Source organism: Acanthopagrus latus, chromosome 11 (genome assembly GCF_904848185.1).
Source record: "Acanthopagrus latus isolate v.2019 chromosome 11, fAcaLat1.1, whole genome shotgun sequence".
NCBI lineage: Eukaryota > Metazoa > Chordata > Actinopteri > Spariformes > Sparidae > Acanthopagrus > Acanthopagrus latus.
In genome coordinates, this window is record NC_051049.1 from 17,019,656 (window position 1) to 17,163,250 (window position 143,595).

A 143,595-nucleotide genomic window follows, 5' to 3' on the forward strand; every position below is an offset into this window, starting at 1 on the left:
TATATTAGAGGGGAAAGAGCATATGTTTCTCTGTATGTCTCCCTGTCTCCCCTTGGATTTACACCTGTGGTCATTAGTTTTCCTACAATATTCACTCTTGTGATACAGTACTTGGTTAAAGTCAGGAGAAGATTTTAATTTAAAGCACAAAACTGAGAAACTAAAATTGACAGTATATAAATGTCCTTCCTGAAGACAGGGCTTCTCCCCTTCAGCAAACCTTTACTGTTTTAACTAAGTATTAGAGGTGCGCTGTGTAGTTTTGGGGAGAACATTTTAATCAGAAGAGAATGATCTTGATTGATTGTTCAGCAACTAAATAAATAAACTCTCCATTTTCATGACTGAATTAACTGAACAAACACACTGACCTTAAAGGACAACACAATATCATACCGTTTTACTTATATGTGGCGGACCCTGCCATCTCTATCGCCTCAAACAGTGTTCTTTACACCTTATTTTCCTCCGTGAAAAGCTTGCTTATTCCGTTATGGAAAAAAAGAAACAGTGTTACCTTATTAATATTCTAAATATTAAATTTCTGAGTTTGAATTTTCTTCTCCAATACGACGCGTTGCCCCTTTGAATTTTGAGTCTGAAAAATATTAAGTGGTAGCAGGGCAGTGGAGATGTTGCTGTGTTGCATCATCTGTTGTATGTGCCTCAGCAGGGGTTTTGGTTTTGGTTGTTTACAGTTTCACACACATCATATCTGTGTCAGGAACAGTACGATCCTGCAGGGGAAGGAACAAACTGGCTCACAGTCTTCACCCTTTCCAGTCAACTCAGATCTGTCAAAAGCCTGCAAACACTTTGGATCTGTCTTCTCAAAGCGCTTTAATCTGTTTCAGCTGTGACAGATACTGGTCTTCCGTGTCAAAAATATGTAAAGATCCGGTAAAATACCATCTGTCAGTCACACAGACAGTACGTCGATCAACAAGACGCACAGAGATTTAATCTGATTACCTGATATTTTGTAAATCCAAGCAGCAGGGACGTGATGCACCATAGTTAGGTGCGGTGTAAATACTGTCAGCTGAGATTCGTGCACCCACAGCAGGTTTGTAAGGATCTGTAAGGAGTGGTTCTTAGACAAACAATGACTGATAAACATTGGTGAGATTTCTGTGAACAAAAGACCCTGTTTTGTTTACATTCCTCTTGTAGGAAAGCACGTGCTGTGGACTGTTTGTCCGGAGCGGCGCTGCGCAGCTCTGAGCGCTGCTTTGCCCTCTTCACGTGGCAAACTATCTGGGAAAAAGGCAGTCATTTGTAAAAATGTCCGATACACAAAGAATGATGCACCTACTATACTTAAACCTACTCTGTTGTACTCTGTAGATCACTGTATCGCACATGATGCCAAACAGGCTATCAGGCTAGTATAAAGCAATATGTTTCACAAGCAGCACAATCAACAGGCTCAAAAATGACCATAAAGTTGAACATAATTCAACTATTCTTTCCAAATATTTTCCAATTAAGTCTTTAATAGTTTTCATTAAATAACAAGCACAAAATAAGGGTATGAAAAAATAACAGGGGAAGCTATGAAACAAATGATCAGATCTAAATAAAACATATCTTTAAAAAAAAGAAACAAATGTAATTATGTTCAGCGATAAATCACATAAATCTCTCTAATCTACATGAAAACAATGTGTATCTGTTGGTCAGAGGTTCATTAGAGGTTAACATCATCATCAGAGAGATTCATATTGTTTTAAGACCTACACATGAAAGTTCATGTAGATTTCTGCATTTCACTCCTTGAATAGGTTGTAAGTATTTGTTTTTGACTTTTTATGCACAAACATTGATGTAAATAAAGAAATGAAGAACTATCATGAATTTTTGCTCCTGCTGCTCTCAAGTATAGGTATTTTGAGGTCATAATAATAATACATAATAATAATAATACATAATAAATAAACACTGCCATTTCAGTGACATTGTCATCAGATTTGAACTTGGACCATGTAAGGCCAAATGGTGTGGACCTACGGGGGTTTCCAGCCAGTTACAGGTCAGGAGGCTTTTTTTTTCATGAATAAATAAATAAAAACAAGTCAGAGTGTTCAGAATCTACAGAGCAGACATGTCTGTACTGAAAAAAGTAATCAATAGGGCCCAAAACCATGACTATACTCCAAATGGTTCAACAGCAGCTTTGAATTTACTCTGGGCTCGACTGGGATAGGTGTTTTTAAGACAAATGTACATGCATATCCAGGATGAAATCTTGGCAATACAGTTTTGGTGTAATGCCGAACAGAATTTCCAAAAAAAGATTGGTGCAAACCATCTGAAAATCACATTTGTGCAAAGCACGCTCAGTACAAGACTGAGGAAAACCAAGAAGCTTTAGAAAAACACTTTGCAATCCAGAACAGCTGCCAGTCCAAGATTTGTGCATCCCTTGTGCCATTTGTGTGGCTGTTTGCCAGTTCCCTCAACTTTCTATATTTGGTTCCTCGACTCTTTTCCCTTATTTTCTCTTGCCAACAAGTCCACCCCAGTGACTCCACGTGACCGAAGTACTTACACGGGTGTAAGTGGATGCAATAACTGTGTTTTCTACAGGTGCAAAGGTGACTGCACCCACCAACCGTGCCAGCTGTGGATTACCTTTGAGCTTGGCTTTCAATTGGACACCTATTAATGGATGTCAACTGACATGCTGGCATTATGTTAATGAATCGACCAGCCTCCTGATCCCTTCTCGCTGTAACGGCCCGTCAATACCAGGCGGCAGCATGCTTGTACACAATGCCCTGTAAAGGATTGATCTAAATACAGTGTTCAGGACGTGTCTACCAGTGACAAGTCTGTTACAGGTCATTTGAGCAAATGGAAAAATTTGTTTCGATTCACCTGATCAATGCCTCCGAGCTCTTGGTGTCCGTCAGTAAATATGTCAATGTGGACTTTCGGTGATGTGACATGTGAGACCCTCAACAGCCTCAAGTACAAAGTGCAGCTTTCACAGCTTTGGTTTAAAGTGACGCCTTGAGATAAGCGCTCATAAAGCAGATGCAACTAAGGAATTTTTATGGAGATGCATATGCATTTTGCCCCTGTCAGCCAGTAGACGCACCTACAAACACTCCCACACACAGAAACACGTGCATCCTACGGGACAAGCCTGGGACCCGAGGTGTTGGACACTGCAGCTGTTTCCTGCCTGTATTTGAAACAGGAAAGTTGCACATGTGGATTTCAACATAGTTCCCGCACATTTGGACAACTCTGAAAAGCGGGCCACAGCATCTAGTGAACAGAGGTGCTCAAAACTTGCTCTCACTTTGCTCTCGCCCCGGACAACAAAGGCAACGAGAAGCAAGTGTTTCGAGGGCATGGACGTACCCGATGGCTCGCCCTGTACAAGGTGCTGATAGGTATCACATTGAAAACATCTCTTTTTGGTCACTGCACTCTGCTCAGACAGAAAGTCTGTCTGAGGGTCACCCTGTGATTTTCTCTCCCTCCTCTGTTATTATTCCATTTCCTCCCCGTGAACGGAAAGACTGAAATAACCCTGCCGAAATCTATGGCTCTCCAGGGGCAAGGCTTTTGTGTCGGAACAAGTGGAAAACAAGAGCAGCAGTGACTGAAAGGGACACTGCGAGATCTAGAGTTTCGCGGCCTCATGGGGCTCGGCCCATAGACACAGACACGGCTCATTACATGAGCCGGCTGTATGGAGACCAGTCGAGAAGTGTCGTGTGAGACACTCAGCGTGTGTGATTCACAGGGGAAATTGTAGGCCGGACTCTTTTTGGTAGCCCGATGACGGCTGTGATGAAATATTCTGTAAGAACCTGTAACTGTGTGATGTGATGAACTGAGGAAAGGAGAGGTGATGATCCGAGCTGAGGGACACCTACACTCCCAGTCCCAGAAAACTTTTTTTTCTCCAATCATCTGTTATGACTTTTGCCTCTTCTTGTCTTCTTAAGCTAAACTTTCGCTGTGTGGCTCCATGGGTGAGAATGCCCGCCGCTTAGCAACGTAATCATGAGCCCAAACTAACGTGACAAGTTCTCCAGTTCTACCGCTGGACGTCCTGTGGTTTGTCCAAGTGGTGTTGTCGTACCAGCAAGTCAGAGACAGCGGACTCACTCTGTGAGCATCCCGTGATGGCCTTGCTCATCTCATCTTGTGGCACTTTGCTCAAAGCACCACTGTGCCCTATTCGTTTGTACATGTTGTATTTCTGATTATTTTATTCTTTCATCAAGGTCGTTCCCTGTTGAGACTGCATAAACCAATGATGCATAAAATCACTAACATCCATCTGAATGTTGAGCAGACACAGCTGCTTTTAACGGATACACGCTCTCTTTGATGAATTCAACCATGTCTGGTGTATCTGCCCTCAACGAGAACCCGAGCAGAGCCTTAGAGGGTGCAGCACATGAAGTGTTTCATAGAACAGCTGAGCATGAAAATGACCCGTACCTACACGAAGAGCGCATGCATGCATGCATAGACACACACACACACACACACACACACACACACACACACACACACACACACACACACACACTCCTGGAGGACAGCTGTCAGATTCAAACTAATGAGAGTCCAGGCTGCTGCTGCTGCAGCTGCTGCTGCTGTAATGGACTTTTTTCTGTCTCTCACAATCTTTCTCACATTCACAGCAACCTGGTTAAGTCATCAGTGGACTGACACCGCCTGACACTCTGCCCGTGAAGAGTCAAGATACAGCATTCTCTCCGAGAAACACCGGGAAAGTTCAGCAGGTCTTTGCCTATAATGTATGCTGCACCTGTAATTCTATGTTGTGAATGATTTAACCCTTGGAGAGCATGTTAATAACACACCGTCATGACACAAATAGCATGTTGCATCCATCTCCTCCTCACCTGCCCCAGGTTCTAGCGCACTGTCTACCTAAAGCATCTAATTACGATCAGCGGGCGTGCCGGGACATGTTGCTCTCTGCTACTTTTCCAAGAGATTCGTTCATGTGTTTCCACAGCCGGGAGAAGGTCACCGGGCCTCTGTGCTCTGATTCAACCCCTCTGACATCCTAGAGCTGCTGCTGTAATCAGATCCACTTGCAGTAACTAACGGCTCTGGTGCTTTCCCGGCCGTCCTCATGCATTATAGACGAACACATTTTTGAGCGTGGCTCAAAGTGAGCCTGCGTGTCAGCCTGGCACCGGTGACGATCTGGTACAGCGATGGCCCACGGCGGCGTTCCACTAGCAGATAATTAGAAAAGTCGCCTGTCTCTGTGTCAGAGCAGGCAGGGACAGCTGAGCAGAATCATTTAAGTTCATTTAAGTGTACTTAAAGGGCAACACATTAATGTGTGTTTTCCGGTCATTTGCAGTACTTCTGCATATGTGAAAAGGTGGCATCAGTGGAAGATGATGCGATCCAGTGATCATCCATTGATGTCGATAACTGGTTTAGTTGCATTGTGGGAGATGTAGTCTACAGGCTTTGAGAAGGAAGAAGAATATATGTGCAGAACAAAAGCTTTATGTCAAAAATGTCTTATAAACACAGAATATCTTATTTCAAAAATCTTATTTATTTTTATTGCCTTTAAAGTCTTGGAACTCACATTTTAATAATGCCCAGTCACCGATCAATGAAAAAACTCTTCATGTTTACAGAAAATTGGAGAACTTTAAAAACCAACAGCAAACACGTTGCTTCTGTGACTGACAGACAATTTTCTTGTTGAGTGCGTAGCCGTTTTTTCCAAATGGCTCACACATGCCAGACAGTAGGCAAAGAAAACACCTGAGTGTTTGTTCAAAGGGAAAGCACCCGTGACATGTGAATATCAAACCCCCCCCCCCCTTTTTTTTTTCATTCTCTCTTATCAGCCAGGAACTCCACTCTCTCTCTCTCCCTGCGCAGCTTGAAACGTGTTCTCCAGCCACTTGTTGACAGCAAACACTTTCAAACCATTTGTTGTGTGAGTGCACAAGTGGCTGATATCCAGGTAACCTTGGAAGAGTGTGAGAACGTGATTGCTTTTGCGGAGGTGAGACGCAGGAGAGATGTTTCTCCCTGACCCAAAGAGAATGTAGGTCAGGGAGAAAGGAAAGGCAGCCGTGGAGCAGGGACGGAGGACAAAATGGCACTTTGCTCCGTCTTTACGTGGTGAGAGCGCCGGCCTCCCGCTAATTACATTAAGCTGTGCACATACTGATGATGTCATGCTGTCTTCACAGTGAGCAGTGGAACGATGCATCACACCACACGTGGAAGTGAAACTGACTGGTGTGGGTTTCGGCGCTCGGCTGCTTTTTCAGCTCACAAGCATGATTATCATTCGACGAGCCACAAACAGCAGCAGCAGTCTGGATTTGGAGCATTTGTGTCTGTGTGCCCCTTGGAAGCACATCAATTCATAATGAGCTGCTGCAGAGCTTTTTATAGGACTCACCGACCGCTGGCTGAAATACATTAACCCTCCGTCTCCGGATCTCTTCTCTAAAGCCGCCATGTTTTTTTTGTTTGCACTGAATACCTAGAGCCAGCGCTGGTGAGAACACGCCTGGCTCTGGAGGAGCTGTGTGGGCTCTGGGGTGCGGCCCTGGCAGACAGACGCACACCAGTAATGGCTTACGTGCGTCGATACATCAATATCTGCGTGTTCCAGCTGATGCTGTTAAATCTGTCTCTGCCGAATGACTGGCGAGAGCTGTGTGCCGCGTGCGTGGGCTTGTTGCTATGTGTGAGAAAAGGAAGTGACATGCGGGGTGGTGTCACTGCTGCTAAGTCACATCCATCTCTGGCCACGGGTCACATGCGCTGGCATGAGAGGTGATGCAATGTTTATTTTTGTTTTTTTTTTACTTTATTTTGAATGCCGCCTTTTTTGCAACTCCAAGTATCAGATGTTGAGCCTGGCACTCTGGCGTTTAAGAGAAGGAAGTTAGATAATCGGTCGTCAGTGTTTCTTCCGTGTATTAACTGACATTTTGGCAAAGTCGAGCCGACGCATTACAATGTAGCGGCCTTCCTGATTTCAGCAAGCGGGGTGAATTTGAATGAAAAGCACCTGTCGCATCACAGGATACACTTTCAAGGGCAACTTGTTTTGACCCTAAGAGGATAAGTTCACCCAGAAATGAAAGTTCAGCTACCGTCTACTCACCCCCATGCTGATGGGAAGTCGGGCGAGGTTTTGTAGTCAGCGGAATATTTCTGGAGCTTCGCAGCAGAACACTGTTGCAGCCTTCCTTCTCCTCGACAGCTGAAGTAGATGGGGACTTGTTTTAAGAGGGAACAAAGCTGAAAATATGAAATGGCTCCGTACAGCTCGTCCAGTGTAATCCAAGTCTCCTGAGGCCCTGAGATCCCAAACTCATTAGAAAAGACGTTGTTTACACCCCTTTTTTAACCGAAGTCTTCACTGCGGCTGCTTAGCTGAAACCCAAGAATGTAAATGATGTCTTTTTTAAAATCTGTTTGGGATCTGGGGGCTTCCGTAGACTTGGATTTCGCAGGACGAGCTGTATGGAGCCATTTTTTAAGTTGTTCATCTACTACTCTACTTCAGTTTTCTAGGAGAATACTACAACGCTGTTTTGCTGTGAAGCTCCAACAAATGTTTTGCGGACTACCAAATGTCATTTTTCGGTGAATTTGTCCCTCATGTTATTCTCTGTAGTGTCTCGCCAAAGGGAGGACAGGACACGGAACGTAATAACAGCACTTAAAAGACAGGCGCGGTGTTAAAAGACCTCGGGTGCCTCTGCTGCCCTGTTATTAAAGGACTCATGTGATGTTCCAACTGTGGCTGCTTGTGCTGACGTCCTCCTGTGTGGCCTGGCCTTCCCTGAGGCCGCTCACAATGAATGAGCCTTCAGTACCTTAACTCAATAACTTGTGCAGCCTGCTCCCTGAACGCCATCTGACGAAAAAAAAAAGACTGAGCCTAGTCTATTAAATGACATACATGTATACGACGGCAGACCCTCCAGTAAGTATTAGCGGCGAGAGAGTGTTTCTCTGGTTTCCCTGTCTCCATGTGACTTTCAGTCAGCAGTGCAAATCTGACCCCAACACGAGCGTCTGAAGGTAAATCCCCTCTCATATTAAAGAGCACCAGTGGAAAACATGACCTACATGTTCTCCAGCACAAATCTGCACATAAACTTCGACAGCTTTAGATCATTTTCATTTTTTTTTTATTATTCATAATTCTATGAGGTTCACATAACAAACCACATTTTTTTTTCATTCTTTAAAAAATAACATATTTATACTTAAAACATCTTACTTTACATCTTAATACATAACAGTGTGTTTTTTTCTTTTGCACAGCAAAGATATGACATTTATGTCTCGGACAACATAACAACAAACATCGTTTTACATGAAGCCAACATAATACTTGAGTGAATTCTACAACAGTGCAAAGTAAAATAAATGAACAGGCTGTTGCAAAAAAAAGAAAAGAAAAGAAAAAAAGGCCCTGACAGGAAACTTTAGGAGGCCTGTTTAGACCCACTGAACCATTTAGGAAAAAGGCTTTTTTTAAAAAAAAAAAAGAAGAAGAAGAAAATAAAATAAAAAAAGAAAGGGGTGTGTTTTTTGGCTCATGAGGAGCATCTTTCAACAGAAAAATGCATTTTTCAAGAGAGAAAAAAAAAACTCAAGGTAAACAAGCTCGAGGCTACAACAAAATCCTCTTAAATAAAAGAGATGGAATTAGTGTCGTGCGTCTGAGGGCGCACCGGGACCTCGTCGGTTCAACCAGTCATCTCTCGAGCGGCACGCACTCATTTCCCCCCACCTGTCCTCCGTGTTTACACAATCTTCCAAATATCATTCAGTAGCCTAACTGCGTGTCTAACTCCTTGAGGATCGTCTCTGGATCATCTCAGTTAGTCGTGGAGAGGCACCGATGCGACAAACAATCTCCAACAACAAGGCTGACGACAGAGGAAATGTTTTTTGTTGTTGTTGTTGTTTTTTCTTGGGGGAGACCACAGAACATGTGCGTCAGGAATGCCTCGCAAGTATTCAGGCAATTTCCTGCACCTTTACCTCCTCGAACCCGTTGGTGAGCAGGGGGGGCTCCTGGTTGCTCTCTATGGAGGACTCGCTCCCCGTGCTCTCTCCAGAGAGCAGCCTGGTGACTCTCAGGTCGGCTTTCAGTGTCTGCACGTCGTTCCCTATGCTCATCTCTCCCAAGTCGTTAATGATCTGAGTCAACTCCTGTTTACCGTTGGCAACACAATCACCGTCCGTGTCCAGAATGTCCTCACACTCAAAGTGCATCGCTTTCTCCTCCTCCTCCTCCCCGACCAAGTCCTCCGTGATGGAGCCCAGCTTGGGCGCGCTCCGGCTGCGCTCCACCGGGGGTTTGTAGTAACACTGTCCGTTCAGCAGCTTCCTGAGGGGGACCAGCGGGATGGTCTGCTCCCCTATGAGCTGCTGCTGCTGGTGCCGGGCATCGTCCCTCCGTTTTAGTCTCTTAAACTCGGCCAAGGCTGTGGCCGAGGTCTGGTACAGCAGCAGCGCCATGGCTTTCGCCTTCTCCGGCTTGGACACCAGCACTGCGTGGCAGCGCAGCATCACGGCCTTGTGCTTCATTTCGTGCCTGTAAATCCAGGCGAAGATCTTGGGGAGCCTCGGGTCCGCGACGCAGTAGGTTATCCGGTGCAGCAAGTACAAGTGTCCCGGCCTCCTGGCCTTGTCGTCCACATGCACCATCCGGATGCCCTGCGAGCTGATGGTCAGCCTCATCTTGGTGCCGTTCTTGCCCATTTCGCTCTTGCCCCAGATCTTGCTCACGGCCACGTCCGTGCAGCCGTCCCCTTTGGACTGGATGGTGGTGGCGTTGCCCAGGTAGAGCACCGTGTACGTGGGGTCCTCGCTGGTGATCTTCACCTTTTTCCTCTTGGACTTGAACATGCTGCCCACCCTGTTGAGCGCGCTCTCCGGGCAGGACTTGGCGAAGGACGTGAGCACGGAGTAGTTGAGGCTCACCGCATAGCCCTTCTGCTTGGACTGCTTGTCTTCCTCAATCAGGTCGAACTTATTCTTCTTCCAAGGCAGCATTTTTTCTCGCTGTTTCCAGTCAACAGCAACAAAGTCTAGAGAAAGAAAGAAATACACTTTGGGTCACTACTAAATCCTAGAGGAGTTTCTCTCCCTGTCAGGTCATTTGTGAGCTACTCTATGGGAAGTGAACGCAAAGACAACGTACTTCATCTGTTTGTCCGCTAAAGTCCTCTTGTCCATAGTGGTGTCCTCGCTGCTGTCTCAACGTAGCGCACAAAAGAGTCTGCTGTGGCGAGATGAGCTTCAAAGATTATATACAGGGAGAAACCATTTCAGTGTGACTGTGGGGGGGACTGAACCAAATGAGAACGGAACTGTTGTGGCTGTTGTGGCCAGCCTGTGTGTGTGTGTGTGTGTGTGTGTGTGTGTGTGTGTGTGTGTGTGTGTGTGTGTGTGTGTGTGTGTGTGTGTGTGTGTGTGTGTGTGTGTGTGTGTGTGTATAGAGAGAGAGAGATACAGGCTGGCTGGCAAACGTGAGAGTTTTGTATCAATGAACACCATATGCATGCATATTCTCTCAGTTTTTCCAATGATGATAATAAACTGTATTTATATAGCTCCTTTAAAAACAAGAGCACTGACAAGCAAGCAAAAGCAGGAGACTCTGGAAGACGATATAACAGAAAAAAACGGTCTAAGGTGAGTAGAAACAAGGAGGCAGAACAGAACGTGTAAAAGCATGAAAAGTCAATATGAGTAACTACAAGTCATAAGAGTAAAAGCGACAAAACAAGCAAAAGCACAGAAGAAGAAACAGAGAAACAAGTAATGCAAAAATAGCAATGAATAAAAGAATCAAAGCAATAAACGATGATAAATTAGATTTGAAACAATTAATTATACATGTAATGTATTAACTAAAAATGTAACCTGTGTTTCTCCCTCTGAAATTAAACCAACACAAAAAATCTCAAATAGTAATGTTGGTTTTTTGGGGGGGGGTTTTGTCTTTAGTATACCTTTTTAATATACTACTACACACCATGTGTGTATTATCATTAATATGGGTGCAATTATCATGTGCAGTTGTCCTTGGTCATATCTGCATGTGAAAGAGGAACAGAGTCTAAATAGTCTTAAAGATTAATATTTTGTTTTTTTATTTTTATTATTCTATTTCATCTTGTTTTTGTCTTGTTTCATTTTTTTAATCAGTCACTGGGTCACTATTTTTCCCTCTGCTTTTGACTGTTGAGCTGCTGTAACAGGTGAATTTCCCCGGTGAGAGTCTTTTCTATGTTGAAAAACTTTTGTATCACATCGAAATGCAATATTAACACAAGCTTTGATCTTACATGAAATTGAGAAATACATAACTTAGATGTAAAGTATTAAAATATTTTCAAAGTCTGTCAGGTCATGATATTGGTAGGCTTTATGTGGAAATAAGGGAGGTGAGTCACTCTGATACACTGCTGGTTTTTGCTGCCATCTTTTGGTTTATGTCAACACTGCATCAGTTGTTTGTAATTGGGGGACGGGTTACGTATTACTTCGCGCAATACTTACTTTTAATTTACTAATTTTAATTTACTGCAGAACTATATGTGGACTGTATTATAACTCGTTTGATTGTTACAGGACTATACGTTGGCATGTGGAACGAATGTAAGGGCTGTCCTCTTTTCTTCAGAGCGCCTTTGAGAGCTGGACAGAGAAGTGGACGGTACCATAACAGCGTCGTTTAAATTGCTTAGAAGAAAGCAGACATTAGCTCATATTCGTAGATGTGACGTTCATAAATTACATTAAACTCACAACCAATTCAGCTAAAGGAAGGCCGTGAATAAATATCTAAGTATTTGACGTCGATTCTTCCGGATTAGATGAAACTCGATTGGTTTGTCCCACTTCCGGTTCTTGCGACAACAACGCAGTGCACATGGGGTACGGACTCTAGCTAGCATCAGATAGCGTTTTACATTTTGTGAGATATTTTAACAGAGGACTTTAGTGACAACATCAGAAGTTATGGGCAAGAAGAAGGCCGGCGGAGGAGTCGGACTGGGCCGAGCTCTGATAAAAGAGAGACTTCAGGCAGGCCGAGGAAACAAGAGAGGCGACTCATGGGTATGACATGGCACCAACTAGCTTATATTATACACGCTTTAACAAACCATAAAAGATAATTAACTCACATTTCATATAATGATACCAAGTTCCAGTTCCCTTTCGATCATTTTTGACCTGCCACTCATCTATTCCCGTACACGGAGGGTTCGTCAGAGCTGTCAATAGTTCTGAAAAGTGTGGTTCTTTGCTCGCACCAAATTCCATTAAGAAAATTTCATTTTATCGCTGCTTTGCTTATCGCGGACGTGAAATGCATACCTTAATACTTTTTCGTAATAGATAAGTTCCTGTTGTGAATTTCGGCGTGGGGGGGAATTATATAGGGGCATTATTTTGCCGTAAAATCTCAATATTAGTAGAACTACTAACTTACCCACTTGTGAGACAATTTTTGGAACCACCATCAGATTATTTGGGCATTACACAACAAAGTAATCGTATGTCTCCTCAAGCAGCCAGTGTGTTGCAGATGCCTTTCCCTGAGGCACCTCTATAACCTAGGGTTGATGTGTGGTTTGTTATTAACGTCATTAATGTTAAATAATTGCAGCTCCACACCAGTGAGCTGAATGATGGCTATGACTGGGGGAGGCTGAACCTGCAGTCAGTGACAGAACAGAGCTCCATGGATGACTTTCTGGCCACTGCCGAACTGGCTGGAACAGAATTTGTTGCAGGTAAATAAAACCCAATTTGCTTAAAATAAAGTGCTTGAATTTGATTTGAAGTGCAATTTGTAGCCAGAGGTTATCAGTATTTCTGCTAAATAAGCATGGTAAGCTGTGCTCAAATACAAGCGATTCTCTCCAACACTATTTTTTTTCTCATTTTTGCTTTTCAACTTGCTTTTCAATACTAGTGGGCACACAGCAAATTTTGTACACGTTAATGCTGTGTTGTATGTAGTTGCACTGTTACCATCCAGTATCCACAATGTTTCCTGTGTTTTAGAGCTTTGCATGCAAAAAATGTATATATAATTTTATTTTATAATACTACATTATCCACTGCACCTCTGTCTCTTTGATTTCACTGCTGTCCCTGACTGCCTCTTGCTTTGTTATCCCAGAAAAACTCAACATCAAGTTTGTGCCAGTGGAAGCTAGAGCAGGTTTGTTAACAGCTGAGGAGAAATCCAGGCTGGCAACGCTGCATGAAGAGAACAAGCATTTCCTCAGAATTCCACGGCGGTAAGTAAATCGACCTGGTTAATTGAGTTAATGGAACTGCTGCGATGTGTGTTTTGCAGGTTTAATTTTTGTGATATCTCTCCACCAATTTTAAGCCCCCACTGGGATGAGAGCACCAGTCCAGAGGCGCTTCAGCAAGCAGAGAAAGACAGCTTCTTGGAGTGGAGACGAGAGCTTGCCGAGTATGTAATCTTCTGTAAACTCAGCCACCTTTGTGTTCTTGTTGCATGTCTAAAAGTTGCTTACAAAATCAAGAACAGTCCTTGTAACTGATTAAATTGGTGAAGGGGTATCAATGTCAGCAATCTAACTCCAAGTGTTACCTGTAAAGGCTGGAAGAGGAACAGAAGTTAATTCTCACCCCATTCGAGAGGAATCTGGAGTTCTGGAGACAACTGTGGAGAGTGATCGAGAGGAGGTAAAGACTTTTCAGCCCATACCAGTCTCTAATGAGGAGTGCGTTCCCCTTGTGTAATACTTAAGGCAAAACTGTTTTCATGTTTATCTGTAGTGATGTCGTCATTCAAATTGTTGATGCCAGAAATCCTTTGCTGTTCAGATGTCCTGACCTGGTGAGTACACTTTGGTGGGAAAGAGGAGTTGCATTCATTGCTGTTGGGGGGGGGAGCGCAGGTTCTAAACCACTTGTGAACGCTGGCTGTTGAAAAGCTCACATTTTGCTTTTATTTTGTTTTGTAAAGATATGTCTGTTGTGTGCTTCCAGGAGTTGTACGTAAAGGAAGTGTCAAAGCATAAGGTAAATATGCTGCTGGTGAATAAGGCAGACCTGTTGACCAGGGAACAGAGGCGGGCCTGGGCCAGACACTTCCAGAAAGAGGGGCTGAGGGCAGTTTTCTGGTCTGCCCTGGCTGAGGGCAACAGACTGGATGCAGAAGAAAAGGTGAGCAGTCGGATGTTTTTGGAGCTGTACTCTGAACATCACCTGTGAAGTTTAATGTGTGTGTTAATACACTTAATCACATTTGTTGGGAGCAGATAACCACATAGATCCATGTTCCCTTATCGCGGGGAGGTGGAAGTTATCACTATGTTTTAGAAAAATGTTTGTGAATAGTCTTGTTCTTCAGCATCTCAGAACTCGCTGTCTTTTATAGAGGCTCTACAAAATAGAAAAATAGAATGAAGGCAATTATTAATTCATCAAATGTGAGATGAATTTACATTTTTGTTTAAATTGCTTCTCTATTCATTTACCTACTTTAATATCCTTATCAATTATTTTTTACATTTATTTATGCATTTATTTTTGTATTTCCTCTTTGCATCCTTACCACAAAAAAATATTTCTCCATGTTTTTTTTATTTCTTTAAGCTATTATATTTCATCATGCAACATTATGCAACTATTTATTTTACATTTTTTGCTGAAAGATTTGGACAGTTTCAGTCCTCCATAGTCCTTTTTAAACCCTAGCTTCAAAGTGCAAAATGTCTGTTTTCACAGGGCATGGAAGTGGACGATCCAGAGTTTGGAGAAAGCGAGCCAGAAGATGAAGGACAGCCAGACAACGAAGATGTGACCGAAAAGGGGGCACACAGAGATGAAGAGGTGAAGGCAGAAGAGGAGGTGGGGGATGAAGAGAGTGGTACAGAGGAAGAGGAGCAGGAGAAGATATCTGTAGAAGAGGAGGACTGGTACACCTGCTCAGAAGACGAGCATGAGGAAGAGAAAGGGACTGCTCGTTCATCCGGGGAAGCCACCTTCTACAACTCCAGCCGTCTGCTGCATAAGGATGAGCTGCTGGAAGTGTTTAAGGCTGCTCACAACGGGCAGAAATGTAAAGATGGACAACTGACAGTCGGACTGGTGGGTTAAAAATTAGCATTTTATTGAAGAGAGTTTTCTGAGCTACTAACTCAGTTGCACTTGGCAGGCATTGGTCAGAATAAGAACAGTTCATGCTTCACACAGAATGTTTTTGTGTGTTTTTCCATTCTTTGAAAATGATGCTAGTTCATATTCTCAGATGTCTTGAAATGGAAAATTCTGAAACACTTCGCCTTTGTCTACTGTTTTTGAGTGATTGTAAAGCAATAACTCTGTTCTGTTTTGTGTGAATTCAACAGGTCGGTTATCCAAATGTTGGTAAGAGTTCTACCATCAACACTATTCTAAGGAACAAGAAGGTTTCCGTTTCAGCCACTCCGGGACACACTAAGCACTTTCAGGTGCAGTAATATACTTTAAACCTGATGTGAATTCAAGTATTTTTTTCCATCAGCAGAAAAACATAATGTGTGTTTTTTTTCTTGCTTCCTTTTCTTCACATGTATTGTCACAGACTCTGTACGTGGAGCCAGGTCTGTGCCTCTGTGACTGCCCGGGTCTGGTGATGCCCTCCTTTGTTTCTACCAAAGCTGAGATGATCTGCTCTGGGATCTTGCCCATCGACCAGATGAGAGATCACGTACCTGCAGTCTCACTTATATCCTTTGTGTGCTTTTTGACACAGCACCTTCACGATCCAGTCATAAGGAAGAGGTGTTTATGACCTTTTTAAAGGAGCTGTGTAAGGAGTTTTGCAATTTTTTTATGACATGACATTTGAGAAAGTGAAAGTAGGAATTTCTCACATCTTGCGACTGGGAGTTGAGATTTAAAAAAAAAAAAAGATTATCTTCTTCAGTAGGAGCTGGAAAAGCAATAGTGATCTGTAGCACAAACAAAAGAGTTGTCTCACTTGTTTACAGCAATGAACTCAAATAATCAACATTAATTAAAAACAGTTCAGTCCTTAACTGAGTTGTCACATATGTCAGACGATCCCTCGGCACGTGTTAGAGGGCACCTATGGCATCAACATCATCCGACCACGAGAAGACGAAGACCCTGACCGGCACCCAACTTACGAGGAGTTGTTGATGGCTTATGGATGTGAGACTGCCAGAACATTTTTTTTCCATAGAGAATAAATAAAAAAATAGGCCAAAAAAATGAATGAATCACTGAGTGATCAACCGTCCTGTTCCATTTAAAGCTTTGTTAATCCTTCTTATGTAAGTACTTTTTATGTAAGATTGTATTTAGTTTATTATTGTGTTTCTTTCTAATTCAGACATGAGAGGCTTCATGACGTCTCATGGCCAGCCCGATCAGTCCAGATCAGCCCGGTACATCCTGAAGGATTATGTCAACGTAAGTGCAAACAAAATATATTTATTTAAATCTACATTCACCTGCAGCATTAAATACATAATGACTCAGCTATGATTGGACCGAGGCATAACACTGCACATTGTAGGAGCTGTTCTGTGAAATTGTTTTGGGTTATTTAATCATAGCCCAAGTTTTAGAAATTCACACTTTGTTTTTTTTTTTTATTTGGCCAGTCCATACATTTACCTAGAATATGTGCATCCTGAATAGAACATCCTCACTGCACACTAACAATGTTGACTCCTCACAGGGAAAGCTTCTGTACTGCCACCCCCCTCCACATATTAAAGCTGAAGACTTCCAGCCGCAGCACAACAAGTTCCTGAAAAAAGACTTGGACTGCTGTGACCTCTCCTCAACAACAAGCAATAAGAAAATCAAGAGAATTGAAAATGTAGTCGACAAGAACTTCTTCCATCAGGTATAATAGATCTCATGTCCTCTTGTATGAAAACTTTCACAATGGTAGTTATGTGTTGTCAGAAAATCAAAAATATGTACAGGTATGGTCATTTTTTGTGAAATTAAATGTTTGTTGACGTGAACTCTCTCTTCAGGAGAATGTACGGGCGCTCTCCAAGGGGGTTCAGTCTGTCATGGGCTACAAGCCAGGCAGTGGACCTGTCGGCCCAGGAAAAGCTGGATCAGAAGCAGCGCCGGGAAAACCCTGGAAGAAACACGGCAACAGGAACAAGAAAGAGAAAGTACGCCGTCTGAACAAACATCTGGACGCCTGAGGTTGATCTGAAATCAGAACACTTTTAATCACAGATCATTTCAGCTGGAATGGAAAAAACCCCTCAAGTACAGTTCATGTGATTCCAAAGGAATTAATGTGGAGCAGTATCTGTAGGTAGATTCAGGACCTTTAATCCCATGTGGAGTATGGCGTGTCAGGCTGTGTTGATTTTAACGAATGAAGCGCATAATAATGTCCTGCACCACTCTGTTAGAAAATCATATCGGTGCAAAGCATTCCATCAACCGGATCAGCAATTCCTCACCGGGTCTCAGCATGATCTCCGAATTTTATAAAACATTGAAAAGGACATTTTCAGTCTGTATTTAGAAGTCACTTTGAAAGACACAACATTTTTGTTAAAAAAGATATATTATTGTGTTTTTCTGCATATACAGTTGAGATGAAATAATAAATTTTCATATTGGTGTTTCCCTTTACATGTGTATTTCCAAATGTTTGGAATGCCATGTTGAAGTTATCAACCTACAGGGGCACATAGATTCATTTTGTGGTTATTTTCTTCAAGAGCCTTATTTGCTGCAGTTTTGGGGTAGATAAATTCACATTAATCAATATTTTTATGTCAAAATTTAATGATACGGCTGTCATTTCAAGCAATATGATGTTTGCTATTTTGTTGGATCTGGTTAATTACATAATGTTGCTTTGAAAATTCACCAAAATTAAATCTGAAGATGTAAAAAAGTGTATGAATTGTAGAGATAGCCGAAAAATAAGAGGTGCTGCAGTCGTTAAACATCTAGATTTGATCTGAATATTGTCCTTTTGTTGATGTTTGGACCTTTCTGTTGAATAAATGTATCCCCAAGAGGAGTGTATTGTATATGAAGTTGACGTGTAGATTTTTTTTTTTAATCAGCATTATAAATAATTCCTTGATTGCCCAGTACTAACAGATAAGCGATCTGCCTCTGGGGTTCTGATTTTTCAAAAGACACTTAATATGCCAGTGTCATGTCAAAGGAAAGGGCTTGTTTATTCAGTTTATTCAGGCATGAAAACAGATAGCGCTTGTTTATTTAGACATTGTTTAGACATCAGAAGAAAAAAATGCAGTTAATACAGATCTTTCACTTCTGATTAAAACTACGAACTGCACCTTTAAAAACCTTCCTCCATCATCAAGGACCACTCCTCCTCTAGTCTGATCTCCAAAACAGAGCCCTTTCAAACTTGGTAATACTGAACGCATTCGTTTCAAATTATCTTTCACGAGTGAGATTAGCTACAGCACACAGTATTCACCTGAGAGGTGTATCACAGGTGAGCCCCTGTCTTAAACATGCAGGCCCCTCCCACTAACCCGCAGTGCCTTCGACGCGCGAGGGTTCACGTCGGCTGCGTCGGTGCGCTCTTTAACAGCCTGAAATGTAAACACACATCCGCCGCTAACATGGGGGGGCGCGCGCTGATAAGATGCAACGCCGACGCGTTCCTCTCCAGCCTGGCTGAGTTTTGCGCGGACTCAGCCTCCACCTGTTTCTCTGCCGGCGCGGACAAACTTTGCGTCCCCGTCGGCCTCGTCTGCCTCTCTGCGCTGCTTCTGCTGCTCTCCTGCTGCCTGTAAGTATCGCTGGCCTCAGCACTCGTTCCACTAACTCGTTGGAAACGTTAAACTCCGACGACACAGCTGTGTTAAACTGTTCAAAGGCTCGTGTACCAGAGGTGCAGGGTTCGGAGAGAGGGTCCGGATGAGACCGTCACTTGCCTGTACTGCCTCCTCGGCAGCCTGTGCAGCACAGGTGGAGCCTTTCTGTCCAGACAGCTGCACATTCTGGTGATTTATTTTTACATTATTTTGAATTCTCTTAATTCTCTCTTTGCGGACACTAACTCCTGCTCCCTCTTCTCTAGATTTTATTGGGTGCTGTTTCTGCTGCAACAGATGCAGTCCACTCCATTTCCTCCTGCTTCCTTTTGCTCCAGTGCTACAACTCAGAGGCAGGTGAGCTTGGTGTGATGCCATATCTCCATAATACAAACTCTTTTATCAGGTGAATGTAAGCACAGGGCTGCTAGTATGAGCACCCGTCAGGCCATAACCGTTAAGGCAAACCAGGGGACTTATCAGAGACGGCAAACAAATGAGCAGAGGGTGGTGTTGCGACAGTTTCCAGCTGCCGAACTCTCCCTGTGTTTGTGTCGTCTCCCTCAGAAAGGAGGCTGAGGATGAGGAGGAGGCGGAGGAGGCAGCGCCAGCTCCTTGCAGTGTGTGTGCTGATGGTGGTTGCAGGCGGTTTTCTAAAGTCCAGGGTCACCCAGCTCCCAGCAGACAGGCCTCCCAGCGGCAGGAGACTGCTGCACGAGATCCTCGAAGTAAGACGCACATCTGTGGGCTCATGCTCCTGCTGATGGAAAGTCTGCTGAAGTTTCGTGGTCCACAAAACATATTCGGAGCTTCAAAGCAAAAAAACGGGTTGCGGCACTGTCCTAAACGGCTGAGAAGTAGATGGGGACTTGTTTTAAAACGTAAAAAAAAAAAAAAAGAAAAAAGAAATCGACTGAAAGAAAACAGAAAATGGCTCCATACAGCTTGTTTGACACTATCCAAGATTCCAGAAGTCCCGAGAGTTGGCATTGTTGTGTCCCAACAAGCACATGGTGATGGCTGTTTCAATAAAGTATCTTGGTTACATTGATCAACTATATTTCTGACATTACAACAACTTTAAAACTGTTATTTTGACAGGACAACACTGAAATCCTGGGTTACACACTCGGACTGCTGTCCTTCGTCATCTCCTGTACCTCCAGGTTCCCGGCGCTTCGCAGAGCAGTAAGTGACAAACGACACATGAGTGATTTAGTGACATAATCACTTTCTTGTTGCTTTAAGTGGCTCTTAAGGGAGTTGGATTTAATGTTTCCCTTCAGCACAGAGGACAGACGTTGACCCTGGCCGCCACTTCCTCTGGCCTGCTGTGCTCACTGGCTGGTGCCCTCTTCGCTGCTGCCATACTCCTCTACGACACTCGCTTTGAGTTTCTTCTGGGGGTCATGCCGTGGCTGCTGTCAGCAATATGCTGCGTTACCCTGGACCTTCTTGTATCCTTGATTGCATCTGATAAACTTTTTGTGCATTAATAGCATAAAATTGATTCAGCCTATTTAATCTTCACCAGCTTCTCCGTGAGTTTTAGGTTTTATAGAAGCAGCAGCAGCTATGAGGGACACCAGGAGTTAGCAGAAAGACAAAGGGCATTTCAGATAGAAACCAAAATGTCACAATACAAGATTCGCTCTCGTGAATCTGCTGCTGCTCGTTATGTTTGATTCCTTGTAAATAACATTGCAGCACAGTCAGTGAATTGTACAGATTTTCACCCAGGTGTCGATCTGTCGACCCTTAAACCAACACCGTCAGATTCTCGTCATCCACTGGTGGAGGAGAGGAACCAGACAGCAGCTAACCACTCTGCCTCCAGACACCGAGAGCCTTCTACGCGCCTCACGCATGCCAACTGAGGATAAAGCCGTCATGAAGAGTCTGAGTAAACAGAAAGTTCACTCATCAGCACAGGCAAAGGTTAGTTTCAGGTCCTCTTTGTTTTCTTAAAGCAGAGGAATCAAGCTTGCTCCTCACATCTCTTGGCGTTAAAGACATCTCATAAGACTCCTTGAGTTAATGAAGTGATTGTTTGATATTTAACACCAACAATATTGGAATTTGACTTGCTGTGCATGAAAGTAAAGGCAAAACGGTATGCAGGCCTTCCATTACAAGATTTTATTATTTATTTCACCAGCTGAATACTGCCTTTTCACTTTTGTCTTGGTTTGAACCATTCTGCTCTTCAACCTTTTCTTCATAGTCAAAAAACATCCAAAAGGCGACTGAGATGGGCCGTTACATGGATGTCAGTATTCAGCCTGCAAGAAAAGTAAATAAGAAAAGAAACTGCTCAACACGTTTTCTTCATCTTAATCAGTGGTGATTACTGTAGTGGAATATGTATCTAAGTTTGTATGTATGTTTTTCCAAGGAGGAGATGGGAGACCAGCTTCTTACCGGGAAGGTGCGAGTGATCAGAGTCAACAGTTTCTACTCCTCGGATACTTCCTGTGATTCTTCAGCAGTCAGCTCTGACCTGGAGGTGGGTTGGATTACTTCAAAGTGATAGTACAGTATTGTGCTGCTCAACGGCGTCAACAGCCTAAAAGAAGGCACACCTAAAAGATGTAGCCGCTTAAGTGAACTATGCATTCTGAATATTTTTGGTTCTGTATATTGCTGTCAGACAGCCGTGTAATACAGTGTGGACGAAAGGAGCGACAGAAGCATTAGGACATCTTCTTTCAAAATGAACGGCACCAAGCTGGTCAGTCAGATTCAGTCCACAATACACTCAAACTGTGGTCGGCAGCCAAACCAAAAGATTCTTTTCCCATCAACACTCTGATTAACACCTTCATAACCCGGAGGTAATATTTCACCTTTATTTGACTTAAGGTGCGTAGCAACAGTAATCTGTCTGAATACCCCAGGAATCTACTTCAGTTTGTGTGTGCCATGAAATTGCATTGCAAAGCATCAAATTCACACAGTTGAATGGACATTTATTTTGCAAACATTATCATTTCGTCAGGAATAGCTTTGCCTTTTTGAAATTGAGCACACTGAAGAGGCTCTGGACAGGGAGCTCGGACCCAATCCGGCGATAAATAAAACTAAAAAAAGTGTCACTTCTCTTGGTGTGCCACTAGGTGGAGACAGCATGTTGACTGTGATGGTGTGAATCCACGTAAGAGGGTGTTGGACTGCTGTTGACCCGCGTTTTTATCACCCAGCGTGATCTGCTGTGATGACCAGAATCAGTTCCATTTATTGCCTTTTTTTATAGAGACTCATTTAACTGGTTTTCCCCGGCGCAACACAGCACTGAAGTTCATGAAGAGGTGAAAGTTGAGACGGATTTTTGGCTGATGAATGTTTGACTCACTGAAGGGACTTGATTCTTAAACTATGACTGTGTTTCCCTGAGTGTACCATGCCCCGCAGCTCGTTTTGGCTATATTCAGGCTTTAGTTTCACTGAAATTGCAATTTCCTGAATGAATCACCACCTCCATTAAATGGTTTAAACAGCTCTTTTGTCCTTCTCTCTATTTCCGAGCTGAAGCCACCACAAGTATCTCTAGATCTTTATACCTCATACGATCGGCTGTCCCTGTGAGATTAGATTAAAGTGATTAAATGCAATTTGAGGAAGAAGCAACACTCAGGACAGTGTTTGAGCTGCTGCAAACCTAGCGTTGTGCTTTTCGCATGTGATTCTGAGGGAAGTAAGCGAGACAGCTGTCAGAGGTTCTTCTCAGAAGAAAACAGTCAGCATATTCTTCAGGGATTGATGAGTCAAACTCTAAAGAGAAAGCCCTGTGTGTGCATGAAGGGTTGTGGGTAAAAGTGTTTGGAGCGGTGAGGAGCAGGGTTTGATTTAAAGTGAAGTGAAGCGTCGCTTCATTCTGCAGCGTACATACTGCACCTAGAATTAAATGTTGGTTACAAAGCAAAATCTAGTCTTGTTTTGGAGGTCAGTTCATGTCTATAATAGCATAGTTTGAGCTTGCAGGGAGAATGAAATTACAAGCTTTTTCTTTCTTCTGGCCCTGACGCTCGCAGCCACAGGAGAAACTCCCTTTAGCTGTGCTGCTGTAGAAAGCCACGCTATGGAGGATGTCATTTACTCAGAAACAAAGGCAAATGGTGTGGGTGCAAACAATTGTAGCTTGATACTGTTCACCAAACAGGAAAAAGCAAATTATGTGACTGGCCTTAGACAGCCCAGCATGTGTGTTAGAGGAGTCGGAGGGCCCTGACAAAGTCTTCAAAATGTACTGTGTGTGTGTGTTTTTAAGTGGTGAAGCCTTAGACTTTAGGCTGTGTGAAAACTCTCCCACTGTAACTTAACCCAATCTCAACACTTATTGGTCGGTGGGGCTCCGAAACACTACAGAATCTTGCAAATATTCAGTGTTTTGGGGGCAGCTCAGATTAGTCTGCGAGTCTATGAGGCCAAATCTGTAAACTCCTGATAATAACAGCTAATCTATCTGCTGCTTAGCACTGGACAAATCTCTCGTCTGTAGTCTGTCTAAACAAACACAACAGCAGGTAAATTCATTGATAAATTCCTCAATTTCTCTCCACTTGCTAGTTAGAATTAACAGAAGTTGTTTACTTGGTGATCGAGTAGAGATTCCACCAGTGTTTAATGTTTGATCTTCAGTACACATTGACAGCTCATTGTAAACTATAACTTTGTGTTTGGCTATGTTAAATACAGAGATTGCCCAACTGTTAACTGTTTTGAATCAAGCTGAAGACGGAAAGGACAAGCTCAGGACTGAGGAGTGGGCGATGTTAGACATATCTACATATTAATTTTGCCTGCTTTACATGATGAAGCCACACGATATTCTGCATAAACTAGGCCACGAGAGTTCCCTGCAGCCAGCGGCTTGAATTGTCTATTGTGCTCTGTGTTTCTTGTGCATTTCTGCTGAGTGCCGGGTCTTTGCAGGGGTGAGACTGAGGTGGAGGTGAAGGGGGTGAGGGGGGGAGGCCTGAGAGGTACAGTGAGGGGTGGAATTGTTTGTGATTTGCCTTGTGGCCCAATTGTTCTGCTGTGAAGGATCTTTGATTAAAGACCAGCACTGGGTTGGGCCAGTCTGCTTAGGAAGTAGTGCAAAATGGTTTCCTTGTCTATAGGGGGCCAGTGTTACCCTCTGCTATTTTTGGGAGATGTTTATGGTTTCACTTGTGTGATGCCTGCTGGCCAGGACTTGACTCTAAACCTTCTGCATGCTTGGCATTTCGCTGATTCTCTTATGCAACATGAGTTTTAAAAAACTTAATTTATACTGTAAAAAAAGAGAAGTGCCATTTGTAAGAAAAGTTGATTTTGGAGTCTTATTCCTAACTCATCAGAAACTGACTGATTTGTTAGACTGGCTGGCTGCCATCCCAAAGTGTCCTTTTTGTTTTTTCTTTGACGTGTTGGGAATGAGACTTGAAAGTCATCGTTTCTTACAAATGACACTTTTTTAAAGTTATTTTCAGAACACTTCAGGACTTGAGTTCTTCCAACCTGAAATCTTTTTGGCTACAATGATATGTTGATTGAAGTTAAATGGATTTGTTAAAGCCCTGGTTACAGTTATAGTTATTTACAGTGACAAAGTCAGGTAAACAAGATGTTTTAGGTGGACTAGTTTACTTGACTAGAAAAGTTTATTTGTCTTGAATCATTTCGATTATTATTACTTGGTTTATAAAGATTTGGCGGTTTTAATCTGGGCCGTATTACATAAAACAAGAAACTACTAAAAAGTCGTCATCTTGCTTGATCCTTTCTGGATCAAAGGAATATTACGTTATTTCTCTCTCTGAGGCCCTGATCCCTATCCTAATTCAAAAGGGGTTAATTGATATGGTAGAGATACTGAAATGAAGCAAATTGCAGCCACTATGAGACATTTCATCAATTGGGCAAATCACCTCAAAGCATGCTTCTCTTGAGGTCTCAGTGTCGTCTTTATAAAAGACTGAATTTAAGAGTTGTAGATATGACATCATAATCCTTCACTGTCATTCTCCATTATAATATCTTGACCTGTCTGTATTTTCCAGTGGGACTTCGAAGAGACAAATATCAGGTGGTGTGAACCAGCAGCAAAGCAACCGTTTCCACCACAGGGGTGGCCAACAAAACCCAAACCTTTTAACTTCTGCATCTGTGCCATGTCTGGACTCAGTGAGAAAACTGTGTCTGGAGCGGAAGAGTGTGGGAGTGTCTCCTCTGCAGGCCGAGCAAAATGAAAAAGAAATGTCGCTCTCAGCTAGTGACGTGATAACACTTCTGGTGCATTAATGTGTGGGGTAATAAAAACTGCAAACACTGACCCGTTATCTGTGTTTTACTGCTGTGTTTTACAGTTTAGCTAATGTGTATGTAGCTATATTGCATTTGTCTCAACACCTCTGCTGGCCAGTGTTGGTAAAATGGTCAAAATTGCATCCGACGGTGTTCATTGCTATACAGGTTTGTGTCTGAGATTGCCTTTGTCATTGCACAGAGGCAGCTGCAGCTACTGTCAAACACTCTGTCCTGACTGCATTCATCAAGCACGACTCTACAGAGAAAGACCTCCCCTAATAAAACAATATTGCACCCCTGCTGCCTTGCAAGGTTATTGGGTCAAATCCTGTATTTTGCTAGTCGTCCCGGGTTATCAGGGCTGGACTGGGAAAAGGGCGGCCGAGCAGATAAGCACCAGGCCAGACGACCGGGACTCCCTCCGTCCTCTCCATCATCTGTCCGACCTCTGTCCATCTGCCTGCTCCTTGGTTTAGACGATTATGCTCGAGCAACAGACTGGGGCATTTTTAACTGAAGGGACTTCCTAGAACCTGATAATGGAACAATACACAGATTAGAGCAACATTTTGAAGCACATTTTACTCCTCCCTGTAACATTTCCTCAAGTGACATGTTGTCTGAGACAAATGACTGGGAAACAACAAATGAAGTGGAGCAAAGCAATTACTAGTACCAGCAGGAGAAATTAATATAGCTTAACACCTTGTTTGTCCTGTAAACATTACATGACCGGCTGGACTGGGAGCTAATTTAAAGAAAAAATACATGAAAGCGTTTATTTAGCATCACAACATTGTACTTACATGTGATCTTGTGTAATTTTTCTACCCATTTATGTTAATGATTTTTGAGCAAGCTGTTTGATACATAAAGTTACAATCAGTTCTCAATGTTTGCATTACACTGAAAAGAAATCACTTTCCAAATGTTTTATTATTTTTCTGTGTATTTTGCATACATTTGTCCTATCGTGAAACCCCCTTCTTGATGATGTTTAATATTGTATTATATGAAAATAATACTGTATTATATGAAAATAATTTTGTATTTGAGACGGGAATGATGAACCCACAATGGAAAGCCGTTCAGTGAAAAGCCATTTATTTCACACCAGGATTCCCAGCTAAAAAGTGTTTAGCTGAGCTGGTACACCACACAGATCCTGATGCATCCCGTCTCATGATTGATTTAGTTTATTTACAGCAGAAACAGACAGCATTTCTCTGCGGTATTACTGTTGGCGCCGCTGTCATTAAGACAGCGTTGGCTGGTAGTGACCTGGCTACTGTTCAAAGCGAAAAGAAAAACAAAAAAAAAACAGTTTGACCTAGAAACCCCAATTTCAGTGCTATGAAAGGGCAGACTCAAAAAACAGGTTGTACAAATAGGTGGGTAGGTTTTTTCACTTACTGATCTAGCAGAAAGATGATGGTGTATTTGAACTGTCGCATGTCCCAGTGGTAAGGGCGGGAACAAGCGTTAACGTGGGAACAGATTTTGCGTCGTCTTCACCCTCCTCTGCCTCCTCCATCAGCAGAGATATTTTTTCTTTTGCAGTCTAGAGTTTCCACAGTTATTCCAGTCGTTCCACTGTTATCAGGGGATGGTGACCGGGGGAAAACGATGCCTCTTCCTGTTTTGGCTGTGCAATGGCAGACTCGCTGCCTTTGTGCCATGATGCGACCTTTATTTTTGCGGGAAAGATCAAACCTGGTGGTAGATGGAACAGAATTGTTTATACAGAGCCAATCTACACGTGCACATTTTTCTACAGCCGTCTCACTGTGCAATCAGTATTTACTTCTGAATGATAAAGTTAAAGCAGAATCATTGTCAATCACTACTTGAAGTCAATGATGCTGATAGCTAGGAATGTAATCAGATTTGTGAATTTTTGTAAGGAGAGCTGAAAGCTGAACTCCTGAATAATATCAACCACTACATACATCGTGGGAGTTTAACTGGAGCCTGTGCAAAATACGTGTCTTTTTATCTGTTCGGTTCGTGTTAACCGGCAAAGAACTTCAATTATCCATTTTGAGAGTTGATGAATCCACAAGTTGCTGTTTTTGCCAGCAGATCCAGTTTAAAAAAGGAAAAATGATGTGTTTGCGCTCCATTAATGCCCTTTGATGTCATGACGAATGCTGAGCTAGCATTGCTCCATCTCGGGGCCTCATCGCTGTCCCTTCTGAGAGTGGGACAAAGGAAAACAAACTGTGTGTCCTGTATAAAAAGGTGGAATTCTGTTTGCAGAGGTGATGAAGAGGACGGATTAGCACATCTGAAGCCGTGGTGGGGAACAGGCCTGGCTGTTTTTCTTGGCCCATACGTCAGTGATCGCTCCACTGCAGAGGACGTGGAAGACGCTGGATGATTTGAGCCTGCAGGACATTTTGTTCACCTTGCGTATTGGTCAGAAAGGGAGGAGTGACATGAAATGAAGAGATTTGAATTGGTGAAGAATAAATCAGAAACCAAGTACTGATTAATAAATACCTTGTTGTTACTGAGTAACTCTGAATACGAGATTATATAAGAGTGATTAGCTTGAGAACTTGCCAAAGGGGGACTGGAAGGATCAGTTTTCCTGTCACCAGTGGAAACAGTCTGAGAAAACAGTTGATGGTGCTCAGCCCCATTTCGCACAGACATGGTTAAGCTCTTGGAGCTTCACAGTGCATGTCTACTACCTGTAGCTAATGTTTACATTTAGAAATGCTATGTGACCACTCTGTTTACTTTAGCCCTGTTTCACTCTGGCACCTTCTAGCCCTGTGTTCAGTCAATCACAACAAAATCCAGCAGCTCTGGAGCACAGCCAGCAAGCTGTAGGCTAAAGTCTGGGTAAGCTTTGGAGTGTGCCACTGTGCCCATGTGAACGTCCTGGGGCTAACAGCTTTCTTAGTCTGGGGCTGAGAGGGTTCTAAGAATGCTTTTTAGCCCCAGTGCCGTGGGAAAAAAAGCAGTTATCTTTCTTCTATGGCTCTGGAAGAACTTTTTAAAGTCAAAAGAAACTAGGAAGACACTGAGTGGTACTCACTCATACCAGCCACCTAAAGCAAAATTCTCGGAGAAATGTCACAAAGACACACTGTCTTGCAATGTTAAGTGAGAAAAAGTTCCTGGATCAGTCCATCATCCAGAACTACACCAAAAGGTCTAATCTGGGCCAAGGCCCAAATTCCATCCAAGTGTCATGGAAATCCGTTCAGTAGTTTCTGTGTAATCCTACTGACAAACCAACCAACCAACCAACAAACGGACATGTGTAAAAACATAACCTCCATGTTGGAGATAGTAAGCGTTATGATGATGTCTCAGGTTGGACAGGCAATTTTAAATTTCTTAGAGAAAGTCTGAACTACAAACATAGGACATGTAGATTAAACATGTGGGCACCAAACGATCTGATTTGATTTGGGTGTTGTGTCTTGCGATTAGGGGGCTGTGTTTGTGGACCTTTAATTTGGGGGAGGACTACTGAGTCTGATGATGTCTCTGCTGCAATGTAAATGTATTGTGATACTAGATGATAGTGGGTTAACATGCCAGAATGTCTTATTTGTTGTAAATCAGTGTGTCTGAATAATTTCAAGAGGGACGGGTCATGTAAAATATTCATTCATTCACTCCTACTGTACAACTGGAGTGACAACACACACATCTTCAAGTTTAAACAGACTGGCAAACTTTGGAGGGGAACACCACACCAGGAAACAAACCTAAATCACTTGTAAAATCTTAATAAGTCAATACAAAAATTGTTCCTCATAAAGTACTATTCTAGTACCCTGCATCATTACTATATTAGTACCTCACCATCATGTGTTGTTTTGTGGTCACCCAAGGATGTGACACATGAGAGTGAATCAGTCTTCTGAACTTTATTTACTTTTGGATGACTGTGTTAGATGTGTTATAAAAGGATGAGCTTTTTTCTTTCTTTCTTTTTTTCATTTTTCATGAACTTTATTGAAAAACAATCAAACACATTGGACATGTACAACTTATAATGGAACAGAAAAATAAGAAAAAAGGAGGATCATTCCTCGTTGAAAAGATTGTTGTACAGCTAAATGGCTTTGTTGCCTTTTCCCTTAATATGATTAATAAGAGCCAGAGTTTTAATATATTCTATAAATTCGCAAAGAAAACCTATAAAGTTAGAGGAAAATTGGGGTAATATTTGTGTAAACGAAATTTACCACACAGAATTAATACGTACATAAATATGTCCCAATGTCTTTGTGTTCAAAGAACATCGTGCCATTTTTAACAATTAATTTTGTGTCATCATTATTTTACACGATATACAAAAGCGGCATTTGTTTGTCAGTGTCAAAACATTTAGAGAAATATAGATCTGTAGGATATACGTTGTGTAAAATCTTACTTATTCTCATCGTATTAGTGACACAATAGTCCTATTGCAACAACCTGGACCTGTCTGTAACGATGTTGCCATACTTGCCATATAAGCAAGCGCTATTCACCTTGCGTAGTCCAACCCCCCCGTGATGTCACAATACGTCACTTCCGGCCGCCAGACAGCCAGTTCAGGCCAGTTCACCGCTGCTGTAGTACTCAGTCTGTCCCACTGAGCTGTCAACACACAGCAACCATTCACTCTGCCTGTCTGTTGCGACAGCATTTTCCTATCAAACCTAGTCCGCGTTTCTCTTCAACGACGTTTTCTTTCAGATAACAGCTACTTTCGTCCCACTATGACTCGAAGGTGATCTTCAGAGTGTCCAGGTGGTTCTGGGTGAGTGTCCTCCTCTGAAATATGTTTGCGGTTTGCCTTCATCGCTGTCATCATCACCCATGTGTCAGTTGCTACCGTGCAGGGCTAAGGCTAACGTTAGCTAGCTGATGCGTGTACGGAAAACGGGTCTGGGTTGCTATCGAAACGCTGTTTCGCCTCAATAGTGTCTGGAAGCGAAAGCAAGACTAGCAGTTGGGGACACATGGACGTTGTTATTTAAGCTAGTCACCGACAAGCTGGCTATCAATGGAGCTTTGCTAGCGTTAGCCCGCTAGTCAACAACCCGCGACGTCTTCTCGTTTTACCGATGGAGCACTTCCCTGACCGCCCGGGGCGTGTAGCCATGATTCATGGTCAGCAAATGGACATTTATCATCAGCGACTGTGATAAGGGATGTTGTGAACATTACCCAGTACAACCTGAACCAAAGAAAACCTATATCATGTCACAACTTAGACCCATAGCACATGTCACATGTGAGATTGTGTCTCTGGCTTAAGCCATTGCGTTAGTTTTCTTTTGTTGGAATAACTTTTCATTAAGTGTAGCCAATCATTTCATTACATTAAAGAATAAAACTTGATTGAAGCTGCGTGTAAACCATTTGGCTATCACGCCTCCTCTCTATTAGCTTTGCCGTATCCCTCTTAAACACCTGTCACTCTGGTAAGATCACCAGCAACAATCAGGATGTTCGTTGCAAGCCAGTTAGATGAAATCACCGCCGGAATGTCCTAATACATCCACTTAATTCATCTTCCAGGTCTTCACTGAGTGACAACATGTGCTTGAAATATCTTTTGCAATTCATATAGCTGTGTCAGTTGCAAAAACTATGCCCTTGTTTGGTTATTTTGCAACACTGATTCACAGTGGATGTCTTTAGCTGTTTTTGATCAATTCATACGCATTAACTGATGAGAGTAAAACAATCTGTCAACCTGTGACATGATTTAAAGGTGAACTGTGTAGTTTTGAGGATACATTTTCATCGGAAGAGAGAGATCTTTATTGACGGATTATCTTTTGTTAATGCCAGAACAAACTGTCTTCTAGATAAACAAAATGACCTGAAGGGTCAACAGTTCACACTGATGACTTGTTTTTATATTTTGGCGGATGCTGCCCCCTCTCTAGCTTGAAACTGTTCTGGGGACCTTAGTTTCATCTGAGAACAGCTTGTTTATTCAGTTATGGATAAAATAGGTATTTCTCAGTTTGTGTTATTACTTCATTAATGTTATCTATTGAAATGTATTCCCCCAAACTGCATAATGCCCCTTTTTAAAGGCATTGAGGAGAAAACAATAGTGTCATCAAAAGCTAAAAGCTAAAATCCAAAGTGTGTTGACCCAGCTCATTGAAAGATTGAAGTAAAACTGAATTCATTCATTCAGACACACATTCCATACACTGATGACAGAAACCACCATGCACGGTGCTGAAATGCTCATTACGAGCAGTTCATGCTTCAGTGTCATCCCCAAGGAAACTTTGACATACAGCCCATGGAATTTGAATTCAATTATACTTTTGATAAATACTGAAAAAATCTAACCAAACAGAAAATAACTAACTTTTTGAATGACTTAAGTTCTCCTCAATCAAAAATGTATTCCTTTTGCATAATTTTTCAACAAGTAAACAAATATTTACCTGTGTCAGTTCAAAAGTCTTTTTTTCTGTCAAGTTGTTAATCATTAAACCAGTGACTTGAGTGGACTCAAGTCCACATCTCTGGTATAACGTAGAGCTACATTGTGGCATGTGTATTGGCCTGCCACTAATTCTCAATTTGACTGGGGTCTGGACGCTAGGGCTATCAACGAATATTCTAAATTCGAATATATATTCGATTATTTTTGAAAAAACGGCGATTCAGTTGTGAAAATTAATATTTGACTCTGGAAAAAAAACTCATCAGCGGCTGCTTTGTGAGTGGGCGCACTGCATGACGGGTCAGGGACAGGTCACAGGAGTCGCACTTGCACAGCGTCACTCACTGCTGAAAGTGAGACGTGACAAAAACCGTGGCAGATGCAGATGGCAGAGAGAAAAACGAAATGGCAGACAGTTCAGAGCCCAACTCGGCAGCAGAGAGAGTGGTTTGGACTCCAAGCAACCCAAAAAGTCCAATTTGGAAATACTTCGGATTTTGGTCAGTAGACGGAAAAAATGCGGAGCCTCAAGATAAAGTTGTATGCAAGCTGTGTAAGCTACAGTTAGTTTACCATTCCACCACTAGCAACATGAGGGCACATCTCGAAAATGTGCACCCAAATGGGCATGTCGTGATGTCTGAAACTCCGACTAAACAGCCACGTCTCGGCTCATATTTCACTGCCCTCATGGTATCAAATTGTTTACTTAAATCAGTATGCGCATACAGTCAGAGTGGGGCGAGCAAGAGAGAGGTCTGCGGTCTTAAAAGTTTTCCGGTATAGGCCATTATTTCATTTACTTATTTTAAAATGTGTATGTTTTAAAAGACACGTTAAAACTGAAATAAAAATACCTATACAAGTAGTTATGTCTCGTTGTATTAGCTTTTCCTCCTGTTATTAGCATAATGCGCAGATATAGCTATTCAAATGGATTGAACCTGTGTGTTTTTAAAAATTTTTTTAGAGGGAATATTCAAACTTCAAAATTTTGACAGCCCTACTCGACACTTACTTTCCCATCACACTTTATTTCAGAATCCCTCACAAGTCCTCTGTCTAACAGTAGCCAGGACATCATGTGAGTTATTTTGAACTGTGGTTTTATAAGGATGGGAGCTGTTGTTTGCACAATTTGTCTGATCCTTCAAAGTAGCTTTCTTCTGTCGCCTTCAGAGAGACTCTAGGCCTCCTCGCTGTCTTCCCTTCAATGCAAAATAATTTGTTTGTCCCTGGGGGACAATTAAAGGCATGTGGAGTAGTTGTACATGGGCACAAACAAGTCCACTTGTGAAGTGCAAATGTGCAGTCCAGTGGTTTTAGAGCAGACTTTGACTGTGCTCGGGAGGCGTGGCCTGTTTTGCAGACTTCTCGAGTGGAACCAGCAGGTGATGGAGAATGTGATGACACTCTCTATGAAGTCTAATAACATGTCTGAAGAATGTTCTCATTTACCCCAAAAGGGCTTCTTCAGGAGATACTGCCACTGCTGGCATCTCCTGAGGATCTCCTCAGTGTTGGAGGCAAATTTAAATGTGCTGTCAAAAGCTGTGCCAAGGCATTTGTACTCCTCCACAATCTCTGCATTGTTCCCATGGATTGCGCTGACAGCAGCTTCAGCCAGGTCCCTCTGCTTGCTGGAAAGGGTCACCACCGTCTCTTTGGTCTTCACACCATTCCAACTGTGTCACCAGCGTACTTTACCAGATGGCAGTCTGGATTGGTGGACCTGCAATCATCTGTGTAAATGATGAAGAGGTGCAGAGGTGAGTGGACACAGCCCTGAGGGGAGCTTGTAGAGGTGACCAAGACATTGAAGAAAGTGTTATTGACCAGCTGGTGCCAGCAGGATGGTGTTGTGGTCAGCAAGGCCAAGGGGGAGCAGAGCAACTGATCTATATGCATCTGGAAGAGATCCATAGCATTTATCCAGAGTCTGCCCAAAGTGGGTGGTGCAGGTGACATGTTGGTGAAATCCTTTCAATGACTTGCCAGCTGAGCAGTGCTTGAGGTCTCCCATGATGAATTTGGGGAAGTCACAGGATATGAGTTCCAGTTTGTTTACAGTTGTCTTTATGTGGTCTATGGAAGCGTTTTCTCTGGGGTAAATGTAAACCAGGACAAAAAACGGCTGTGGGAACTCTCTGGGAAGGTAGAAAGGGCAGGAGAGATGGCAAGAAGCTCAATGTCAGTGTTGCACAGCTCCTCCCTGATGATGACCGTTGAGCACCAGTGTGTGTTTACATAAAGACATACACCTCTGCCATGTTGTTTCCCGGTGAGCTCTGTGTCTCGATCAAGCCTTATTGGGCGGGCGAAGCCATCAGTGTGCAGCATATCATTGCTTTACATCTTTTTTTAACCACGCCTCCGTAAATGCAAGAATGGTTGTATTTCCTCAGGAAAGGTGTCTGTAGTAGTGCCTTGATGGGGGTAAGTGAAGCAAGCTGCAGCACAAAGTCTCTGGTGTAGGTGGCTCACGGCCCGTCAGGAAGATAGAGATTGCTTCAGTCGGCCGAGATGACCTCCACAGACGGCCAGAAAAGCAGAAAAAGTGTCTTGAGAGCCCTCAGGTGTCCATGCTGAGATCAGTGTAAATTCCTGGTGAGCACAAATGAATCCAGCAGTAGAAACAGCGACCAGAGACCCGGCTGTGTAAACACAAACAAAGAACAAATTATAGCAAAGCTGGCAAAGATGCTCACGCAAGTTTAGAAGTTTAAAAGAAGGCCTATTTTTTTTTTTTTAGCTGCTTTGGCTCTTGCTCGCTGTTGGCCTTCATACACAACACATTTTTTGAGAGTCTTTGAGACATATGCCACTTTGCCTTTACATTTTGTATTTTTTGTTTTCCTCCGTTGATTGGTATTACCTTTTCGCTGGTTTGTTTGGAATGATGCTTCGTCTACATGATGTAGAACTGTAGATAATTGACTTATCAGGCCACCCAGACACAGGTGTCTAACCTCACCTGCTCTCCCCTTGATTATACACAGATGATGTCCATTCAACTTCCAGCCCCAGTTTGGATAATTTAGTTGTCATGGTAAAGGGAATGGCTGCTTTATGAATACTTGTGTGTTATATTTGTTGATGTTTCTGATACGTTTGTGCAGATTCTCTAAGTAGCTGTGCTCACATTGTTTGTGGCATTGTCTGTGTGGATATCATTAATTTAGACAGCTGCTGGCTGCTATTTGTTTACCCATGTTTCTGCCACGATGTGGCTGGCATGCCCAAGCCACAAAAGGTTTCAGTAAACACGGATCAGAGAGGGATTGGGCTTTTTATAGCTGTCACAGATCAATTTCAGAATGTCCTGATCAGTTTGAAGTTTTTCTCTGTAGCACAAACACAGGTTGTTCAGATCATCTCAGGACAAATGTATTCATTGTTGATTCACTTTTCTGTTTATATTTTAACAGAGACCAGTGTCTCTCAGAGACACTGTGCTAGGAGGCATATGTATTCTTTCCTGTCACAGTGAGGCTCAGGAAATAATTTGTTTGTGTGATGTTAATGAGAATTAGACCTCTGAGTTGAGAGGAGTGATGTTCACAGTGTTTTGTTGCACATGAAGAAAAGTTCCCACGCACAAATACATCTGCAGCCATTGCTCACACAGTGTAGGATTCAGAGATCATATGCAGACTCTTCTATGTTAGTTTAACCCTGATGTCACAAATCATTTGGATGAGCTGGAAACATTGCCTGAATAACGAATTCAGTATCTCTATGCTGATTTTTTGGTCTATTCATCATTTGTGGTGGGAAAATAAGAACAATTGAGGATTGTTAGTAGGATATTTTATGCAATTTGAATGTGTGCCAATTGGGATTATGCCTTATTTGCCATGCAAAAGAGAAAAAATATGTACTCAAAGTGTAGATTAGTGGTTTGGGGATTGGTAAATCTTTTAATAGAGCACATCATATGCTGAAATGTTGTTTGTGGTTTTGCTTTTTAGTTGATCATTTTCTATTGCAGGGGGATATACTCACAAAGGAGAAGCTGGGATTTTCGTTCAGATGATCATCAGAGTAATTCCTGATTATTTTTTTTCATCTAACAGACATAATCAATTATTCCCCTGATCAGTGATACCACTTACAGTAAGTGGCTCGTTCTTCTGTTGGAATTAAGTCTACTAATAAGAGATTAGCCAGGCTAGTTTAAGATCTTTGTCTATGTGCTTTTCCCTGTGGTAACTTCATTCAGTATGGCCTGTCCCAGGACCAGGTAGCATGGACATATTGTATATAATTATGTTTTGGTTTGCACTGAACTTCTTTCAGGATTAGGTTAGAAATGTTGACCTGATTTAAAGAAGCTTTGTCATTGTCTGGAGTCATGTGAGTTTCATTGAGGGGAAAGTTCAGCTTGCTTAGTCAATGTTACACATTTACAGTCACCTGAATTCCTGTAATCAAGGAATTGTTCTTGCCTGTTTCACCTCTGACCTTTCTGCGTCTCTGTGAGAGACCTTGAGGTCCTGTCCAAACTGGATTTGGAAGCATTTTGGTCTCAGTTTAAGAAGTGAGGCGCCAATATTCCATAGGCCTTTGAGCCAATGCCTCAAGACTTTTCACAAGTGATCTTTATGATAGCAGCCTGTGATGGAAGGTCTGCCAGTGTTGATTCAGAATGGAGATGAGAAATATCCTGACATGGTAAAAGTCCTCTCAGCAGCCCAGTACTGTTTGATGTGGGACCCCTAGAGCAGTGTGATAGAGAAACAGATCTTTCTAGTGCCGGTCTAGCGCTTTTCCTCCAACAAGACACGACAAACTCGCGGGCAACATCAGTGGAAGTGAAATAAAACACTTCAAATGAGTGTAAAAACAACTGTGAAATGTGACACAGTAACACAGACTTGAGAACAGAGTTGTGCATTAGATGAATATATCGAGCATCGAAGATGGAGTTCAACATCGTATCGTCATACTTCTTTTTGCGTAGATTTGATTTTAATAATTGCAGACCTTAAACGTTTGAACTTTAAATCTCTTACAAATCTGCATTCAGTCTCTGGTACTCTTGCAAGAATGTCTTTATATACATGTATAGGAGACCATCATTCATACTTTTTGTGGCATTTACCACACTCTTGGCCCCCCTCCCTCTCATTAGCAGTTTCAGATGATTGAGCATGTTGAATTGGTGTCAGAGGCCATCTATGACAGAAAGCTCAGTACAGAGCTCTGGATAGGTCCACTCCTTAAAATGCTGCTCCTGATGATCATCATAGTAGGCAAATAATTTTCTTTCCATCAGCTGTACCACTTCAAAACAAATGAGCACACATCAGTTGCTGGTCCTTTCCTGACTCCAATTTGGTCTAGTAGCTTGTAACATGTTATCCCAGTACCCCACTATTCGCCAGGCATGAACAGTTCATAAATAATCCCTGTCTGAACGTATCTCAAGTAACAAACTGTCTCAGAGGCATGTTTAATCGAGAGTGGGCAGTAAGGACACTGTTCGAATTATATTTATTTCTCTCACCTATTTCTCATATGTGTGATTGTTCTAACAGCCAGCTGATTTACATCTTTTATCTTTGTTTGCCCTCTGACTGAGATGACATCTACAGCACAATTTGGCTCATGAAATAAGGAAACTAGATAATTCAATAATCTGTTACATCCGTATAGAAATGTTATTTTTCACTCAGGATCATTATGTACTAATGAGCTGCTTGGTGAAGTATAAATGTGTTTTGATCTCTTGCACAGTGGTAGTTTTTCATAGACTGTCAAGGATTGCCAGTGTTAATCCAAAAGCATGTGGTCTGACTTAAAACTCAGCACACTTTTGATCTGTAGGATTACTGTGTTTTTCCCAGCCTTTGCCCTCCATTTTTCTCCGCATAGATTTTTTTCACAGGATTGGCGCTCACTTGGACTCAGTCATTGTAGATCTGTTTTTGCATGAATGTAATATGAAATGTAAACCTGCAGGAGTTGTTAGTTTAATTGTGTTTTCAGTGGTGCTGGGCTTTTAAAACTGGATGAGGAAGTGTTTTTTGCTGTTTGGACTTAGGATGAAGCATAGATGGTCATAGCTGTTTAGTAGGGCCAGTGGACACAGTGATAAACTGCTTGATTAGCCCATGATGGGGAACAAAGCTTGGCTATAAAACCCCACAAGTAGGAGGGGAAGTGATAAAGAAAGCACATTGAGTGCAGAGTATGATGGCAACAAAACACTTTTTCCTCCGAGTGCTTCCATGAATTATGAACTTCTGTCCTTAGGTCATGGCTCATTGTTGACTTTTTCCGTTTTGTCTGTAAGTTGAGTAACAGGACTGAAAGGGAAAGGAGAATATGTCTAGTCTTAGGTATCCTGGAGTTATTTATTTGTATACTTTTGCTTTACCATGTTCTTGTAAAATATGATGATTGTATGAGCTACTGCAAATGCTTAGCATCATTAGATAGTGATCTTAACTTTTTACAGATGATCATTAATAATGTTGATACTGAGACGTTTTATTAATTCTTATACCGTTCATGTGCCTTCAAACATGACTAAGCCCATGCTACTGTCGAAATATGGTGGTGTGGCAATGAGGTTTGTAAGACTAAACTTCACTGATGATTGGATCATTCTGTACCAACTCACCGAGAAACCTGCCACTTGAAAGTAATGGATTTTCTTTAAGCAAATCATGTGAAATCTAAATTCACAAACCTTACAAAATCCTTTAGTGCTACTCCAATATTTTGACTTTTCTGACCTAATTTTTGACGCCATCAACTCAGCCAATCTTAAAAGGTCAACGTTTTCCATTAGTTTGGGCGGTCTTGTGACAGTTTCTTTATTTAGGCTTTTACAAATATAGAAGGGCTTCATGGTCTCACTATCACATCAAACTGTTGCTGTCCATTTTGCAATAATCCACACAAATCTGTTTCAGTGAGATTTGCTTTATTGTTTTTTAATGCTAGTAATTAGTGGTGTCAGGTATTGGTTCAGAAAAGTTTTGAACTGCAAACTAATATAAAGTATGTGTATTATTTTTTCGATTAGTCGACTAATCTAACGATTCATTTTTCGATAAATCTAACGATTAGATTTTCAGTTATCGATTATTTCACACTACTTGATCAATGTAACTATTCACACAATCCTCCTGAGACCCAGGAAAAAAAAATTAATTACTATTTTCTTTTACATGAATTTAGTTTAGGACTTTAGGACTTGTTCTCAAATGTGAAACATTTTAAGGCAGAGTTTGGACATGTAAAGTTCCACTGAAATCATCCAGTAAAATACAACACCAAATGCAAAACCAATAGCAAAGGTAGATTTATCTTTTTGTAACAATTACACCTGAACCTTTTGTAATTTCTTTATAAGAAGTTTGACTCTTGATGGTATTATCCTCAGATGGATCTACACCAATCAGGCATAACATTATGACCACTGACAGGTGAAGTGATTAACACTGATTATCTCTTCATTATGGCACCTGTTAGTGGGTGGGATATATTGGGCAGCAAGTGAACATGTTTTCCTCAAAGTTGATGAGTTAGAAGCAGACCTTCAGGGGTCTTGTGGAATCCATGCCTCGATGTGTCAGGGCTGCTTTGGCAGCAAAAGGGGGACCAACACAATATTAGGCAGGTGGTCATAATGTTATTCCTGATCGGTGTGTGTCTGAATTGGGACTAGCGACGGGTTGATACACAGGTCCGTCACTCAACTAAATACAAAGAAATGTCCCACAAAACAACGTTACATGACCAAACAAAAGAGACGTAGTAACTGTAACTGTCTTGGTAACTTATATGAGGAAAATAATACCGCAGTAAGAAGCATTCATCCTCCTGCCTGTCTTACCGCCTCTTTGTCACATTTCTGCCTGAAAAACAGTATCTCTCACTGGCAAAAAAAAACCTTTAACTCACTAAAGAGGTTGTGTTGATATAAAACACTGTGACGATCGCCTTCCCATCTAAGACTTTAGTGAACTCTCCCCTGGAAAACAACGCAGAGTGACAGGGTCAGACCGTATCCAGTTGACTGATGGTGATTATGTAATTTAGAGCAAAAAAACATAACATTGACACTTTCCAGGATGCTCGATGGGTCGGGATCTCAATCACTACACATTATAAGAGCATCCATATGATTATAAACTGTCTGCAGGTTTACATCGACAGGAGAACACCTGGGGAAACACCTTGGAAACACCTAGACGTCATAATCATGATGTGTACCATCACGCCTCTTCAGGAGCTGCAGCGCCGGCTTTCTGTGTAATTACACAGTGGTTCGCCTTTTCTCCAGTGGTGCTTGGCTCTGCACCTCTGGATATTCACCTACCCCCTTGATTGTTTGGGACAATACGTTAACGCAAATTATTCATGTTGACAGATTTATGTCATTGATTACGTTGACATGTTGTCCGAGCCCTAATTAAGATGCGGGTTAGTTAAGAATGGTAATATTGATAATCTCATCTAGTACAACAAACCAAACTGTTACGAGGTTTAACCTGCAGATTTCTTGAACATCCATCCATCCAGGGTCGGGTCATGGTGGCAGCAGGCTAAGGAGGGTATTCCAGGGAGCTATCCACCTTTTTTGCAACATAGAACATAGTGCTGACTCTCACGTTAATCAGATTCAGTACCTCCTCAAAGTTCAACAACATCGCCAATCCGGGTCAGCAGTTCTTCTCCCTATCTGAACACAACTTGTGCCACGTCCTGCTTTCTTTTTCTGAATCATCGAATAGTTTGGCAGAACACCTTGAGACCACATGAGTCCCTCCCCATAGCCTACCAGAACTACTACAACACCTGAGGTTTTGCTTCTGCGACTGCTGAAGCGGCAGCCCTTGTTGGTCCCCTGTTAACCTTTCTGCTGCCTCTGGAGGCCCCTGGCAAACCAAGCCCAACCCAAAAGGAATTGTTCAGCTTGACGACAGCAATTAATTCCATGTTTCAAAGAATTCCTGAGATTTCTTGGATCTTTGGTGCAAATTTCAAGCAATAGATAAAACAGTTTAACAAATAAAAATGCTAGGTGTAGCCCTGTTCCCACAGCTGTAAAAACACTGAGTCTGTGTATGACGTATGAATGTTTGTTAAAGGTCCATTTACTTACATTACATCCAATTCAATTACAGCAATTAATGAGTTGGAGGGACGTAGTGCTCACAGCACAGTCAGATAATTTGAGAAATATTTCACGTCATAATACATTTGCCAATGGGCTTTGTGAAAGTTATTCTTGATCATAGAATCAGATTCTACATCTGATGTAGTTTGATACTGACATTGTAAAGTTTCTCTCCAGGAATACTGATGATTGGCTTGTTTAATCTTGGAGTTTGAAAAAAGATCAACAGCTGCCTCTTTTGTTTTTTTTCCCCCAAGCCAGCGTTGCTTATTAATACAATAGCAGACTAATCAAATGAGAGACAACAATGTGGCTTTAGGCTGGGCTGGAGGAATCTATAAATATCTCTGAAGTCATGCTGACTCTTAGAGGCCCAGGCAGGGTCCTCTATTCTCCAGTAAAACAACTGGTGTCTCCTCTCATCCCCATACTCACTAAAGGAGACATAACTCTGTTTCTGTTGTTCTTGTTTTATGTGACTGTTTCATGTAGGAAAAGGGTTGGGAGGAGTCACCTGACAATTTTTTCCCATTTTGGTTATTTTCTCAAGACATCGCTTAGCATGTTGGCATCAACAATAGCTGCATTCTTTCGTCACTGTGGGAAATAATTACTGAGAATGAAGCATAATAAATGAACAGGGTCAGCACAGGACATGATTAGCAACAATTATTAAAGTCCAGGGAAGCATAGATGGTGGGCACATAGACATGTAATTCTGAACTTCAGATGATGGGAAATGTTTCACTCACTCTCCTGTGTGTTCTAGTCAATGATATTTTGACCTAAAATATGCATTAGTGATGACATACTTTCAATATAGATACTGTCTGGTGGGATGTTCTGTGGTGCTGAGAGTTTATTATTGGACTTCAATTCAAACTGAAATTCAGTTCATCCATTTTCATTTAATTTATCAGCTTAAAAAAAAACCAACTAAATGGTTGTCAGTGGTTCACATTTGTTCGCCTGAGGCCAATTAAAGTAAATTGAACTCACTTTCATTGTGATTGGTCTTTTAGAAGAAGTCCAAAGCACTTTTCTGTTATCTTGCTGAATCATACATAAAAGACAGTCCTAGCGAGTACTTGGTAATAATAAATGAACACTTTGGCATGCACTCTTACATTACCTTGTCAATTTGACAAACATCAGCTCAGTACACATTAACCATTATTGTTTTTCCTTTTTGAGGATAAGTTACTGTTTTGTGGAGGTCCCTTTTCCATTCAGCCTCCAGGTTATCATGGTCAGTTTAGTGAAAAGACCTCAAGTTCCTCAAAAAAACTTTTTTTTGTGATGTGTATTTTTGGGTTTTTCCTTCTTTTAATTGTTTTTTTTCTCCCACCCAGGGTTCCAGGTTGGTTTGGTGAGAGAGCAAGCTAATTGCGGGGAGGAGGACCGCCTGGGGCATCGTGTCCCTGGCTCGCAAGGTAGGATCACGCCAATCCACCTGAAACTGAGTTTGTGCAAATTACACTTGTTGTACAACGTTTAGACGTTGCAGTGATCTGGCACTGTAGTCCTATGTAGCCAGATTATCAGACACATCATCGACAAACATCCCCCCTTAAAGAGCCAGACCAGTTGTATATGACCTGGTCCTGATTGCAAGGCAAATATATTAACTATGTGAAGTATCTTCACTAGCACCTAGAACTTAATACAGTTGGTTGATTTATGTGACACGGTCTTATTCTGGATGTTTTCTTCATATTTATAATGCACATTATTTCTGTGACAGTTCTTCATCCATTCTCTTGTGCAAGTTCACCTGAATTAAAGTATGCCTTATCCCTGACCTAAGTTACCTATTGATACTTGTGTCATAAACAGGGTAAACATGTCTGGCTTTTCAGCCACCAAGGTTTAACTTTGGCCTCTTTTGTGTTTGAAGCCTGTAATTATGGAACCTCGTATGTTCCCTGAGGTCACAACCCTCTTTTGTCTGAACAGATGATTCCAACATAACAGATGTGTATGTAACAATTTTCGGTCACAGTAACCGCAGAAGCTTGATACTTTTAAAACCTTTTTGGAATTGATGTGTTGTTGCTGAGTCACCATGCTAAGACAACAGTTTAGCCAGAGTTTATCCATGCTGCCCGGGTGTCTGTAATTCCAGTCATAGCACAAATCTGGGAGGGAATGTTCTTGTTGCACTGCACCCACTGCCTAGCGCCGGCCAGGGGGCTGCTATTGTAAAATAATAGGAAGGGCTTGGTCCTTAGCAAAATATCCCGCTGTATGCCAGAGAAAAGGTCCACACGGGTGCAGTTGGCAGATAAAATCTGCATGTGAGTGGCAGTGATACAGGAGCAGTTGATGTTGGACGGTGGCAGGGGCAGGAGCGGGCTGGCGCTATGGGCACTGTGCCCTGATACACCATACCAGCACCCCTCAGTGTCAAATTGTTTGAACTCTCTTGTGTTTGTTTCACTTCATGTGTTTTTTATTCTTTTTTCATTTTATGTGTGTCCACCATTCTGTCAAATGTATGTCTGGCACCATCTCCGACAGAGGCCCCAGTGAAATCCGGAGTGTACCCAATAGACTAATTGATTACCTAACTTCTGACCTTAAAGCCAGTAGCCTAATTAACCAATCATTCATACTACCTACTTTGTTTGACTCCACACACATTCAGCTTCACTGTTTCTCTGTAATTTAATGCATGAGCAACAAAATGGCAAAGTAACCTGTTGGACCTTGCTCATGCTTTTAGGCACAGAGACAGATTGTCTGCAGCTAACCTGTATTTCCTAGAGCCTGTTCATCTTTTGACCTAGAGGCTTCACTCTGTCAGTATCGATGCAGAATTCACACACACACACACACACACATACACACTCACACAAAGTGACAGTGTGCCTTCTTTGGCAGACGCCTAGTCCTTGGGGACAACTGAGAGGAGGAAATGGGGACAAGCTTGATATTGGGTAACGCACAAATGATGACTCAGTTCGTCTGTGTGGGTGTGTGACACTCTTAAGAGATAATCTCAGGTGTTTTGAGGCCGAGCAGCTGTCTGGGGAGTGCTGTGCATTCCTCTAGTTGGATCGAGTCCGTTGTGCTCCAGTGAACTGCTTACCTCCATTAGGCTTCCTGCACTTTGTATCCACAGAGGGTGATTTCTTCCTTCATTGTCGATCGTACCATAGATAGTTGAAGAGGTAATGTTGGGTTAAAAGAGTGAGTTAAGACCAACACAGTTGTTGTGTATTACACCACACAAGTACATTTCCTATTGAATGTTACCCTAGTGCATGCTTTTTTAAAATGCCCTTGAACATTTTCTGTATATGTAAGAAATCGTCACTTTGCACTTTGCACTTTGCATAATTATAGATGAAACTGAAAAAGTTTATTATCTAGGCCTGAAGACTTGGGATTGAGTGCTTCAATGAATGGCATTGCAAAACTTGTAAATAGCATTTCAGACATTGCATCAATGCTCTTATCACAAGCACCAACAGGCAGAGGGTTTATGTCTTTATTGGACATTTTAATTGGAGTTCTTTCTTATCACTAGACAGTATTCAGTTCAGCAATGCAGCACTTGAGCTGACTTTGTCATTATTTACTATTAAATGCTGCCTGTGATTTGTGTTATATACTGCACGCCTCTATGGATAAAGCAAACCTCAAAGTCTTTCTGAAGATGTCAGAATTAACTGGATAATTGTAACACAATCCTTTTATCACATGTCAAAACCTGGCTCCTAAGGCATTGGAAAAGTAAGAAATGCAGTGTATTGAAGAATTTATTTAACAAAACGCATCAAAAGACATAGAGTGTGAACATAAGTAGTGTTGGACGTGCATTGGGGATAAGAAGGATGTATGAATATTGAAAAATGCATAAAATAAACCAAAGGGAAGTGAGGAGGAAGTAACGCTGCCATATATCCAGGGGAGTGCCTGCTGTAAAAGAGAGTCACAAAGCTTAGATTTTATAGTCTGAGGACACTGGGCTCAGGTGTTACCAGAAGGCATGGATGACCAAACAGTGAGGTGAATTATAAGCTTCTGAACAGTCAGGAGCACAGGTTGTTACACATTTGTTTTTAAAATATATTGAATTGTAACAGATCAAATTTGTCCTTGAAATTTGGGAATCACTATATCATTTGTCTTTTAAATAACTGAATAATGGAGGACTTTAATTGTGCAGAATTTATAGACAATTGCCACAGAATTAACAGAGCTTTGTTGGTGAAGGAGAAAGAGTCTTTACAGTTACACTTTACATCTGGCCACAGCACAAACCAAGCACCTCATCAATTAAAGGCACACCTTCAAGCTCCTAGGCCCGTTTTGACGGAAATGCAAATTTCTGCCATGCTGGGCTGACGTACCAAGTCAATCCAAATAGAGCAAGGCTGGCAGATGTGATGGAAAAACACTCAAAGTCATCCCTTTGACTCTACCACTGCACCACCACTGTACCACTTTATTTTGATACCAGACATGTAAACTGGATGCACAGTAATGGTCAATTTATGTGTAATGTATGCTTAATTTTGCAACCACAGAAATGCGTTATTCACATAAATGGATTACAAAAAGAGTATTACAAATGGAGGAAGTTGGCAAGGATTTGTAAAAATATGAGGATGATGGAACGTCACAAATTTCCACACACTGCTCTTTTGTATCATATCCCTTGAAAGCATCTTGTGGCTCTGCCAGAGTTGAACTGTTTTTCCACACAGTTCACCCTGACATTTTGTCTGTTTGCAGTGACTAAGGGAGGGGCTCAGCAAACTGTTCCGCAGCATGGAGAAGGAAGACATGAAGGTCCTCAACAAAGGGGAAGAGGAGGAGATGGTATGCCTCTCTGTAATTTTACATCTGCGCCACTGTGTCAGTTTGTGCTTTCCAACTTATCGGACTGCTCCCCCTTTTCTCCTTCCACCCTTTAGGAGCTGCAGGGCTACCGTCTGTGTCGTTGGCGGCTGGCCCTGGTGGGCGTTGGTGTGTTGTGTACAGGGGGCTTCCTCCTCCTGCTGCTCTACTGGATGCCAGAGTGGTGCGTCAAATCCACCTGCACTCGTACCACAGCCCGTGATGCCGAAGTAGTATTGATGCGCTCCACGGTAGGTAGCAAGGAGAGCTACAACAATTTATTGATTTGTTGAGATATATATACATAAAAAAGAAGACAATTTGGTTATGACAATGATACAGTTGCCATTTGACACACATACACTCAGTCTGTGCCTTAGTAGAAACACTCCAAGGGTTCTTTATTTACCGCAGGAGTGCAGCGAGTCCAAATGCTGTCAGGCACAGCTCAGCGTATTGGTACGTGAAGAAGATATAACCTCAAGCTCATGTGCTTTTAAATCTGTGAGGGAATACAACTGATGTATTGTAGTCGCACAGTAAATACATCGAGACTGACTGGCTCCTACAGGCAGTCACATTAGCAGGAATGTACAGATGATTTACCATTTGTCCAACAGTGTGTCCATAACAGTCACATGTGCTTGTGTGCGTGTTTCTGTGTGTGTGCATTCCTTTATCTCTATGTTGGTCTCATACTCTTGTGTATTCATCATTGACCTACCGCGTATGACTCTGAATGTCTGATTAGAATAGATTCAACTTTATTGTCATTGTGCATAGTACAGGTACAAAGCCAATGAAATTCAGTCAGCATGTAGCCAGAAGTGCAAGATGATAGCTTTGTTTACAGAGCATGCAATTACAAGTGATTGTGGTGTTGATCGAATTTGAAATGTCCGCATTAGTATTTAGAATAACATTCTCATGTAAACATTTTGTGACATTTAGCCTTATTGCTTTTTCCAGATATAGGAATTTGGTTTACGTTTAAGTTAGGATTAGATAGGTTAACTGAAAGTGGCTACTCAGTGTTACATGGTGACTTAACATAAATGTATGGTATAATGTAATGACATTCTTTCAATGTCCAGAAAAAATACAACTTTGTGTATGTTTGTTCGACTAGGATGAGTTCCGTCGCTGGTTCCTGGCCAGGGTGCGAGTGATGCTGGCCCCAGGGAGCAACCCCTTCCACAGCCTGGAGACCCAGACCACCTCCCCCTCCTCCCCTTCCTCTCCCACCTGCCCCTTCTCCTCCCCTGCCTCCCCCCCTCTGGCCAACGGACACACCCCTCACCCCTCCGATGGCAGCCCCGCTCAGGAGCTCATCAGAAAATATGCTGACTACCAGCCCACACAGGTAAGCACCATAAACCTGCAGCCAGATACATCAGGGAAGTTGATAGAGGGCCCTCTATGTTTTAGTCAAGTGTAATTATACTCCATATTTACACTATGCTAGAAATATACAACAGCGTGTTAGGCATACGTTGGTTATTAGAATTAGAATTTCATTTATTGCAAAGTTTACCATGAGTTTGTGGATAACAATACAGTAATGCAGGCATGTGTCAAATTAAAGTAACGTTGCTTCTTCCTTCTGCCACCCCCCTATTCTTATCCCCACAGATCCGTTATTTTACCTTCCATAGCACAAAATATTATTGGAATGACGAGGTGCAGAACTTCGAAGTTTTAAAGTAAGCATTCTTTTATTATCTACAGAATCTACAGGGCTATTTTTATGCCATGTTGCACTTTCCCTTACAGTAAGCAATGATAAATACATCTGTACACACCTATTTGTTGACTCATAAACAGGTGTAATACTATGTATATTTGAATAGAGCAAAACAAGCTTTTGCATTTGCAGTAAGATCATTAAATTGGAATGTAATTAAAATGTGGCCTTTGTCTTCTGCTTCAACCATATTTTATCTCTACAGTGGTTTGGAGGATCTGCAGGTCAGCTGCTCCACTCTCCACTCGGAGCACAGTGCAGGCCTGAACAGGAACCAGCAGGAGTACAGGTAACATCTAACCTGTCAAAGATAGCTTACACAATTTTGATAAGCCAGACAAGAGGAAAGTAGTCAGGGCTGCTGGCTAGATTATTCTTCTGTGTGTGTTATAGTAGCAGTAGTTCATCAGCCCTTGGCCTGACAAATTAAATACGATGGAAAAATCTTGTGAGGGCGAAGTGTCAGCAGCGTTGCCGTGCTCATAACCAAATGTTTATTCTTTATAGAGCCCAAATTATCATGTGATGAAAAGCCTTTTGGAAAAACTAATTAGGGCAGTCATTTGTTAATGTTTAAAATAAAAACCTGTATAGCTTTAACCTTTCCATGGTACATTGTTGTGTGTTTCTGCTGTAATCTTTTTGTATGTGTCTAGCTTTGTGTGATTGTGTGTGACTGATTCACAAGACTTGTCTCGTGAAATGTCTTTTTTTTTACCACTTGTCAGGAAACTGTTCTTCGGAGTGAATGAAATTGCAGTGAAAGTGCCTTCTGTTTTCAAGCTGCTTATCAAAGAGGTATGGCCCAGTTTACATTAACAGAGACCGAGTTTACTTCCACTCAGTTTGAATCTCTTTGAATAAATGACACCATGTCAGCTTTTTGATCATCTTGCCGTTTTGCTGGGAAATTTGCACAATTAAAAGTTATTTACACCAAATGAAGTGGTTTTTCACATTGTCCATCATTTACACACTGACAGTTTCTTTGATTAATCTAGAAAGTTGTGTTAAATTAACAGGTCAATAAAAATGATTAAGTTGCAGCCTTGCTTCCAATCACTGGGATGTGTGTTTCAGTTGTTTCTGCAAAAGCAAACATATAAAACCAACCAATGTTTGCTTATCATCTGCATTTTTTGCAAGGCATTCGTCACATTATTTGCCAATATTAGTCCATCTTCAGGGCACATCTGTTCATCTGCACTGTGACTGTTCTAACCTCCTTATTACTCCATTTATGAGGCTTCTCTTTCATTTTCAATTTGACCTATATTTTGATCACAAATCTTCTCCAGGATGGTTTTGGGGGCTGGGTCTGGGGGTCAGTATCTAGTGTGGTTACCGTTTGCCACAAAATGAGCATTCAGTTCACGGATACCAGCTCTTGTGGACATTCCCTGCAACCAGCATGCCACTGGCTCAGAATTTATGACCATAATAGCTGTGTGTTGTGTGATGAAACTGCACATTTTAGAGTGTCTTTTATTGTGATCAGTAAATACAACACCAATGCCCCCTGCAGACCAACATAGCAATGTGTGTCTTAACTTTGGTAACATTACCCAGTGGCCCTATGTGTCAAGTCCTTTTTTAGCACTTTTTTTAGTTAACACTTATTTACATTTAGTATCAAATGCCCTTGCACCTTAATACAAGCTATGTAAATAAATGTACATCTTGTAAATGGGAATTATGTTAAATCCCTTGTAGTTGTGTCACCATAGTCTCATCTCCGTCCCCTCCTGCAGGTCCTCAACCCTTTCTACATCTTCCAGCTCTTCAGTGTGATCCTGTGGAGTGCCGATGAGTATTACTACTATGCTGCGGCCATTGTTATCATGTCGGTCATATCCATAGCTACCTCTCTGTACACCATCAAAAAGGTGAGCTTTAAGCCACTGTGTGCTTGCAATCTTGAATGATCACACTACATGTTGTTATTGGCTTTTCAGTGCAACCAGCAATTGCAACTTTAATGCTCACACCTCTGGGGATCAATTTGTCAGGGTGGGTGCTCATACTATATTTAGGCATGGACAGCTGGTCAGTTTTGTCCATTGACGAGTCCAGTAGAATTTTTCAAGAAGGCTACACCCTCAACAAGGCAGCACTATTTTGTCTAATTCAGCTGACGGAAACTAAAGGGGCAAAAAGAAAAATATGGAGCTGCAGATTGCTTGAAGAGAGAGACAACTCTAACTGTTTTTCTGCAGTGAATTTTGTTATCATATCACAGCCAACACAGGCAAGACTACATTTAACCACAACATTACTTATCCAGTAATATACAGACGAGACTGGTTCGGATGACTGATGTTTTTATAGCAGCAGGGTGATGAACCGTGTGATGAAACTGCTCAATCTGCAAAACAACTGATCTGTCAGAAATTTGAATCGATTATGGTTTAGTCGACCACTAAAACCAGGCTTAAAATTGGACGTAATTGTCTGATATCACATACATACTCTGTTAGTATATCAATCAATCGAACTTCAATTATATAGCACCTTAATCAAATAAATCAAAACGCAGTACTTGTGTTTGGGGGAAGAATTGTGGGATGTTGAAAACAAAATGGATTTAGAGACAGCAATGCATTTTTGGTAGTACTAATAAAAGATAAATGGCTAAATAATCACAATTGATGATTATGATGAAATGTTTTTATAAAACCACATCTGTTAGTGGGCCTGCTCAAAGTCAAATTGAATTGCTTTGTTGCATTTCAGACTAGTATTGACAAAAGTGTGATTCTGCTATATAAATCTATCCAACATGTACTAAACTTTACCAGATGGAATCAGGAGAATGCATATTTAAAGAAGGCACTCATTCGCCGCCCTGCTTGTGTCTAATCCAGAGTTTTCATGCAAGAATAAAGGATCATCTGACTATGGTCTGATGCCTCCGACTTCAAAGTTCAGAAACTCAGACAAAAGCAGCCTTGCTGTCACACAGGTGGTCATGGGAATTAAGAAGCTGACTAAAGTTCTTAATCTGTTTTCTTTGTCCCTTTTTTCCAGCAATACATAATGCTTCACGACATGGTGGCAGCTCACAGTATTGTCCGTGTGTCTATATGCCGAGCCAACAATGGTTTGTCAATTTTTAAACTATTTTTTGCCGATGGCCTCTGTAAAGTGATGCTATTAGCAATACACTCCCTTCATTATTCTATTCATTTTCCTGCTTTTCTGATGAGTGCTTTCCAAACCAGACCTGACAATAGACATTTTTCTGCTTCTGTGCTGGGCCAGACACAATTACACAGTCCCCCTGCTTTGGCTGTCCTCCAAATGGCTGCTGGGGTGGGACAATGCAGACACAGGCAGAGACACAGACAGAGAGATAGAGACACAGAGAGAGTGAGAGAGAGAGAGATTATGTTAGACAGTGGGTGTAATGGCACTGAACATATTTTTTTCTATCTTCATGCTTTTTAAAATAGATGATAGCTTTGCAGAAGTGATGCACAAGCATTGACTGTCTCATCTAGTGTCATACCAGTTTAAGCCAATTTAAATGACCTCTAAAGACACAGAATCAGATATATTGTTGCAGAAGGTTACACACCTCTTATATTGTTGTTTTGAATTAAACTGCAGCACTGGCCTGCTTGTGATGCCTCAGCTTTTTTCCCTGCTATCAAGATAGGCATGAGTAATGAGAGATGTGCAGAACAAGACTCTGGGGCTCTGACAAGCAAAATATCTCCTTTCTCACCTCCCTGTAACCCCAACCAACATCTGCCACTTTTGGCTCACTGACACAGTTTTCACCTTTCTCCACACTTACCATTTTTTACTTTTTATTGTGTGCTCTTTACATGTCTGTATGTAATGCTCACATTTACCATTTCACTTCCTTGCCCGGCAGAAATCGAGGAGATTTTGTCTACTGATTTGGTGCCTGGTGATGTGATGGTCATCCCCAGCAACGGGACCATTATGCCATGTGATGCCGTGCTGGTTAGCGGCACCTGCATCGTCAATGAAAGCATGCTTACAGGTAAGAAAAGTCTGATAACTCAGGGGAGAGTTTTTGGAATATTTAATATAACAGCCAAGAACTTAAACAGCATAATGTTCTTCCTGTAAGTGTCCTAAAATCTTCCTGCCTATCAGGTGAGAGTGTTCCTGTGACAAAGACCAACCTCCCAAACCCATTACCAGGAGAGAGGGATGAGAACAATGACAGTGCCTACAACACAGAGGAGCATAAGAGACACACACTCTTCTGTGGCACCCACGTCATCCAGACCCGCTTCTACACAGGCGAACTGGTCAAGGCCGTGGTAGTCCGCACAGGTATGCACTTGTGTCTGAGGACATGTATTCAGTCATGTTAATGTTTGGATCATCTCTAAATTTGTGTACATTTATTTTTGATGCTTTATATAGATATTTTTGTACGAAAACAAGATAATAGTCAGATGTGGCTCCATGTGTAAGGATATCAGTCTCCTGGAGTTTCTGTTTTGTCAAGCTGACTGATACACAAGGAATTGCAAACAATAAAAAGACTAACACTAGTTGAAAGACGCATAACTCAAAGTTTCTATTGCTGTTCATTACAAGAGAAGCGCAGCCTTTCAGAGGTCAGATGTATTCCTTCCATTCGGGAAGCCAGCAAATTATGCAGTCCATTTAATATTAAATTCACATCTGAGCCATTCTTGGAAGATTCAGAATGGATTTTAAAAATCTACTTTTGAAAACCTATTCATCCAAAATTACTCATCACACCCTCTTCACCCAGGTTTCTGCACAGCTAAAGGCCAGCTGGTGCGCTCCATCCTTTACCCCAAACCCACCGACTTCAAGCTGTACCGCGATGCCTACCTCTTCCTCTTGTGTCTGGTGGCTGTGGCTGGAATCGGCTTTGTCTACTCCATCGTCCTCAGCATCATGAACAAGGTAATCTAGTAGGCGATGAGCAAATTAAACAAAAGAAGAAGTAAGTGGGGTTTGAAAATGAGTGTGCAAATGTAGGAAAATCAAATCTTGGACATTCACTGGCCTTTTTGCTGATTTTTTTTATTTATTTTTTTTTAATAATGCAAAATGTATAATCCCTACAAAACTGTACTGGTGTATGTATAACAGCATTTAATCCAAACATTTATAAAGTGTCTGTTATATAGTCTGACTTGTGAGCTGCCCGGTGCAACCAGACTTTTATCTGTTCAGTGTTGTGTAGCTCACAGTGGCTAAGATTGAAATTGTACTACAGAGATGTTTGCCCACTGCGGGGCAGAAACACTCAGTAACAGATGGTCAGTCATCTTATCAAGTTTTTTTTGATGACACATTAATAAAGAACTGCAGTCCTCTTTATTTTGATCAGTCAAGTATGATACTCACTGACTTGTGTTTAAGCTATTATCTCCCTGGGTGCAACATTGTGCAGAATGTTTTCTAACAACAAACAGCATGGTTATACATATCTAAATCTCTGTGTGCTGCAGAACTTGAACTGTTTAAAACATTAGTTTCCCCTTCTCTGAAACACATTATAGGCTTGTTGCAGGATTATGATCCTTAGATTTAGATTAGATTTAGATCAGCCATCCTGCATACTTGATTTGGATTTGTTGTTTACATGACCAATCAGAGAAGAAACAGCGACTGTTTTCTGTACCACTGATATGGAACATATTTGACTCTAAAACTTGGATTCCAGCAGCTACTTCTGAGTCTCAAGCTATGTTTTAGGAGTGGTGATAATGCTAGAGAGGTGTTAATCAAAGACAAGTGATTATCACAAATGCAGCAGACCTTTTCCCTTTCTGCCTGCCCCAGGTGCCAGCTAAGACCATCATCATTGAGTCCCTGGACATCATCACCATCACTGTGCCACCGGCGCTGCCAGCCGCGATGACCGCTGGCATTGTGTATGCCCAGCGACGCCTCAAACGCATCGGCATTTTCTGCATCAGCCCACAGAGGATCAACATCTGTGGACAAATAAATCTGGTCTGCTTTGACAAGGTGACTATTACTGGTTGCATGACAGCCGTTTTTGTCCATAAAGTAACATACAGAGGAAGTAACTAGAGATACTACCCAAAATAGATTGTACATGCCTCTAGTTGTGTGCCAATAAAGATGTTGTATCCAATCTGATTCAGTTCAGTCAAACCCAGTTAAACTCTGCTTCATTTCGTCTTCTAGACTGGAACTCTGACAGAAGATGGATTAGACCTATGGGGAGTCCAGAGGGTTGAAAATGGCAGGTAAGTTGGTCTGTACTCTGCAATGGTTGTTCTATGTTAAATACAAACATTCCAAGATGTTTTAGAAATCTTAAGTCATTGTCTTAGCTTAGCTGTAGCTGTGCTGGTTTTGCTTTGCTGAATATGTTTTGGAAAATAATTTTAAATATCTTTTTCTTAAAGTTTAATTTCCTTCATTTAAAATCAGTGTAAATGATGACAACTTAATTGACAAAATCACAACAAAACCATTTCTATGGTTATTCCATACGATACTATAAAATATCAACAAAACTTCACTCAAAATGTGTTACTAGTTTAATCCTTTTTAAATACGTCACTAAAATCCATTTCTTCTGCAATCATTTTAATTTGGTCACAAAATATGTTCTTCACATTATAAAAGTAACTGTCGGTTTTCTTGCTTCTTCATTTCTCTGTGTAAAATGTGTCATCATTTCTCATCCACCTCTTGTTTCTTCTGCCTTTTTTAGTTTCCACCTGTCAGAGGAAAATGCCTACAAGGAAAACCTAGTCAAGTCACAGTTTGTGGCTTGTATGGCCACTTGCCACTCTCTTACAAAAATAGAGGGCCAGCTGTCCGGAGACCCGCTGGACCTCAAAATGTTTGAGGCTACAGGCTGGGTGAGTTGTCCTCTATCAATGCATATGTGTAACTGGGACACATGGCTATGTGGAATCAAGAAAGACTGAAACAAAAAGAGGGAATCTAGTATATTTGTTTTGTCAAATATGTCTCCACATTCTTATTTTTCTGATCCTCATTTTCTCCGTATCTTTTATCTGCCCAGATCCTGGAGGAGGCCACTGAGGAGGAAACATCTCTCCACAACCGTATCATGCCCACTGTGGTTCGACCTCCAAAACAGCTGTTGCCCCCAGAGCCTGTTGCATCACCAGAGCAGGACATGGTATGAACAGTTGTTCTCCAGGATATACTGTATCTTATCAATACAACTTAAAATTGTAATACATACACATTTATCAAATTATATCAATGAAATATTAGGGCTGAAATGTAGTCTTTGACTAGAGTGTTTGTCTCTGACCGTCAGGGTAATAGATGTTGACTAAGCTGCCAAAATCCACTGAATATTTGCTTTCTTTAAACCAGCTTATTAATGCACCTCCCTGAAAAATGTATAATCATCATAATATGATAACCGCAAGCAACCTTATTGTAACTCAGAATGAGTTTATTTGATTCTCATGGATTCTTTTCTCATTACAGGAACTCTATGAGCTTGCTGTAAGTACTCTGCTTCCTTTTGATAATATACTCATCAAATTCTCACTGTTTTTAGTTTTCTTCTTCTCCTTGACAAACTCTAAATGAATTTTTTTATGTTTGTCTTTGTGTGTGTGTCTGTGTTGGTGTGCATGTGCATGTGCAGTCAGCATATGAGATAGGTATCGTGCGCCAGTTTCCTTTTTCCTCAGCACTCCAGAGGATGAGTGTGGTGGCTCGTCGGCTGGGGGAGAAACGTATGGATGCCTACACGAAGGGGGCACCAGAGGTGGTGGCTAGCCTGTGCAAGAAAGAGACAGGTGAGATGTCTAAAGTGGCTGTATTTGCTCCAGTGCTGTTGTTACATTATCAACCCTAACATCCATATTGTGTTTTGTTTTATTTTTATTTTTTCGTGCATTTTATTTTAGCACTCTGGCCCGCTAAATCTGTAAGGGTGTAATGCTTCAAAGTGTAATGAGTACCTGCAAATTCTGGAAAGAAATAATGGGAAAATTAATTAACCACAAAGTCAGTTAGATGTTTGTCTGCCTGTTAACTAGATCTTTCGAAAAACTACCACTTATTAGGTATGGATGCAAAACGTGCAAACTTCCTCAGCACTTGTGCAACAGAAAGTGTAGCAGCAAACTTTAAGAAAGATTAAGGAACCTCCACCAAAACAAATTTTGAAACAGTTTCCTTACCACAGAAGTTTGATGTGTCGTCTTTATCTGCTGCTCACTAACTTGACTTATTCCTTTAATATCTTTTTGTCTCTTTGCAGTGCCAGAAAACTTTGCAGAGGTTTTGGAGGGCTACACCAAGCAGGGTTTCAGGGTCATAGCTCTGGGTCATCGTCGACTTGAATCCAAACTCACCTGGCACAAAGTCCAGAACATAAACAGGTAGCATACTGTTTATTGTTGATTTGACCTACATTTCATACCTAAACAGGATGGAATTCTTTTTAAAGTTATCTATTGTGAGCAAATGCATGCCCTCTTGAGTTCCCCATGTATATGAAGTATGTTGTTTTTGGTACATGAGTGCAAATGTGTGCATCTTTATCTTTGAACCAGGGATCACATAGAGGCAAACATGGAGTTCCTGGGTCTGATCATCATGCAGAACAAGCTGAAGGCAGAAACACCAGGAGTGCTGCAGGACCTCCACAGAGCACACATCCGCACTGTCATGGTTACTGGTGAGACCATGCACATACAGTATACTCATACACACACAAATGTACACAGGCATTAACTAAGCCATTAACGACATCAGTATAGTCGCTAAAGAGAATACACAAACAGATATATAAATGGAAATATTCAGGGCCCTAAAAGATGCAGTCTTCCCTTCACATTTCTCTCTGTTTGCAGGTGTTTAAAGCTGTTGTGAAATGTTCTGATACCATTTTTCCTTCCCAATACTGATTCCGATACCTGGGATTTTTGGGCCAATAATAAGCACCAATAAAAAAAAATTAAAGAAGAACAGCTGTATATATCACTAACCCTGTATGGATCTGATATGATTGCTATCATTGTTGTTTGGTGTGGCTCAGATAAAACATTGCCGAAAATGATTGCCATACAAAATTCTTTAAGTGGCTATTTTGACTTTCAGTCATAAGTAAAGAAAAGAAATAGATAACGATTATTTTATAAACTATTGAAGAGCAGCAGCTTTTTAAAAAAAAAAAATAGAACAGTTTAAAACAGTAGTGCGAATCAACAAAATACATATCGGAATAAGTAATTCCCTTAAAACTTACTCACGGAAATTTTTTGCTTCCTGCTAAATGTTGATGGTGAGACTGTGTCCACCCAGCTCTTTGCTGAGCCTGTGAACAGAGCAGTTTTGATGCTCTCTTTCATGTGATGCGTCTTCAAATGCTTCAAAAGGCAGAGAATGAGAGGAAAGAACAAGAGTAAAACCAAGAAAAGGAATTTGTGTCCAAAGCATAGATCCCTTAACATCCCTTTTCCTCTATAATAATATACTCATTCATTCGTTGATACCTAAGACAAGGAAACATAACTGATCTCCATAAAACAATTGATGAAGTATGAGTGGGAAATGAATGCTGAAAAGGAAATGTGTGCTGTATGTTCCAGGTGACAACATGCTAACAGCCATCTCTGTGGCCAGGGACTGTGGAATGATCCCTCCCCAAGACACTGTCATCATCGCTGATGCCCTGCCTCCTCATAACGGTCAAGCCGCCAAAATCACCTGGAGATATGCCGACAAGCCAAGCAAGACACCTCGCCTGGAGGTGATCGATGAGGCTAATGTTAATACGAATGCTTGTATGAATACAAACACACGACAAGAGGATGTGTGCAGGCATACACACTTATACACCATTAAACGTTTAGTGTGAAGGGACACCTTTCCCTGACAATTCAATGTCAAAGTCAAGCAAAGGTGAAAATACTTTTTGTACTATGGATATATGAGGGCTATTTTGTCTATGGAGAAAACTAATTTTGTTTTCAGGTTTACTAGTAATTTACTGATTAGTACACAACAGATTTGAACATGTGGATGGGAAGGAACGATTTTTTGACTGCTGAGAGCAAGAAATGTTTTTCGCGCATTGGTTTTGTCACAAATTCATACCCTGCTTACTCTAACAGGAAGTGAACATCAGTCTGGAGGATGTGTGTCCCATAGATGAGCACAAAACACAAGAGATGTACCACTTTGCTATGAATGGAAAATCGTTTGCCGTCATCGAGGAGCACTTCCCTGACATGCTGCAAAAGGTATGATGGATGCAACTTCAGCCTTTTCAAAACCCACTGTAGAAATGTTAAAGTTGCTTCTGCTGTTCTGCTGAGTATAATTATCTCCACGGTATCTAATGTTTCTGGTGCTTTCTTCCTTGAAGCTGGTGCTGCATGGGACGGTGTTTGCCAGAATGGCCCCAGATCAGAAAACGCAGCTCATTGAGGCGCTGCAGGGTGTAGAGTGAGTATTTAAGTCAAACACACAATGTAAACAATTTTATATAACAGGGAGTCACTGTTTTTTATTCTTTTCTCACAGCTACTTTGTGGGAATGTGCGGAGATGGAGCAAATGACTGTGGGGTATGTACAGCCACTTTAAAAGTCATTCTTTATTAACAATAACAGGTTTGAATGGACTTTAATTAAGTCTGGACACACCTCACACTTTACCTCTCACTTTCCTCACCCAGGCTCTGAAGAGGGCTCATGGTGGCATCTCTCTCTCTGAGCTCGAGGCCTCTGTAGCATCTCCCTTCACCTCCAGGACCCCCAACATCTCCTGTGTCCCCAGCCTCATCAGGTTTGTCTTTCCAAAAAAACAAAAGACAGAAAATATGAATGGTGTACGTGATTAAAGCTTAAAGCACCAGTACAATATTGTTGTCATTGTACTGGTGTACCAATGGGTCATATATAAATTATTTGTGATTTAACACTTTCTATACCTTTTTGTTTTCCTGTTAAAATGATATTCAGAGTAGAAGGCAAAGGATGATTTTTTTGACAGTTAATGCTTTTACTACTTTATTACATGTGGTATCTACTATTGATATAGGGATTGGAAAATGGTTCTGATTTCTTCATTAGATAACACAGCGTATGCTTATTTTTACAGGGAGGGACGTGCTGCTCTCATCACCTCCTTCTGTGTGTTCAAGTTCATGGCCCTCTACAGCATCATCCAATACATCAGTGTCACTCTCCTCTACTCTGTATGTAATGCTGCTCCTGCAATCAATAGTAGCTGATGAGTCAATGAGAAATGCAATCTCTAATCTTTGCTATCTGCTGTTCTTTTTTCTTAGATCCTCAGTAACCTTGGAGACTTCCAGTTCCTCTTCATAGATATTGCCATCATCCTCCTTATTGTCTTCACCAGTAAGTAAAAGAAAAGTAACAAAGAAAAGGTTTTTACAGTGGTTATGTGTCACGCTTTTACCTTTCTTAGCGTGAATCATCCTGCTTTTTCTCCTCACTCTCAATGTCTGTTTTCTGCCCCTGTTTCTCCTTAGTGAGTCTCAACCCAGCGTGGAAAGAACTGGTGTCACGTCGCCCCCCATCAGGTCTGATCTCAGGGCCTCTGCTGTTCTCTGTGCTGACCCAGATCCTCATCTGCTTGGGCTTCCAGACCATTACATTCCTTTGGGTCCGACAGCAGTCCTGGTACACAGCCTGGACGCCATTTACAGAGTGAGTGTCTGCGACTGTTGCTGATATAGCTCAACCAAACAAATGTTACATTGCAACTAGATTTAATTAGAGAATAATTTCATAATATGATATCATACATAATGTTATAACAGTCTTGCACACAGTCAGATGTCTGAGTTTTGAGCACATTGTTCTTAAATTGAACTCTCTTGTCATCCAGTGTCTGCAACCAGTCATCGCACATTAACATGTCGGATCTCAACGACACCGAGATTGACGACCACAACATCCAAAACTTTGAGAACACCAGCCTCTTCTATGTCTCCTGCTTCCAGTATCTCATTGTTGCTATCGTTTTCTCAAAGGGAAAACCTTTCAGGCAGCCTAGCTACAAGAATTGTAAGGAAATTTAATAAGCACTAACAAAATGTCCTAAAAAATGTTATATTTTACTTATATATGTTATAAAGTTGTTTGTGTTTTGCTTATGTGTCATCTTCTCAGGGCCTTTTGTGGTGTCTACCTTGATATTATATTTTTTCCTGCTGTTCATCATGTTCCACCCAGTCGAAGACATTGACGAGTTTCTAGAGGTAAGAAGATATCAAACACTGGAAACATGCACTTGCTCAGCTCTGAAGACTGTGGCTTGCTGATCTCCATATTCTTTTAATGATTTTAAGTGCTATACAGGCCCAGTTTCATGAAGATGAGCATGTACATAACAGAAGTGTTGCAGAAACATACATTAACTCCTTAAGACCTGGCTGTTTTGCTAATAATCGCCATTGATTTCTCTGTACAGATTGTTTGTGTTCCGTATGAGTGGAGGATAAAACTCTTCATCATCATCTTAGTCAATGCTGCTGTGTCTGTTGTGGTGGAGGTAAGAAACACACTTGAACACAGGGTAACAGTAGATGTTTTTCTCATGTCCAGTTTTTGTTTTCTCATGCAGTGTTCTCATCTTTGTCTCATTCAGCTGGACAGCAGGTTTAAGTCTTGTGTTATGAGAAGAAATAATGTTGTACAGTGAAATATGTTGGAATTCTTTTTAGCAGAAAATGTTTTGCTTGTGTAATTGTTTTTGATTGATAGATGCTCTTCCTGGAAATATGACAATGGATAGTTTGCGCTGGTCTGCCACACTCAGTGGAGCAGTGTCCCTATGCCTTTGCCTTCCTTTTTAGAAAGCTGCCAGCTTCCAAACATGCAATGCTTAGCAGACACCCTGGATTAAGGCTGCACGATATTTGTCGTTTTTCTTTTCCACGCTAAAAATTCAGGATTAATCAAATTATAGAGTGGGGTACTAATAAGACAACCAGCACTGCAACAGCAAATGGACCACAACTCAATTAGATACATATGTGAGTGTGTGATTGTGAAAGACTCCCAGAGTTCAGACCTCCTGGTGAAAAGTCCATTTTGTTTTACCCACAGCCCTCAAAAATGATTCTGTTTACTCTTCAGTAAAATCAGACTGGGAAAAACTCACATCTGCTGGTTTCAAGTTCAACTTTTCTGCCCTCCCGATTTTCTGCCCTCTGGGAGATTAACAATGGCCTTATACACTCAGCGTGTCTGTTGCTTTGTTTCAGTGACACACTGAAAGTACAGACAGTGTCCAAGGACACACACGCAACAACATGGTCGGACTGGCTAACAGACGTGACCTGTTCAACAGTCCCAACTAGTGGCTGTTTGGGCCGGCCAAGCCAACAGGGGAGTAGCAGCATTTACGTTTTCCCACTTCAAGATGTTCACATTCGACATATTATTATTCCTCCTCCTCCTTGTATGAAGCAGCAAAACATCTATAACAGTTTGAGATAATTTGCTGACATTGGATGTCTTGTAATGCCAGTGTTGCGCATACGCACATTGCAATGTTGATGCTGAAACGGTACGTCGTGCAGCCCTATCCTGGTTGATGCTACTTCTAAAACTACCGGTCCAAATCCTTTTTCAGTGAATTAAAAAAAACTAAACAAAAAAAAACAATCAACTAAAATGGTTTTGCACATGAGCAACATTTTCTGCAGAGTTTCCAGTGTTTATGAAATTGGTATCCGTGCATTCTTCTTACTAATTTGTTTATTGTAATTTTAACCTCACTTGTATTAACACACAACTTAATGGGAGCAAACTCTAAGACAGCTACAGTGTGACTCTGCAAAAGCAATTGAATGGGACTTCAATTGTGTGCAAAATCACCAGCAGTCGCTATGTGAAATCAAATAAGCCTCTCTGTAATTCTTTCCCCTGCCCACTGCGCTATTCCATAGACCTTCATCCTTGACATCATCTTATGGAAGCTTGTGTTCAGCCGAGACAAACAGAGCAGCTTTGGCATCACTCCTGCTGCCCCGACACCACAGGTTGGGAATATCTGAAACCTTCTTCTTAAGCCCTTTCATTTTCCTCCTGTGTGGTGTTCCCTCTCTCTGTCCCCACCTTTTCCTCTAATGCTACAGACCGCACCTTTCTATCCTAACCTTTAACATAGACATGCATGTGCTAGACATCAGTCTCATTCTGATATTTCCTCTCCTTCTCGAGTTCCCCTTGAGTGGCCTTTTGCTCACGGCTTTATTTTTTAACAGATTCTGTTCACTGGCTCTGTTTTGAAATAAGATTGACTACTTTCAAGGGCATTTTTTATATATATATATTTTTACACATAATGCTAAACCTGAAAGCTATTTACTAATTAAGAGCTACTGCTGGTCACTGTTAAACACACTGACATTGAGATGAGTGGGTTTATGACTGGGAAGTCATTTTATTTGTTTCTTTTGAAGTTTGATGGTCAAGTGAATGAGTAATGCTCTCACCTCCTTTGGAAACCACCATGTCACATATGTTAAATTGGTCAGGCTTGATGGCGTCTAACCCAGCTTCACCCTTAAGGCCCCCACACATCACCCAAACTCAAACCAACAGCCAGCTGCCTTTATCCAACTACTCCATTGCCTCTCGTCTGACCCGTTCGGCAGAAAAGTTACACTGAACATACCGCTTTGATGTGCTGCCAGCTCCACAGCAGTGTGTACATTCTGCGCTTGCGCGAGATGCAATAAGCCTCCTTAACAGCATGTGGCGCTAGTCTTGTGCCAGTACTCCAAAACATGAAAACAGAAAATGATGGAATGGAGAGCATAGAAAAACAAAGTGCACACAGTATTCCGCCCCTCCCACACACCACGCTGATTCACTAGCACACTGCCAGTCAGAATGGTCATACAGCTAGCACACAACCAATCAGAGAATCCAATGGCTCAGACGGCCAACAGCCAATCTTCTCAGACTTTGCATGTTGAATTGGAGCAGACGTTGTCCGTGGGATTGCTAAAGCTTCCAACACAGCTGAACACACTGATCAGATTTGTTCCTGAACTCGTCTGAGTCTCCCCAAACGCTTCAGATGGCCAACGGTTGGCCCGGTGTGTTTCAGGCTTTAAGGTGGCAATATACATTACAATGTCATATGATAGTTTGTACTACATACTGTAGATTCCCATTGTATGGTATTTTTATGGCAGAAGAATATGTTTGAAAGAGTCATATGTGCTGGACAGATTGTTGTGGAATACAGTTATTTGTAGCCAATTATGAATATACAAATGTGCCTTTATTATCATCATCATGGCCCAAACAGATTCCCATTGCTTTTGTAGAAGCGATGATTGCCTCCTACTCTCCCTTCGTCTACTGCATCACCAGTTTCAACCTATGTGCTATACTAAGATCTACTTGCTGCACTAATGTTAGTTTACCTGTTATGTCGTCAATGACTGTCACTGTCAGTAGTTACTGTTATGTACAGTATTTTCTAATATGAGGTTAAAGACATTTATTTTTCATTTTTTGTATCTGTAACGACCTGCTGTGCAAGACTTTTGTTTGTATGATCTTTGACTCCATGAGCTTGTTTTCCAAGGAGTGGGCTTACTGTTTAAGATATGAACGGCCAACTCCTTCACACTATTATCATGCTGAATTTTGGTTTGAATGACTTGCATGCATGCATGCACACTTTGCAATTTCAGTGTTAAGAAATGTGCCTCCTCCAGTTTTATATGTTGCATGCAAAAGTTATATCAGCATGCACCGTGCCGATTTCCATTTGTCAGTAAATCTCAACAAAATATGACAAAAGTTCATGGAACCATTTATCTCTTTCTTTCTTCTTTCATCCTTTTCTCTGTTTATTTTTATTGAATTTTATTTTGTCTGTTTTTGGGGCTGTATTTTCAGGGTGCCATTGACCTGGGCGCCTTCAAGTGTCTGACACGGCTGTGCTGCCCACGCAAGTTGGCACCTAAGGCTCGCTACATGCATCTCGCCCAGGAGCTCAGTGTGGACCCCGACTGGCCTCCAAAACCAACCACCACCACTGAAGCCAAACCCCGCCCTGAAAACGGCTCCACCTATCAATTCATGATCAATTCCTAGCACCCCCCCCGCCCCCAGAATCTAATCTGACCCTTTCATACACGAGACACGTATATGACACGTGTTCACTGAACCTATTCAAACCGAGTTGTTGCAGGAAAATTGCTTGCCATAACTGTTAAGAGACTTGGGGCTTATAGTTTCAGAGGCATTAGTGCAAAAAGAAACACGTATAAGAACCAAGTAAAATTTCAGTTCTCTCTGGCTTGCCCTCTTGCGCACTCTCAGGTGTCTTGCTTGTCATTAAATGGCATTTCAACATCAGTAACATTAGATCTAATTCCCGTTCCTTATTGCAACGTCTGTTCACCGTAGCTGAGCAGCAAGGTTTGGAGGAAGATTAATAAATGACATCTACAGATTGACGGTTTGATATCCCCTCACTTTATCTGTGTGAAAGGGGTTGGAAAAAACACTTTATTTCATACGTGAAATGGCATGGTAGTTGTTGAAGGATTGAAAATGTTTGCTTTTATACCATTGTTAAAGTAACAGGATCTGAAAATGTATTTGGAACCACAGTACTCAAAGAGAGTTTTAGCTGAAGTATAAGATAATATATCTGAGGCTTTCAGGATGATCACTGGAAATGTATACTATAGGATGAAGCAGATATTGGCCCAAAAGAGCCATTTCACTTTGGCCTTTGTGTCTCTGACTGAAATAGCAAGTGAGAGAATTGCTCGATTGAGAAAGAGTCTGGAAGTGAGAACCCGGAAGAACAAGTTTTGACTTAAAAATTGAGACATTATGAATGGTTGAACGTACATGGAGTAACAGATAGATATTGTTGGGTGGCTTTACTGACCACACTATGTGATCTAATCATAATGTCTTTTTTTTAAATCAGCAGCATTTTTTCTCTATGTTCATACTCCTGGGCAGCCAACACCTCACTTAAAGGATGTTCACACAGCGAGTTACTTGTTCAACAAGCTGCTATGGGCGGTGGAGGCTCTGATTGCTACCATGTAGTGGTCTTTTTAATCTAACGCACATACTGCATAGATATAGAGTAAATTTAAAGAGCTAGCATTACCACCTGTCAAGCGCTCACTAGAGGACATAGAATCATAACCAAAAAGAAAAGCTGGAAAGCTTACCATGGAGCTCCAGGGATAATTGAAATTACAAATTTAAGACCAGTATTCAAGTAGTCTTTCAAGCACACTGAGATGTAGAAGATTAGGACTTTGGAACAGTTGCAGTTAACGCGTTTAATTGCAAACCCCATGCAGAAATCAAAGAACATTATAGATCACCAATGGGTGGCTGAAACCACAAACCTGACCTGTGGTTGAATTTTCCTCATAATTTGGTCAAAATGTTCCAAAACATTAGGGCATGTAAAAAGTACAGTGCCTACAGAGAACAGTGAGGGAGACAGATTTCCAACCACAGGCAGGATTTCTGCTTTGTTTGTAATTAACTGTCAGGGTTTTAGCAAATATATTGTTGGGTTAGAAATTTAATGTAAAAGACTTACAAAAAGACAAATTTAATCCCAACTTTTTGCCATACCAGTGGATCTGATAGCCTTTTGTTCCAGATGGAAATACCTTCGATATTATTTGAGAACATTCATGGTCCGGAACAAGTCATCATTTCTTTACTTTAATATTAATGCTAACATACAACATATTAGTATCCATAACTCACATGTTAATTGTTAACACTCAATGTCAGCAAGTCTGACAGGGAACAACATGGCCTTCCTCTGGCGCTCCCATCAGGCCAAACCCTTTTGCCCCACTGGTGGAATAGATGGAATAATAGCAAACTTTTTATCCATAAAAAGATGTTGATTGCTAGTGTGTAATGACCTGTACACAGTCAAGGGGCCATTAATCTATTTTTTTTTTTTTTTTTTGCATCTATGAGCCATGTCCTGTCAGCCCCTAATGGTATCAGACAGGAGACTGAAAGCAAACCAAGACTTGCATGAAGCCAGCTCCCTGTCATCGTGTTCTGAAAACGTGATGGCTGCAATACTAGAAATATTACTGTAATTACAGCATTACTGTAGAATTTAGAAACATTCACATTAACATCTCTGTATTTTGAAAAGAAATCTGCTCAAGAAACGCATACAGTAGCATGAATCTGGCTGGTTATCATGGACCGTTACAGTCACATGCATGAGATCATGCTGTATGAATCCAAGCATCTTACATTTAGGAACTCATGTCAGATTGGCTCCAGTAGTTAGCCAGTAGTACTGCTTATGTTTTTTTGTTAAACAAAATTCTTCCTGTGGAAGACTGATCTAAAGTGTAAACAAGGCAAAGCATTGTGAATCTTATCAGCTCACAGTTCTTGGCACGTTCAAAGCATCCATGCAACAACACACTCCTGCTATGGTGGATGCTGGTGACCATATACACTCATGTATTACACAGAGGCTACCTACATAGAGAGCTAAGGGCTATAGATTTATGTTCACTGCTCTTTCTTTGACATGCATCTGTTCTTTAGGTGTCAAACACCCACTCCATGTAAACTTTAGACGGCGGCTGTAATACTGTGTAGCTTCTTTCCTAATGAGAACATGACTGACTGAAATTCATTATGTGTAAGCTACCATGAAAACTGGTACCATTTGAAATCATTATGACTTAAATTAAGCTCACCCAGGCCTTTTGTAAGGGAAAAAAAACAACATTCGTTTTACAGCCATCTTTTAAAGCAGTGTTTGATATTCAGAAGACCAGTTTAGGCTGGAGTGTCACCAACACACATTGTCAGTATAACTGTATACTCTACATAGCAGCCTGCCTTTCATGACTTGTATGGTTTAATATTAATGATTTCAAACAGTGTTTTCAGAGTGCTAATCAGTGGTAACTGTATGGGATGCCCTGTCAAAAGAATGTCAAACTAAATGTAATTTTACTCTTACTTCCTGACAAAATTAAGCAAATGGTATCTCAAAACAACAGCGCTTCATTAATTGATACTTAACATCACATTTAGCTTATCCATTTATTATTTTTATTCATGTAGAAACAAAATCACAGCAGATTTGTCTAATATCCACATCAACAAGAGTCCAGAGTTGCTCTGTTCCTATAAAAGCCATCGTCTATTGGGATACTTGTAATATTATAACAAATGCACACAGAACTTTGGATCCATACAGTTTTTATGATAAGCGCAAATGTGGTATGTGACCTTAGTTTTGATGGGTACATTGTTTATTTGATGAGGATAGGTATAGTGTTTTGTTATAGTATTTTGTGGGTTAACTGTCACTGTGAGAAGAAAGATATATAGCAGACAAAACTAGAGTGAAATGTGTGACACTGCTGCCAATTTTGATAAAGCGTTCGATATGTTGTCAAAGCAAAAAATGTCTAAATGACTTACATCTGTGGGATTTCAACAATGTTCTTCATGTGCCCAAACATAGGCCACATGAGCATTCGTGAGTTCACATGAATTTTCAATGGAATTTATTTGAGATTTCCTTTCAGGCTTTAATTTCTTTCTCTGGAAACCTACTGAGGCTAAAATTGAATGTTGTTTAAAGGACAAAATTTAATGCAATGCAATACTATGATTAATGATTATATTTCCAAAGACTTTTCTTCACATCTGTATTGGTTATTTGAAAAATTCAGAGAAAAAGAGAGGAAAAAAGGAAGAAGTTATATTTTAAACTGTGTTCAGTTCTGTCAAAAATGATTTGACTGGGCAGAAGTGGATGATAATATAAGACATTGGATTCTATCTGTATATATGAGATGTACATTTCTAGTGTGAGCATAAAAGTCAAAAGATTATAGTTATAAAAATGTTTGATTTTTTGGATTATCAAAGGGCTGGTGTGTCTTTTTCTACTATTTTGGTACTGTGTTACAATCAGTTGTCTGTCTACTTTTTGATTTGTACTGTCTGTTGGATTTATTTGTACTTTCAGTTTTGTTATCGAGTTGCATTAGCTTGGATCTTCCGCAGTAGGGCATAAATTGTGGGCATTTATTTCACAATATGAATCAGTTATCGTCACGTATGATCAGGGCACTTGGATCAACATTTGTTCTATCTTGGGTAAATTTAATGCAGCTCATGTCTACTGTAGAGTGGAAAGATTTGTCTCTGCAGGTTCTCAGCTTTTCTTTTGCTTTTTTTTTTATTTGTGTAAAACCAAGGATCTGACACAAGAAGGGAATTCAACTGATGATATTTGGCACCTCCTCTTAACGAATTTCAGAATTCATCAGACAATCTTACTTTTCTGTCCGATCATTAAGTGTACATATTTTATTTCTTTCTCAAACGATTAAAAAAAAAAAGATCAAAAAAGTTATTGGCAGCAAAAAGTGTGTGTAGTTGCTCGGTTTCAGCGGTCAGCTAAAGACGTGATTTTATTGCTGCTAGGGGTGAAATGATTCAGTATCAGCTGTTTCATAACCTGACACAGAAAATTCATCAATTTAATGACGTGCAAAGTGTAAATACTACAGTTGCTTTTTGTCTACGCTACAGTTCTGCCTTTTATTCTGACAGCTATGTCAAAGCAATGGATTTTATGCTGAAACCTCTATGCTCTTATACAGGTACAACATATACCGACCGCTGACCGTTAGCATTGGCCTCTAATTCACGTCATGTATTTTAAACAAACCATCGAATGGCATTTAGATTGAGTCAGCCACTGAGTGTATGAAACCTCACGTGGATGTTGTTTCCTCAGGGAAATGTGTCTATTTGTAATGAATAGAGAAAATAATAAAAGTTGCTACCCAAACTGAATGAAGACATACTGTTGGTAAAAACATTTTTATGATAGTCCATCTGTGTGTCGGCTCTGTCAGGCATACTTTTTGTTTGCAGCGCCCACACCTCAACAAGAAGCTTGTCTGGGGTATATGTATTGTTTTTATTGGCAGAGATGTACTTTTTTTTTTTTTTTTGGAAGATTTTTGTACTTTATAATTTATTTCTTATTTATTTTCACTTCTTTTTCCCTGAGGATTGTATTTCAAATTTATCTTGATTTCTTTCTTTTCAATAAATGTTCTGAAAACACTCTGCTGAATGTCTGAGTAATTTGTATCCATTTAGCATGAAGTGGGACACCGAAATGCTGCAGCAGCTTCAGGACAGTATGAAGAGCACACCTGAAGCTGCCAGTATATTTAGGCAAATTGTTTGCTGGAAAGTTGACATCAATCACCCAACAAAGTCATGCTGAGGAATGCTCTGCGTACATACCGAGGCCTTATCAGCCCATTTTGATGCATGCACTCTAGAAATGTCAACATTGGAGGCTCTGGCATCAGATTTGGATAATTACGAGACAGCTTCAGTCTTGAGAAGTTCCTCCTCTCAACATAAGGTACACAAGTGTTGAAGATTCTGTGTATATCTGGAGGCAGATGAGCAGTGTTAAACAAAATTCTTCACTTGTAATTCTTTTGAAAATGAGACCTAAGAGAGAAAGTTTGATACCCACAAATCACTAACACATCAACTTTGAATTCTCCGGGTGTGACGTGCAACATTTTGCTTACATTACATATTTGACAGGATATGCCTAATATCACGACTATTTTTAACTTGTATTCATAATAGGACTGAGCAGAAGTCTGTTAGTCAACCATTTAAATTCAACTGCGCTATCCTTACCTAGACTGAGCTACACCTGTCTATTTAAATGACTCATTATTAATTATGTTATCCATGTTGCCCATTTAAACATCAGCTTTTGACCCTGATATTTGCATTTCCCATCACTCTGTGAGGCTGCAGACTTTGCATGAGAGAATTGCTCATACTTAGCATTGTTATGATGGAAGCAAAAGCATAAATAGCAGAGAAATGAATTTTACATGTACATAATTGCAAGCACTGCTCTAAACAGTGCCTTTTCATGGTACCCCAAAGACACACTTGGTTAAAATACTAAAATATGACTTTGGTAAAACTGAAAGTCACCCATACCAATACTACATTAGTCATTAAATGTCATTAAATATCAAAAGTGATCAGTGCAATTAATGTCCAAGTATCTAATATTAAAAGTACTTATCTATTAAAGGTACAAGTAAAAGTATAATATACATACATGTACTGTATGCATATACTGTATACTATGGGTTGGCCAATTATTGGCCTGGTCAATTACTGGATCCAATATTCAGCCTTTTCCTGGTGATCCCAATCAGTGTTTTGTTATTTGAACAACAATAGAATATATAATTGTAAAAATTTGTTATTTTGGCTCTGATATGCATGCAGTCTGAAAAGTAATTAAGTTATGAAATGTAGTGGAGTAAAAAATATATTTATAATATTTGGCAGCAAAATGTAGTGGAGGAGAAGGAGGAAGTAGCAAAAAAGGAAAATTCTCAGGTATAGGTGCCTTAAAATTGTATTAAAGCTCAGTAATTGAGTAAATGTACTTATCACTGGTCCGACAAAGGCATGAACATAATTATTTTATTATCATCTGATGCAAAAAATATTCCTCTGGCCCAGATTAGTCATTTAACAAAGTGCCATAACCATTTGTATAAGATTTCAATATCTCAAAGATGTGACATGGGAACACAATCATGGTAGATCACAGCGGTTCACCCTGTTCTTTAGACGCATAGGAAGTATTTTCCCCGGTGCGTTTTCTGTCAGTGCTCATTTGTCCGTAGCACCTTTTACCGGAAGTGGACTGTCATTCTGGCTGTGTCCTTGTAAGCTAACGAGCTAGTTAACTAGCTGCCATAGCATGCAAGCAAATGTGTACCATCTGGAAAGATGAATTGAACCGTGCCTGAAGAGTGAATTTAAGAGAGAACAGAGTTTACCCGCTGTTTCTAACAGCGCCATGTTGCGTGTCGGGAGTAAAGCTGCCTGGTAGGTCCCCGTTTGATTAACGTAGCGGTAACAGAAGCTAGCTAGTTGTGTTAGCTGTGGTGGAGGAAAGCACAGATCGCTGGTCATTTGACAGCTGAGGACAGCGAAGCTAGCTTCCTCCTTCATGTAAATATATGTTGTCCAATTAAAATGACTAATATTTAAAAGATGGATATATGTATATATAGTATAGCTAGTTGAATAGCCACATACACTGTCTCCATACGCTGACACTGACATATTGTGCCGCTGTTTTGGATTTTATCGTTTCTTTAGCCAGCCAAGTTAGCTAGCTAACGTCAACCCGGGGGACGGTTTATCCTCCAGTATGGACATAATTGTCAGGTTGACTAACTTTGTGCTTTGTATTCTCTCAGATAACTACATGATAAAAGACTGTACACTGAATGAATCAAGACGGGATTTATTTACATGTTGTAACTCATTGCATTACGAATATATTTGAATGCTGCAAGTTAACGATAACGTTGCCTTAGTGTAAAATGTAACGTTATCCTCATCCTTTCTTGTCTATGACTTTATGACGCAGGCATTAGTGGTTTTGCTTTTTACTAACAGCACTACATAACAAAATTGTTAAATTGTCATAGTGTGACTCACTTGCACAGTAACTTAGCTATGTGCTCCATCACACTAATTAGTTGATACCCTCTCTGTAGTGCAGGCTGGTTGAAAGGTCTGGTGTGTGAGATTTAGGGGGATTAAAGATGATTGATTATTTGGCAGGACTGGAATAGAATATTTATCTTTGTGTGTTCATTTGTGTGTCACCTGAGCCACAATGTGTTTCTATTACCTCAGAAGGAACTTTTTATATCTACAGGGGTACAACCTCTCTTCTGCCATTTTTATACAGTAGCCCTGAATTGACGAATTAAAAGCTGACTATAGAAAGGGTCTTTTACTTTCACGCTTTTAGTGGCCATAGGGAAGAGGGAGATGAAGGGTATTTTGTTGATTGCAATCTCTGACCTTACGCACTGGAGCTTTAATTCACCTCCTTCATCATTTCCCAGGCTGGACATGGAGCACATTTAAATTTTACTTGATATAACTTTAAACTTACTGCTGCTGTTACTGTTGTTACACAAACAGCCACTAATATTACTAACAAGCTTTAAGTTTCCCTCCAAAGTGTAACGTTTTTGTCTGTAGAGTGATTCTCTTGAGAATACAATTGTATTTAATGTTCCTCTTTGGCCAGTATCTGCATCATCAGGGATACAATAAGGGGATGACTAAGCTTCCACAGTTATTGTATATTTTCGTGGATATAGTGTTTATAGGCACACAAGTAAGATGAGCTTATGTTGTTTATTATCCCATTTCCTTGTCATCCCAGCATGGCATGCAGGAACCTGGTCTCCACCAACATGGGGGTGAGATTTCGGGTACCACTGCAGAAGCTACACCCTCTGTCCCGTGCCATCCATCATCGCTACTCGGGCAACTCCAACCCTCAGCGAGCCCCTCATCGCACGGCAGCCCGATATTTCACCTCCATGTCGCGGTTGCCCATGCGGCCTCCAAAGCCTCCCCCAGGGTCAGGGGGGCGTAGCTATCAGCAGCAGCGCGGGTTCTGGGTGGCTCGCCTCGCTGCTCGGCTGCTGAAGCTCCGCTACATTTTGCTGGGTTCGGCAGTGGGAGGAGGCTACACAGCTAAAAAGGTCAGTGTTGAGGGTCACCAATTGAGGATTCATTAGCTACTCGTTACTTTTTCTGGCTCGTAAAAACAATTTAGTTCTCTTCTTTCTGTTATCTCATCATCACAGAGCTATAGAGTTCAACAGGGTGATAAACAAACATTTATACAGAACTTTATAAAAATGTTCCTGAGTAATTTAAAGAGCTGCCCCAGCCCTATATAGTTATGATGTCATATAGTAGACAGTAGAGGAAAGACTTCATAACTTCATGTTAGGATAACATAAGCATGTCATTATATCTCCAGACCTATGATGAGTGGAAGGACATGCTGCCGGATTTTAGTGAATACAACTGGGTCATTCCTGATTTTGTCTGGGAACTGAGTGAACAAATTGATCTTGGTAAGTGTTTTGATTTAAGTGAACATGCTAAACTGTTGCCTTGTTGTCCTTGTAAAGGATCCCTGATAGCCATAAAACCTGCTATTCTTTGGTTCATAGTTAAAGGGTGGCTATACATGTATCACAAGATTTACCCGCTGACCTTTGTCTTCTCCACTTGACATATTCATTCTTGCTTCCACAGATAAATTGGCCAAAGCTCTACCAGAGATGGAGGAAATAGCCAAGCTGCTACCTGACCTAGACAAGATAGGAGAGAACTTCACTTTCCTTAAAAGCCTCCTGTCCTCTGGTGAGTGAACAAAAACTTAACTATGTCCACATAAAGTTATCACATCATAAAGAAAAATTTGAATAATCATCATCAAATTATCTGCAGACATTGGAGTGCCTAGTTAAGTGTCAAAGTTTCAAATGAAGGTAACACAAGCAAACCTGTCTTCCACTGTTGCACCGGTCTCTACTCTTGAATATAAGATATTTAACAATCCAGTTGTGTGCCCTGTACCACGTTTCAACGTATGTTGACCTGAGCAGAATGAGATAACATGGACTGAGAGTTATGAAATGATATGAGGAAATGGCCTGCTTCAAGCTCTAAAATGCTGCTTTTTCTGCCTCACTCCCCCTACTTTGTGGCATTTGGTGTGTAGGAACTCTCTTTTTGACCAAATATAGGGTTATATATACTGCAGGTCTATAGACAATATGTTTTTGATCAGAAGTTCTATAGGAAATGCTGCCGTAGTTTTTTCAGCTTTCATTTATTCAGCTGGGACAAGGTGCATGTTGCTGAGCAGTCCTAAAATTGGAGACTGTGAATATTTCTATGCTCATGCCACTTTATTTTTTAAAAACAACACAAACATTGCTTTGTATCACTTTTAATTACTCACTGTTTCTGTCAGATAAAAGCTCTCCTTTTAATTAAATCTATATCATCCACTGTTTTTTGAAAACCACTTGTTGTTGTCAATTTGAATACCAGTGATTTCACTCCTGCGTTTTATTTTATTTTCTTTTACTATATCATGGCAATACAGCAGTAACGATTAGTCGATCGAAAGTTGCCAGCTATTTTGATAATTGAGTAATCATCATTTTTTAAGCCAAAGTGTCAATACGAAATTGATTCCAGTTTCTTAAATGTAACGATTTGCTGCATTTCTTTACTTGATTTATGGTAGTAAATGAAGAGTCTTTGGTTTTTGGACTGGTGGTTGGTCAAAGGAAGCAATTTTGACAATGTTGCTTTGGGCTCTGAGAAATAGTGATCAGCATTCAGTCTAAACAATGGATTAATCAGTAACATATTTTGCAGAGAAAATGAATGTGAGTTGCAGATCTACATGACGCACATATCTCAGCTCTTTCCTCGAATGTTGACAAAAGGATGTTGACAGCTCACCCTAGAATAATGCCATCCACTCATCATCACGTCAGCTTAAACTTGACATTTTACTGCTAATTTTCAACAGGGTTTTATCTTGTTTTCAAGCTGCTGAATAGTCTGCTTGTTAGGAGCCCTAAAAGAAGACATCTAATTTTGTGAAATTCCTCTTAGCGCCAAAGAAACTTGATTTATTCTTAAGTCACAAGATAATGGGAGTGATAATAGTCATATCAAAATACAGGAAAGGTATACAGGCAGGTATTTCCTCTATTAGCATCTCTTGCCAATAGAGGAAATACTTTTTGAATAGAACAAACTCTTGATCTCAATGACACACTTTGTCATTTTGGGCTCCTTCAAGGTCAGGCTCAGTTTGCAGTGTACTGATCTCCTTTAACAGTTTCTCATTCAGTGGCTACTTCACTTTAAGCTCTGGCACAGCAGCAGCTTTGTTTTAATACACATCATTTAGCTGTGTCCCTGCTTTGACCACCATCCCTCTGCTTCTGTCTTTTATGATTTTTATCTTGTGTTGTTCTTCCTTCTCCTCCTCCCCTACCCTCCTGTCCTCAACATTCTTCACAGGTGTGAGTTTGGGTAGTGAAGTCAAAGGAGCTTCTGGTCTGCATCTGTTGTTAGGTGTGTAAACCCCCGCACTCGGTAGCGCTGCCCACTCCCCTCTTTTCTCTCTGCCGCTGTTTGACCACCATCTTGCCACAATATTGGCATGGTTGTGGGTTCCTGCTTGCCATGGTTGGGCTCAAAAGGCGGTAGCAGGGCATCTTCCCAGGACGTTGGCTTCCAGGTTGCAGACCAGCGCTGCTGTCAAGGATGGCAGTGTTCATGTTTAACACAGGTTCTGTATTCAGTGAAATGTGAATGACCTGTCAGTAGGATGGTGAAAAGGTCTCATCTTTAACTTTTATTATTTATGTAGACATCCACTTTTACCCTGTGGCTGAAATCTGTTTACTGGAATTGATGAAAGCCTCACTCTTTAAGTTTTTCTCCCTTTCTCTAAATTATTTTAAAATCCTTGAAATTGATTATTCCATAGTGCAGTAAGACAGTGTTAAATTTAATTTTTATTTTCATTATTTATTTTTTTTTTAACAGTTTACTTCCTGGAAAAGCTCTTAAAGGCAGATCCACTGTGCATACCTTTCGTAGTCCCCTCCTCTCCTTTAACCTGACTGTCCTTGACTGTACTTTGCTCTACCTGTGTGGTTTTTGCCTCCTTTGACTTCCACCCTCTCTCCCCCCTGGCCTGTATGGGCTGCTTTCTTTAATCATGCTAACATTCACTAATCTTTGGGACGAGCTCATTCCACCTGTAGTTGCTTTTTCTCAAATGTTTGGAAAATGCACCAAAAATACATTTTACATAGAGCATCCATTCAATAGCTCAAGATATGCACACATTCCAATTTAAATTGACACCTCAATAACAAATAGTGGTACAATAGTATTTATATTATTTAGTTAAATTGTAATGATTATATAACTCTAAAATGCTATAAGCTCATTTACATTGGTATGTGTAAAGTCATAATCTTCAAAAGTCACCCGCCGGACCAGAATGGACCACACCTTTGCTGTGAGTCATAAATTAAATGAAGGAGTGTTCCTGGCTCTTTGCTTTTCAAGTTCAAACCCTTTTCATTGCTAAAGGAGAGTTTGATGTTTTTCTATTTATACATTTAGTGTACTTGGGTGTTACATTTGACTGTAAACATGGCATGACGGTATGCTGCATTTTGTAATCACCAGCCTCATTTCTATAGCTAAGCAGATTTTGCTTTGTGCCCAGCAGTAGCAGCATGTTAGCTCACATCATGACTTAACTCAGGCATGATTGATGCTTGATTCTTTTAATAGTTTTTATTTCTTTTTTTATTTAACCTTTTTTTAAAATGGATTTTTCAGTGAGTTTTCTTTGTGCTTCATGTCATTGTAAATATGCTTATTTATTTCTACAGAAACCACAGTCCACCAATCTTAATTTCAATTAACACCAGCTGGAAGTTTGAATAGAAGCACACAAATATTCTTTCTGGAACTCATCTTATAATAACTGGCAATATATTCTTTACATTTGCTACACATGCTATGGCCTGCACTATTTAAGCAGTACAGCAAAAGTCACACTACATTATATTCACTATATACACTATATCCAATCACAACTTCACATTTTCCATACGTGTAAATAAACATATGCACAAGTTTATGTACTGTTGTGTTATATCACTGCAACATTTTCCAGACATTTGAAATTGAATTACTCTGGTCTTTATATTTTATCATAGGCATGCTTTCAATGATAACTCTGGCTTTTTTCACTATTATCTTCCTAATCGTTTTTGTATTCAGCCCTTAAAAGTCAAAGATTCATTTGATAAGTAACCTCATTCTGTGTTGTTGTGTCTCCTCTGGTAGAAACCTCAGGTGATCCTCCCCTAAAAGCCACAGATTCCTCTACTGCAGCCACACAAGATGCCAGTGACAAGCAATACAAAAAGGCAAGTTCATAAAACCTTACAAAACTTTGCCCTCTCTGCTGCAGCTATGGCTTGGCTCACTCAGCTCTCCTTTGCAGCTTGGCTACCTTTTACTTCAAGAACTACAATCAGTTGATTCAGAATCTACCAAAAGAAATATATATTTAAGACTTTATTGTTTTAGGCATAAAAACAGCAGTTAAGGGCCCCATGGCACTTATTGATGTGTCACCTCATTTCATTTTACTTAATTTGTTAAAAGATACATTTAAAAGAAGCACTTAAATAAAAGCGACCCCTTCTTTGGATACATTTTGTACTACAGAGTAATGTCATATCTTTGGATGCATCTTGAGTCAGTTCAGCTGAATGTAAATGGTAAATTTTACACTGACTGCCAACCTACTGTATAAATAAAATGAGCATTTGACACCAAGTGGCATTGTTATAAGAAAATGGTTTTATGACACATTAGATGACCAGCCTTCTGTGTGAGTCTCACTACAGACCTGCTCATTCTTAATTGTGTTATTACATGAACCTTTATAACGTTTCGCCAGTAGAAGACATTATGCATATTGATATTTATCATTGCTTCAAAAGAGGTTTTTTATACTTGTAATGCTTTTAACTGTTCTCTAGAAGTCTCATTCATTGAAAATGTTGCTTTTTCCAGCTTTTTTATATAGGACTCTCTGGCAGAACACTTTGAATGCATATGTGTTTCATTTTTGCTGTCCTCTCTGTTTTTTGTTTCATGTTCTTTTCCACAAAGTGACCCATTCCGTGTCCCTCTGTTCTTTGCCTTTGTGTTTCTGTGTTTTTTGTTTTTTTTTAACAATGGACAGAGTTTAAGTTTAAACCTTGAAGACATGTGAATGTCTGAAAAATAATAATGTAAAAAACAACAACAAAAAAAAACGATGGCAGCTTTTCTCTCCTCTGCCCTGCTTTTAGTCTGCAATCATGGTCTCCAACATGAGCACATTTAACATAACTTATGCAGGAAAAAAATGAACTTGAAATTACATTAAACTGTTATATTATCATACAGGCCTTTCACAGGGCACAAGATGATGACGAGTTCATGTTGGGGACCCTTGAACTAAAGCAAATTTCACCTGCTGCATAGTATGCTTTTCTCCTTGTAGAGATATGTTCTGGTGCTTGCTATGCTTAGTTAATCACATCATCTTCACCTTCATCAGACCAATTATGCATTTACAGCACAGTAAAAACATTGCTTCTGAACTTGGTTATTATTTTACCTTTTATAGTAAAACTTGATATTCTATTTTTCTACTGCATTTTATACTTCTATACATTAGCATGAAGTCAATCATATTGTCATCAGAATCATAGTGAACGTGCAGTCATTAGTCCACAGTGGTGCATGATGTTGAGGACAGAACAGAGTCACTGTTGTTGCCACTTGCTGAGAGGTGCTGGTTGTGGTATTAGTCACCTCCTCTGCTTTCAGTTCGGCAAAGTTTGACATCTCCCCATTCTGTTTGAGAGAGACTGACTTTGTTGGGTCACACTGATGATGGTGGCGAGATTACCAAAGGCACAAACCTTGATTCTTTTAAACTCGAGCTATGACTGTAACGTGATTTTCCTGCCTGAACTGAACGAATGCCAGTGACTGAGAGTCTCAGGTTTCCTCTGTTGTCGCCCTGTGTTTGGGAGCAGCATTTGCCTACATGGCCGGCCAGCGCAGTGGCTGGTTATTGTCTTTGTTGGTGCTCCTACCTGTCTCTCATTATGACGTACCCCAGCAGGGTCTGCTTGGCGAGCTCATTCTTATTCAGCAGCAGATCCAGCGGCACGAGGAGGAGGTCCGGCGGGCCGCTGCAGCCAATAATGCGCGTCCCCCACCGCCAGAGCCTGCTCCCAGTCCGCCTCCGAACCCCAGCCCCCCTCAGCAGAAACGCAAGGTGAAGGTCCCAACCCACTTAGATCCGCCCTATCCCACCAAAGCCTCCTCAAAGATCAGAGAAGAAATTGAATATTTTTTTCTGGACCATTTAATTTCTACCATCCACTCTGACAAAATTAACACCAGGCTGAAAAGCAGGGTTTCACTCTCTCAATAGTAAAACATTTGTTGCACCTGTGACCACAACCGACATCACCGGTGGGTGTGGTTGGATGCGTGTTTACGTCACAGCTTCAAGCTCATGTAACAGTTCTGTCACAATTTGGAGTACACTCCAACATTTGAAATGCAGCAAATTGAGAAGTTAAACCATTAGATTTTCAGCTGATGTTAAGTTGTTCTTTAAAGATGCCTTCCAGACATCTAATTAAACATATAAGCAAATAAAACAAAAGGTGTCAGTATTGTTCAAAGCAGACTGACACACAAAAAGATAAATTCCCCCTTAAAATCCTTTAAATAAATAATCTACTCCTCCTCCTGGATATGCAAATTATGTTAAATTCTGAAGTTTTTCTCCTGGACATAATATGTGTCCTACCTCACTGTAAAGTTATTTCTCATTATACGAATGTGCCCTGGAGGCTTCAGGTCTTACCATCACATTCATTTGTTTAAATTACAAATCATTCTAATAGGCCAGAGCCTTAAAATTGGATCCTCAGTGAACAAGAAAAAAACAAACATATTTTTGACTGGAGGGGAACTTTAACTAATTTAATGTGTAAAGATGGAGCTCTCAATTTAGAGACTAATAGCACTTTTTATAAAAGAACCCAAGACCCAAATTTCAGAACAGCTGCCAAATAATTCACTAGTGCAATAATGATTTCCAGTACAATGGCCATGCAGTGAATGCAATGCTGGTTATACTGACAATGTTCAGTTTCTCTTGAAATTGAGGGTTTATTTTGTTCACCACATAGATGGCAACATTTTAAACTAAAATCAAACATTGCACAAATAAACTAAACAACTCCTCTCTGACTAAACCTATATATTGCATTGCTGTTGTAGTGGACTGCTTTATATTTTATTAAGTGTTTTGTGCCTAGCACCCTAATTTAAGCCATGGCCTTAGTGTTTTGAATATTTTTTAAAAACATTTTCATTTTACAATATTTTCAGTGGAGACGAATTGGCCCGTCAATCCTCTAGTCTGTCCTCTACAACACCCATGTATCACCCTATAGTGTGTCAGGCTGTGCTAAAGTATGCTTTATCAGTTGGCTATGGGGAAAAGGCATGCATGGACCTTTTTGTAGCCTTGTTCCAGAAGCACAGTGATGTACACCAGTCTCACGCTCTCATGCATATGGACGGATAATCAGCAGCTCCATTCATGTACGGAAGCACTGCATGGAGTGAAGTGGCAACCCGCTGCATGGTGTGAGCTGCACTTCTTGAAATGACCATGAATGGACACAGCTATATAAGACATTGTTGTCAGCAAGTAGAAGTCTTAAGCTAATGAGCAGTTTTGTAATGCTAAATAAGTCCCTTAATTGAGGACTTTCAAAACATTTTAATCCACTGTTGACACATACCACCAGAGGGTATTTAACAGCACATTGCTTGTTCCTGTTATGTTGTAAAGAAACAGTTTTTGGTGAAGTAGTTTGGTTAGTTCGGTGTTGTCTGTTGGTTTAGTTCCCTTTCTTCTGCTGCCAGTCCCATTTGTTCATGTGTGCTGTGTCTCTTGCTTTCTGTCCTGTCTCTCACCCTAACATGCAAACATGTTGCAAGTGTACAAGCGAAAGAATCAAATGAATTTTCCTCGATCATTAAAAATCAAACTATAATGACTGAATGATTTTGTGATTTGTGTTCAGCTGTATTTTTCAGGGCTCTCTCTTTGAATTGTGCCTGTTTGTGAATCAATAGCTTGTTGATCAAACCCAAGTAATACCAGAATGAGTAGTGTCTGCCTGAAATCTGATTTCTCTTGTTCTCTTTATGCATTAAACTAAACTGGTTCTTTCTGTAATACAGTGTGCACGTAATCAACCTTCAGGGTGCTGGTGGGATTTCATGCTTGTGAAGTGTAAAGGGAAGCCCTTAATTTCAGTGTGGGAAGAAAAGCATTAACTCAATTTGTTGCTGTTTTGTTCCTCTGTTGTTCTATTTCAATCTGTAGTCATCAGACAAAGAAAAGATAGACCAGCTCCAAGAGGATCTGCTCCGTACACAGGTACAGTAGATTGTGTATAACTAATCATAAAATCTGAACAGAATTACTTTGACCAGAGGAATGTTGGTCTTATGGAAGTCATCCAAGTCTTTTAGCACTTTTATTGTCCAGTATCTTTAAATAATTAATATCTTCTCCCTTAAAAGTGATCAAAACAGTCTGAAATCAAATATGTTAACATCTTTGTTACACCTACATCATAGTTACTTGTATTGTATCCTTCATACAGCCCAAATAGGCAGTAAAACTGCTGTGAAGTGTTGCTGATACAGGGCATCAATCATGTTCTATTGTTTATCCTGTAGCTAAAATATCAGCGCATGCTGGAGAGACTGGAGAAGGAGAATAAAGAGTTAAGGAAAGTGGTGCTGCAAAAAGATGATAAGGGCATTCACCAAAGAAAAGTGAAGGTGGGTTTAACATCAACACACACATACTGAAGACACCGCACACTAAATTCTCTGAAGTTTTTACTTTGAGGTCCCAGTTTTGTTTGATTTCAGAATATTTCATAAAGGAGTCACACTACAGACAAATATGCTTTTTAAGTTTGACTGTAATGCTGCTGATGCATATGATTCATTTTCATGACTGTTGTGTCCCCTTGTGTAGAAATCCCTTATTGACTTGTATTCTGAAGTCCTGGACATCTTGTCTGACTACGATTCAAACTACAACACCCAGGACCACTTGCCAAGGGTAAGGAGCAATTAACTGTAGATCTACTGTTTATAGAAAATGAATTTCTATCAAAAATGTTCACCTGTTTCCTTTTCCACTTTGTGCTTGCCATTGGGTATAGTGGTCTCCTTCCTCTTCTATCCATTTAACTGTATTTCATCTAATCTCCTACCTTTTCCTCCTCTTCTGTTTCAGGTGGTTGTGGTTGGGGATCAGAGTGCTGGGAAGACCAGTGTGCTGGAGATGATAGCCCAGGCCAGGATCTTCCCCAGAGGCTCAGGAGAGATGATGACCCGCTCTCCTGTCAAGGTATGTGGGACCAGACTGGCTGATCAAACCTTTCATTCTCAAAGGACAGAAAAAAACATTTACATACTTGCTTGTTGTCATGAAATGGCCGTGAAATTACAGCATGTATAGCCATTGTCGAGCAGAATCAGCAAATAATTGGCCCAGCTTGATGTCCACAGTGGTAAGTGTCCCAGTTTGGATGAATTTCTGAGTGCTTACTCATCTTCTGTCTGCAGGTAACACTAAGCGAAGGCCCCCACCATGTAGCCATGTTTAAAGACAGTGGTCGAGAGTTTGACCTCACCAAGGAGGAGGATGTAAGTCATAGACTCATTTATTCCATTAACCTAATATAAATTTTAGCACTAACGTTTTTACGTGTTTAACCAAGTCTCTCTCTTTGTGCTGCAGCTGGCTGCTCTGAGGCACGAAATTGAACTGAGGATGAGGAAGAGTGTGAGGGAGGGACAGACAGTCAGCACTGAGGTTGGACATCAGATCTCCATTCAGATTTATCTCAGTGATGTTTCATAGAATAATGCTGTTTATTTTTTTGGGTGTCAGACAATATCCTTAAGTGTTAAAGGCCCCGGCATCCAGAGGATGGTGCTTGTTGACTTACCAGGTGTCATCAGTGTGAGTATGCATTCTTTTATTGAAAAAAAATCTGTAATGTATAAATGTGTACTATTTTATTTAATGCTTTCATTATTACTACAAGTTTTCATATTATTATTTACAGCATATCTGTGTTTTTTTAGTTTAGAAATTAATGTTTTAGTAATCAACTTCTTCTGATTGATTTTGTATTTTCTGTCATGTTAATCAAAGCCGAACTTGTCTTCACAAATCCAGTGATGCAACAGCAGTCTTTAATAGGTTAATTTATTTGTGTCTCTCCAAGACGGTGACTGCAGGAATGGCATCAGATACTAAAGAAACCATCTTCAGCATCAGTAAGGCCTACATGCAGAACCCCAATGCAATCATCCTCTGCATTCAAGGTGAGTTTATTTACAGCCACAACAATGTTCATACTCCTGACCATCTTCATTGTTATGATATGTACAATGTCATAATATCTCTGACCTTCTTTTTCTGCCTCCAGATGGCAGTGTGGATGCAGAGCGGAGCATTGTAACAGACTTGGTTAGTCAGATGGACCCCCAGGGGAAGAGGACCATCTTTGTCCTGACTAAGGTGGACTTGGCTGAGAAAAACCTGGCCAGCCCGAGCAGAGTAAGACACTTAACTCTCCAAAATTTGTCAACACTAAATTTATAATTAAATATACTTTGGTTTATATTTTTTTCAAAGTTGATAACAGATTAAAGGCTTTATAAACATTTGTATTAACTAACCGCTTATTACGAAGTTGCACTGATGTGTATGATACGATGTGTTAATATCAAGACATGATGTGTTAATTGATGGTATGTAGAAGTCCATCTATAAACATTATGTTGACTATTATAAAGTTACAACTGGTGTTCACTAACCTTTAAAATTGCTTAATAAATGGTTTAAGAAACATTTCATTGTCTATCAACAAGGAAATGGCTATTAACTAAAAGTTAAACTATATATTTGCCATTTATAAATTATGGTCATTACAAAGAGTTAACCAAATCCAGTACAATCCAACAGAAAAGTGTACCATATAGTTACAGAATTATACTTACTATTAACTCATTTTAAAGCTGTGGCACTTACTTATGTCCTCACAGTAGTTGTGATGACACCGAGGATCTGTCTACAGGCCTTTTGTTGATGATCTTGAATAAGTATGAATTTAATCAAGAAAACAGCTGCATTTCCAGGTTTCTCAAGTCAGGGCTTGAAATAGTAGCCTCTTTGAGTGAAGTTATATGCCGCTTCTCCAGAAGAGGGAGCTCAGAACTTAAATTTTAACCTGATGGTCTCTCAGTGAGTGGGGAAGGGTGTACTACAAAGTGGTTGGCATGGAATCTTAAGTCCTCCTTGTTTCCATTTTGTCTTTCAGATCCAACAAATAGTGGAAGGCAAGCTGTTTCCCATGAAGGCCCTGGGTTACTTTGCTGTAGTCACAGGAAAAGGTAACATGTACTACTGAGTAATTCATCAGGCTGCCTTTAATTAAAATATATTTGAGGAGGACTTTCACATTATAATCATGTCCTATTTCACTAACGCCTGCACTTCTATTAGAGAGCAACTTAAGTAGTAGTAAGTGAGTCATTATTTACTCACACTTTGTTGTTATGCTGTCTTCTTGTGTGCAGGGAGCAGCGGTGAAAGCATTGACTCTATCAAAGACTATGAGGAAGACTTCTTCCAAAACTCCAGATTACTGAGGCAAGTTGTAGCTAATTGGCCAAACTTTGACTCTATTAAATGAATACATTTAAAGTTGACAGTTAATGTATGTATGCAACAAAGGGACGGAATGCTGAAGGCCCACCAGGTGACCACAAAGAACTTGAGTCTAGCCGTCTCTGATTGCTTCTGGAAGATGGTTAGGGAATCTGTTGAGCAGCAGGCGGATGTCTTCAAAGGTATGACTGCACAATGTTCATATCCAACACCTTTTTCAACCCAAAGGATGGTTTAATAGAGTAGATTTTTTTTACATAAAATGTACAGGGAACAGGTGCTACTACTCATCTCCTTCTCACTCTCCCACCTCCCTGTATTGGCATTACTAAGCCGACCCTGCCACACCTTTCACAGTCGTGCCTTCCAACAGCAATTAGTCTAGACAATCACAAGCCCATTGCTAACAGCACCAGAGATTTATAGCTGTGAGACTGCGGTTCCCACAGGCCTATTGTGTGGTGTATTGATCCATATCCCATCAAATCACACACAGTCGGCCTTCATCCTCCATGCTTGGCGCCACCTTGGCCCCACAAACCAGCAATTAGCCTAATCTTCACTGTGGATAGGGACAGCAGGGTTGGTGTGTGTGTGTCTGTGTGTGTGTGTGTCTGTGTGTGTGTCACTTTGTCTGTCTGTGTGTGCGTATATGAGAACTAAAAATCTCACTTTTGATAAATACTCTGTGATTGGCCCCCTCCCCTCTCCTCCTAAGGGACCAGTTAAGACAGAAGGTGTGTCCTCGTCCACCTTTATTCAAGGATAGGCACCATTAACAGTCTGAAAGCTGCCTTCATATCATACGGCTTAAAACAAAGCAGGCCCTGTCTCCATATGGTCATTTGCTTGTTGACTATATAAAATTACTGTTTAATGGAGTATAACATCAAAGGTGTAAATAGTAATATAAACATGGAGGAGATGAGTTTTGTCCAGGCATGAGAATGACCACTCGCCAACTGAGACACATCCAAATATTTTAACATGAAACTTTAAGGGAACCGGTTAAGTTTTTGGCTGATATATGATGTAACAGCTGATACTTGATAATAACGTGCCTGAACATGTAAAGGTCAAGATCGTATATCGTATATTGAGGTTTGATAAAATGGAATATTAATTGTCACTGTCCTCATCACCCCAGCATCTCGTTTCAACCTGGAGACGGAATGGAAGAACAACTACCCTCGTCTGAGAGAGCTGGACAGGGTGAGAAACACAAACATCATTGCTCTTTACATGAAAGAGGCTTGAAAAAAATCTTAAGGATGATAAAAAAGGAAGCGGTAGCTCATTGGTGGCCCTGTTGTCACAAATGCTGTTTATGGAAAGGAAAAAACTAAAAAGGTTTCCTGTCAAGATAAAAGGAAGAGTTAAAACACCCCATAGAACAGGTGCACACCATGAACAAAGTTGTAAAAATAAAGATGTTGTTTTTTTTCTTTTTGCAGAATGAACTCTATGAAAAGGCCAAAAATGAAATCTTGGATGAAGTCATTAGTTTGAGTCAAGTGACCCCACAACACTGGTGAGTTAATGATGAGCAAATGTGTTAAGCTCATGATTTTTAGTTCTGTCTTAAAAAAGTCAAAGCTGTTATCTATGTACCAGCCTTATGGATAAAAGGAAAAATCTTCAGGGATACACTAATTTAGATCCAATCTGAATTTCTTTCTGTATATAACAAATTGTATATAGATTTATGTAAATACCATTACCAGCACAACAAAACTTCAAATCTTTTTAAGCTCTCAAAAACTCAAGTGCAAGATGCTACTTTTTGTTCATGTTTTGGGGTATACATTAATTTATTTATTATCTAAAGATGTGATCCAGTTTTTCAAGTGCTTATTGATTCCTCCTGTGGTTTCTTCGGATGTCAGTTCCAGCATCTTACTGTTGTTAGTAGAGGCCAACTGATACTTGCTTCTTTAGGCCCAGTACTGAAGGGAGTAATAGTTTCCGTGTGGTTTTCAAACACTTGTGAAGAAGGATATTTATAGGAGTCTGGTAGTTGACAGTTTAACAATAAACTTTACTGCCCAAAATGGCATCAGTGCACTGAAACGATGTACTTGAAGAGAAATTGAATATACACACACACACACACACACATAAACACAAATATCAGCCAAGTGATATACTAATCAGGCTCTTTTTCTAAGAGTGACTATTTAATCCACTGTGCATAATATTGGTCTGAAAAATGTGCCCCCATATGAAGACTAAACTGTGTCAAAAAAAATCTAGCTGCACTTTGCCTAAAGCCAGTTAGATAATGTATTTGTTCTACAAAGACATGAGGGTAAACTATTTTTAGATCAAACTGCAGGTCTGTCTCTGCATGTATTTATCTGTGCATGAATGTATAGTTAAACCTCGCCCCGAAGAGGAGAACTATACTAAATGAGATGTATGCATTGTGTTATGGCCGTCCCCAGTGTGCGTGCCATCAGTTCTCCCAGATCAATACTCTGATGAATGGCCCATGGACCGGAACAGGGGTGGCCCTGTTAGCCAGCCAGCAGCCAGCCAGCACTATTGGAGATAGCACTTATTGACAGTGAGGGGTGCTAGCTGGAACAAAAGGGGAGCTTAATGAAATATGAGCATGCGTTTATGATAAATGAGAGGCCCCATTGCTGGTCTGGTCTAGTGGGACTTGGGGATGGTTTTGTTCCATTGCCACACAGCAGTGGAGACATGGGGTGAAATGCAGAGGCTGGTAGTTGCTAACAGGGTCAGACTGGAGCTGTATTGGAATCTATAGTCAAGTGCAATTGCAGCAGCACAAGTGAAAGCAGCTCAGCCAAGACTGATCTCTTCCCTCATTGGTTTCTCACCCTACCAGGTCATTTAAACTGTGCCCCTGGAAGCACTTATGGTACAAACAACATGCTTATTAGATCCATCTTAAATCTTAATCTAAGAATAATAATCAGAATCTAAAAAACAAAAAGTTTCATGCCTCTATGATCTTGCTGAAGCACCGTTAGCATCTTGCTAGCATTCAATTCACAGAGACCCAAAACCACAACAGCTCGAGGCCAATCAAAAGATATTTTGTTCCTTCACTTACTGGTAGTATTGGACTTATCTTTTACTCTTCCAGGGAGTCCATCTTGCAGAAGAAGCTGTGGGAACGAGTTTCCACCCACGTGATTGAGAACATCTACCTGCCTGCTGCTCAAACAATGGACTCTGGTACCTTTAACACCACTGTGGACATTAAGCTCAAGCAGTGGACCGACAAGCAGCTTCCACACAAAGCACTAGAGGTAACACAGACTGTGTGGCTGTAAACAACTTGTCATTATGTAATCCAACTTGTTTAAAGGTAGATGTTGACTATTGGATGAAATCAGTTCAAACTTAGGTTAAATCTATTACCTAAGTTGACTGAAATGAGGAAAGGATCAACTTAGCTATTACTGAATTATTTTGCATTTTACTGTCATTCAGATTCCACAGTTTAGCATTGTAATGTACTCAGTGCAGAAGTGAAAGAGATTTTCAATCAGAGGCTAGCTTTATGACAATATGGGCCTTTTCTTTCCTCACTATACTTTGCCTTTCTCTAGGTTGCCTGGGAGACACTGCAGGAAGAGTTTGCCCGCTTCATGGCTGAATACAAAGGCAAAGACCAGGACGACATTTTTGACAAGTTGAAGGAGGCCGTAAAGGATGAGAGCATCAAGAGGCACAAGTGGAATGAGAGGGCCATGGACAGCCTGGTAAACACATAGTAAATCCACTCACCCTGTGTGCATAGAACCAGAGAGCCTGTGCAGTAGTTGATTTAACACTTCCTGAAGTAGACACAATTTCCTGATCATGTGTGATAAATAGATCTGGTTTTGCTAACATATATGCCACAACTGGATTATGTGATACAAAACTTAATAGCATTTGTGTTATAAAAAAGCGGTCTTGTCCTGTTTGTGTGTGTCAGAGGGTGATCCAACATAATGCCCTAGAGGACCGTTCCATCACAGACAAGCCCCAGTGGGACGCAGCCATCCAGTTCATGGAGGAAACCCTGCAGTCACGCCTCAAAGACAGTATGTTAACCATGATGATATCCGCTGTGTCACTTAGCGAGTGCTGGACTCCCTTCTCATTCTTAACCATAGGATTTTGTGTTCAAACATTTTAAACTCAATCATGCCTTTACTTGGTAGAATAAAGGCTACACAGATGATAACATACCTGTCAAACTGTTTTCGAAACCCTGTGTAGATCAGATGATACCAACATAGGGCAAGCAAATGTATTGTCATATTTCTACCTACTAAGATGTTAAAAACAAAGAGTGCAAGTTTTGTCTTTTCCAACTGGCTAGCATTTTCTTTTAACCATTTTAACTGATGTTAGTGCTCAAACATAATCAGGTCAGATTCATTTAAATTACAGAACAAATTCTTGAATCTGCTGCAGCACATTTAGAACTGTTGGATATAAATTGTTAAACCAGTCACAGACACGCACATTAGGAAAAGGGCTGTCATGCTTCCCTGCTATCTTGTCTAGACTACTGTATGCAACAGTGGAAACTCTGTTTCAATGGCGCCTTGGATGCTTATGACGTATGATCTCACGTATAGAGTATTGTGGATGGAAGTGGCTGCTACCGTAAGCAACATACAATATATTGAATTCTCTTTTGTGTGTTTTGTCCTTGTCTTTCTCGCTTGCTCTTCTCTCTGCTTGTAGCTGAGTCAGTAATCAGAGATATGGTGGGTCCAGACTGGAAACAGAGGTGGTGGAACTGGAAGAATCGCACACCAGAACAGGTCAGAGACTTAGGGGTCTTCCCAAATGCCCTCACTGACTGATTTTTAGAGGCACTGGAGACTTTAAGCCTTAAAAAAAAAGGCTTTATAATCCTTTGCCTTAAAGTTTAAGGCAAAGGATTATAAAGCCTTTTTTTGGCTTGTGTAATACCAGTCTTGCCACATTGGTGCTTAATTGAAGCATAGAATACATTTAATAATCATCCACATCTAACTGCCCATCTGCCACCATAAGGACAGTGCTCACTTAATTCTTTTGACCTTTCAGCACATTCGTAATGAAACAAAAAATGAACTGGAGCGCTTGCTGAAGCTACACGATGACCACACAGCCTACTTGGCCAATGATGAGGTCACTACAGTCAGGAAGAATCTGGAGGGACGAGGGGTTGAAGTTGACCCTGTGCTGGTGAGATCAAAAAAACTAATGTCAACAATAATGAAAGCAAGGGCCCTTTATTATTGAGTTTGAATCATCTTGTTTTTTTCTAATTGAAAGAAAAATGTTTAATGTAAATCATAACAGCTTGCACTGTACATGTATGCCATCTTTCATTACATCTACCACCCATTAACTGCCTACTTACCTGTTCAGATCAAGGACACGTGGCACCAGCTCTATCGCCGACACTTCTTGCAGAATGCTCTGTCCCACTGTAACCTCTGCAAAAGAGGATTCTACTACTACCAGAGACACTTTGTTGACTCTGAAGTAAGGAGAGAGGATGTGTAATTCTAAGTTGTCTTTTTTTGTCAGCTATATTTAGTGTGTGAAAAGCAAGCTAAGCTGTGTGTGCCTGCATGTTTGTTTTTTTTCCAGCTGGAGTGCAATGACGTGGTACTGTTTTGGAGGATCCAGAGGATGCTGGTCATCACAGCCAACACTCTCCGACAGCAGCTCACCAACACTGAGGGTAAGGACTGGGGATTTGATTCAACCGTGATACTGAATTTCCAAGGAAGGTTTCTATCATTTAAAAACAAAAAAGCAAATATGGATAATTTGTCAAACTCTCTGCCCATTTTTATGATCATATCCCCCCTCCTGTTAATCAGTCCAGATGGGTGTTGCTGTTTAATACCAGATATCTCTTTTTGTTGTTACATTACAAGAATGATTGATTTAGCTCTTACTGTACATCAGTATATTATTGCAACAGTGGCACTATAGAGGCTTCAGCTAACTATTATTCACATCATTGATTAATCTGCTGATTATTTTCACGATTAACTGACTAATTGTTCAATATAAAAAATGTCAAAGTTGTGAAAAATGCTTGTTACAATGTCCAAGAGACCCTGTCTTTGTCAAATCAACAGGCCAGAACTCAAGGACTTTGCATGTATTAATACAGATTATAAAGAGAGGCCATGCATAATTGAGTTATAGAAAGCTGGAACCAGAAAGTGTTTGACATTTAAAATGTATAAATTAGAAAAATAGTTTCTGATTAATTTTTTCTACTGGCTAATGAGTTTATCGAGTAATAGTTGCGGCTAAAGGAAAAAGATTTAACCCGGAGTTCAACTGACACAGCTATTTTTCAAAAGGTAATGATCACCATCAGGACCCAAGAGGAAACCATGTAGTTCAAAGTGGTCTAAATTTGGTCAACTAGGGCAACTGAGTAACCAATACTCTCAGCCTGGACTTTGTGATATAATCCATCCAAGATCCATAACCTGTTATCCAGGTCATCAATAACTATTCAAAAAAGACATTGGTCCTACTGCGGGTATACTCACAAACAGCTATTATGACAATAGACAATTCCTCTCCCAACCATGTTAATGAGGGTGAAAACATGCACTGAACCTATCATTCAATGGGAACACAGAGAGAAAAATTAGATCGTCCAAATTAGATTTGGATTGAATATTGATTGTAATGCTGTGTGTGTGGGGGTGTGTGTGTGTGTGTGTGTGTGTGTGTGTGTGTGTGTGTCTTCTCAGTGCGTCGCTTGGAGAAAAATGTGAAGGAGGTGCTGGATGACTTCGGGGAGGACATGGAGAGGAAGAGCCACCTCATCACAGGGCGCCGGGTCCAGCTGGCTGAGGATCTCAGTAAGACACAAAGACTTACAGCACAGTGAATTGAATGTTAATGACTAAATAATTAAAACACAATACAAAACACATACACTTCATCCCAAGTGACAATGAGAAAGGAGGCAGTTTGTCACAATCAGCTTGTCCCTTTGGTTAGCGTTGTATTGGCTCTTCTCAACTTGTAGTACCTTGTATCGATTACAAATAGTTGTCGGTCTTGTAGTTGTCAGTAGGTGGCAGTAGTGCTAAAGGAAATGGTATCGACTAGTCTGATATGATATTCACTCAGTGAAACCATCAAACTGATAAAATAACTCAGATGTCAGCTTGCTTTTTAAGCTTCTTTTTAAGGCAGACTGTTGCTCTTCTCTCAGGCACTCAGTAGCATTTCTTCATATAATAGGTAGTAAAGCTGCCACATTGTGAACAGAGTTGTGTGGACTGGTTTGCACTAGTCTAAGAAGGTGTTGAATTTGTTTTCAAATTTAATGTTTATTGTTTTATGGTTCCCACTTGCTTTTAAATCTACACCCACCAAGCTCATCCCAATATGTGTACAGTGAACATGTATGATTGAAGCTATACTTAAACTTAACGCACTGTACCTGTTCCTGGTGACATCCCTAATATATCACAGTTATTGATTTTAATGTATATTAGGAGTCTTTAATTGTTTCTGTGTTTGAGGGAGGACTGATTCAGTACAATGCTATTTGTAGTGTACCCACATTCCTAGAAGCTCTCTCTCACATACACACACATCAGAGCATGTTTTTTGTTGGTTACAGTGGTACCACTATGTTAATAACATGGTTATGTAAAGACCTTGGTTGGTTGGTTTGTCAGCAGGATCACACAAAAAACACAAAGGGAAGGATGACGAACTGCAGGATGTAGTTTTTTCTCACTATCTTTAACAATGTGAGAAATTATTGTTAATTTGTCAGGGATAAATGCATTGATCTTGATAAAGGAAAATCGCGTGTATTAAGGTGGCTGGTATCTAATTAGTGTTCTTGAATTATGTCTTAAGCAGTTATGGGTGGTTTAACATTTACAGTGAGGCAAGGCTATCAAGTTTGACATTAGATTAGCCTGGAAAGTATTTGCTTTAGATTGTTATTGCTTTTCTAAATGGTATCTCTCTCAACCCGGTAAAAAAAAAAAAAAAAGAGAAAATATTAGTTACTAAAAATGATAAAATGATAGAGCTCCTACTTACAAAAAGAGACAACTGGCCACCCTCATTGGTTGCACCACCTAAACAAATAAGGTCAGTGTTGAGGCACAACGTAAGAGTATTGGATTTTTTGCTGTCTGTTTTTAAGGAAAACGCTGTTGCGCTGTTTCTTTCAGTAAATGAGTGTTAATTTGGAAAATCCTTTTCCAAAGGTCATGAGCCAGCCCAAGCACATAATATCATCGTGTTCATATGTTGTGTGGGGCTTCTATGAGTCAGACCCACCACTATGGCTCTGGTCTTCGTTTGAGCCTGCTGTTAATGGCAACCAGAGATGGACAGAGAAGATTTCTCTGCTTTGGAACCAATGCATCACAAAACAATCTAGGCCTGTGCCACCAGTGACTTGATCAGACCTGTACATATTGTGTGATGTTTCCATAGCTATCTGAATCCTGATTTATCTACCATTACCCAGACTGCTGGTTAGCAGCTCCTGACAGCAATAGCTGGGAGTGTTATACATGATAATTTCTTGCCTAATTTCTCCCTGGTGGTACAGGATTCATGCCAGAAATCGTCTGTGGAGAGGCTATAAAAGCAGGTTACCAATCTCCTCCTTTCCCCCCAGCATGATCTGTGGGAGACCTGCATGCACTTGTGCTGTTGCCTTTGCGTAAATCTGCACGCAAAAGGACAACAGCATTTTGTGTCATTTACACTGGTTAAAAAGCATTTGAGTGTTCACTATATGTTATGTTTTCAGAAACTGTGCAAATGTACTATATCTGCACTGTAAGTAACTTTTGAAGAACTTATCTGGGGGGTTGGTCCGACACATCTGCTAATTTTTACCTGCCCGCTTGTTGAAGGCTCCTATTAACAGCTCATACAATGAGGGTTGAGTCGTCTCCAGCTTTGGTCTTATTCAGCAAAACTGTGCTCGTTCAGCAAAGTCTGTTTTCAAAAAGCAGCACACAAAGCTTGCTTTCGAAACTTTCTGTATGACACTCACATAGATAATCACAGTCCCTGTCAACTTAATGGCACACACACACACTTCCGACCATAATTTACACACCTACCTCAAAGTATAAGTTGCACACACAACACTAATCTCTCTTTTATACCAACGAATCCTCATTTGGAAATGCGTTCATGATCTGCATTAAAGAACATTAAAATGCCTTCAATACACTAATTAGAAGTAATTTATAAAAGAAGTGGTTCATGAATATGTCACAACCTTTGGCTATATGTGTATGTATAAAGAATAACACTAACGCAAACAAGTCATTCTCTGTCATTCTCATCTGCACAAGACTTCTTTCAGGAAGCAAGTTTTCCAGTTTTCTTGTTGCAGTTTCTTTGTTGTGAAGAATTTTAAAGAAATTAGTGTGCATGTCTTTAAGCCACGCAGAACAATGCAGGTCTGTGCCATTATGTGACAAAAAAACAAAAAAAAAACACCCTTTATACTAGGATAGACAACACACAAGTGTGCTTGTAAAAGTAGCTTGTAAAGTAGCTGGCAATGAAGTAGTTAGAAGTACCTACAGCTACTATTGTCAAACTGTGGAGAGGAACCCCAAAAAACAAGTTTTGAAAATTAGTAAAACAATACAATTGAAATACTACAGCATATCAAATAAAAATACCTGAACTGAAATAAAACTTAAAATAAGTTTTGTCTGTCCCAGAATATTTTTGTTCCAGGCGTCTATGTAGTCATGTGTAATGTACATGATAATGCACATATGTCATTTATGATTCACTATGAGATAAACTTAAATTGTAATAGCAAGATGATCACCAAGGTAAAATGAGAGGGTCAAAAACACTACAAATGAGCCACAGTAATGGAGCTGCGGATCAGGAGAACAATATTTTGAACAGCCCTGCAGAAACCAAAGTTGATAGAGCACGACTGCACATTGTTGCTATGGCAGTCAACAAAGGTTATGAGGAAAAAACCTGCCTCCTGCATGAACAGTCTATAACTGAATAGAGTAGGCCCACTTTACTGTATGTTATGTTGGTCTTAATGTTGGTACTTGCTGAGCCTAATATTTTCTGAGGTGGTACTTGGCTTATCAAGTTTGAAAATCACTGGACCACAGTATTCTGTCTTTGTCACTGGCGGTTTGTCATGATTTTTGTAATCATTGGCTAAATTACTGTATTCAGGACTGAATAGTTCTTTTACTGTGGAAATTTGAATTTTCAGGGCTTGTCATTGGCTAGTTTCAGACAGTTATAGTCACTTAATTTTGAAATGTATCTTGAATCCAATTCCACATGGAATTTAAATAGTTTAAAAAGTGTTGTCTGCGCAACTGACAGACACCCTGACTTTATGACATGTACATTAGACATATTTCTGACTGGTTGTGTAGTGACAGGATTCAGATGGCGTTGCTTTACCCTCTGGCCCTGAGAAGTCTCTTCCTGCTGTCTACTTCCTGCTGCCAGATATTCTTGGCTTTTATGTGCAGAATCTAAATGATGGTTGTTGCTGTGGCCTCAGACATTCAGATATTAACCCTGCAAGACTGTTCAACATTTTTTAAGCTCTTACAAGTGCACACAATCTCTATTGTTTCCCTTTTTCACTTGGGCTTCCTGAATACTCATTTTAAGGTTTGACGAAGGAGTGACACATGACCGTGTGTGTGTGTGTGTGTGTGTGTGTGTGTGTGTGTGTGTGTGTGTGTGTGTGTGTGTGTGTGTGTGTGTGCGTGCGTGCGTGCGTGCGTGCGTGCGTGCGTGCGTGCGTGCGTGCGTGCGTGCGTGCGTGCGTGCGTGCGTGCGTGTGTGTTACTACCAGTGTAAACACAGACATGTATTGTGCATTTAAGGAGACAAACATCCAAAGTTACACATGAGTATTATTACAAGCGTGCCAGTATATACAGACACATTCAGACTACATGGAGGCACACACATGTAAGAGATACAAACACACACACTGTCTATTTTGCAGGGGACAGGTTCACTTCCTCTGCAGTGGAGTCAGGTTTTCTGTGAGCCTAGGGGAGAGGAGAGAACACACACAGTCCCCCCTCCATTCCACACACACTCTGTCAGGAATGCCCAGACCTGCCTGGCCTTGCAGATCAAGTCGATCCCAAACTTTCCCAAACAGGCATGACATTCCCACTTCCCATCACCAAAGACTGTGCTTGCTGATAGATGTGGGAATGTGGTTGGAATCTGTCATGGGATCTATATGGTGGAAACACACCTGTGCACGCATAGCCTCTCACTGGCTCATAGGGTCCAGCATGGGAACACTTAACTTTGCTCTCGATTAAATCTCAGCTTTCAATCACTTTCATTTTATAGCTTTTAAGGAGGTTTTCTTTTTTTGGAATCGGTAACTACGACTGAAATAAAACTGGTTCAGTGCCAAAACAGCTTGTTAAAGGGGTTGCTGAATCTCCTGTTTGGTTTTTAACAATTCCTCCCTTTGTTTGTTGCACACAGAATGCTTCAGGTTCTGCATCTGCATCAATACAAGCAGCCAAGAGTTGGAGGGTAGAAGGGTCAGAGCCACAGCCACACTTTTGATGTCAGAAATATTTCCGTTATTTTTCAGTAGTTGTGTAATGTAAAAGGAAAATGAACCAGAGCTGAAGAAAAGCTGTAGATGAACCTAGAAGTGCGCCATGAACTGTAAAGTCTCTGGTTTTCGGTTGGATGGTATAAAATTAAACACCGCTCAAAATGTTCTAACCCTGCATTATTTCAATATTTTTTACATATATCTCTCAGCATGCCTCAGCCCTAATTTTATGGTGATGTCAGATTTTTCCTTCCCTCCTACCCATAAAATGTATGTTTCAGAGTTTTAGCTTTGTCAGTCTGTCAGGTTGAGTTAGTGGGTGAGTGGAGGATCTGGGTCATTAGCTTTCTGACACTTTGTACAGGCCTGTCTGTGTAATGCCGCCCAGACCCATGTGTGTGGGCGTGGACATTTGGGTCCATCAGTCTAGACTGAACTGACTCTGTGACACGCCTCAAAGCACAAAGTGAGCAAGGCTTCTGAGGGTTCAAAAGTCTTTTGAGCCACAAAGTTCACACTAAAGAGTTGTGTCAGCAGAAACTTTGGATTGTTGAAAATACATCCCATGTGTTATATTCAAATGTGTTTTAAGTGTTGGCAGGCATTAAACCTGAGGCTCGTCAGTCAGAGTACCTGTTATTATTGCAATTTCTACTGTAGTTATTCAAAGTTAAGGCACATGATAGGACTGGCACACTTTTTTTCCAGCCATACAGTGTTCTACAGGAACAGGGATTTTGTTTTCCTTCTATGAAGCAACCATACTCCATGCATTGTGAAATCATCGTTCCTTAGAGCTGTTCCCTTCTTTTAAAGACAGCAGCTCAGATTGCCTCAGGCCCAAACTCTGGCCTGACCCTGCAGGTCAACCGGCTGATACCACAGGCTACATGATCCTGTTTAGCTTTCTTTTCCAACTCTCTCTGTTACTGTTATGCTGCCTCTGTCAAAGTCTGCCCAACTGACCCTCTCTCCCTTGACAGATGGGGGTGGGGAGTGGAGACCCCACCTTCACCTGACAACCTCTACTTTGGAAAAGGAGGGAAGAGAGAAGGTAAAAGAGGGATAGATAAGAGGTGGGAGAAAGGATAAACACACTTAACAAAGGCAGAAATGTGTGCCCAGGGGCGGTCCGTTGTTAATCTCTGTTTGCCTGCACTTGCAAGCAGGCTCAGAATCGCTCAGGTTACAAACAGAGGTCAGGTGTGTGCGTCAGTAAGTGAGAGCGTGAAAACACCATTAATGAGGGGTACAATGTATATTGCAGGAGAGGTGTGTGTGTGTTTGTCAGCGTGTGTCAGACCAGCTGTGTGGCACAGTGCCGTCTCTGGAGCAGAGCCCAGGCCTAATGTTCAAGCTCAGGCCTCTTAGGAGACTGCTGGGATGACGCTTGGCTGCTTCATTGCTTCGAGTACAAGTTGTGTTGTGTGAGTGTGTTGTACTTGGAAAAGCAGTGCTGCCTGATTTTGAAAAAGTGTGTCCAGAATTACTAGACTTTTATGAAGTGTTGGATGTCATATTTGATATTGTGAGTTTCCAGAGATCTGAACCTCATGAGCATAAATCCTGACTGCACCATTTTGCTAAAAGGTTTGTGTCAGCAATTTATATCATATGGGACATTTGTCATTTATAATATATTAACTCCTTTTCAAGGGAGCTGTTGGTGAGATTTAACGGTTATGTTAACTTTAAGGCTTTTCGTATTTTAAAACCTTTTTTGTATTCACACTGCATTAGTTTTGAGTTTAGCACTTGTTACCTTAATGTATGCTCTTTTTTTTCTTTGGAGAGAGAGAGAGAGAGTATGCACTTGTTCTCACAGTAGGCAGAAGTCACCATGATTACAATCACTGACTGGCAGGAAGACTACATTCTGACATTTATCAATTGCTGCAATCTTAATGTTTGGCTGGAATGCCACAACACAAATTAGGACAACTAAAATGTGAAAGAGCTGTCTTTTAGAGCTGTTGACAGCCCTAGGTAACCAGTGTGTCTTGCAGCACACCAAAGAAGATATTTAGTTTGTCATTGACTGATTTGACATCATCAGAAACATGACTTGTCTCGTCCACTCAGAGATTTGTTTGACAGTCAACATTTTTAGAGTGGGGTTCTTGCTTTGGGTTTGTATTGACATTATGCTTTAAGTAAAGCTTTTTACAGTGTTTGCATTTTCAGACTGTTTGTTTTTTGCAGGAGCTAATTCAAATGAACACCTGGCTACATAGAACCTTTTACAATGTGTTCTCCATCTTTGCTGTAGGCTTGTAGCCACAGATGAATGCAACAGTGTGCAGAAAATTTATGGATTTCAGCTTTTGTGTTTAGGCTGTTTGAGGGTTAAGGAATTAAAGGTGTCAACAGAAGGTGCTCTCAAGAACAGTGATAATGTGTGAAGTGTTTGCATGTTTGCACATGCAGTCACTTTCTCCTTTTCCCTTCTCTCGTGTGGAAGCAGAATACAATAAAGCTCTGGTTGTCTGGGCTTGCTCACCGGAATGCCCTCTCAGCCTCATACTTACTTTGTTTCCTTTCATCCCCTCTTCCTCCTCCTCCTCCTCCTTTGAGCAGCGTGATTAGTGAGGGCTCAATGAGAAGTGCTCCTCTGTTAGGGATGACGCATCATCCTGAGGTGTTATATGCACATGCGCCTGCGTCCAGAGGGGAGAGGAGTATAGGTCGTCAACGCTCTGTCATTGCCTTGCACAGACCTGACAGCTGGTTCATCTTTTCTGAGTGACTTTATAAGGTCAAGTTCTGTTCATATCTTATGTTGCTTTTACGGCTGTGCTTCTGGAAACTATATTATTTTGAAGATATCGACGACTACTTAACTGTAAACTGTCTAAACACCCAGCAAGAAATGGAACCAATTAACCCACATGTGTTGAATCCAGTTGTTCAAAATGTGCTCTCCTGAATTAATTTACACATGAAGCAGGAAAGGGGCCTGAGCAGTTTTCGCTCTTTTTATAATTTGCACATTTTGTTTGAGTGAGGCCATGCCCACACTCAGTTGAGAAAAAAAATTTAATGTTAAAAGGTTTTCAGATTTCTTCTGTTCTTTTCACCGTCTATATCAAAAAAGAAACACAACAATTTCTTTCAATTCATGGAGAATTAAATGGTGCATTTTGACACTCATCTTGTGAGGACTACAACCATGATAGTTTTGATTCTACCAGTTTACAACACAAGTTTCTGTGTTGCTGCATTGACAGCACAAATCAAATCACTGTGCCATTGTACAAAGTTGTAATATGTAAGATTCAGCTCTTAAAGCACAAAGTGGCCAGAGGCTAGCTGGTTAGCATGCTAACTTCAATAGATATCTATTACATAGACATCTTTGGTTAATGTCAAAACTGTTTCTTCAGATAGTTTAACATTGTAAACTAAAATCCTTACATGTTGCACCTTAAACGTTGTCAAGATATCAGGATTTTAAACTTTGATTCAATATTAGTATTTAAACCATGACAAAACAATAAACAGGTACACACAAAGTAGTATACCATATTCTCTTTTGTGTGTTAAATTAACAACCTTCTCAGTGTCACGTAACACGTACGAACACATTTGTATTAATGATCATATCTGTGCAGTAATATCTTTATAGCTTCTGGATTTTCAATACTACCACAGTGAGGATGTTATAAAACTTTAAACAAGTGGTATCAAAAAGGTGTCGAAGTATCGATACTTTTTAAAACCTTGCCATCCAAGTCAGACAGCTGCTTGGCTATATTAACATACAACCTAAAAATAATACGCGAAAGTTTTCCCCATTTGCTGCCAGATGTTTGGACAGTATCTGATTGTGTATCTGAACATTGACACAAGTTTTCACCATCCACACTACAACACAATTCTGTGTCATCAATAACCACTCTTAACTGTACATAGTTTCTCTTCGAAAATTCTCTTTTCAGCGATCGAAAATGCCATCTTATCATGCATAAAAAGCCAAAACAATAAAAAAAAAAAAATGGAAATTCAAATTTATCCACATCAAAGTAGACACGACCTGGATCAACTGGTCTGCGTTTTGGAAAGTGGGGGTGGTTTTATGCAGTGAGTTAGCGGGCAGACTGTCTGCTCTTCGGCACATTGGGGACTGCTGCCCTTACATGCACTCTTACTTCAATATGACCTTTATGAATTTCAATCACTTCCTCTGTTGTTTTTGTTTTTCCATCAACACTTCTCTCTGTTGTTGTCTTTCTTCACATCACTCTTTCTGTCACACTGGCTTGCTTCTATATCTCTCATTCCTTTGCTCTTGTCTTCCGTTGCTCCCTCTCTGACACTCATTCCCACTCTTCCTGCCATTATCTTGCTGTTATAAGCTTCCTGTCTGTCTCTCAATTAAACAGACACTAGTTAGTCATCAGTATCTCTCTGTATCTGTGTAAACTAAGGAGGCTTGGCAGTGTATAGGTTTGTTTTGTTTTGTTTTTTTACCACATTTGAGGAAACCTCAGACTGCAGAGTTGCTGCCAAATGATCCATTTTCTCCCCGGGAGCATCAAGTACACAAACAGTAGATGCACAGTTGTCATAACACTGGCACAGTTGAAGCTGCCCCTCCTGCTTTTTATCTAATCTTGTGCTTTAATGTTGTGTGAAAGCAACTTCCGAGGTTAATAAACTTCCTACTTTTCTATTGCAAACACCATAAAACATTTAGCAATGTGTTTTTCTCCCAAGTTTTTTGCACAAAGTTTACTGCTAGGTTAGTGATGGTTGATTTAATAAAACAGTCAGCATCTTCCCTGCTACCCTTGGTTTGATACTTCATTTATTTAGTTTCAGAAATTAGATTTTTTTTAAATTGAGTTTTTGAAGAGGTCCTGTAATAAATGTCAAAGTACCCAGCCTTGTTCCAGTTTAGAATTAAAAATCTATTTGAATATATTTGATGTGGATCCAAATAAAAGTCTGGTGCTCGTGGATTTGTATATTTTATTTGATATTGGATAAGGCTTGTTTGAAACAAAGGCATAGGTATATAACTAGTTTTTAAATGGCATGCACAAGTTTGAAATGAGATATGGACTGTGTTGTGAAGAAGGATGCTTCATACTTGCTCCTTTCTCCACTCTTAATTGTTGTGCATACTATTTCTCACCATCTCTTGTCTCGACCTTCTCTTCTCACAAGAGGCGAGACTTCAGTTGAGCACGTGGCATCTCTTCTGTTTCCTTCACTCTCTCGCACTCACTTCCTTCTCACATCTGTCTTCTGTCTGTTATACTCTTCCTTACATATTTTTTTTTAAACCACTGTAAAACACAGGAGTCTCTTTCACCTCGGCTTGTCTTTCTTTTCCTCCTTCACCTCCCTCCATAGAAACTCCCACCCACCACCTGCCTCTATTTACCAAAGTCATGACCTGAGTGTCCTTCCACTTTCCATCATCCATCTCTTTCCCCTTATTCCCTTCCCGTCTTTCTCGTTTCCTCCTTGACTCTGGTTCATCCATCCTGCCTCTCATGTCAACAGCCAAGAATGACTTTCTAAGACATATGCAGCTATCCAGGCCCTGATTGACAAACTCTTGATAATACAGCTGTTGATCACTAGCCAGGGGGTGCGGCTGTTGAAACTGGCGCCAATCAAAGACTCAAGTATCTTTGTTAAATCGCTTATTTTGAAAGAACAAACAAGTAATGGCTAAATTTGAAGCATTTGAACCACACCACTCATTACCAGATGTTAGCGATGTCGCTGTAACACCACTTACAGTCGGACTAGTTGGCTGATAAACCATCTGCAGGTGGTGCGGCTGCTTCTGAATTTCCTCCCTAGACACAAACTCGGAAATAAATCCAGTGGACTGAAGAAAAAAGGAAAAAGAGCTGTGTGTTTTAGATGACAACCGATCAAAAGGCGTTAATGGAAGTGGTGATAAAGGAATAAAAACTACGAAGGAGGATGTGAAGCCATTTTTCATTCTCCTCAGGGAGCAAGAGAGGGCAAGTGTGGGAAAGTAGGAAAGAAAAGGAGTTGTGTAATGGGAGGGGAACTTCAGCGAAGCTTCTGTTAACATGTTTCCAGCACAGTGTGGCCACCAGGGAGACATTCCCACTGATCCTGCCGTCACTCACACACACACAAAGAGCTGACATCAGAGGCTGGTTAGGATGAGGTAATAGGAAAACCATATACACCCCTCTCTGTTGTAGGTGAAAAAATGCAAACCTAAGCTCTCACCCTCTTCTTGATTTATTGTTGTGAAGTTAATAAACAGAAATTCTGGCTCTTGTTTATTGAAAAGAGTCTGGCTAAGAAAATGCTGTTCAGGTAGGACAAATGCATTTTTCATTATTAATTTTAAGATGAAAAAAATGCTGAAAAGTGTGTTCTGCTGTGTGTTACTGTAAAGGTATTGCAGAGACTCCCTCCGGTTTTCTTGCATCAGAATTATCCAGTCATATTAAACGAGAACATATCGCACCTCAGCCTGTCACAATAATTACTTTAACTTTAAAAAATATGTACATGTGACTTTGACAATAACTGTTCTGTTTACAAGCATTTTTTGTTAAGAGATTCCAAGACGCTTATTGGAGAGTAAGATAAGGAAAATTGTATTGGTTGTTGTGGTGTTAGGATATGTTTTAATCATGTATGTTTGTTGGTTTGTTGGTTTGCGGTATTACACAAAACTACCTTTTAACTGTGTGAATTCAGTTAAAGGGACAGAAACAGGATTTTTTTCTCTTACTTTCTTTGACATTGTGAGATTGGGCATTTTTGGATGTAATTGAAACATATTAGGCATATTTAGGTAACTATTATATGACTGAGTACATAAGGGGTTTGGGGTGTAAGTAGGAGGTATGCATTCTACCGTTGATGTATTTCACAACCAAATTCCGATATCTGAATATTCTTAAGAATTAAAAATGAAACAGTGTGCTTGTATTATCATGCTATTATAATATTGTATAAAAAGTATAAAAGATTCTTGAAATCACAATCACAATTATTTGTGGGACAGTATGTCATCCAACAAAAGAAGTCATTGTGACCGCCCAGTCACATCAACACATGCCCACAATCTCTGAACATATGATGCTACTCAATGTAGTGCATAAAAACATCAGTTATTTGTTGAGGCTAAATTTTACTTTATGCTGGCATTTTTGACTCTTGAGAAGAAGATGTAGTTGTTCTTGAAAATCTCTAATGTAGTAACGTTACCTTTATCAGGGAAGATTTTGCACCTTCTGAGGCAGAATCATACTTTTTCTGTCTGTGCAAGACTAACACCTGCTGTCCAACGACTCCAGCTGCTGGGCCTGAACAGGCCTTTTTGCTCGAGGAATTCAAAGGAATTCCAGGTGTCTCCTCAGTGTTATATGGATGTGACGGTGTGTGTGTGTGTGTGTGTGTGAGGTCCAGAGCAGCTGGCAACATGGATTTACCTGAGGGCAGCAAAGGGAAGAGGAGCGCTTGCCTTTCTTATCTCTTTCTGTCGTCTTGTTTGATCGGCTGGTTTGGGGTCAGTGCCGTGTCAAGAAGGAACTGAGAGGCGGTGATTAAAAATCAATTCTTCCCATTTACGTCCAGGTATCAGCAGGGCTGAAGCTGAGCGTTTTAGTTGCGTTGTATGCTCGCTCCAGAGTTCATCATTAGTTAACTGGGTTCACACACCTGTGGCTGATTCAACAGAGGGGAGTTCTCTGAGAGACTATGATGGGATCTCAGTTTAAACCAGACCTGTCAGCCTCACATCCCCAGGCATCTCCGTGCGGTTACTCAAGATTGATTGCCACTTAGCCTCAGCACAGGGCTCCATTTGACTACAAGAGGTGAGTCTCCGAAAGCTTTGGACTCCTGACAAATGTGATTTACACCACCTTATAAGTCATACGCAGACTTACTGTCTCAGCCCTGTTTATTTTCAAGGAAGGGCATGGACAATAACTGTTTATCAGCTAGTCAGTGTTGCGTCAGCATTATTTACAATCGCTGCTGTTGCTTGCCTCAGTTGAAACCATCATGCTTAAAGCTAAAACAACATCCAGTCTTCATCTTTATAACCCCTGCTGTAAAATCTGCGCTTTTCAAAGGCACCACATAGACTAACAACAGTCATCACCTGGCTCTTTTCAAAGAATTTTTCCCTGTTTTTGTTTAGTCTGCCCTCTGGCCGACCCCACGCTTTGACCTGCTCAGACCTATGTATGTCTTTCCCCAGGTTGTGCTGCTCTGTCCCAGGCATCTGTTTTCTAGATAAGAGCCGTGAGTGCGAGGGCTGATTCATTGCTCTGTCACCGACATGGCGTTGGGGCCGTCGACATCTCCGCTCTCCCTCAGCCCATGTCTCCCATGGCTCTGTTTTTTTATAGCGTGACAATCCAGATTTAGTGACAAATCAAGCAGCATGCTAAGGAAAAGGCTTTTCTGTTTGTTACATTAAGAGATCGGCTTTCAAAGAAGGAAACAGCAGATCATTTAAACGTTCCGTGTCCCCACCTACACGCTGACCCTGGCCGTCATGAGATATAAAAAGTTTCCTTGTGAATGATGACAGGTTGGGACAGGAACCAAACCCTGAGCTCCACTCTCTCCAGTGACCATGCTGTGAGCTTGTCAGTAGCACATTTTAGGAGCAGCATCCTAAAGGAGCCTCAACCTTTGCGCTGAAACTCATCCGCTGAAAACTCATCTATTGCTCTCCTCGGTTCTCCCTCACCTCTGTGTAGGCTACTTGTCCAGCAGGGCCACGCAGTTTCACAGTCTAATTACATGTCAATTAAAGGCTTTGTGGCTCAGGACTCCTTCTGCCAGCGCTTCGGCCGTAGCAGGCTTAGAGGACTCTGCAGAGAGAGAGTGAATGAGATATCATTTCATGTGGAGATCAGCCGAGAGAAGGCCTTGAAAGGGGGGATTGGGAGGAAAAAGGCTCCCCTCACTCTCTCCCTCTCTCTGTCAATGGGCGACAGTCCCTCCACCCGCACCGACCCGCACAACACCCAGCATTTTATAGAAGGGGCCTCTGGGATAGAGGCCAGAGGATTATGGGAATATTCATGACCAGATAAAGGGGTGAGCGGTTGAATGTCTGTGTTTTGGGGCTCATCTCTTAGGTAAACAGGGGCCTAAATGGAGTTTTAGATCGCTACTCCCACTGCTGCTCAGTGAGGAACCGGCAGTGGTGACTCTGCCCACTGTGTTTTGTTGCATTTCCACAGGACGGTGAAAAGAAAGCCTTGTTGTGGCCTTTTCTTCCTCTTGCTGCTGTCTTTTGGTGGCAAACAGATGGTGCTGGGGGAAATAAATATCTGTTTCTCACAGTTTTTATCCACAGAATATTGGCTTTTCTGAAAGACGCCATTCACATTCAGCAATGGCCTCCTGGGCTCCTAAAAGCTGCTGTGTGCTCATTTTAAAGTCATTAAGCATCCTGCTGTAACGACATAGTCCATGGGTTGGCTGTCTTCTCCCCAAAATACCATAGTGGAGCTCTAATTGTGCAAGTAGTAAAACCTAGCTAGAACTAAAACATATATCAGGATAGTTAACATTGTGACGAACACACAGACAACAAAGGGTTTTGGTCAATGTCCCACTGTTTCTTTAACTTTCATACTGAAGCTGATGATATTTATTATTCAGTTATAACATCGTAGTGTCTGTTGTTTTGGTCTCTTTGGGGATTTGTTGAGATTTTTCTTCTTATTTGAATTGGGGTGAAGCATACCTGCATTTATAATAATAGTAAAAAAAGTGTGGCATTTCACATGAAGATGATGAAAATTCGATCCAAGAAGTCCAGTTTTAATAACAGATCCAGACGTTTTGAGGTCTGTGCTTGTTTGGTACAGATTCCAACATTTCAATGACATTTACTATACAAAAAATACAACTTTTTATGACTGTCATTGCACTTTTTCAGGTGCCATATTTTATTTATGATCACGACAATGTAAACTGGGAACTATGGATTTCACATTATCAAGAAACCCGCTGGGAACGTATGCTTGCTCATATTTGATTGGCTGGTGCAGGGCCTTGCCAGATGCCATTGGCTCAAACTCTTCCTGGACAACCCTGCATGTTTATTTGCCACATTGGCACCACCACTTTGCTCATTTTTTCATGCAGTTCTAATGTCTGCCTCCCAAGATTAAAGGGTCTCATTTGTTGTGAAGTTGAGTCAGATTTGTATAGGCACACATTAGCCTCAGGAGGCTTTACACTCTGTACAAGAGCCACCCTCGTACAGTCACAGCTCTGTGCTGTACTCCACTGTAGCTCTGGATCAATAGTTGCCTCAGCAGCAGGTGTTGAATTAAAACAGAATCATTTAAGCCTCCCACTGTAAGGTTTCCCATATAATCTGGGGAATCAAACCTGTTTCTTTTCTTATTACAAGGCTTCTAATCTAGACCACTGCTGCCCAGTGATTCCACAGAGCTCGTCGTGGCTGCCCGACAGTTGGCAGCATCTTTAATGTTTGACCCGCGTGAATCGGTCTGCATCTGAAACACAGGCTCCACAGAGCACCTTATCATCAGCCACATCTAAACCCTGCTAGAGGCTTTGAAGCCTGAGCCAGGGGATTTCCCATGTTTTGATGATCTGACAGTCCTCCTTTTCTAACACCAACCAAAACTCCACCCCCTTGTACCACACATCTCTTTCTCCTCAGGTCGGACAGATGTTGGTAATCCAGCTCTGATTGGCTTGGATTGAGCTATGTTGTCCTGTGGTCAGGCACACAGCCCACGCGGCTGAACTCTGTCAGTTGCCTTTGAGCTGTGCCCTGCGGTCGGCTGTATGTTGGAATGGCATACCGCGGGGTTATGTTTCATTCAACCCCACACCTGCTGCAGTGACTTGTCAGCATGCCCCGCAACAGGCCCCCTTAATGCCTCCATTAGGTGTTGTAATCTCCACCTAACGCCCTGCCATTTTGCCTGAGTGTGTTAACAGAGTATCAAAGGCCGGGGATTTTTTCTTCCCCCACCTGCTAGCAGCAGAGTGTGTAGGAAGGTTAAAAGAGGTGGAGGTGGCATGACTGTACAACTCTTGCTGATTTTCCAGACATTGAGGTGATATGGTCTGTGTGTTTCCGGGCAAAGCTTTTCTGGCTGTCAGTTAATTTTTCCTACCTGTGCGTGTGTGTGTTATCCAGCACTTCTCAGCTCTGCTAGTGTGTCAAGACGTGTGTGGGGGTGTGACTGCGTCTCTCACGGCCGTGTGCTTTTCACCCGTCAGGAAGAGGATACCTCGGCAGCCGTGCTCCCATCAAAAGGGGGCTGCACACAAGCCCCTGAGTACGATATTTAGTTTCACCCCAAAGCACGCACACAGTCATCACCTTTGTGCCAACCTGAAATGGACACTCAGGACACTGTTGCTCTGAGGTCCAAACCACAATGATTCATCCCCCTGAAAACGGACAAGTCTTTTTAAAACTGTTTTCATTGGGCCTTCTCGTAGGAAAACAATTGACAAAAGGTCGCCTATGGATCTCGTGTGGCTGATTGATCAAGACGAAGCAGTGCTAGTTTGCTCTTCAGAGCCGGTGTTTGAGTTTGTGCTTGGGGGAGATCCAGACAGATTAGCCGGGGTGACAGGGAAGCTGGAGAGCTGGCCAGGCCTGGAGGTGCAGCTGGCATTGGGAGCCACAGCTTCCTTTTTTCCTTGTTGGCCCACAGACTTACTCCAGCCACTGTTTAATCAGCGATTAGGACTGCTTTAGATGGCTCGCTCGTCTCGTGTGACAGTACATGTTGGGTGGAGGGATTGCTCGTCTTATGCAGTCTCCGTACAATAGGAGTGTATTCATGAAGAGAGGTGACTGACTTGTTTTTTCTAGTCGATTCCTCTCCTTTCATGTGAAATGTTGTTGTTATGGCGTCTCCCTCTGTCCATTAGCAACGTGCCCGTGAGGTACATACCATGAGAATGGGAGGGTGAAGAGCTTTGATGTGGTCTATGCTAACTGAGAAAGGCCACACAAGCCTTCACCATCAGATGTGTGATGGAGGTCTGCCTTGAGGTTTGGCTGTCAGTGTCAGAGGGGACCATCTGGTGTTTTGGTGAAAAATATGAGGGAATTTCCACCTGCGTGAAATTACTGTCAGGGTGAGATATATGGTTTAATTATTTCCCTATTTTAAAGCAAATGTACAGCGCGCTGCCCGTCTTGTTGTTGCTTCATTTAGTGCTTGTGTTTTCATGCTCAACCAGAAAAGTAGCAAAAGTTGGAAATGTTTAGGCCTTCAACAATTATGTAATTTATCCATTTATAAAAAGTGACAAACAGTTTCACATTAAAGTAGTTACTGATTAATTTTCAGTAGATCAAAACACTGTCGTGGTATTATAGGAGAAAAGCAGCAGACATAAATAAATCCATGGAATTGAATGATTTCTTGGATTTTTTTTCAAAAAGCCTTCCATTATTCTAGAATCACAATTAATCAATTACTTGACATTGTTTGAAGTGTTTTGGGTTTTTTGTCCGTATTTAGTGTGTTTCTCAGGAGTTTGGCTAATCGACCTACTTTGTGTTTTCCTGCAGAGAAAGTTCGTGAGATCCAGGAGAAACTTGAAGCCTTCATAGAAGCTCTTCACAAGGAGAAATAAGAGAAGCAGGTATTTGTCTCAGTACTTTATAGCAGAACTTACCTGTCATGAAATTAGCATCTGCAATGCAGCAAAATCAAAGCATTCCAATACAATTGTTGTATTGTATTGATTGTTGACAAATTGATCTGTTACATAATAGTATATGTTAAGATCTTAAATATGTGTACTACAGGTATTGTATATCTGATCTGTTGTCCCTTCCCTCCTTTTCTCCCAAAATTATTGAAATTGATAGATTCATGGATCACAACAGAGAAATGCACTGAACAAAGCGACTAAATCTGTAAATGACCGTCATCACCCCCCTGGCCCTGCCGCACCACTCACCTGATTTTAAAATCCATCGCTTGGCTCCCTGTCCCGCTTTTGACGCTGATGGAAACATGGACCTTAACCAAGAGACAAGATGGAGGAACAGTTTCAAGCTTTTCAAACTGTCCTGGGCTTCACAGTGGGACTCGTGCACAGGAGGCCAAACACGATCAGAGCTGGAGGGAAATGAGAAGCTTGCACACCTGACCTCTCATTTTCAATAAATGAGACTCTATGTTCTCACATGTTTTTTGCCCCAGTTTTTTTTTTTTTTTTTTTTTTCCTTTCTTAAGCTGATGGTGTTTGTTTTTATGTGATTTAAGAAGTGTGCATCTTCACTGATCTCTGTGAAAAGAAACACCACTGGCACTCTTCCTGGTGGGTGAAATAGGTTAGAGTTTCATACCTTAATCTCGCCTGGTGCTCCTAAATTACGCCATGACATCACCTCAAGTTCTTTTTTTTGTTGCACTTAGGGTCCCAAAGCACTTAAGTTATCTCTCCAGGTTGCAGCTGTACTCTGCATTTCCCCTGAATGAGATGTGTTCTCACCTTGGTTCATTATGCAGCTTCCCTCCAGTCAACACTCTTCCTTCTTCATTTACCAGATACAATTGAAGGTGTTGGAAACAATATTATGAATAGATTTATTTCTTATTTTTTCAGTGGAATGGAGTTTATTTGACAATTTCATTTGCCAAATGCACATTGCTTACTTTTTGTTTATTTCTTTGTCTGTGTGTGATGTTTGCACTTCCATTGTTATACATTAACATTTCATCTGTACTGTCCCTGTGTTGCAACTGACAGATAATAAAGCAACATCCAAAACAGAAATAGATACAAAAAATATGATTAGACATTCAAGAAATCTAGAGATGACTTAGACACATTATTGAATTAAAGTGCTGCTGTTTTTTAACTGATTATGTGCTAATAATTTGGACTTCGTCTCTCATCCGCCATATAACACCATCAATAAAAAAAAAAAAAAGGTCTGTCATAGTAATATTTTAAAAATACACGAAGAACCAGTTTAGATTAAAATAATTTGTCTTGTAAAGCTATGACACTCTATCTCTATTTTCGGACCTGTGCTTTAGTCTTTCCCAGTTCCATCAGTTCTGTGTGGGTAGGTGGGTTTTCTCAATTAATCTGCACCAGGTTCAACCTCCATCTGTTTATTTGGTCAGTTATGTCCATGTCCACTTCTCTTGTCCTGTATGGGTACATCTAAATGAGCAGGAATTGTCCTCCAAAGCTCAGTAAAAAGGAAAATATCGTACACGCTGGTAGGTAATTTTAAATTTCCGTCTTGGAGTCACTTTCCGGGGCCAGACTGTCTGGGTTTTCGCACTGCTCCCAATCTTGTGCTTCTTCCTCATTCTGATCTCATATCCACTCTCTCTGCACCTGCATCGCCATCATTTGGACTCTTTCCCTCACCCATGAAGACCTAACCTCACTCCTCTCAGCTTGAAAAACAGTCTGATGTTTGACTGAAAGGCGAGTGAGAGACTGCGTTAGCTCAAACTTTTCTTTCATGTGTATATGGGTATAAATATATAGTATCCTGTCCATTCTGTACAGGTAAAGTTAATGGAAAGTCATGGTGATGCTATCATGTACAGCACCGCGTATGCAGAGTGACACACTTGTGTATCAGAAAATTGGTGAGTTGGATAAAAACAAATGTTTTATGTTGTAGAAAGTAATGTTTGCATGGTGTACCCCATCAGATGTGCTTTATTTATTAAATTTGTGTTTAAAAGAAAAAAGTGGAAATAAAAATTGACAAATAAAAATGAGTTTTTTTCATGACGTGTCAGCTTGTCAACTTACAGTCAGTGTTGCACCCCTTTCATTCTTTCTTTCTGTCTTTGAGAATAAATGATTTTCAGTTTGCCCTATTATTATGGAAATATTTTCAAAATCTTAATGTTAAAGCTGAAATAGACAATTCTAGGTGCTGGCCAGGGTCCTGTCGCTTGACCCAAATTGCCAGTATTTGATAACCTCGGATTTCTCTACAGTTGTCAACTTTAGTTTGAAGGACCCTTTAATCCGTGTACCATTATTTATTCAGGAAAAGACTGACTGATCATTAAGTTATTGTACAGCAATGCCCTGACTCCACAGACATACTGTGATACTGTGCTGGATAGAACAAATATGGTAGTAACCATGGTAATAACTAGAGAGAAATGATTCAATCAATTATTTCAATTTCTTTATTTAACCACAACCATAAGAACAAAAATGAAATATCAGAATATAATATTTAAAACAATAAATAACAGACATGCTTGTAAAATTACTGTGAACTACACCTACAGAATGAGGCCCATGCTCGTGACAGTGCACAGTGTGGGTATTAATTAATTGACTTTGGTTGAGCTAGCCTCATCCATCATGAGCAGATGGGTGGGGGGAAAGTTAAAGCTTGATTTTTGGGTGAACTGCCCCTTTAGAAATCATTCCTGGCCTTGAAAACAGCTCATTGTTGAGCCATCATTGACATGGAGTGTATCAACGCGATCTTAAACATCTGAATTTCCAAGACAGTTGGGATTTTGGGTTAACATGATTTTATTAGCTGGTGTTTCCAAGGGCGAGAATGAACATCAAGTCCCAACAATACACAATCGCCATGTTAGCTGCCCTCTGAGGGTCGCTCTATTTCAACAGTGTATGCTAACATGCTCACAATGATAGTAACCTGCCTTAACATGCCGATGTTTTCCATGTTCATCATCTTGTGTTAGCATCCTAACAATATGCTTATTAGCGCTAAACAAGCACAGCTGAGGCTGATGGATGAAGATACTGAATTTCATCTGATGGTTATTGAGATGTTTTGGTTAAAATACAAACCTGGTGGGTCAGACGCCATCAGCTGTTCCACTCTCGTCCTCGGGAGAGTTGCGTTGCCTGTACTTGTGTTTCCATTAGTCTGCTGTTATCCTACAGCAGGTTGCTTCTGGATGCAGTGACCTGTGTGTTGATGTGAGGAGGCCTCTGCCCGAGGTCTGGGCAACCCCTCAGAGTATTTAACTCTGCAGGCTGTTATCTCAACCCGTAGCAGGCTGCGGACATGTTGCAGCCTGAGGCAGCAGCGAGGGGAAAGGCAAGGCAGGCAGCTGAGGGCCTGACTGATTAATAAGTCAGAGTCCAGAGGTCCTCCACTCTTGGGCATCCTCTCGTCTTTCACAAGAGCCTGGATGTTACTTCATCTCCACATCGCTCAGAGGACAGTGCTCTGGGGAGAGACGGATGTAGAGGGGGGGAGTGGGCAGGCCTCGTCCTCCCTCCCATCACCTGAGGCTTTACACATGGAGATAACTGCCTCACGTCAACTTTTTATTTTCTGTGTGGCTATTATATTCCCCTGTTTTCATAAAAACAAGGGTGAAGGAGTGAAAAAAAAGCCTAATGACTTTGTAGCAGCCTTGGAAAGAAAAGGGGGAAAAGTCAACCTCCAGCTGAAGGCCTTTGTGCCATCAGATAGCCACGTTCTGGGAGGAGGGAGGCCGGCAGGGACACACTATACACCATTAGCATCTGCAAAGGCCGTCACGTTGACTAATAGCCAGAGCCACAACGGCACAGTGGTTCAGTTTGTGTTTTCCCTCAATCCCCTTTATGCTGGTGACACAAAAGCAGCCGGGCCAGACCTTTCAAATATGCCACAGCAGCGGACGTGCACAAAGCTTCATTTCTAGTCTTTCTTAAGAAAAAAGAAAGGGGCCGATCTTGTTGCTTCGTTTTCTCTTTTTAATCCCCCCACCTCATCACACAGACACATTCTGGTTCCTTTGGCAGGGGGTGTGGCGGGTCGGTATATGATGAAAACGCTGAATAAGTCTAAGAAAAGGGCAATAAATTGTGGGGATGGGCGTTTTTTGGCAGTAGCAGCAGTGTTAGCATTTGTTTGCCGCCTTGTTGGCGACGCTGGCTTTGTTCTCGTCTCTCTGTTCCCTCTGTCATCGAGCCGTCGGTCGAGGTTGTGGGAGAGGCAGAGATTCTGGCAACCAGATTAACGTGCACGGCTGTCAACTGATGGGGTACTGACTCAAACTGCTCGACACCGCACAGCTGCTTTTAAACATCCTCAGGTGGACATTTACCATCGTGGTTTAAGAAGTGCACTTTAAAGATGATTCAAGAAACCGTCTCTCGTTGGTTTCTTGTTATAAAATAACAAGGTCATATATAAGTGCACAAAAGGTAGAGATATATCACTTTATATTAGAGAAAGTGATGTGCTACCTTTCAGGAAGTCTGCAGTCTGCTAGATATTGCTCTTGATGAAATGTAGTTCCCTTCTTTATTGTATTTTGTGTCCTTTCTGTGTGTCATGTCTATAACTTTGTATGCTGCTGGCTGTCTTGGCCAATGTTTTGGGTTTTTTTGTTTTGTTTTTTTAAAAAAAAAAAGATCCTCAATGTTATGACACTCTCTTGATTAAATTAAGTTTAGATTTTAAAAAAAAAAAACGTTGATTGTCCAGTGTAGCCTTTGTTCTCTCTGCTTAAATTTAGGTTTTTTTATTTTTGGTTGCCAAAATTCAAACCGTTTTGGTGACTGAAGACATTTGTAAGATTTTGCATTTTTTTCATGTAATTCTGTGCACACGTTTTAATCAAAACAGCAGATGTTAATCAGGCTGAAACAGTACATCAAAATTTTAGTCTTCAAATTTTCAAAAATAATAAATAATGTTTCATTCACCCTAAGTTTAGTTTGGTTGTTGCATATCTGTTAATTAATATTTAATGTTTCTGGAGCTTTATTAACAAAAATGACATTATTAAATTTTGATTTCCTTCATTCTACTGTCGCATTTGAACTTGATTGGAGCAATATTTTTCCCTCTGCTTTCCTTATTTGGCTTGTTATTATTTTGCATGCATGCAAATCAAACCTTTTACTCATCTTCCTTTTTGGTATGTTACGACCACTGAAGCACCGTGATGCACCAGTTTGTATTTACGACTCTCGTAACGACTCTCAGAGACACTGTGTAATATCTGAGTAGACACTATAACACATAAAAGACACTGATTCGGCCTCTGAGAGTCACTTATCAGCACTTCGGTCCACGAGTGCAGATAAATACAGTGGATGTAAATCTAACACTTTGCGCCCCGGGAGACCAACTGCCACTGTTGAGTCACTGCTGATGAATCTTATCAGAGGCTTGTTGAAGCAACAGGCTTCCTTCTCCGTTTCAACCAACAAAACCTGCTACTGTCCCCGGGGCCCGCTGCTTTCTGCCCTGCAGAGAATAGCGTCACAATTGGCCTTTGTGTTCATTATGTTAGAGGCATCTTCCCATTGCGCTGTGGGGTCCATTCCAATGCTGAATTAGGCCCATGGGGATTTTAGCCAAGTCACAAAGGTCGGTGACCCTTCTTGTCATACCCCCAACACACACACACACACACACACACATATACAGAGAGCCCTGTTCTTATTCTGTGTGAGCTATAAATTATGGCAGCACTCAGTGCTTCAATGTTAGGAATTGAAGGAGGCTGGACCGTGTGAATCCTGTGGTGTGGCATATAAACATGTGTGTGTGTGTGTGTGTGTGTGTGTGTGTGTGTGTGTGTGTGTGTTTCCACAGGGGTGGCCGGGCAGAGTAGCCTACCACTGCATGTTCTCACCATTCAATTCTGTTGTCCACCCTGAAAGAATCCATAAAAAGACCTCATCGTCTCACGGCACGGGACGTCATAAATGAATTGGCCCATTGTGGAGGGAAACGGCCTCCATTAATAAATCCCTGATGGTGGATCTATATTTTCCCGCTAATCCCCAAAGATGCAGAGTGTCCGCTCACAAGGGGGGTCGCCCCCACACAACAGGAAAAACAAACACAAGGGCTTGACTGTCATCACACCACTGCTTTTAATTTGTCCTCACATCTAAATCACTGTTTGGTAATCAGTGTGGACCATCAAAACCAAGCAGGGACCTCAATGTCCCGACTATGTGTCTTGTAGTAACTTTAGAAGACAGGACAAATCCCATCTTCTTACTGAAACAGTTATTATGTCCTTCTCCATCTCAGACCTCACATCTTACCTCAAATCCTAACTAGAACTATAAACTCCATTCTTCAATCAGTGCTTCCAGTCATGCCTGTATCCATGACAACAGCTGTCTCACTTTACTTGTTGGATGCTAGCTAGATTGCTATAATGGACAAGAAAGGAGAAGCAAGTTTTCAGTTTTAGCTTTGATGAGTTGAAGGAATTGATCGAGTCGGTGGAAGACAGGTGATAGACAAGGTAAAGCTAACATGCTAACATTGAAAGAGAACATCATGACCAGCAGGTCTGGTCTGGCTTCTCTAACAATCTAACAGTGTTACCTTCATCAACAGGCTAAAAAAAAGTGTTAGATTCTCCAACCAGCTTAGTTTGGTGTTAGCTTCTTCAATGGTATCCACTGATGTTACCTTCTCCAACAGGCTAACAACAGTGTTTGTTTCTCTGAACAGCTAGCATCAGCGTTAGCTTTTCTAATAGGGTAACAACAGTGTTAGCTTATCCAACAAGCTAACAATGGTTTAATCCTCTCCAACTGGCTAACATTGGTGTTAGCGTCTCCAACAAGTAAACGCTAGTATTAGCTTCTCCAACAGGTAAACATTCGTATTAACATCTCCAACAGTCAACACGTTTGTTCGCTTCTCTAACAGACTTATTTCGGTGTTAGCTTTTCTGAAAGGCTGAGATCGGCTTCAGCTATCTTCCAGCTCTTGTCATTCTGAACTATAGTGCTGCAACCTTTGGCGGTTATTTCAATGAAAGACAGCAATCCCAGTTTAGGATGTATTTTATCAGAAATACTTTAGTAAGCTAAGTTCCTACGTGCTGTTGGGAAGCATATCTATGTACCTAATAGCCTACCAAACCAATCCTAGATTCTAAACTGAGATAAGATGGCAGAGGATTTTAAACTTCAGAAGTTTATGTAGTGAGGCCCCTGATCAAGCCTACAAAAGTGGACCCCCGTCATACAGCAGTCTATACATCCTTGAATCTGACGAAACCTTCAAATTACATCAGGCTACATTTTATTGACAAACCAGATGATATTTCAATCTGATGAGGATCATCCTCAAGTTGAAGTAACGTCGGCTTGTCTGCAAAATGTCTTCCTGAGCTTCAGAACCAGACAGTCAGTGTTCACGATCTTTCAAATCAAACACATGGAAATCTGAATTTTTCAGTAACGCCAAAACAATAACTAAATGTGGAAAGTGTTTAAAAAGAAAACAAAGCGTGGATGTCTTACATCCAATCTGACAGACATTAGATATCACCAGGAGTTCAGTCTGCAGCATGAGCACTATCATAAAGACACAGTCTAAGAGGAATTTAATTTAAGGCCTCTTTAAGATGACGGGTAAAGTGTGACTGAAACAGTGGGTGAAGAAATGAAAGGGTTGTGTGTGTGTGTCTGTGTAAAAAGAGAGGGGTGGGAACTTTCCTCCGCAGAAAGGAGTTACGCAAAGTTGCCATGGAAAAAGTGATCGTCGCACAAACTGTTTCTTAATCGAGTGGAAGTCTTAGCGAGAGGGAGGGACTCGGAGCTTTTAGCACAAGAAGCGGCTCTGGGTTTGCATGGACTTAGAGGGATTATATGAGCATTCATGGCAACCAGCGAGGCCAGCAGGTGAGGCGCGGGCTCAGCTGCCTTAGCCTTTAGGCAAACAGAGAGAGGGGTTGCCAGATCCAGGCTGCGTTGCCAGGCTGAAATTGTATCTGTCCACACTACTTACGTCAGTCAGGCTGATCTACCTCCTCCTACAGGGTGGCGCTGACAGGGGGCTGCACTTTTTGCCGGATGGGGGACACTGAGGACCCGCTTTCATCATCTAAGTGCCACAGTGAGGCCGGACCAAAAACGGTCTGGTGACATTACTTGACTGGCCATCAATAGTATCTTAGCAGGCGCTAAAACCAAAAGCAAACACAGCGAGTCTGAATGTTTGAGGTGACGCTCTGTAGCGTTAGCAGCGTTGCGCGTTAAAGCAGAGCAGAAATGCCAACACGCCTGGTAAAGTGATCAAGTTCGTGAGTTTTTGTTTCTTTTCAGGAAGTCCTGATCTGATTTTCACCAAGCTTATGCTTTTAATTAGATTTGCATTTTACAACAAGCCTGTTTTACATGTGTTTTCGGAGTTAAACAGTGAAACGGGCTTACCTTCATGAATGGTTCAGTGTTCCCCAGAATACTTCGATTTCAACCCGCCTGACATCACATCAGATTAAGACAAGGGAATTGCCATGTTACATCGGCAGCGTTGTCAGGAATTCAGGCAAATTTGCTTCACAGACAAAAAGGGGTTTTTTTTTCACATGACCTTTGCAAAAATAAGAGTTGAAAATAGGAGAAAAGAGGATTGAAGCAGATGTTGAACTGAATGAAAAACAGCTCTGTGAGGGAAATATCCTGATTTACTGATGAATGTATGTGACACACACGGGGAGGTGAAATAGCCGCATGAATCTGAAACTTAAGCGTTGTATCCATCAGTGTGTGTAACTTCTTTGTTAGTCTCTCTGATGCTGTTCACACAGCTGTATTCAAACAAGCGTGAGACGTGATCTTCTGTGGGGTCGGCTGTCCGTCCGTACATATTGCATAAAAAACCCCAAAACTTTTAAAATGAGATCGATCCCGGATCATGTCATCGTCGGCTCCTCCTCCGCTGCAGCCTCTCTGTTTGTTCACCTGCAGGTCAGCCATGTCCAGCCTGAAAGGCCACCGCTTCGCCGCGCTGACCCGCTGACCTCCTGCAGCCTCCACACGCCTCCTCTCTGGACCAGCAAATATTGAACCAGTCAGTCAGGGCTCCTCTGCTGCCCACTGAGTGTTTGACTGTTGCTAGAGAACAGCTTTACTACCGTATGACAACAGCAACAGCAGGCCAGGACATGCCCATGTGTGTGTGTGTGTGTGTGTGTGTGTGTGTGTGTGTGTGTGTGTGTGTGTGTGTGTGTGTTGGGGAGTTTAAGCAGGAGCTGCAACATCTTTAATGAACAATGAACCTGGATTAAATTGTGTTTGATCTCTCGTTCTGTTGCGTAAAACTTTGAACTATGTACCAAATCAAACAAGGCTCATCTCATCATCTCCGAAGTCTTTGTTTAGCCGCTTTGGTCCAAACTTTAAAGTTCAGGAGACGGTTTTTGACTTGAAGTCCACTAGAAGTCTCTCGATCAAAACAAAACACAACATGCAAGAGGTTTGGCATCATGGGAGCTGTTGTCCTTCTTTGATTGTTAAAGACACGACACTGCAGATGAAAATCTACATGACTCCGGCAGAGATGTTCACGGTTGAGGCAATGTTCCATTCACGTTTTGTTTAGTCGCGCTTGATGACTTCCATCCTCACTCGCGGACTCTCTCCCGGATGTTGTCGCGACAGGCGACCGAATGACCTCAAGCAAACTTGTGGATTTCTCAGAATGTCTTTCTTGAACACTGCTGAAAGCATTTGGGATAATGTAAATACACAGCTCAGCAACATTTAGGAGTCATTTTTAGACATTTATATGCAGAAATGTTACATGATATATCTTTAACGTCTACTTTTATGATTTGGATGAAAAAATGTCAAATTGATCAAATTAAAATCTTGATTCACTATGTTTAATGCTTATTTTAGGAGACTGGTTCCACAGGATGGAGTAGACGCGACTAAAGAAAGCTCAGTTATTTGCATTTGCCCAGACCAAACTGTTTTTATGAAGAACAACCACACTGAACGGTTATAATAGGCATGATTAAAATGTACAAACCATGGAAAGACGACTAAAACAACATTTTCTATAACACTGCCTTTGTTTGGGCAATGCAGGGCCTGCCATCTCCCTCAATGCACTCAGAACCACGCTGCATTGGTTTTGTGAGGCTGTCCTGAGGGACATTAAATGTGAAATAGCCAGCATGCGCCAAGAAATCATAAAAGATATCTCATTGGTCTGGGAAATTGTCATGTGTACTAAATTTGCCCCACAATGCAATGCACAAAGGAAAACAAAGAGGCTGCAAAAACTTCAAATGAATACAGTGAATGGTGGTAAAAATGACTATTAATTAGCACCTCTCAGCACTCATATCACATAGTTTCCTGTCAGTACAGAACAATGAAGTGTATTAATTTGTTCAGAAACAATCCCTATGCTAGATGTGGCGACTGTAGCACGTACTGTACACTGCTACAGTGTCGGACGGCACTGGAACCCGATTAATCTCCATTATCAGTTAATGTCTTCACTATCACGTGCAACGAGGCTGTGAATGTTTGTGTGTCAATGAGATTGTCCCTTTAGATTAGAAAACTGTTTCTCAGGACTCTTCCATGCCCGGCTGAATGTGTGTGTTCATCCTATTCATTGTCTGTGTGTGTGTGTGTGTGTGTGTGTGTGTGAGATCCAGGGCACTCAGGAATGTTTGCTCTGCCAACACTCAGCGACTGTAGATGTCGTCGTTCTCTCCAGCCTCGAGTGAAACAGACACTGCAGCCTTTTATCAGCCGGACACGGCCCGAGGAGGAAGGTAAATAATGGCAGGACTTTAATAGGTGGATAATGTTGTCGCGGGGCACAAGGCTGACTGAGTGTCCCTGAGCAAACAGGACCACAGCAGCCTAACACACACAGACACACACAAACACACATAGACCAACAGTTCTTCTGAACAGAAATGTATACGTTTAGTCTGTTATCCCACGCTCACAGGCACAAGCAGAGTCCAGCAGCTATTCGGCGCTCTTTCAGGAAGATTCAGGAATCTCAAACACACTTTCAGCAACCACATACAAACACTCAGGACACTGGGATCAGTTTTTTCGCCTAGTCTTGCTTAAATGAATCCCCCTAAGCTGTACTTTGATGTTGTTTTATTCTTTTACTTTTGGCTTTTCTATCCCTGAATTAACCAGAAAATCTCTGCAGAGTTTTCCCAGAAAAATCGAAATAACAAGTTAAAATTGATTTCTCCTCGACAAGCATAGAGAATTTGGAAACATGTTGGTATGCTTTTCTTTTTGTCTTTCTGTTTCTTATTCATTTTTGATAAACTTCCCTACTCCCGTCTCTTCTTCTAATTCCTTTTGTACCTAGTTTTCTATTTTTTTTAATAGCTGTTTACTTTTTGTTTGTTTTTTAGATTTACATTAGATTTTGCTTTACCAGTCCTAGAAGTGGAAGCTAGTTTGGTTGCACATTAGGACAAGTCACAGCAAACAACACATGAAGGACACAATGAGTCCCTGTTGATACACTTACTAGCACAATGTTGCAAAGGGAAAGCAAAAAACAATGTGCATAGTTAGATATGACCAATTTCAAAAGTCCAACCATAAGGGATGCATCTAAGAACAAGTAAAGGGAGCAATGCATGAGAAATGAAACTTTAAACTTCCTCCCTATATCCCTTTATGGATTGCATCAGATGTTGACCTGTAGGCACTCTCTGCCGAGACACTACACATTCCTGCTCATAAAACACACACACACACACACACACACACACACACACACACACACACACACACACACACACACACACACACACACATCGTCATCATCATCATCCTCTGATATCACATACATAAATATGGAGCAGGTTTATCTTCACATACACGCACAAACGTTTACATTTAAACACCCGCGGCACACACACGTTCCCCGAAGTCTCCAGAGGCCAATTAAGATAGTCTACCTGCCTTGGGGCCTGTGCATCCCCCCCAAACCATCAGCCCATAGTTGAGTCACCACCATCACCATTGACCCCCCCCCCCCGCAGACCCTTTGACCCCTGACACACGACCTCTGTGCTGAATGAGTACACACAGGGGTGTCAGAGCGAGACCGCCAGCCATTCCTGCTCGACCACCACACACACACACACACACACATTTACACATCCAAGTACCCTCTGGCTGCGCAAACTAAACAGTAAGAAAGGTATGGACCACTGGTCATACACAAGGCATCTGACTACACACACACACACACACACACACACACACACACACACACACGGATACACACACACACATAGCTGGGAGGTGAGGGGGTTAGTTGTGGGTCGCAGGTTAATATAGTCCAAATGGAGAGGACAGCTGCAGGACGCAGGGGGCGCTGTGGAGGAGCAAGGAGCAGCCCTGTTGGTGTTTTAACACCCAGGTGCATTTCCTCAAAAATGCGCAACTGTTTTACAGCAAGACAGAGAGAATGTTATAAATAATTAAACAGTCTTGGACCTTTTAAAGTGCATGTCAATAATGTAGATTTATGAAGGAAAAGAGGAGACAACCTGAGGAGAACTGAAGAAAAAAACACAAACTTTGATGTTTTGAAGTCAGACCATTGCTATAACATAACATCAGCATTTAGATTAGTTCCCTATAAACTTTGAATAGAATAGAGTTAGAATTCTTTTTATTGTCATTGTAAGCTCAGCTAACAATGAAATCACAAATGCATCTCATTTCTCATTTCACTCCTTCACTGTGCTATTTTGTCTGCCACCATTTCCAAAATGAGGATTGTCCAGTTGTGAGTTCGGGCGGACAAAAACAAGAGGGAGAGAAAAATAACACTGATCATCTTCTGGAGGGCACCAGAAGAAAAACCTATGAACCGATGACGTCGCACATATTATACATATGGATACTGTTTATATTATCCAGTATTACTATTCCCACCAAAGCCACAGTCTGTTCACCCTGCTGCCATCTGGCAAAGGATACAGAAGCATCTGCTGTCTTACCATCAGACTGCAGAGCGGCTTCATTCCCAAAGCTGTGAGACTCCTGAACTCATCCTCAGCACTCCACTGCAAAAAAAATGTTTAAAAAAGAAGACCGTAACAGGACACAAGGACTTTAAACATTATTTGCCTCACTTAATTTACCTTTTACCTTGTATTCAATACAAATAAGTGGATAAAAATTGAACCTGATTTACTAATTCCAGAACAATAAGTAATGAACAGGAGACCTCCACCTTAATCTTATGGAGGTGAATGTAATATTGTTTGCAGCTGTCACATCAACAATAACGTTATGCTTGGAAAAATGGATCTTCTGTTACAGAGCTGGTGCCCTTTACTGAAGAAACAGTGAGAACTATATTGTGTTGTTTATTTTCTTGTTGATAGTTTTGACACGTTTCTCTGTACGTCATTTTACACGTCAATATTCGTAAATGCAGCCTTTATAGGAAATATTATATTTGTGAGTTTCCCTCCAGTAAACAACGATATTGTCACAGTAGATCCATTGTTCCACTTCATTTTCAAACTGAACTGCTCATCTTATAATGCAGCTGTATCATCCACTGTGTTGCATCTCACCTTTGCACCAAATCCAACACAATGCCTCCAACTTTTGAAGGGACAAAGTGTGAATTGTTGCGACGTGGTGGTCAGCGTATGAGGACATCAAAGGGATCAGCTCAGTGGTGGCAACACTGGGAGGAGGATAAGACCAGAGCCAGCCAACAAAAGTAAGGCCAACCTGAAAGGCAGGCAGGCCCAGTAATACGGGATCATCCCCGGTGTAATTCCTCCCTCCTGGTCCCCAACAAAGAGACCTGGGACAAGAGCTGCACATCTGGGGGAGGGGAGGGGGTTTTTCGGGGAAGATCCGGTGGTCCGACAGCCACTGACCAGGTCGCCATGCCAACAAAATACACTGAAGCCACACTGAAACAACTGCATGCAACAGTCCGGAGCCCTCTTGCCCTCTTTCATCACCCCACATATTATTATCAGCTGCCTTGGGCCTCGCTTTGTGCGTGGACGTGTCCAAACATGGCGGGAGATCAGAGGTCAGCCTGGCCGCTGACCTTGGCCCCAAGAAGCCCCATCGGAGGCCCAGTAAGGGGTTGAAGGGGGTTGTTTTTGGGTGTGGGTGGTGTCAGGCTCCGTCCCTCTGTGGCAGGTCCGGTTCCTAATCGGCTCAGAGACCAGTCGGAGGCCGGAGAGCAGTCGGTATTGTCCAGTGGCGTCTGAAAGGCCCGGCGCTGAAAGGCCGGGGCAGGACAGGGTCAGACTGGCCGCAGCGCTCTGCTGCCTTTCAAATGCCATCGATACCCTCCTTCACCCTGGCCAGCTCCGCATGGGCGAGCAACCAGCCATGGACAACTTCTGACGATGGTCACCACAGGATGACATGGCTCCGGATGAAATCCTCCAATAATCATTTGGAATGTAAAATATCCAAATATTTGAGTCCAACATGATTAAAAAAAAAAACTTTGACCATTCACATGACTTTAAATTTGCTTCCTTCTTTCCCTCCTTTTTCCCTTCTTTAATTTGTGACCAAAAAGAGGGTTTGTTCCTAAAGTGGCCCGACTGTGTGCAAAATCAATCCTCGAGAAATCATCTTCAAAAACTTTCTTTAGGAAGCTCAGAGGAAAAACAGGAGTAACCGTGTTTAAACTACTAGGTCATATGCAACAACTGTACAAATAAATAAATGTCAGTAACAACACAGATTTGCAATTGGATCAATGTTTTTATGTTCAGTTTGAATGCTTTACAACTTCTGTGCTTCCTTTCATTCCTTCACTTTCCTAACTTCCCCTTTTTTGCATCCTGTGAGTTCCTACAAGAGACAACTGATCAACGTGAGAGGACGAGGAGTGCGAAACAAAGATGTGTTTCGGAGCTATTCTTTCCAGTGTGTTCTGGGCTTAAATCAAATTGATTAGAAAGCATCTGAGACTGCGCCCGAATGCAGTTATCCCTCTTGGTGTAATGCATCCAGCAACGGAAGAAATTATGTGCAATATCTGCCTTCATAAAAGGCCTCATCCTTGTCTGTGAAGAGTCACAAGCTGCATGAACTATGCAACATGAGTATGTTGTAAAGTTCAAAGAAGCCAAAAATCGGATCAAGTGAAGCATGAATATCCTCTAAGAGACGAGCTAATTTCTAACTACATGTCCAAAAATCTGTGGGTGGAGATAAAAAAACAAAAAAAAAGATTTCAGGTGTGTTGAGTCCAACGTACTCCCTCCACGCACACACACAGACACACACCATACAGCCTCCACTTGTTGACTCAGGACTCAATTAGCAGCCGATAAAAAGATGTTGCCAGACTCCTGATTCACTTCCAGTCTCACAGCTGCTCGTGTCTTCAGGCCGCCCGTGGGGGCTGACTCACACACACGCTAATTCTATTACAACCGCCTGCCAGACTAATTTCATCAAGCACCTCTCGCTAACTTACACGCTCTAATCACATTTAATACTGATCAATGAGGTGTGCAGGGAGATGAAGTGGTGTGGGAGCACGCAGGGAGGTAACTCAAGCCTCCCTTCAAGACACATTCCTGAGGGCCAGAAAGAGAATAAAGATCCTCATTTTACTGAGTGTGAAATTCTCTGTTGACATGCTCGGGGTATTTACATTTTGTGATGAATGCTTTGGACTCCATGGGACATAAAGACAGCTAATATGGAGGTCTGTTCACAAGGAAATATGAGCTTGATGGATGTGTTTTGATAAATTGAAACAAAAGCTTGTTATACATATAAGGTAACTGGTGTGGAGCAAATAAACTGGATAACACAAAGTATAATTTCATCAGAAGCTGGTGATAGAGGCTACATGTATGTTACGCATGGCTGCAAAAGAGTGGACAAAGCAGAGGGCAGTAACTAGAAACAAAACCAGTTGTTTGCCTACCATCAATAACCTCAGAGAAGAAGAAGAATCCAGACCAGCCACTTAAGCCATCCTTGAGGGAATGTGGGAAGTAGTCCGGGAACGTTAATCTTATGGGAATATCCAGGAAGACGCTAACAGAGGAAACGTGGCTTCTTTTTCTTCACCACGTCAGAAATTATTCCGAAAAGGTGCTTTGTTTAATCTAGTTTTTATTTTATTAAAGAAGTGACTACAATGAGTAAAAATGACAGAAGTCCCCAGGCCAAAATATGACAAAGCCCCCAAAAACACAAAAACAAATGAACACACTTTATGCAATTTAGAGTGGAAACAGACAGGCTGTTTCTAAGAACAATGGTGACATTTACAGCACACATTGCAGAAGAACCAAAGATAGCAAGCGAGTTTAGTGCTGACGTGTATGTTAATCATCCATTGCTTTAATTGTTTCCTGAAAGATATACATGTTGTCTTATGTGATGACAAACTAAAGGCACTTTACCTCAGCAGAGGTAGAGATCTCATGGACCCCCTAGTGACATCTCCCATTATATGCATTTAGTTCTCTTCTAAAAAGGTAAAAGGTATTATTTTTACCAATAGAAAAGGTGGCAACCACAGAAAATGAGAGCCAAGTGGTATGAAGCTGGAATTCCCCTTTAATAAGAAGCCTCGGTTTCACCCTCCCTCTCTACTTCTGTACCAGCTCGTCACAGGTTGTCAAGTCTTTGATACCAGACGGGCAACACTGTTGCGAGTCTAAGGAAAGTCCAACTGCACCTAAGTGGGTATGTTTTAATGAAGTGGACTACAAGTCCTCTTCAAACACACACTCACAGGACATGCGACATCCCAGACTCCTCAACTCTCGTCGCCTGACAGGCTAATGGGACCTGCCAATGGAGTCGTCCTTTTTCCTCTCACGGCCAAGAGAAAAGCGAGCAATTAAATCCAATGGGAGCCTACAGCGATGCTGGGACTCGGGCCTCAGGAGGCCACGTCTGTCCGGATGTTTAATCATCATGTGACCTAGTTGCTGGTTCTGATAAATGGGCCAGGGGAAGGAAAGCGTTGGCCGGTCATTAATCTACAGTCAGATGGGGACAAGCACACACGGTCGCCGCCAAGTTAATTGGCCACTTATTTTAGCACGAGCGGGAGGCTGAGGCGAGATGGAGATGGATGTTCCTCCGTTGATCCATAATTCGGCCCTCCGGGGTACTAATACAAGCAAAACAAACAGAATAGGAGGAGGAGGTGGAGTAGATGAGAGGAGCAGAGGGAGGAAGGGGCGGTCTCTGAGGAGATCTGAGGGCTTTCCACACTTCCACGGTTCATGAAAATACAGTCAAGGGCAGCTTAGACGAGGCCGGTTTGACTTGAACTCCAGAAGAGAAATTTGGCTTCCTGGTTAAATTTGACCGTCTCGACCTGCCTTTGGCTCAGTTTAACATTTATTTTTTCAACAACCACTTATTGAATAATATGAAACAAATCTTACGTAGCATGAAAAAAGCACGAGTTTATAGATAGAGTTTACACCACACACTAAGTCACGAAATAAAAGGGCTGGAATACAAGAATGTGCTCAGGTTTCTTATCCGTCTTATCTCTTTCACTCCTGCGTGTCCTCCATACCAGCCTGTCAAGTCAGGTTGTAGCGAGGGTCAGCAGTCGTCCAGGTGGCTGCCCGCCTGATGGATGATGGGAACAGGAGGGGCTGACCTAGTCGTGATAAGGACCCTATCTTGACAGGGGCTTCCTCTCCAGGCTTGAGCTCGGTCATACAGTGTCGACGGAGAGAGATGGATGTGCGGTCGGGTGGATGGATGGATGGATGGATGGACGAGGGAGAGACAGACATGGGGGAGTCTTATGGAACAAGGCGCAACCTGTCCCTGAGCGTTATCAGTTCACCTCCTGACCTCCTGAATTTTTTTTACTTCTCTCTCTTTTTAGCCTGAATCCAGAGGTGTGTGAGGATATAGCAGGCTGGATGTGTATTTTGTTACGTAATTTAAGGATTTTAATTTGAGTCTGTCAGGCGGTCAGTACACCAACTGCTCCAGACTGAAATATCACAACAACTGCAGGATGGATTGCAATATGTTATTTTTTCTTTTGATTGTGACATTCATGGTTCCCAGAGGATTAATCCTAAAGACCCTGGAGATCCACCTACTTTTTATCTTGTAGCAGGTCGTGGGTTTGAGTGAAATGTCTTGACAACTGTTGGTCAGTCACATAAATGCCTCCCTCAGGATGAATTTCATTCACTCTGTTGATCCCTTGACTTTCTGTGTAGTGCCGCCAAGAGGAAGAAACTGTAATCTGTCAAAAATTGTGTTCTTTTAACCAAATACCTTTAAAAAACAAACCCTTTTGTCATGGTCAGGCTATTAGTAACTGACAAAATGTAGATGAGGCAACATCTCACTTTTCATCAAAATGAACTGAAAACCATCAATTCATTTAACACGACAAATACAAGATTTTGATTTTAAGGTGGCATTTTAAGGGCTGAAACTCCTCATGATACATTTGTTGGAATAAATGTTGCCAGTGTGATTTTCGGCACAACAACCGCTGTGTTGAAACTTTATGTTTTCCATGTAGCAACTTTACTATTATAATTAACTTTCAATGTTATCTTGCTCTGGTTTGGTGTAGGCACATAAACTACTTGGTCAGGGTTCGGAAAAAAGACAATGTTTTGACCTAAAATATTTGTTTTGGTTGCTGTAAACATGGCAGAAGATGTCTTGAGCTCTTGTTAAAAATCATTTTTTTGTCACCACAAACGGCTGGAATTGTCCTGAGGAGTCATTTAAAATATCCAATGGTGTCACACTTGACAAAAATTGAAATGCTGTCTCAACCTGCAGTCACTGACCTGGTCACCGCTAACACCCTGTAACACTCTGGAGGGTGAAAAGTGTTGGGCTAACAATAAAGTTGTTCTTTAACAAGTGTTAGTGGAGTGTTTTTCTCTTCTCCATGCACCTTAGAAGTAGCTGACATTGTTCGAGGGACCCATTCTCTGCTTCCACTGATATTTTTCACTAGAAAAACACTGTAGCTCATGATGTTTCTTCACAGATTGAAATCTTACCGAATCATAGTAATAATCATAAATCAAAAAGTTGGGTTTCATTTTAGGTTAAACCTAACTGGAAAACCTCTTGTTTCCATCCATGCATCAAATACCCACAGAGCATGCAGCATTAAAAAAAAAGTCACACACACAAACACAGCTCACTGACAGCACAATGTGAGCAGGTACAGAAGCCAAGCAGTCTCATCCCCGTGAGATCACATCAGATCAGAGACCTGACCATACATGCTGCTACTGAAGCTCCTCAGGGAGATCTGTGTTACTGGATGAATGAGGAACTATTTTTTTTTTTTTCCTCTACATGTTAATGTTTGCACCACCCAGGTTGTGCGTATGTGTGATATCGTTGCACAATCCAGGAATCACCATCTGGATTTTCTTAGCGTTAGTTCCGCTCGGGTTGTGCTGCTCCCCACCATCACGCCTTTGCGAATATGAGGAATGGGACTGGACGCCAGGAGTCTGATCAATATGATAAATTGGGGTGTCACTGCACCGTGCAACCTAATTCCAGCTAATTGGGACTTTTCACACATATCTCCAGAGCAGAATGCCTTCCCTAATGAGCGCGGCTGCTTTCACTCTCTGATCTGTGGCCAGCAGCAGGAGCCTGGCCCGGCTGACCTGCTCAGTCCCCGGTGGTCAGCGCTGAGCCGGACACAGCTCCTGGTTCAGCTTCAGTGAATAGCTGCTCATCCCCTGTTCTCTGCAGGACCCCTCACTCTTCTGAGGTCCAGGCATGACCCCACAGGAGGAGAGCAGGCCAGGGTCAGGACCCAGAGTCAACAACCCTGGACCGGCCTTCACACCAGCACGCTGCCCTCCGACTGCCAGCCTCTACTGCTCTGACCCGGCTCAGGCATGGCTGGGCCCCCTGTGGTGAGTCAAGGGGTCAGTCTCCTGGAGGGTCATTGTAGCGATTGCTGGACGATGATAAAGAGCAGCTTGTGGTCAAGCCAAGGGAGATAGAGGAGCTCTGAAAGCGAGGGGATAGCAGCACCCCTGCCTCTGCCGTCTAATTTGGCAGGATGCTGGTGCGTCAGCCAACAGACGCAGGACCAACAATGGCTCAGCACTGGTAAACAATAATGTTTGTGCAAGGTCTCTTTCTTGGGGCCAATCTAGTGCTCACAAAGCCCATCTGGCATCAATAAGATGTCCTGAGATGCTATTCAGCACATCAGTCTTCATTTTGCCCAGCTTTTCAGCAAAGGTCCTCTCTGGATTTTCAATACCCTGTGTTGGCCAACACTTATATAGTGACAGATGCTATACATCTAAAGTTTCTGAGGTGAAGTGAGCGTATGTGAAATCTATCCGTTATTAGATTTAAAATTTCAGCTGTCCTGCATGGAAGGGTGAAAAAACATATTAGAATTATTTTGAATCCAGCCAAACAAGTTTCTTGATTTTGACATTTGTTGACTTTAAGCCAGAAAAAAAGAGTGCAAAGAACAAAACATTATCGGGATGAAGACAAATATATTATACAATATTCACAGCAATGGTGGAATTTAAGAAAGCCTATCATCTGTGTTGTGCTTTGAAAGAGTGTGTGTCTCTAAGACAACTCACAAGTTTATCTTCTCAACTGTAGAATATTCTGGAAAAAGACTCGGCTGATATGTTGTAATTGCATTTTTTTTAAATATAGGAATATGGTACTGGTTCCAACATCTTAGTGTTGGTGAGGCCCAATTCCTTCCAATATAATACAGTCCTTTCTACAATCCCGTCATTTTATGTTTGGTGGTGGTCACACAAAACCGTTAACGGCTCAAATGGCTACCTTGAACAGCACAATGACTTTATTTCAACCTCGTTTTCACAAATTTCCCCCGATACGCTGAGAAAGTCCCAAATGTAAAAAGCCTCCTCATTCAAACTTGATTCAGGCCCATATGACTCATGTCTTTATACAGAAGAGTGTGGGAGGAAGTTTGGAACAAGATGGCCAGTGAGTATTTTGTTCCCAGTCCTGGGGCTGGGCTGGCTGGGCCGGGGTGAATAGTCAGGAGGCTAATGAATAAGAGCGAGAGACAGAGAGAGAGCGTGAGAGAGGAGGAAGTGAGCACAGCAAGTGGCAGATAGAAGCCAGGACTCTCTCTCTCCCTCTCCCTCTCTATGCCTCCTCTCTATGTCTCTCTCTGTGTCTCTAGGACAGGAAGTAGGATTGTTTGTGACCAGCACGTGTGATCCACGGCCCAGCATGCTCTGCTCTCCTGAGGGAGGTCAGGCAGGAAGTGGCCAGGCGTGGGCTGTGACCTCTGGGTAATGAGCGAGGATCCTCAGGGGGGAACTGCTGCCTGCCGCCACATTCTCTGCACACACAAACACACACACGCACTCGCTCTCTCTCACACACACACACACGCACGTAAATATTGCTAACAGTGGACTACATTTCTACACTACTTAGAGGGGACCTCTGTTTCTATTCAGATTTCGGAGAGCGTGTTGGGATTGAGTGTCTTGTTGTTCTTGTTTGTCCTGTTTTATTTTGATATTATGCTCTCATGTGTCGCGTCTTGCTTTTCAGGTCCTCCTGTGGTTTTCTCCCTCCCAGTGATTTTCCGTTCCTTCCCTCACCTGTCCATTTCCCTTATCACCCCACCTGGTCCTGATCCCCTCATTAGTGTGTCTGTGTATATAGTATTTGTTCTCCCTCACGTCTTTGTCACTTCGTTCCGTCTTCATCTGTCTTCCCCTGTGATGCCACCCTGCATTCTCCTCCAGTGTCTCCTCCTACGTCCCCCCATTGGTATGCTGTGATTTTGGTTCCTTGAGTTTTCATGTGATTTGTACTTTGTTTATGCTTTTGTTGCAACTTTGTTTTTTGTCCTCGGGGCCTTGATTTGGTTTATCTGCATTTCCTGGTTTTGGTGTGTATTTCAGCTTCGTGTAATTAAAGCACGCTTTTCGGAAGGAGGAACCAGAGGGAGGAGATTAAAAAACACATCACAGATCATGGAGGTTCCCTGATCACATGCTCTGCCAATTGAGGTACCAGGCGTCCCCATGTCTACTTGTTTGTTGGTTTGCAGACAGGATTGCACAAAAAATACTGAACAGATTTCCACAAAACTTGGATGGAGGATGGGTTTTGGCCTAGAACACAACCCAGGATCTTTTGTCGTGGATCTGAATAAAGGGACTTATCCAGGAATTGTTTCTGACTACCCTTTAAAATTGCAAGACAGGGCAAAAATCAGGTGGCTGGTGTCTAAGTGAGACTGTTGGGCCTTGGTGAAGGTATTACCTCTACTGACTGTCATTCTTGTTGTTTAGTCTTTTAGGATCGTTCATACAAATCAATCTAGCTGGAAAAATTCATTACACAATCTTTTTTCTCTCTTGTATTTATAAAGATGTTTTAAGTAATAGCACAGGCTATCATAACCCGTCTTTCTTGTATAATATAGGCAGTAACTGGACACAGAGCAGGTGTTACACATACTATAACATCCATGAGTGCAGCAGCTTTTCATGGTGCTTCTTTCTCTGGGAAAATTCAAGTCAAATGTCAAAAGTCAGAGTTTATGAGATGCAACTGCAAACTAAGGGGCAACATAAGGAGTGTGTCTGTCTCTGTGTGTGTGTGTGCAGTTGAAAATTGGCAAATTGCTCTCCTCACATGCCTATTGCTCTGTCTCTCTGGCATACTGCTTGGTAGGCTTCGCCTTTGTCCGTGCTCCGTGTTCGTTTATATGTCTGCATTTGCATGTCAGCGTGTCTGCCTGTTAACGTGTCTGCTTCACATGTCATTGTGCGTATGTAAAGCATGTGCATGCCAGTGAGTGTCCAGAGTGGGTGTCAGACAGTGGGCTAATAAGGGCTAATTCAGGCGGTCCGTCCTGAAGGAATTGGAGGGTGGGGAGGTGGTGGTGGTGGTGGGGTGAGCTGTCAGTGGGGGCAGCCAGCCAGGTTCCCAGGACACCCTCTGCAGACCACTTGAGACCAAGAGAAAGGGGAGAGGGAGGGGGAGGGAGGGAGGAGGAGAGGGGGAAGAAGGAAGAGACATTCCCAAAACAAAACACAAAAACCTGAGGCCACAAGTCAGTCAGGGAGGCATTCAGATCCCACGCAGGTAGTCGGGCCAGAGCGAAGCCAAATTGTCCTTTGTGACACAAGAGCCATTGAGCGGGAACAGGATGCTGTCTGCGGGATGTCCCAGACCCCTCGGCGCTGTATTGTAGTTGCGTGTGATTCTGTGTGTGTGCGTGCACGTCTGGCCCATGTTGACTTTCGGGAAAGATTGACGAGGAAGGACTTGGCTCGCTTCTCTGTCAAAATCTGACAGTGAATGAACGCCTCGCGGACAAACTCAATTAGCCAGCATGGAGATTTGAGGGAGGCGTCTCGTGTGACAATAGGACCCTCATTTTGACATACGGCCTTGGTGAACGTTTGGGCAAACATATCTCTTTGTTGGTTCAGAGACAGTGGCGGACAGACAGGTTAGAGGCAGTCTGAGGCTGAGAGACAGACAGAGTGATGGAGAGAAACCCGTGAGGAGGCAGAGTGGGAAAGGAAGTGATAATAACAGAGAGAGCCAGAGAGACAGATGGATAATGAATACAGCAGCTCCAACTCAGAGTCATGAACTCGGACAAGGTTCTCTGTACATGATGTCATCGAACCTGAAACATTCGCCCCAATGACAATAGTACATTTTCCCACTTACTTCCATTACCAGGTTTTGAGATTTTGGCCACTGAGACCTTTAAAACCCAGCCTGGACAATGGAGGTGAATAAAGTTTAACAATCGGCACTAAAACCCATAAAGGATGCAAAAAAGACGGCAATATGGCTTTCCAGAAACGATGTTCTGGTTCCCAGATAATCCACAAACCAGAATTGAATTGAACACCAGTGAGCTTGTGTCTGTGTTGGACGACCTCAGACTGAAAACAGGTTGCACTGTGAAATGTCTCCACTCTTTTCTAGCTTTTGTAGTAACTAATGAACTTAAACATTAGTTCCTAACAATAGTGGCATGGAAAAGATACTTCACCTATAATGGAAAGTAACCAGCACAGTGTCTCAGTACACACGTAATTATAATACACACACACACAGCGTGTTGAATTGTACAACAATCTTGAAATATATCTCTCTACATCTGAAAACAGAACAAAGATCATTTAGCTCCACTGTGTGTGTGTGTGTGTGTATGTATATACTGTATGTATGGATGGATAGATAGATAGATAGATAGATAGATAGATAGATAGATAGATACTATATGAGATAGATATTAGCTCCATCTCAACATTGAAATGCAGTAATAGCATCCCAACAAGGAAAATTATGTATATATGTATATATTTTGTGGTTGATGTTTTAAGGTTCATTGTGTAGGAAAGTCTTTTCAGTGTCATCAAGTCAAATACTGACGCTTTGGGATTTGTGGGTTGGGTCGGTCGCCATCTGATAACGTCAGTATTAGATGAGTTGGATTCAAAAATCACTTATCTTACAAACTGGATCTTTAAAGGTGACTTTCGTTTAAAAGAAAATGAACATGAAAAAAACATTTTGAATGCAGGTATTTTACTGGAATTAACAGTTTAGTTCAAACTACCTCATACGGAGAAGCCTGACGATGACAGAAAATAACTACCTTCAGCACATCAGTGGGAAACACTCGCTTATACACTATTAAAGCTCTGTATTGCAGAGAAGAGTTAGTTTTATGTATGGATTAAATCCTTAACCCTAAGCCAAAGGTCCTGTTAGCATTAAGCTATATATACATGTACAGTAGCCTACATGTTCACACGAGCGTCACTTTCTTTATATTCTCCCGTGTTTATATGCACATGTGCATGTGTGGGTGTTCACTGAGCGCTTGAACATGTTCAACCACGTACACATGTTCCCACGTACAATTCATACATGATATACAGTGTGTGTGTGTGGTTACAGCTGGTGAGTTTCCGAGGTCACGTTTAACCCTACGCTGCAGTCAGCTCTGTTTCTCATCTGTTCGCTCTGACTCCTCTGAAAGCCCTGATGGATAGTGCTGGCAGTTTGCAGTGGCACGACCTGAGTTATACATAAGACCTTCCTCACATCCCCGGGCCATACCTTTTTTATAAAGCATATTTCACCCCGCACCACCCTTATATTACAGAAACACAGAGCTTCCTGGTTCATATTTTAAAGTTCAGGTGCTGAAAGCGGCGACATGGTGGGAGACGAGCCAGCACGTCCCGCACAAAAGAATTAATTTATGTCAGCTAAAATCACTACAAGGGGAGGCTGATGAAGGGGGAGGCGGCTGTGTGCTCGTGTGTGTTCATCCCCATGACAACAAGGATGAAAACACGCACTTCCTTGCACAGTGAGCCCATATAAGGGGGCCGCTGGGCCGAGGCCTGCCCAACAAAACCTTTAATGTCATAGCTCAGTGACTGCTCTTTGTGAGCAGGGCAGCGCGCTGCGACCCACACAAAAACTCAAAGGCAAAATGGATTAGAATATGAGAGAAAAGATGACTGAATCAAACCCAGTGGATTGGAGGAGATTAGCTGAAGGGATTATGGGAGAAATGACACACTAATTACTTTCTGTTGGGGCAGGGGATGAGGTTGAGGGAGGTGTGCAGTCAGAGGACTCTTTCTGATACTGTCTTCTCTTTATGTGAATTACATTATACTGTAGCACAGGCTGTACAGAAATACTTTTCAAATTAAAGTTCATCAGATTAGTTTTAAATTGGAATTAGTCAATTAAACTATTATGCAGAGAGGAAGAAACTGTTGTAGTTGGAAATATTTGTGAATTAAACGATTAGTCGATCAGTGGCAAACATTTTAGTATTTGATTCATATTGCTTTCCCCAAACTCCAGCTCTTTTTGTTTTGTTTTGTTTGGTTTTTGTTTTTGCTTTTATTAGCTTTACATCATCGTGCAAAGAATAACTTTTAATTTTAAGACTCATAGCTGTTAGAATAATCTGAAGATGTCACCTTGGGCTTTAGGAAACCAATAGGCATTTTTATTACTATTGGGTCTTGAGCGACTCAGTGATGTAATGTAACTAAATACATTTTCTCCCATTTTCTGGTACTTTCTACTTCCACTCCACTGCATTTTAAGACGCAAATATTGTACTTTGTTCTCATTACATTAATTAAATAACTTTAGTTACTTAAGTAACAACATAAGAGAGACTAAATTATTATTTATTGAGATGATAATCTGACTGTTGAGAGAATTATTTGTAAGAAAAGTTGATTTTTGAGTCTTATTCCTGGCTCGATGCTGATGCTTTGGGAGTGTAGGACGGGTCGGCCACCATCCCGAAGACAACAATCAGATTTTTTTACAAATAGCACTTTTAGGCAAGTATGATAGTTAGTTTCAGCCCATCTGCTGTTTAAAAAGATGTCATTTATTATAATTTGTAAACTTATTTAAATTTCCTATTTTCCCTATTTACTTTACAATCATTTTTATGATTAGCATCAGTAATAGAAATATTAGTTTATTTGTTGTATTTTTGTTTGTTAGTTTGTTTTGTTGACTTTTTCCCCTTCACTGTGAAGCTACATATTATAAGTATGCTATAAATATGGAGAACATAATTAGTAGTCATGTAAACGTGTATATAAAAACTTCCTCTATCCTCACAGAAAAAGCTGTAATTTCATTTATTGTTGTTGAGATTACACACTTTAGTACACTGTAAAATCTGAGAGACCAAATACTTAAAATAAATTGAGAGAATGGATCATCTCAAAATTTAGAATAAAGTAGACACTTAAAGCAGACTGAGTATTTGAGGTTAAAACTTTTTTTTCCCTTACTTGACTTGGAAATTGTGATGAATTTGTTTACTGACTTTTTGAAAGTGCGAGCTAGAGTCAAGACTTAAGATAGAGTTTATTTTGAATAATATCCCTCTTACAAAAAAGATAACAAGCAGAAAACATCCATGAAAGCTAAATAAATAAAGTTTTTGATACATTTAAAGTTACTTTCTTACTAAAGAGTTCTGTATATTGAATGTCCTCACGCACTTTGAACCTGCAGGTGATCCCTCTGCAGAGTGTTTTGTAATGAATACTTCGTCTTTTAACCATTTAAATTTCACAAGACTCTTGGCAAAGCTTTGAATGTCTAGCTGATACTAATTACTGATCTGATCTTCTGCTGCACTCCAGTCCTTCCTCTTGTATGTGTGAGGGATCCAAACTTAAGTCAACCACTTTAACAAAAAACAACAGCGAACCACTCAGAGCAGCCATCTGACTTTGTGACTGGCCGCATGCTTCTCTCTCGCTGTTAATTATTTGACCAAACCGGAGTCGAGGAGCTTAGAGAACGTCTTGTCTGGAGTTTGCTCTGCTCTCCAGGTCTCCAATTAGCCTAAAAGGACCCCAGGAAGGGCAGCAGAGACAAAGGAGGAGAAAGGGGAGCGAGAGGCCAAAAGAAAAACAAAACACAACAATCAACAAGACCTCCTGGCGTCCTTGTCGGGGGAGAACACACGCACACACACACACACACACACAGACACACACACCTCCTCCCATCCCCTTACAAACTCTGTGGTGTTTTCGGGGCTCAGGCGGTCTCTGTGGAAACCTGGAGCTTCTTTCGTTCATTTCATTCGTTCACTTCCCTTCCTCCATCCGAACACACTCACACACACTCACATCCCCCCCCGCCAGAGTCCCCACCTCCTCCTCCCGCCCCTCCATTCACGCCCTCCCTTCTTCCTGGGCTAAAACAAAGCACGGGGCTGAAAAGACTCTGAGGTAGGTAAATGTATTCAGTGACACCGGCCGGATGATTCCCTTCTGCGCCAGCCCTGTAACATTTGTTTCAGGCCTTGTCTGAGGGCAGGGACAGCGTGTTTGGCCCTTTGTCCCACGTGCCCTCTGCACAGCCCCGCAGTTAATGGAGGCCTTGTCCCAGGCTGCTGGACCAGAAACCTGCAGCCCCACGGGACGGGCGGACACGCCGACACGGGAAGTGGGAGAAATATGGGGAGGCTGAGGAGGGTGAGGGAGCTGCTCAGCTGGTGAGCCCACCTCTGAGGTTTTCACGAGTCCAGCACTGGTCTCCAGAAAGCTCCAACAAGAGGAGAAGAAAGCTTTGAGGGAGGCACTGGAGGACGAAACACTCGTGCATGTGAATGTTAGAAATGTTCCTCTCCTCTCCTCTCCTCTCCTCTCCTCTCCTCTCCTCTCCCTCTGCTGTCCAACATAATAGCCCCCAGCCTCCCCCCCTCCTCCCGGTCAGTGAGTGACAGGCCGTCCAGCCGAGGGGCCAGGTGCTTGTTGAGTGGGCGAACTTGATCACTTGGGGGTCGGAGGCTGACGTCCCGCTGCTATCTGTCTGAAGAGGGCCCCACGCATTTAGCAGTGAGGGTCTCCACTCTTTCACTACCGGCTGCTTGAGAGAGCATCTTCAGTCCTGCGTCTCTCTCGCTGGGAGAGGAGTGGGCATTCGGCTGAGAACTAAACCACACTTGACTCTGGTAATCTGCTGAACAGCAGCAGAGCCGGAGCCTCTGCTGATCTAAAGAGGAGTGCAGAGCTGAGGTGGTTTTCACTGATGCCATATCTGTTGCATGGAACAACTCATCACTGTCAGGGGAGAGTAAAGGCAACCGGAGTTGAGTTATATAATTAATAACTGGTCGACAAAGGCACGTCTTTGAAGGTCAGCGCTGCTTCATGTCACCAAACTATGTGTATTGTTTTCATTGTTTTGGCTGAGAGGCAGAAATGATAAAATGTGCTTTTAAAGGGAAGAAAATACTTCATTTTACCAGGTAAATCTCTTTTTCAAGAGGGGCCACTGCATTTGTCACATTGCATAAAAAATGTGACAAAAGTAAACACATAATCACATTCGAATTCCAGTGCTGCACACTACAATGAGTGAATTACAATATTGAGCTGTAGCACAGTACAAGATCAGGAGTGAAGAAAGAAAGAAAAATACACATTTATAATGGATAAAAAGTAAAGTGAAGTAAAACCGACCAAATTCCCCCATCGTAACTGACTCTGATGATTTCAGGTCCTTCTGTAGATTAATCCATGAAAAAGGTGCAGCATATTCAAAAGCTTTGCTCTTACTCTGGGTACCAACATCAATAGAATGAATACTGAAGGAAGTACAAGTGCAGTACTTAAGTCAGGGAAAGTTATATTCCAGCACTCACTGCTCATGCAGGAAGATGCAGTGTAAAGTCCTGTAAATTGAAGTGAAAGGTTAGAGTGGCAGGATTGGACGTGGACATCAACTAGCTTGCTAAATGCTTCACATCATGTTAATAAGCATGAAGTTGATAGTTTGCTTCATCACATGACATATCATAAACCTCTTCTGTTACTTTTTGTCACTGATTGAAAATGCACCAACATTCTGTGGCTGTTAGTGAAACCCCCAATTTTTTTTACCCCCCCATATGTTTCTGTACTTCATCCTGTGACTACTGACCTCTCATCACTTTGAGAAATTCTTTGGTGAAGTTTTGATAATAAACAACTGAACAAACAGATTTCTCGTGCTCGCTACAATAAGACCACGGTAGATTGTTTAAGCTTTGCGGAAACTGTTAGTCATAATTCAGAGTTTTCATGTGAATTCTCTCTTGCATTGTAATGTCCATCTGCTATGATGCCAAGAATCCTAGGATTCCCACCAGAGCATTTGTGCCTTTGTATGTATGTGTGTGTGTGAGTGTGTGTCTAACTCAAAACTCAAATCCACCCCGCTCTCTCTCAGCATTCGGCAACAAAATCAGCTCTTGTGTTGGGGGCCACCACTACAAACTGTGTATGAGGGGATTAGGGGCTCCTTGACCGCTCCTTCAAACACACACCCAGCATGGCCGCCTCGATTATGACCATTAGATACCCTGAAAATGAGACTGAGATGAAAGGAGGGAACACTGAGGGCTTTTCCCAGGGACGAATTTGACCACACGTCCAGCAAAAATGAATCTATAATCCAAAACCCTACAAAGGCAAGAGGGGAAGCTGTCCTAGAGTGTTGTGCTAGCTTGCTGAGAGAGGCTTTATGTTTCTATTGCCTTCATTGAGCTGGGGAGTGCCATAATAATGATTAGAGACTTTAAAGGCTAGATTAAAGTGAGGACAAGGGCAGCTTAGTGTGTGAAGTAATTTTAGGGCAGTTGAGCAGGTTTCTTAATGGGAAAATTCCTCTGAACAACAGTGAAAAGGACACAGGACCCCATCCAGCCAAGGGCGGGCTTGTCCTCAGATCAAGCTGGCACTTTGAGCGCGAAAACGACGATATAACCATAAAATTTGCTCACACTTGCACACACACGCCCCACCAGACACCACACACACACACACACACACACAGTCTATTGTCTGAGAACAGCACATTTGTGCACTGTGTGCTCAGTGTAGCTGCAGGCGGTGCAAGGTGATCTCGTATTATCCGGGCTGCCTTTACTCGGCAGGTGAAAGTGCTGTGGGGCAGAGGGGCTTAATGTAGCTGCTGTCTGTTGAGCAGCTGAGGTGGTGCAGGACACAGTGAGCAGCTGAGACGCTGAGAGGCCTGCAGCATCATAAGTGACCTGCCCAGGCTGAGCCAACACTTGCAGGCCAAGGTGTGTCAGCACCGCAGCTCCCTGAAGGGTAATGTGACGGAGTAGCAGGTCTTTAAGGGGACAACTGTTGTCATTGAAAGTTTTCAGCCCACTGCTTCTATATTTGTACAGTATGTCAAGTATAAATTAGTTAGTTAGTACTAAGGGTTTTTGTGTCTTTGTGTTAAGCGTGCAGTACTTGAAAGGAGCTATTTGCAGAAAGGGAACACAGTCATTCTGATTATGACTAGTATTAATCACGATTGTGTTGTCATTATTATAGTTTTTTTCACCTTGAGCCCGAACATCTCCCTTTTCATTTTGGCTCATATGTATGCATGACAAAGCCTATTTTTTCCCGTCACAAACGCGGTTCTCAGCAGACTTGGGCCTGAAATGAGCTTGTGACAGTCAGCGTCATACCAGCGTTTTACTACAAATTCAATTTCTACATCTATGTAATATGTCACAGACATGAAATGAATATATACAACAGGTAACGGGGAGTATTTTTTTCAGGGTGCTCTCTTATTCGTTCCCACAGTTGGCCATGTTTCTGCAGTAGCCCAGAAAGGACAAACCCAAAGACTGGCTGTAGAGAGGGTCTTTCACATTTTTCACTTTTTTTGTCAGCATTGTTGTTTTTTAATTTTGTCGCAAAGTGGCCACGAAACTGCAACTGATAGCTGCTGATATAAGACTGGGAAGATCAGATCACCAGTTTTATATGAGAACATGGTCTGGACCGAACTGCATTTAAACAGCCCTTAACAATTTGCCTCTCATCACCCATTTGTACATTATACACATACTGACTTTATTAATATGGAAATGGGATTCTGTGTCTCGTTCAATGTCTGTGGACATGTGGAGCCAGAGACTGAACCACCAGCCCTACGATTAGCGGACGACCCGCTCGACCAGCCGCAGCCACAGAGAGAGTTCAGCTAAGACGCAAAACTCTCAAATTTTGTCTTGATTTTCATTTTTTAACCCTTGTGTATGTTCACAAGCTTCGAGCAGTGTCTGAAAAGAATTAGATTGTGAATAAAAACAAGGTTTCTTGGAGTCACATTTTCAATCTGCTGCTCTACAGTGAGGACGCTTCATCGCCTCTTGCCTCCTTTTTTCTTCACCTGATAGTTTCATCAACATCAGAACCGAACCGTAAAATAACTTTTACTCAAACTGACATTCAACTGGAACGAAAAGCACGTTTCACAATGACATGAAAAAAAAAATCCTGATGTAAACCATAAAACTATAACAACCATGTACACTCAACACAAATCAAATCCACATTTCACTTGTATATTTTACTGCCAAGTCTCTCTCACCCCACCCGCAGCCCAGGATTCCCCTTGAATATCCCCTCAGTCCCAACTGGAGCTGATAACAAAGCCGTACGGGATGCCAACAAAGCCCCAAGAGATCCTGAAATATCCCACCACCAGCTCCCTCTCCCCCTTCGGGCAGAATAACTCCCTTTCCTGCCAGAATTCCTTGTCTGTTCATCTGAGGCCAGACAATATGTGTTGCAGAGAATGTGAGACTCTGAGCTGAAAGGCCCTCGGGGGCATGTGATCATCACATAGGTTCGGGGATAAAGGGAGACCTGCCGGGAGAAGGGAAGGTAACTCAACTCAGCATGGAAAGGAGAGAAGGGACAAGCCAGGCAGGGTGTTATAGTGCTGGGGAAAATAAGACCTGGGTTCAGTTACCTCTGCACGTGGCTCCCACACCTCCAGGCTCAGGTGTGTTTTTCTGCCTGTTTACTGTGTGCATCACAAAGATCTGGAGTCAATTTGGGCAATTCTATACTTGGGTTTTGGTCAAGCTAAAACAAAAATGAAAGGTTTTGCCAAGGAAAACAATCTGCATTACAGTCTGTAAATGTTTTAAATCTCTCCTTGTCTTCAGCAGTTCAGTTATTCACCACTGAATTTGTCACTTGATCACCAGAGCAATGTGAGAGCATTTGTGTTTTTCTCCCAAGTAAATCTCAATACTTTTGAGAGAGAGTCTAATAAAACTGTGAAAGTCTAGTTCTTTTGTTATTCTTGACAAAAAGTTAGATGTTTAAAACATGTATACACACACACACACACACATACATTCTGTATATACATGAACTGGACCAGCTTAAAAACAGCCACACAAACACTTTCGTCTCTTTTTGTTTGCTAAAACTCTTGTGTACTTTCATTAAAGTAAGTTCAATGTGACCGTGGCCCTTTACTGTTGCTTTTTTTTTTTTTTTTTAAACCTTTTTGGTTTAAGTTTACATTCTTAACTTGGTCTTGGTCTCTGGATGAGAGAAATAAACCTTTAAATTGCAACAAACCCTTGCTTACCTTATTTAACTTTAATCTGATCAATTAAAAGTGAACTTTTTCATTCACTTAAAAGGGAATGCATCATGACAGTGTTGCATACATGTATTGATGGTATACTATTGGTCTAACTGCCTCTTAAACATCATTACAATTCCCCAGATTCAACAGGTGGTGATGGTTGTATTACAGCCACACACTTTGGTCCAGTTGTCACATCACTTAGCAGCACAAACAGCGAATTTAAAACAACACTAGCTGATATCTGTGGAGAACTTTGAAATGTAAACAGGTTCAGCTTGAAAGTTGTCTTTGTCTTTACACCCACTATATTGTATAGAAGCAATCTCTGTTGGAGCTATGGGAAAGAGAAAGGCAGCAAACCAAATTGGTATCAAACCAAATAATAACTTTATCTCCACTCACTATACACTGATAGCAAGACAGTTAGTTAATTAGTTAGTTAGTTAGTTGGCAGGCAGGGGAGTAATGAAATTCATGTTACAGGATTATGTAATTAGGAAACAAAAAAGCTGGTAACTTTCTTTAAATTAAGAATAATATACTAGTTTATCACCATGCACATACGTATATCACTACGGTCTTGAGAAAAAAATGTATGTATTCTTACAGAGGACACTTCCATTGTTAAGTTTAAATAAAAGTAGTCTTCTTGATATTTCTTTTCTCTAGTCGTTATTTTCATCCGTCTGGTATCGAGGTAATGCAAAAGTAAATACATTACTTTAATATAATCAATAATGTTACTGACTACATTTTTAACAGGTAATCAGTAACTGTATCAGAATACAGTTTTTACAGTAACTCTCCCAACCCAGGTTAGTTAGTTACTTAGTTAGTTAGTTAGTTAATTATGTTTTCAGAATTTCTTTTTGCGCCCATGGCAATTATAAAACCACCACAACGTTACAAGAAGTTCAATCCTGCTTCATCACCAACGATTAAGAACATAAATATACCAAAATGACAGTGACATAAAACACCTCATATCAGCAGGCTCTGTTTAAACACAGCAAAACTCCATCTAAATATAGATATAGTTTTAAACCAATGAGCTCCTGTAAAAACTTATTTTTGGTTACAAATGTGATAAGGTGCAGTGCTGACCAACTGTTACGTGTATTTATTTCTTTTTATATTTGCATGCACATATTGCTGTTTTAAACTTGATTTAAATCAATGTGAATAGTTCTCTTTCTTGTTTAAATTTCTAGTTTTTGATTTCAAAAAGTTGTGAAGATGTGAAGTCGACTTTTCTTTCTTCCTATTAATGTTGATAGAAACCCTTTTCTTTATTATTTCCTCTGAATAAAATGGTGTTTATAATTTGGAGTCTGTACTATACAGCGTGGCTCAGAGGTGATCCTGCTGCTTCACAGTGGGATGGAGCAGGAGGTGCTGTTCATACCTCCACCACTAGAGGGAAGTGTTGGCTCTGAATGCTCACTGAAACAGAGGCAGGATCAAAGAAAGCTTCCTGTCAAACAGAGAAGTGTGGAGCTGACAGCATGTTACTTTGAGCACGGATGAATGTAAGGAACAAAACATTCAAACAAAAACTCATGAAAATGTTTTTTTTTTTTACAATATAAGATCAGCAGCACGTGCTCTAAACGCTCCCAGCCCAGCCGGCTGTGGATGATCCTTTTTGTAGGCTTGTGAGCTGCATTCAAAAGTTATTTTTGTGAATGTGTTTGCTCTTAAGATATCTGTCGGTTTCACTAATAGTATTTTTTTTTTTAACTCACAAGCCTGTTTGAAAGCCCCTGCAGTTGTTTGCTAAGACTGTAGCTGACTCACCGCTTTACCAGTAAAAATGTAATTTCACTTTTTGCTCATATGTTTCTGCCCCTCAGCTATCATTAGCTAAGTGTCTGTGCACCGCGGAGGCTCCTGCTGCTGTCAGTTCACAGATGAGGACCGCCATCAAAGTGTGCGTCTCCTCTTTGAGGGAGCTACACCCTTCAGAAGTAAGGAGGCCCGTGTTTGCTCCAGGGATTACATTACCACACCAGAGGCCTGCCAGACAGACGTCACCACCCAAGGTAAAGCCTCCTGCGCCTGATGGGTGCAGTGGATGGTTCAAGATAGGTCCAGGGACTTCATGGTGTGTCCCTCTGTCCTTCTGGGGACTGTGTTGACTCAGATGGGACGAGTAAACTGAACCGGGGTGAAGCCATGTGGCCGCTCTATTCTCATGGAGCCCCGGCCCAGTGGATTAGGCTAATGCTGGCTCGTGAGGTGGGGGTGTTGCGGTGCGGCCTCTCCTGACAGGAGGTGATGGATTAGGGCTTTGTCAGGGCCCATGTCGGCCTGAGGGACCCAGTGATGAAGGAAGGAGGCAGGCAGAGGGGAGATCAGGGCCCGGGGACAGCCCAATCCAAGGATCAGGAACATGTTGACAAGGGATTATCCTGTTTGGTGTGTTGCTTCAGGAGTCGAGGTCTCTGAGAGATAGACAGCAAGTGTACAATCACTGGATGATAATGTGTGGGGTGTGGAGACCTTACACTGGTGGCATGTGAGGGGAAGTGACTGATGGCACAGACGGCTGTCAGAGCAGGTGGATACACGGAGAAGATTCCTCTAATGACGTGACACAGCCATACAAGGATCT

At 41.4% G+C, this 143,595-nt stretch overlaps 5 protein-coding genes and 2 long non-coding RNA genes across 14 annotated transcripts in view; 6 read left to right on the forward strand and 1 right to left on the reverse strand.

Moving 5' to 3' along the window:
• Positions 1 to 8,175: 8,175 nt before the first annotated feature.
• fam43a (family with sequence similarity 43 member A) lies at positions 8,176 to 10,356 on the reverse strand. The gene is made up of 2 exons (XM_037116037.1): positions 10,220 to 10,356; positions 8,176 to 10,106 (listed from the first exon to the last, which is right to left on the reverse strand). Exon 2 carries the CDS (start codon positions 10,069 to 10,071, stop codon positions 9,031 to 9,033), a length of 1,041 nt encoding a protein of 346 aa, XP_036971932.1. The 5' UTR covers positions 10,072 to 10,106; positions 10,220 to 10,356; the 3' UTR covers positions 8,176 to 9,030.
• Positions 10,357 to 11,731: 1,375 nt separating this feature from the next.
• lsg1 (large 60S subunit nuclear export GTPase 1) lies at positions 11,732 to 18,107 on the forward strand. Its single transcript, XM_037115793.1, has 14 exons — positions 11,732 to 12,144; positions 12,698 to 12,824; positions 13,217 to 13,337; positions 13,433 to 13,519; positions 13,669 to 13,755; positions 13,849 to 13,909; positions 14,062 to 14,238; positions 14,803 to 15,165; positions 15,426 to 15,527; positions 15,641 to 15,784; positions 16,110 to 16,233; positions 16,415 to 16,494; positions 16,766 to 16,936; positions 17,073 to 18,107. Exons 1-14 carry the CDS (start codon positions 12,046 to 12,048, stop codon positions 17,250 to 17,252), a joined length of 1,923 nt encoding a protein of 640 aa, XP_036971688.1. The 5' UTR covers positions 11,732 to 12,045; the 3' UTR covers positions 17,253 to 18,107.
• Positions 18,108 to 18,555: 448 nt separating this feature from the next.
• Positions 18,556 to 25,179, forward strand: tmem44 (transmembrane protein 44). Of its 3 annotated transcripts, none has more exons than XR_005077551.1 (10): positions 18,556 to 18,841; positions 18,929 to 19,055; positions 19,133 to 19,223; positions 19,434 to 19,594; positions 19,968 to 20,054; positions 20,153 to 20,323; positions 20,643 to 20,815; positions 21,091 to 21,159; positions 21,262 to 21,372; positions 24,908 to 25,045. XR_005077551.1 is itself a non-coding variant. In XM_037113515.1 (10 exons), the coding sequence occupies exons 1-10, from the start codon at positions 18,561 to 18,563 to the stop codon at positions 25,094 to 25,096; spliced, it is 1,443 nt and encodes a 480-aa protein (XP_036969410.1). In that variant the 5' UTR covers positions 18,558 to 18,560; the 3' UTR covers positions 25,097 to 25,179. The 3 variants fall into 3 exon arrangements, 2 of the variants coding, with proteins under 2 accessions (XP_036969410.1, XP_036969411.1); XM_037113515.1 differs by having other exon boundaries at positions 18,558 to 18,841; positions 20,643 to 20,798; positions 24,908 to 25,179; XM_037113516.1 differs by having other exon boundaries at positions 18,562 to 18,841; positions 20,643 to 20,804; positions 24,908 to 25,179.
• Positions 25,180 to 29,690: 4,511 nt separating this feature from the next.
• On the forward strand, positions 29,691 to 65,338 carry atp13a3 (ATPase 13A3). 2 transcript variants are annotated; one of them, XM_037114420.1, is made up of 34 exons: positions 29,691 to 29,925; positions 42,073 to 42,153; positions 45,464 to 45,550; positions 45,646 to 45,819; positions 46,698 to 46,931; positions 47,201 to 47,271; positions 47,518 to 47,601; positions 48,041 to 48,110; positions 49,064 to 49,198; positions 50,340 to 50,412; positions 51,193 to 51,324; positions 51,441 to 51,623; positions 52,075 to 52,232; positions 53,118 to 53,306; positions 53,490 to 53,551; positions 54,025 to 54,175; positions 54,343 to 54,462; positions 54,783 to 54,800; positions 54,946 to 55,099; positions 55,567 to 55,687; positions 55,862 to 55,986; positions 56,900 to 57,060; positions 57,425 to 57,553; positions 57,679 to 57,758; positions 57,837 to 57,879; positions 57,990 to 58,099; positions 58,415 to 58,511; positions 58,605 to 58,677; positions 58,812 to 58,989; positions 59,171 to 59,349; positions 59,455 to 59,543; positions 59,756 to 59,836; positions 61,239 to 61,331; positions 63,211 to 65,338. In XM_037114420.1, exons 3-34 carry the CDS (start codon positions 45,500 to 45,502, stop codon positions 63,406 to 63,408), a joined length of 3,816 nt encoding a protein of 1,271 aa, XP_036970315.1. In that variant the 5' UTR covers positions 29,691 to 29,925; positions 42,073 to 42,153; positions 45,464 to 45,499; the 3' UTR covers positions 63,409 to 65,338. The 2 variants fall into 2 exon arrangements, with proteins under 2 accessions (XP_036970315.1, XP_036970316.1); XM_037114421.1 differs by lacking the exon at positions 61,239 to 61,331.
• A 4,703-nt stretch (positions 65,339 to 70,041) lies between these two features.
• opa1 (OPA1 mitochondrial dynamin like GTPase) lies at positions 70,042 to 110,024 on the forward strand. 4 transcript variants are annotated; one of them, XM_037114821.1, is made up of 31 exons: positions 70,042 to 70,263; positions 71,627 to 71,951; positions 72,236 to 72,332; positions 72,517 to 72,624; positions 74,311 to 74,364; positions 76,165 to 76,247; positions 78,008 to 78,163; positions 80,303 to 80,356; positions 80,662 to 80,766; positions 80,969 to 81,055; positions 81,233 to 81,346; positions 81,565 to 81,645; positions 81,740 to 81,814; positions 81,893 to 81,964; positions 82,233 to 82,332; positions 82,437 to 82,567; positions 83,331 to 83,403; positions 83,590 to 83,662; positions 83,747 to 83,862; positions 84,828 to 84,892; positions 85,135 to 85,211; positions 86,796 to 86,961; positions 87,265 to 87,417; positions 87,636 to 87,744; positions 88,397 to 88,476; positions 88,745 to 88,885; positions 89,072 to 89,188; positions 89,297 to 89,390; positions 90,430 to 90,540; positions 107,824 to 107,897; positions 108,127 to 110,024. In XM_037114821.1, exons 1-30 carry the CDS (start codon positions 70,235 to 70,237, stop codon positions 107,886 to 107,888), a joined length of 3,111 nt encoding a protein of 1,036 aa, XP_036970716.1. In that variant the 5' UTR covers positions 70,042 to 70,234; the 3' UTR covers positions 107,889 to 107,897; positions 108,127 to 110,024. The 4 variants fall into 4 exon arrangements, with proteins under 4 accessions (XP_036970716.1, XP_036970719.1, XP_036970718.1 ...); XM_037114824.1 differs by lacking the exon at positions 78,008 to 78,163; XM_037114823.1 differs by lacking the exon at positions 74,311 to 74,364.
• A 4,353-nt stretch (positions 110,025 to 114,377) lies between these two features.
• Positions 114,378 to 130,202, forward strand: LOC119029106. 2 transcript variants are annotated; one of them, XR_005077900.1, is made up of 4 exons: positions 114,378 to 114,499; positions 118,667 to 118,786; positions 129,576 to 129,797; positions 129,932 to 130,202. It is a non-coding gene; the product is annotated as an uncharacterized LOC119029106 (long non-coding RNA). The 2 variants fall into 2 exon arrangements; XR_005077901.1 differs by having other exon boundaries at positions 114,403 to 114,499; positions 118,661 to 118,786.
• A 12,245-nt stretch (positions 130,203 to 142,447) lies between these two features.
• The window catches only part of LOC119029108, a 102,626-nt gene continuing 101,478 nt past the window's right edge, over positions 142,448 to 143,595 (forward strand). Inside the window, exons 1-2 of the long non-coding RNA XR_005077902.1 lie at positions 142,448 to 142,510; positions 142,835 to 143,023. This is a non-coding gene — a long non-coding RNA (uncharacterized LOC119029108). The remainder of the gene's footprint in view (positions 142,511 to 142,834; positions 143,024 to 143,595) is intronic.

Bases quoted from the DNA above. Each gene is read 5' to 3' on its own strand.
- fam43a (XM_037116037.1), bottom strand. From the start codon at position 10,071: ATGCTGCCTTGGAAGAAGAATAAGTTCGACCTGATTGAGGAAGACAAG.
- lsg1 (XM_037115793.1), top strand. From the start codon at position 12,046: ATGGGCAAGAAGAAGGCCGGCGGAGGAGTCGGACTGGGCCGAGCTCTG. The intron at 13,910-14,061 runs GTGAGTACACTT...GTGTGCTTCCAG, and splicing joins TGTTCAGATGTCCTGACCTG to GAGTTGTACGTAAAGGAAGT. The intron at 15,785-16,109 runs ATATCCTTTGTG...CTGAGTTGTCAC, and splicing joins ACGTACCTGCAGTCTCACTT to ATATGTCAGACGATCCCTCG.
- tmem44 (XM_037113515.1), top strand. From the start codon at position 18,561: ATGCAGGCCCCTCCCACTAACCCGCAGTGCCTTCGACGCGCGAGGGTT. The intron at 19,595-19,967 runs GTAAGACGCACA...TTATTTTGACAG, and splicing joins TGCTGCACGAGATCCTCGAA to GACAACACTGAAATCCTGGG. The intron at 20,799-21,090 runs GCAAAGGTTAGT...TTTTCTTCATAG, and splicing joins AAGTTCACTCATCAGCACAG to TCAAAAAACATCCAAAAGGC.
- atp13a3 (XM_037114420.1), top strand. From the start codon at position 45,500: ATGGAGAAGGAAGACATGAAGGTCCTCAACAAAGGGGAAGAGGAGGAG. The intron at 45,551-45,645 runs GTATGCCTCTCT...TCCACCCTTTAG, and splicing joins AAGGGGAAGAGGAGGAGATG to GAGCTGCAGGGCTACCGTCT. The intron at 57,880-57,989 runs GTATGTACAGCC...TTCCTCACCCAG, and splicing joins ATGGAGCAAATGACTGTGGG to GCTCTGAAGAGGGCTCATGG.
- opa1 (XM_037114821.1), top strand. From the start codon at position 70,235: ATGTTGCGTGTCGGGAGTAAAGCTGCCTG. The intron at 82,568-83,330 runs GTAAGACACTTA...TTTGTCTTTCAG, and splicing joins ACCTGGCCAGCCCGAGCAGA to ATCCAACAAATAGTGGAAGG. The intron at 83,663-83,746 runs GCAAGTTGTAGC...TATGCAACAAAG, and splicing joins CAAAACTCCAGATTACTGAG to GGACGGAATGCTGAAGGCCC.